General features: G+C 39.8%; 7 protein-coding genes and 2 long non-coding RNA genes across 11 annotated transcripts; 6 read left to right on the top strand and 3 right to left on the bottom strand.

Annotated features, from left to right (window-relative positions):
* Positions 1-2,542: 2,542 nt before the first annotated feature.
* LOC121958679 (parvalbumin, thymic-like) lies at positions 2,543-4,356 on the bottom strand. The gene is made up of 4 exons (XM_042507766.2): positions 4,178-4,356; positions 3,914-4,046; positions 3,686-3,795; positions 2,543-2,760 (listed from the first exon to the last, which is right to left on the bottom strand). The coding sequence occupies exons 1-4, from the start codon at positions 4,236-4,238 to the stop codon at positions 2,732-2,734; spliced, it is 333 nt and encodes a 110-aa protein (XP_042363700.1). The 5' UTR covers positions 4,239-4,356; the 3' UTR covers positions 2,543-2,731.
* A 943-nt stretch (positions 4,357-5,299) lies between these two features.
* On the top strand, positions 5,300-14,120 carry LOC121958954 (uncharacterized). The gene is made up of 2 exons (XR_006106874.2): positions 5,300-5,892; positions 12,978-14,120. It is a non-coding gene; the product is annotated as an uncharacterized LOC121958954 (long non-coding RNA).
* A 1,143-nt stretch (positions 14,121-15,263) lies between these two features.
* On the top strand, positions 15,264-21,900 carry LOC121959151 (uncharacterized). The gene is made up of 5 exons (XM_088069851.1): positions 15,264-16,964; positions 17,100-17,196; positions 19,181-19,829; positions 19,913-19,985; positions 21,263-21,900. The coding sequence occupies exons 1-5, from the start codon at positions 16,958-16,960 to the stop codon at positions 21,421-21,423; spliced, it is 987 nt and encodes a 328-aa protein (XP_087925977.1). The 5' UTR covers positions 15,264-16,957; the 3' UTR covers positions 21,424-21,900.
* A 2,842-nt stretch (positions 21,901-24,742) lies between these two features.
* On the top strand, positions 24,743-26,694 carry bhlha15 (basic helix-loop-helix family, member a15). 2 transcript variants are annotated; one of them, XM_042507854.2, is made up of 2 exons: positions 24,743-25,010; positions 25,559-26,694. In XM_042507854.2, exon 2 carries the CDS (start codon positions 25,623-25,625, stop codon positions 26,181-26,183), a length of 561 nt encoding a protein of 186 aa, XP_042363788.1. In that variant the 5' UTR covers positions 24,743-25,010; positions 25,559-25,622; the 3' UTR covers positions 26,184-26,694. The 2 variants fall into 2 exon arrangements, with proteins under 2 accessions (XP_042363788.1, XP_042363787.1); XM_042507853.2 differs by having other exon boundaries at positions 24,750-25,005.
* On the bottom strand, positions 26,667-45,175 carry tecpr1a (tectonin beta-propeller repeat containing 1a). 2 transcript variants are annotated; one of them, XM_042507852.2, is made up of 24 exons: positions 45,007-45,175; positions 42,192-42,433; positions 41,569-41,751; positions 41,362-41,484; positions 41,008-41,127; positions 40,123-40,297; positions 39,946-40,046; positions 39,108-39,209; positions 38,871-39,019; positions 37,338-37,915; positions 36,714-36,859; positions 36,463-36,618; positions 36,132-36,281; positions 35,872-36,029; positions 34,652-34,882; positions 34,453-34,549; positions 33,511-33,590; positions 33,370-33,426; positions 32,999-33,173; positions 31,783-31,918; positions 31,147-31,239; positions 30,960-31,066; positions 29,377-29,496; positions 26,667-28,594 (listed from the first exon to the last, which is right to left on the bottom strand). In XM_042507852.2, exons 2-24 carry the CDS (start codon positions 42,414-42,416, stop codon positions 28,457-28,459), a joined length of 3,600 nt encoding a protein of 1,199 aa, XP_042363786.2. In that variant the 5' UTR covers positions 42,417-42,433; positions 45,007-45,175; the 3' UTR covers positions 26,667-28,456. The 2 variants fall into 2 exon arrangements, with proteins under 2 accessions (XP_042363786.2, XP_087925976.1); XM_088069850.1 differs by having other exon boundaries at positions 44,998-45,174.
* A 1,212-nt stretch (positions 45,176-46,387) lies between these two features.
* baiap2l1a (BAR/IMD domain containing adaptor protein 2 like 1a) lies at positions 46,388-78,498 on the top strand. The gene is made up of 14 exons (XM_042507762.2): positions 46,388-46,643; positions 48,746-48,821; positions 48,961-49,047; positions 61,080-61,141; positions 62,494-62,565; positions 63,460-63,594; positions 67,265-67,417; positions 67,509-67,652; positions 68,002-68,119; positions 69,477-69,690; positions 73,255-73,317; positions 73,396-73,543; positions 76,834-76,874; positions 76,988-78,498. Exons 1-14 carry the CDS (start codon positions 46,593-46,595, stop codon positions 77,058-77,060), a joined length of 1,437 nt encoding a protein of 478 aa, XP_042363696.1. The 5' UTR covers positions 46,388-46,592; the 3' UTR covers positions 77,061-78,498.
* Positions 73,550-75,564, top strand: LOC148186352 (uncharacterized). Its single transcript, XR_015774947.1, has 2 exons — positions 73,550-75,383; positions 75,443-75,564. It is a non-coding gene; the product is annotated as an uncharacterized LOC148186352 (long non-coding RNA).
* A 1,485-nt stretch (positions 78,499-79,983) lies between the features above and the next one.
* tmem130 (transmembrane protein 130) lies at positions 79,984-88,423 on the top strand. Its single transcript, XM_042508419.2, has 9 exons — positions 79,984-80,255; positions 81,171-81,363; positions 81,449-81,531; positions 81,604-81,775; positions 81,859-82,004; positions 83,550-83,634; positions 83,750-83,952; positions 85,994-86,100; positions 86,956-88,423. Exons 2-9 carry the CDS (start codon positions 81,227-81,229, stop codon positions 87,094-87,096), a joined length of 1,074 nt encoding a protein of 357 aa, XP_042364353.2. The 5' UTR covers positions 79,984-80,255; positions 81,171-81,226; the 3' UTR covers positions 87,097-88,423.
* Positions 88,424-92,763: 4,340 nt separating this feature from the next.
* LOC121959260 (neuronal pentraxin-2) lies at positions 92,764-103,758 on the bottom strand. Its single transcript, XM_042508492.2, has 5 exons — positions 101,650-103,758; positions 99,763-99,982; positions 99,178-99,422; positions 97,552-97,731; positions 92,764-94,981 (listed from the first exon to the last, which is right to left on the bottom strand). The coding sequence occupies exons 1-5, from the start codon at positions 102,091-102,093 to the stop codon at positions 94,751-94,753; spliced, it is 1,320 nt and encodes a 439-aa protein (XP_042364426.1). The 5' UTR covers positions 102,094-103,758; the 3' UTR covers positions 92,764-94,750.
* Positions 103,759-108,089: the final 4,331 nt, after the last annotated feature.

The following is a 108,089-nucleotide window of genomic DNA, read 5'->3' on the forward strand; positions in this document are numbered from 1 at the left end:
AAAAACAAACAAACAAGAAATGACCTGACAGTTAGTAAATGAATGAATAAATAAATAAATACAAAGGGAAAAAAGAGAAAAAATCCCATGTTCCCGAAAGACATCGTACCATCTTGCTCAGGTTTCAAAGGTTTTAATAAATTATTTGTGAAAGGCATCTGAATGCAGCTAAAGTAAAGTTATGTCGCTCAACATTTTAAAGGGTTAACTGCAGCTCCCTAATGAACTCTGTTTGACTCGTGTGACTTCCTTCCCTTCAGTGGCTTCAGGTGATGCCTACATACATTGAGAGTATATGAAATATTTTTAACAAAATACAAAACTTGTATGTGGCCTTTAACATTTGCTGCAGTCAAGTGAGCTCTCTCACCTCAGACGACTTGGCCATAGATACTGCAACTATTCTTGCCCTTCTTCTACATCAGGGTTCAGTTACAGAGATCTCACAGCGGGGATGAACGAATGCAACTCGAGACAGCTGAGGATGACCCACACCCCCCATCATGTTCTCAGCTTTAGATCTGAAATGTAACATTTGACAGTTAAAAGTTAATCTCTCATACTTTAACATGTGATGACTTTCATGTAGAAAATAACAGCATCAGAATTTCATATCTAGTCATTCATGATTTCATCAGTGATGCTGAGAGATCAGGGGGTTTTTGACCTCAGATTGCAGCAGAAATAGCAGTGACCTGCCATCTGAGGGAAAGATGCACATAAATGTGCCTCATTGACAGAAGCCCAGCAATGAAACTCTATCTTCTCCCAAAACTGTTCCAGCAGCATTCCTCCCATCACGGAGCTCTGTATGATCCAGCTGTGCCCCCTCCCTCCCCAGCTGCAGTTTACACTGATAAACATTTGGTGAGCTGCAGTGGTTCAGCCCACCAGTGACTGCTACTGATTAGTAGATTTAGAAAAATATTTTAAAAAGCTTGGGAAAATGTCTGGCATAAAAAAGAAAAAAAGCTAGTGAAAAAACTATATTCACGATCATCAAAATAACATTTAAAAATTATGTCACACAATCATAATTTTTTAAGCATGTCTCTTATGGCATTTCCTTCTGTTTTTTTAGATTTCTGTTTTTTATTTTGTAAATAAATTTCTGTTTTTAATTTTCTTTTACTTTTTAGTAATGTCAATTGCCTTCCTCTTGTGTTTTTAAAACTGATATGAATTTTTTTAGGGGTCTAAAATACATTTTCCCTCCATTCAAAGCAGTACAGTAGTGAGCTTCTGTGTCAGTACTCCTGTCTGTTTCTCTAAACTGACATCTACTGTAGGTAACACACCGACTGTGGATGAATACCTCATACAACCCCACCTCAAAAGATCCAAACTAGATAATCAAGGTAAGCAAACAGGTCCGGTACATAACAGATCGGTCAATGAAGCAAAAAAATCCAAAAAGGGCTCAGCTAAGGCAGGGTCAAAAAACAGTCCAATACAAACAGACATGCGGACGCATACTAGGAACTACAGCTGGAACACTTCCAGACAAAGAAAAACTGGCACAGAAGGAGGGGAACACACAGCGTATATACACAAGGGGTGGGGAGGATAACAAGACACAGGTGTGTCAAGTAGACACAGGTGAGACACATTAGAGGCAGGGCAGGTAATCACACAGGACGAAAATCGATATAAAGAAATAAACAAAAACCTGACAGTAGCATGACACAAACAAGTGAACAATTCTGTAACATAATTTGAAATGTGTAATTAAGATAATTAAAAAATGTAGTTTTACCCTCTTTTTAAAAAATAAATTTCTAAATCTACTTATTTCTTGCAATTTATGGAACATTAGTTATCAAGTCGGTCCTTGCCTTTTCCATGTTTTTTGAAAGAAATGACAATTTCTTAAATTGCTTAAAGTTCAAAGGTTGGCATCTGAAAGGAAAAGTGACGATGATTCAGGTTCCAAAGGTATCCAAATGATATGAGTACTTCTTAGCTATGATGCATTACAGATTAATCCTTTAGTCTGACATTTACACATAAAAGCGATGTAAACAACAAAAAGATGATTTTCAGATGTTAAAGTATATCAGAGATTGTTTTATAGCCACAAAGAGATTAAATCAGCATGAGAGTTGTGTGAATTTTTCTTGTTTTTATAGTGATGGATATTAAAATAATCTTTCAAATTACAGTTTATCTACAAGAGCTATTTTCAAAATAATAACAATAATAAAAAATAGGTTAGATCCTTTCAGTGTAAGCATTCAGTCCATCACACAAAATCTGTCTGTCTCAGGTGTCATATTGAGGTTACCAGAATGGGATTTGATTTGCTTGTGCTGTTAATTAGAGAAACTGAAGCCTCCTGACCATCTGGACAGGCTGGACCTCTCCCAGTTTTTCCAGTATAACATCATGGAACTCATTTCTACAAGAATGTTACAAGCAGAATCAGACAGGATATCTGCACACTGTATTAAAAACTCCCAGTAATATTTAATTTTACAGTGTTTCGATCTAACAGAGAGCATTTTGAAATCTTACAAGATTTTAATGAGCAGGAAAAAAGACACTTTAACATTTGTTGGTATATTTATTTGTGCACTTTTCTGGCAGGGAAAGACACATAGTTTATTTACCTTACATTTAATTATTATGACATGTCTTTCTGTTAAAATGTGTGACTTTTAACACACAAGATCCCTGAATGAGTCCACATCATTTGCTGTCCACCCTGAGATTATCGCCATCACATTAGGCTTCATGACGACTTAACCAGCGCAGAAAATTCTGAAAAATAAAAACACAGAATTTAAGACATTTTTCTTTTCTTTTTTTTTTTTAATTGCAACAACCCTAAGTATGAGCTGACAGAGCTGCAACAAAATAAAAAACAGCACAAAGATAAATAAGAGTGCTGACTGCTACTTTCTGTCTATCAACAGAGAGGACTCCACACCCTCTGAAACATGTTTTGGAGAGACTGTACAAATGATAACTTGTCATGAGGAAACACTACCACAAGTGAGGAAATACCAGTGGCAGGATAAAACCTATACATAGAAAGATATAAATAAATAAATAAGTTAACTACTTAACTACTCTAAACAGTGGATAAGAGGTAAATGAAAGGATAACAGCACAAAAAAGAATATAAATATGTTAAAAGTAATACAATGATATACCAACTAGAAAATAGTAAAACAGGCTGAAATGTAAAGATAAATAGTCAATATATAGGTAAAGTTAAATTAAAAGCAAGACTAAAAAGGTAGGTCCTATAATGCTTTATGTAATATCAACCCCCTTTGCTGCCCTCAGATTAGCCTATCTATATCTACCTATGAGCCTTTCTGTTTTCTCTTTGTTTCTATTTCAGGCAATTTATTATCATTTATATTAAAATTGCATTTTTATCTGTTAAAAATATAATTGAATATTTGAACTGCTGCTAGCTCTACATGTTTTTGCTGAATAAATTATCACACAGTAAAATGGATTAAAAAGAGCAATATGTTGTGTAAATCCTTACATCTGTTTGCTTATTTCTGCTTTCTGTATAAATATGAAGACTTAACTGTAGGGAACAGTAGCTTTGTATTTTTTACACAATGTGATTTATAGAAGTTTTTTCTCAACCACATCTCAAGAAATATGATAAACCAGTAACAGGGACACCTCTCTCTCCTGTGAGGTGCCCCTCAGACCTGCTCACCTTCCCAGCCGATCTTCCCATCTCCGTCCGAGTCTCCCTCGAGCAGGAAGCCCCTGGTCTCTGCTGCAGTCAGAGGCCGCGCTCCTTTAGAGAAGTTCTGCAGGAACAATCTGATGAAGAAAGAAAACATCAAACGACGTACAGAATGCATTTAAAAACACTAACATGTCGCAACAAACCAAAGTGACACATGAATAATAGAACATGCTCCATGCATAAACACTCAGCTGTAACTCGTCCTGTTCTATGAAGCCGCTCTTGTCCTGGTCCAGAATCTTAAAGACCCTCTCGATCTCTGCTGGAGTTTTCTTGGATAAACCCACAGTTTTGAAAAACATCTTGGGGTTAAAGGAATCCTTCGCTGGAAGTCAAATCACACGCGGATTAGAGAGCATGAGAATGATGATGCCGTACACTCTGAGGTTTCATACAGAAACAAAGGCTCTCAACACATTTTCACTGCCTGCGCACTTATTTTACTCATCTGCTCACCTTTACAAGCATTGATAGCTGAAGTGATGTCCGAGGTGGCGAGGAAGTCAGTGATGGCCATGATGGTAACGCTGATGGAGACTGCTGTGAAGGATGTCTCAGGTGGCAGAGACTAGTGTAGTGTTGGAAGTTGCAGCGTCAGTGACCACTGACAGCGACAGTGAACCGACTTCACTCCCGCCTGGTGTCACAAACCACCAGTGTCCTTCTGTCCGCTGTCACCTGCAGCTGTCACCTCTTCAAAATCAATGTGTGTGTACGTGTGTGGTCTTGTCATTGCACTGTGTTTTCTAGAATGATTTTTCCAGGGGGTCAAAGGTCATAGTGGATTCAAACAAACCCCAGAAAGTCAGGTAGCTCACAGCCAACAAGGTTATATTTGAGGTCACGTTTGGTGCATGTGGAGTGAACCCTGCTGGCCTGTATTTCCTCTGCTTGTCTCTGCTTTCCAGCCACAGTCAGTCGCCGCAGTGCTCAGCTCAGGGTTGTTGTCCCCGGCAACGTCTCCTCAGGCCTAAACATCCTGTTATTATAGCCTCTGTCACTTTCAGGCTGCGCTCCATGGAACTGTCTCCGCTCACACTCGTCTTTTTCTAGGATTTTAGGACATTTCTAGGGTTTTAAGACATTAGGGGCTTCGCTAAGACCTCTGTCAGGGGTGCGGGGTATCCTCTATTGGCAGTTTTTTGACAAACTCTATTTTGATGCTGTTTATGTACTCTGGCACCTTATGTGTAATATGAAGGACAAAAAAATAATTCCCTGTGCAAATCACTTATTTTTATAGTGAATTAGAAAATGGTCACCCGGCACCCCATCAGGGGCCAGATTTGGCCCGCAGGCTGTAAGAATGAGTGTAATAAGTATCACTGATATACTTGGTGGCCATGTTAACATGTAGCTGAGTCACACAAGAATCAGATTATGGAGTCTCTGCTGAGGAGTTCCCACTGCTGCAGGCGGACTGGCAGTTTGCAGCACTCATATGTAGGAAGTGGAGCGTGGTCGGCTGCTGGCAGAGTTACAGAATGTATTTCCTCATTTGTGTAACTGAGATAAACTAAGCATGACTTTGTTTAGACTGTTCCTTCCATAGTTTGAACACACATGTGTTTACAGCTCCCGTGTGAGGAGGGTCTGCTGCAGTGACTGCGCCACAACATCTGTAACGGACAGCACGTGTGGGCCCAAGACCTGGCAGTGGTGACGTGAGCCTAGTTTCCTCAGGATGGACTCAGTGAGGCCTGCAGCAGCCAGAGGACCAGAGGAATGACAAAAACATCCTCTGTCACCCTTCACATATACCTGCCCCCCTCAGCTTTGTCCTTTTCCACGCTCCCATGCTTGTTTTCAGGAAGAGCAGGCTTCCTGCACGATGGAGTGCTGGATGAGAGGAGGAAGAGGAGGAAGAGGGGGATGGGACAGAAACACAGAGAGACAGATAGGTCAGGGTGATGTTCCAGTGATTGGAGAGGAATGAAATCTGTGTTAGTTTTCTGTGAGGAATCTGTCATGAGGGACGTTTAAAGCTGGTAGAAACTTGAACTTTTTCGTGTTACAAAGATTAGCAGAGCAGACAGGGAACCTCCTGATGTGCTGTTGGGCTTCATTTTAGGACGACAAATACATTTTCTTATGTATAGACATCATGTGGACATGTCCTGTTCATCCATCTTTGGTTTGAGGAATACGGAGCAGTGGGACAAACAGCACAGGTAAGAGTTACAGCAGGGGTCTAAGCCTAAACTTTTTTGAATGGGGGCGGGGGATTAGATAATGTGAAAATACCTGGGGCGAGATGCTTCTTTTATCATGTGGGTTATTTCAAAAAAAGGCTTGAATTCAATATTCTCAACTAAAAAAGGCCTTAAAAAGTATTAAATTTGTAAACAAAGTCTTGAATTTTGTTACAAAAGTATTAATTTTTTACTTTCTCAGTGATGTTTATTGGAGTTTGTTACCAAAAGGCCATTGAAAAGGGTTATTACAGTATACAGACACTCGCCTCACAAAGGTATATAAATCATGTATAAATGAGAATATTGATAAAAACATTTTACTGAATTCAAGTATTCAAAATAATTATTTCCAGGGCTTTTGTCAGTATGGCCTTGAAGTTGGCATTAAATTTTATTCTATGTGGTAAAGAAAGGTCTTAAAAGTCGTACTGTGAGAACCCTGGGGAACAAGTATTACAAATGAAAGCACTCAATGCAATAAAAGAAGACAATTCAAAGGAAAAACAGAGATTAGTCATACTTGTGATGATGGAACCATGAAATATTTTTGCATGGAAAATGACTTAAACATTATCAAAGTAGTTGCAAATTAATTTCCCAAACAATAGACTGATTGTTTCACGTTTTCAAAGAGCTGTGGCGTTACGAGTACAATATTTCTCTCTGAAGTGTAGTAGAAGCAGAAAGTGACATTGTTTGAAATATGTAAGTAAAGTAAAAGTACCCTAAATGTAGTACAGTAATTGAGCAAATGTACTTAATTACATTCCACCATTGCAACATTATTCATAAGTCATCGCTACATTGACTATGTACTTGTAATGGGACACATTGTGAAACAGATTGTCCATCTCAGGTTCAAAAGTGCCATTTAATTGTACTTGCACATTGGTTTAGTTCCAAATGTTGCTCCAGATAATGTCTGAGTTCATTTTTTGTTAACCAGGAAACATCTGTAGTTTGGCCTCTGTGGCCGAGGATTTCCACCCCCAAAGAAACATGATATATGACATGACATATCATGATCAAATGATGATCAAATCAATAAATCAATATGTTCACAGTTTTCTGTGAAGACATGAGAAAAAAAACACCTTTTTCATCTTCCTCATGAATTCAAGGAAGCATGACTGACTGATTAACAAAGATTTCGAGGGTGAAGTAATCTTAAGCTTTGATTTTGTTTTTTAGTTAATCTACGTGACTAGTCTGGTCCGTCTATCAACATTTATGCCACTAGAACTATTGTTTGCAAAATCCAAGCAAATTTAAATCATCAGCTGTCAAATGTATTTTTGCATATATTGTTAATAATTTGGTTACAAGAGAAATGTGAGGATGGGATCTGCTGCAGAAATATTTACAATGAACAAAACATGTAAACACAGCCTTGTTTCAGCTCCTGTTTTCCCACAGGTTTTTTCGATGATGCTGTTTAATCAAACACACCTGGCAAGTGGATGGACTATCTTGGAAAAGGAGATGTGCTCACTAACAAATATAATATTGAGTGCAGGAGACCTTTAACTTTTTTGATTCAACCTGTGAAATAAACAGAGAGAGAGAGAGAGAGAGAGGTCTTCAGTAGAGGCTGTTTGAATTTAGATAGATGAAAGTGTTTTCAGGTTAGAGCTCAATTCCCTCTACAGTTGGACAGATGGACAGAGCTGTTCATCCAAGAGGAAGAGGAAGATGGTCACTCCTCCTTCCTCCTGGTCTCAGTTACTGTCTCTTCTATTTTGATCTGACCAGCTGTGGTGGGGGCATGCCTCTGACGCTCTCCAATTCAGACAAGACAACCCCCACCAACACACACTTTAAGCTCCACCCCCAGTTTCATCTCACTCCTCCAGTGTGTGTGGTCGTCTCAGTATGTCTCTGTCTCCTCTACGCTGTCTGTGTGAGAGTCGGTGTCTGTACATGCTGTACTGTATGCAGCTTGGATCTGTAGCTCCATAGACTGTATACATTTGCAAGAAAATTACCTGAAAATAAGCACAAAAAAAGAAAAGAAAAGAGAAAACAAACAAGAAAATGACTGGAAAAAGTGCAGATTTTTTTTCTTTCTAACATAATTTTAAATATATAATTATTATGATTATGAATATGTTTTCCTGGATTTTTTACTATAGTTTGTGATGATTTTCTCATATTTCGTTCCAATAATCCCCCTATAATAACTAGTTTTTAAGGTCACTTTCTTGGTCACCTTTTACCAATGTCATGCAATTTGCGAGATATTTCATGCCAAGTTGGTTATTGCATTTTTCTGCACCATGTTTTTGAGAGAAGAAGAGTAAAATAGCTTGTGACAGTCATCTGACTGCAGCACGAGAAAACCAGGTCAAACCAGGTTTTGAAGGGTTAATTACTTTTTCGCAAAATAAAACTGCTGGAATAGGTGTGAATCCAAAGTGTATTTACCTCCCTGGAGATCTATTCATAATAACATAAGCATGGTTATCTATTACACTAAACCACAGGTGGAAGTAAAGGAGCAGCTTTTTGAGGACTCATTTGATTGACAGTTACAAGTGGTCACCATGAAAAAAGGGCTAATGAGAACATGACATCCACGTAAAACCAACCAGTTCTTCAATTTAAATATGACCTGAATCTTCCCCTGTCTGAATTATAGTGTTTTTACAGTCTATACACATAAGCCTACAGTCTGTGGTCTGAAGAGCCTCCTGATTGGGCAAAAACAGCACAAACGTTTTTTCAACCATAAAAGTATCTAAGAACTAACTTATTTAAAAATAGGCAAATGCACTTTTTCTTTTCTACATCAGCTGAGTTCAGGATGAGATGATTCAATCCACTTTCATTGTTGTTTGCTCGCTAAATATAAACTTAGCTTAGCACAAAGACTGCTAACACAGGGAAACTGCTATCTCGCTTTGTTTAATACATTAAAAAAAACAAAGTGTAAAAACAAAATTTTTATGCGGGGTCGTGTTCCAGGACCAGTAACCCCCTGGTTGTCTGCCAACTGGATGCGGGCCTACAAATAGTTTGGTACAGCTAGTAGCTTCATATTTAGCATACAGAGATGAGAGTGGTACGATGATACGGTGGTTAAACATCTTTGAAAGTAGGGACCAGCTGCTTGTATGTTGCATCAGTGATCTGATGTCGTCCTGGTTCATCGCAGGCTGCTACATTCACTGCCTGTCAAATGTTCTCTCCTGTGTCCTGTTTTTACTCTCTCCCATGTTCTGTCTGCTGTGTTTCTTGTGTGGTTTTGAAACCTCAGCATATTGACTTGATTACTTTCAAAAACATGGACAGAAGGCAATGATCTACCCAACAAGAGAAAGTTAAACAAGCTAAAATAAAATAAAAATAATAATTATAAGAAATAACATTTATATTTTCTGTAAACTAATTTCATATATATATGTGTGTGTGTGTGCATGTATTTTGTGTGTGTGTGTGTGTGTGTGTGTGTGTGTGTGTGCGCTAAGTTTTAGGACATTTTCTTGCAGGACTTTCTTACCAAGTTGCTGATTGCCTTTTTTTTGTAGGAAAAGAAAAAATCCCAGTGTTTACTTACAAAACGTGTCTGAACATCGCACAAGAAAATTGATGTAACTGATGACAAATAACATATATATTTTTCTGTAAACTAATCCTAAATATATAATTTTAAATATATAAAAGGCATCTGAACATTGTACAAGAAAACTTGTTCATCCAGGTTTTAAAGGGTTAAATGTGGTTGCTGCACTGATCTGGTGTTGTCCTGCTTCAGCACAGGCTCAGCAGCCTGATGGATTCACTGCAGAGATGCGGTGCCTGTTATTTTTATTTCTTTTGAGTGGTGTCTGTTCTGTTTGTCTCTCCTGTGTGGTGTCCGCTGTGTTTCTCACGTGTTTGAGTGGTAACTAAGGGCCGATCCTGACTCGCTGCATTTTTGATTTAAATGTGGTTGCTGCTGTGCAATTGGATCGGGGCCGGATGAATACCAGCCAGCTCAGGAGGCAACTGATAGGATCTGTGCTGCTGGGGTGAAGGGAGTGATGGGTGTGGGAGGGGGGCAATCAGAGGAAAGTCAGAGGGGAGTCAGGGGGGACTTAGGGACTCCCTCGGGCTTCTTTGAGGACAGGAGGGTGGGGTGTGGGGGCTGCAGCAGACATAGTGGTGTCAGGGAGAGAGGCTTGGTTTGGATTCATAGGCATCTCGGACAGATGGATACACAGGACACAGAATGTTAGACGCTCAAGCTTTATTACTTCCAAACAGTCTGCTATTCACACACCAGCTCAACATGTCAGGAATGTATCTGTGCTCTCAGGGTCCTGTGTTCTCCAGGTCACATTATCAGTATCTTTTCATGGAGACATGTTCTGTCCCCCATGTGGGACCGTCAGAGAGCGCTAGTCAGCTCTTCTTCTCTGACTGTTTCAAGCTGAAAGTGGATTGAGCTGAACAAAACCACCTGAGAGAAGAATGTGTCTGCTTTGTGATGATGATGCCTGACGAGTTTTTCTGTTAGATCAAAACACTGCATAAAAATTACTAGAAGTTTTTAATACCGTGTGTGGATCTTTTGTCTGATTCTAACGTCAAGATGACCCCAGCAAACTCCTTATAAGAGTAAGAGTGCACCCATGGATGTATAATTACACCTGGATACTGCACTGAAAGAAGGGCCTCATTAATTCCTATAGAAGTTGCTCAGTGGTGCATGAAGCCAAATAACCCCCAAAAATCTCTATTTCCATTGTATGAAAATTAACCAGATCTTCTGCAATGTGGGTCCCATAGAGCAGGCGCACTGGACACCTACGGTGGCTGAGTGCAGCTAAATGCGACTCATGCTAACTTGAATGGGAGTAAAATGATTAAATCTTGCGGCTCTTCTAGACTTTCTAAATGTTATTGAAACTCATCTTAACAGTGAAACTAGTCATTTCTCAGGGGTTGATTTACAAACATCTCTTTCACAATATTTGTCGATGGGAAAAAGGCCTTTTGGCCCCATGGCATCACGTGACAGACCTGAACAGTGTGATTCTACGTCTGACCACTGTGTAAAACTGTCTCCAGAGCTCGGCACTGCTCCTGAGAGCCTGGTTTCGACATGAAAGGGTCGTGTCGTGTTTCCTGTCCCTATAGTGTGAGACAGTGTGATATACCCTCTGGCAGCACCTGATTCCCAAATAAAGATATTTCTGTGTATTCCACCGGCCTCTGTAAACTCATCACATTTAAGATTAGCTGCTGAAATAGATCTGCTCTTATCTGATCAGGGCTGAGTGTGTGTGTAAATGAGATCTCTGTCATCGAGCGCTCACACACAGCTCCTCCGTAAACACTCTGAACCCGCTGAGGAGTCCCACAGCTGTCTCCGCCTGTAAACAGCTGTCTCTGCATATGAGCGTGCTCCAGCAGGTCAGCTGTGTCAGGTCAGAGGTCAGGGCCCAGCTTCTCAACACCTTAACCTCTGTCTTTTTTACCCATGCTGAAATTTCCAGTCAGTTCCTCCTATCTGTGTCTGTGTGTGTGTGTGTGTGTGTGTGTGAACGGGCTGAGGTCAGTGTTTACCGTCAGTGCAGAGGCAGATATGGAAACACATGAAGTGACAGACAGCCACAGGCCTTTAATATCAAGCTCAGACAACAATGCTTCAGCGTTAGAAGCTTGTTGACCCTCTGCAGGTGTCAGGTGGAGAATTGCACATGTAAAGGAAAAAACTGCAAAAGAAAAGGAAATAAATGGTCATATTTATATTTTATTTTTTCCTGAAAGAGTTCAGTGTGTGTTAGTGTGTTGCTAAGGCTCTAACTGCTGCACTCTGCTGCTGTCCAGTGGTCAAACATTGCAACGACATGTGCTGTCAACAAAGGTCTGAACGCACTGCACTTCATGTGTGATAATCTGTGCATGCAAACACAGCAGAAATGAACACATTTATTTCAGTGTTTTAGTATGTCCAGTGTGTCAGATTTAGGGGGGATTTAGTGGTTTCAGATGTCAATCAGCTGAAATTTTTCCTGGTTAGAATTCCTCCGGTACTCATTGTTCAGTCGATTTTAACCAGCAGACTATTTATCCACAGAGGTCTCTTCCTCGCTAAAACAGATGAACCAGGTGATTTAAACAGCTAAAACCACTAATTAATAAATAATGAAGACATTTTATGTTGAAAAAATAATCTGTGTTTCTCCAATGCCGCTTGTTGCAAGGGTTGGCTGCTAATTACAGAGACCAAGCAAAAAAACAAGAATTTCCCTAGCTAGAGCCAGTGTTTGGTTTGTCAGTTCTGGGCTACTGTAGAAACATGGCAGTCCAACATAGTGATCTCTGTAGACAAGGACCCGCTCCCTATGTAGATATGAACGGCTCATTTTAAAGTAACAAAAACACAACCGTTCTTATTTTGAGGTGATCATAAACAAAAAAAACCACACTGATTAGTGTATTCTCTTCAAATCCTGAACACTAGAGCTTTAATTTTGTGTTTCTCTGCCAAGTCAGAATCACTTTGTGTGAGCAAGATGTTTATTTTCCCCTCTCCCATGAAATAATGGAGGAATCAGTGGCTCTCCTGCTCTAATAGTAACAGGAAGTTACCCCTCCTCACACAGCTCCCTCCCCTCCGATCTCCTTACACACTGACACTTGTCCCAGTATGGCGTTGGCTTTGGCAGCGCTGGTGCCGGTGGAGGCGGGCAACCTTCCAAGGGCTGGAGCGAGGAATAGCAGGTGTACTGCTGTCAACAGAGGCTCATAAATACTGCAGCCGCTGATCTGAGATGGATTACACGTTTATGTCATCATATTAAAGACTCTCTGTCAGCAAACACTTTAAAGAGCCCCTAATCTGCCGCCTCTCAATAAAGTCTTTTCTCCTGCAGAGAATGACAACTCACCGCTGTGATGAGCTGCAACAAGTTAGCATTCAGATCTCTGCCTTCTGTCATGTTTCAAACTGACTGCAGAGAGTTTAATGACTGTTACCGCACCATGAACTAACATGTACCCATCAGTGACACGTTTACCACCCTGTGTGTGTTGTTATTTCAGTGTCGTGTTTCTCTCCATCTCCTCTGCAGCCGTGAGACCCCGCTGTGTCCAAATAAAGGCAGCCTTCTCACTGGATGTTTCACTCTCCCAGATTACCCACAGTGCTTTGCCATCCATTGGACAGAGATTTCAGCTCCATGTGTATCTGGCAAGCTCAGAATAAGCCCAATGATCTCCAATTACCCTCCTCTCACGGATTGTTTGGTGTCACTGGCCGTCTGCTGGTGATTCTGCGGCTGCAGTGAAAAAGGACACTTCCACAGTTCTGTTGGTGTGCGCTGTGCTTATTAAGACATTACAGCAGGACGGAGACAGTTCATTAAAGATTTGAGCTGCAGTGTGTCCTTGGTGCTCGGGCTTGTTCTCACCCTCTTTAGCACAGCAGACACATTCTTTACTCTTATTCACCTGCTGATGCCGTCAGCTCATATTTCCCTCTGTGCAGTAGGGAATTGTGGGATTGAGACATTTCTATGTTGGCAGAGTTGGCAGAGCACAGAAGTGGAGATATGATGCTTAAATTAACTCCATCAGTTAATATCATATGACTGTATGGTTTCCTCTGCAGCTTCTGTCAGAGGGCCTAAGAGGCACCGGTCAAATTAAGTTATGGCGATGCTTTGTACTGATGTCTTCTGAAGATTATTTTATTCTCTGTCTCTTCAGACACTGTTAAAAGTACAGCAAAAGATTAAATATATAAAAGTTTCAAAACATACATTTTCCACTCACTCTTAAAGTCTTGCAGGCTAGTGTCCATTGATAACACAACAGAAATGTGCTGAAATAAAAAATAAATTAACTTAAACTGAACCACTAATGTTCATGTAAGCAGCAGTAAAATGTACGAGTACATTTACTCAAGTATTTTGCTTGAGTACATATTCATGGAACTTTACTTAAGTATTTTCTTGTCATGTCACTGTATACTTTTGTTCCACTATTGTACTTTTTACATCACCACGTTTATCTGACAGCTTTAGTTACTTTACTGATTAAGATTTGTGTAGAAAAACAAACCAGATTTTAATAAATGTGATGTTTTATTATGACTTAATTACCAAACAGTTTACAAGTACAGCTGAAACAATTAGATGATTAATCACTTTGCCAACTGACATAAAATGAATTGCCTACATCAAACATTTAAGTCTTTTTCTCTCTCATTTTTTTTTAAACAAAACTAATTCATTTTGGGTCTGTTTTTCTTTTATATATATTTTATATATATTTTAATGATTTGATTCTTGGGTGTGGGTGTGTTTTTTTCTACTTTTTTAAAAAATAATTTTGAATTTTAAGGCTTTCCCCATGTTTTTAATCATTTAAAGTTTCGGGTGTTTTTTTTAAATTATAATTTTGACTTTTGTGTTTTTTTCCCCTATTTTTTAAAAAATAACTGAGTGTCGAATTACTTTTTAAAGACATTATGAACTTAAATGATTAGAAATTTATAACTGAAACATACACAACAAACACGTCAATTAAAACATTGTGGAGGTTTCAGATTGTGAGATGCTGCACATCAGTCATTATGGCAATGTGGAAATAGACTGTGTCAGAGCAAGTAAAGCTCCCGTTCTGCAGCATTAAGACTTTCAGCTCCACACTTCTATCACAGCCTCACATATAGCTGTAACTGCTGAACACTAAAACACTAAACTGTGAGCATTCAGACCTGACATGGGTCCATGGTGACACAATGCATTGCAAGAGGATTGTGCAGGAAGTAACGGTAAAAGGAAAGTGAGAGTAAGATATAAATTGAAGAGGAATCACCATCTGTCCATCTCTGTTGCTCCTTTCACTTCTCCCTGTTGTGAACCAGAGTTGGACGTGTAAGGTGGAGCTGAGAGATGGGCCGAATGGTTATATTTTTTTGTCTCCTCCTGGCAACAACATCCTGATGCTGTCTGAGTGTGTGAAGCAGAACTCCAGCATCAGTGATTTTGTTGCCAGGTGGATGACCATAGCAGCTGACCTTTGTTTAAATATGCCTATGGTTGGTATGGTTTTAGTTTTTGCATTGATTTTAAGATTATTTTATTAGTTTATAAGGCATTACACGACCTTGCAACAGACTACTCAGAGGGGCTTTTAGTTTATGGACCAGGAAGGCCCATCAGATCCTCCAGCGTTTCTTTTTTTTTGCCATTTCACAGAGTACAACTAAAACATTTGGTAATTCTGCTCTTAAGGCGCCCCAAAACACCGTGACGACATGCTGGAGGATCTGAGAAGAGCTGAACATTTTGATACTTTTAAATTAAAACAAAAAACCCTTTAGTCTGACTTAGTGCCCCCCCCCAGCCTTCACCTGCAAAATGCCACTCAAGGTAACACATACAGATCAGGAAGAGACTCAAAATAACCAGAAAGAGCTGCAAAAACACAGAAAACATCACAAGACTACACACATAAGATGTCTCATAGTATACATAAGAGCATGTGGGGATAGCAGTAGTAATAGTATATCTAACAGTAGAAATGCAGTAGCAGCAGCAGTTATTGTATTTCTGTTTTTATGAGCTTCATCAGTGAAGCAACAGTCACTAAATATGTGAACATAAAGGACCAAACCCAAGAGCATGACTCAGGAGACATGTAAACACAGCATAGAGTCTCTAGTAAGCAAAACAAAAAAGTACAAGGATGCAAAAAAGATCCAGGCTATCAACAAACTAACAAGGGGTTGGGCTGAGCCAGAATCTAAAATGCAGGCAGGATCAAAATCTACGTCAAAAGGTCACAATGCAGATAAGAAACACAAGAAAGCTAAGGCACAGGGCACAAACACAATCTGTCAGAGAGCTGGTGAAATCAGACCAGTATTAATATTAAGGGAGCTAATGTGGGAATGAGGAACAGGTGAGTGATGATCAGCAGGTGGAGTGAATCTACTGATGAGGGAAGGCTGTGGGAGTGGCAGGGTCTGAAATGACAGCAGAGTTATTAGTTAGTTAGTTAGTTTTTTCAAGTGGCTAAAGTGATGAAATTTGTGACTTCAGTCTGACTCAAGTCCGAGTGATGTGACTGGAGTCCTCATCTGTGCAGAGAACGAGAACTGCTGTGGTTCTGCTCTCAGCCTGTAGAGGGTGACAAGTTTCTCTGCTGCATCCAATTGGATCATGCAAAAAAACAGACAGGCAACATCACATCACATCAAAGATCACTGAAACACTGGGAAACAAGCTCTGGGAACACACAGGACCTCTTGGCGCACGACTTACAACAAACTACATACCAAAGACAAGACATTTCTAGGATTTTAGGACATTAGGGGCTTGGCTAGGACCTCTGATAAGGGGTGTGGGGAATCCTCCACTGGCACTTTTTTTATAAACAAGTTCTATTTTGATGCTTTTTATATTATCTGACCCCTTATGTATACTAAAAGTACAAAAACAATTCCCACTGTGAATCACCTCATTTTAATTCTGAGTTAGAAAATGGTTGGGGGGCCAACTGGCACCATGTCGGGGGCCAGATTTGGCCTGCAGGCCGTAAATTGAGTATCACTGCCATAAAGTCATGCAACAAGGTTGTACGTTGTTGCATAACATTTCACCAAAATTCAGGAAATTATGCGTTTGACACTCAAAATGTATATGTCCTGTTTTAGCTGAACAGCATCCAGCACATTGTTGTTTGCATTAAGTATGATGTGCATATTCCAAAGAACTGCACAGTAACTAATGTCTGTGTGTCGCTGTGACGTCCTTTCTATCATCCAGGCTCCAGATGAGTTATTGATCTGTGTGTTGCAGTGTGCTGCTGCAGAGAGGCCAACAGCCTGCAGTGAGAGAGAGTGAGCTGTATATGTGAGCTCTCTGTCCTCACATCCTTCCTCTGATGTGCTTCCCTCATTTCATTTCCCCCCTCGTTCACTAAATAATCCCCCTCCCTTCCTCTTTCTATCTCCCCCCTCTCTCTCTCTCTATGTCCATACGTTAAGCCCTTCTCTGTCGATGCAGTATATAAGCCAGGGGAAACGAGTGGGGCATGCAGGATGGAAGGTAAGAACAGAAATGTGCTGGCATCATACAGAGAGATTGAAGTGTGTTGCAACACATGTTGCAGCATCATGATGCAGCAGGACTCCGAAGCAATGCACACATCTGATAACCAGGTTCCTCTCTTTGCTCTGACAGAGTGCAAACACTGCAGGGATGATGGAGCTGCGCTGGTCATTTCACTGGATGGTCTGAATTCTAAAAGGAGCTGCAGAGACAGAGGAATGAAGAAAAGGTATGATTTTTGAGTGTGTTTATGGTGGTGGTGATAATCCGTGTTTCCCCTAAACCCCTCCACCTGTTTCACAGCTAGGTGTTAATTTACCTGAAACAGGGCAGATTACAGGCGGTATGGCCTGCTGCATCACTGTGTGTGTGTGTGTGTCCTTTAACATGGTTTACGTCACAGCAGCTGTGAGTCAGCTCCTCTCTTCCTCTCCTGAGTCACTCGTCCAGCGGTCGCCTGGTTACTGCAGAGTGCTCAAAGTTTCCTACTGCGTCTTTGTCTCCGTGGACGGACGGGCCCCCATATTTATTCAGGCTCAGGACTGAGTGGACAAATAATGTTTGTGTGTGTGTGTGTGAGTGTGTGTGGCTGACAAATCAGTTTAAGTACATCCTGTTATTGTCTGCGCTCTGCAGCTGACCTCTGAACATGTCCAACGGATTCAAAAGACAAGAAAAAGAGGATACTGATATGATATTTGTTTAAAGGAAAATGATCTTTACACAAAGACTACATATGCTTTTAGGTCAAAGTGTCACCATCCATAGCTATGTTGATCTACCCTTTTTCCAGACAGTCATCTTAAACATGTAAGCCCCTGGTGTTGTGCATACTAAGACCAACACCACTGACTGTGGTTATTACAATAATTGCAGAATGCCAACGATACCTGGATGTTCTACTACATCTGGTTGGATTTTACAGTATGCAAGCCGGCATGCTTTTCTGGCTATTCTTACCCACAATTCTCTGCAGCGGGAGATACATAACATATTGACCACTGACTGACAACTGACAGAACATGTAGTTACTCGGCTGACCTCCCACCTGTGCCGAGTTTGGCAAATGGAGTTTTACTTGACCACCACTGAAACAGATATATGAGACAGAGGGTCAAAGTTCAGGGTACAGCGTTATAAAGAAGTGGTGTGTCCCAAATCAACAGAATATGATTTATAAGGGCAGCCACAGTATCTATTAAACAGAAAAATCAAAAGTATGTGATTCGGGATGCACACTGGATGAGGTCCATCTGAGTGAGGAGTATCAAATATATGATATGTTATCCTTCTGCTCTTTATGTTCCCGGGATGCTGCTACCGTGATGTCAACACAAGCACATGGTGTGATGACGTGGCATGTGGTTATGTTTAGGCAACAAATGTACACACTGTCAATAAACACACATGCTGCCACAGATGGTAAGGATTAAGAGAAGGAGGCATATCGTAATGTGCAAAAAAAAAAAAAAATCCCATTCAGAAGTGAACACCAGACTCATGCATGAAAATCCAGGGTTTGTTGGACCCATCCACCATCCCTCCCACCTGCCCTATAGGCCCCCTCCTGCTCCTTATATTACATTGTTACCGGCAGCGTTTCGACCTGATGCCCTTCTGGGGTGTATCATGATGCTGTCCATTCACGTATTAGGCTGATGCAGCAGGTGCCATCCAGCCCTCCGGTGGCATATAATGACAGCAAGACCTGTATGTCTGTCTATGTTTGGGGCATACGTATCACATGGACGCAAAAGGTGCCTTTTGGTGTTGGGATTGTACACCGATAGCACTGTCAGAGTGGCGGTATTTGAAGAGTTTGGAATGAAAACAGTCTGGAAATATCCAGGTATATAATCTCACATCTCAGCCTTTTTTACAGCAGACATTTGGACCTGTCACAACAGGAAAAGCACATCATATGTTACTAATAACTAGTACAATTAAAGTGAGCTGAATGGAATTCAGCCATCATTACCATTCATACCTATGCTGTTCCTACTGCGACATGTCACACGTCCTGATAACTGCAGGATACAATAGAATAGAAAGACTTTATTCATTCATCCGGTGAAGGAAATTGTTTTGGATCAACAGCCAGAGTTTAGTTTTAGTATACTGCCATTAGATTGATTTTCTTTACTTGTTGGTTACAAGACAATGAACAGAATCAAGTCCCATCCGTGAGTGATCATGAAATATCATTTTTACAGGACTGAAGAGCTCCAGCTGTTGATGTCCTCAGGTCACTCGATCCACAAAGAGCTGCAGGTGATCAACTGCCTCCTGGATCACACAGAAGGTGCAGCAGCCCGTCAGTTCTGGAGGAGCAGAGGCTGCAGGTCAGGCTCTGTAAGACAGACACCAGCATCCTCTGAGGAGAATGCACATCTTTCATCAATCACGTCTTCTTTATCCTCTCTTGTCTCAGAGGATGCCCCGTGGACGAGACTCATTTTAAACGTGCAGGACATTTTCAGTCTGATCGGAATTAATTTAAACATCGTGACCCAGCAAGATCCATATCATAGCTTTATCATTTTCTGTGATCAGGACCTACCAATAAAAGGTCTGGGGGACATCTGCTGCACAGAAGACTGTAGGACGTCTTTAGGGGATACTGGTTGGTACAGCTGTGACAGCAACGCTTTGAGTGATTTGACAAACTTCACTGCCCACAGTCCCACCATAAACATCAACAACTCCAACAGGAACCAACATGATCTGGTTGTCAGAGACAGTTTGAACACCTCCTTTCAAATCTGTGACACTCTAGGACGATCATCCGTGAGGGACAGGACTGTAAAGAAGAGGAAGAGTGTGTCCTTTGATGATGACGTCATGGTTTACCTGTTTGATCAGGTACTGTCCTCAGGGCTTTCACATTTGAAGGTTAAACACTTCCTCTGCTTCCTGTTTGATTTCAACTCTTACTATATTCTCAGGAGAGTCCCACTATGGAGCTGCACCCTGAGGCCTGCACAGTTCTGCCAGAGGACACTTTAGAAGAAGACAGTGGTATGATACCAGTGATTTTTTTTGTGTTTGATACCAGTCTGTGCGTGCTGAGCATTTATACTAAATACACATTATATATGTGTGTGTTTGTATTTATCCGCCTGGGGATTATTATTTTATATGATAAGCTAATAAAATATGATGCATTGTGTCACAGCCCAGCCGTTAGGCTAATTGGGAGACACACAAGTAAATTACAAGTGAAGAATATTAATATTAATTAAAATAAGTCAGACAAGTTGCATTAATAGAAATCTATACAGTCAGTCATGGTCGGAGTGGATTGGTAAAAATGTTAAATCTAGGGAGAAGGAAACAAAAGGCACAAAGCAAAAAAGTCTGCCAGCACAAACTGGCTGCTGATTACGGAGCACACAGGGCCCAGGTGGGTCTTATTTCACTGATTGTACTCAATCAAGTGTGCAGCTCTGGAATGAGAAAACACAGGAGCAGATGAAGCGTCATTATTGGTGCAGATTAAACTACCCGACAGTAAAGAACATGCTTCAGTTATGGCTGCATTTTATCATTACTTTCCATTCATCTGCTGTGCAGTATCTCAATTAATCAATTCATTGTTTTGTAAAAAACAAGTCAGACAATACTGAAACATTTAATCCAGAGCTAGAGGTAACATCTTCAGATAGTTTATTTCATCTGACCAGCAGTACAAAAATTCCAAGCTTTTCACTTTGTTATCATATTTGACAGAGAAAACATTCAAGAAGCATAGAAACCTGTAGCTAAAAAAAATACCAACAAAATTCTTCCATTATTAAAATAGTGGCCATTTAATGTTTTGTCAACTGACTAATCTGTGAATCAACTAATAACTGCAGCTCGACTATAAATTGAGGTCCACCTTAACTTGTTTCACCAGTAACAAGTTGCTCAGACATTAATCACCTGGAATAATTATTTAATGAAACAATACATAAGTTTACTTTTGACAATTCTTTTCTGATCAATTTTATTATAATTTGTATACCAGGAGGGTTAGCCCTATTGTACTCTTACAGGTGACAGGTCATTAAATCATATATTTCTTAGTGATTGTAACATTTAACCTGAAAAAATCAATATTTTAAATCATTTGATGGCAAAATCAACAAGTGTAGAACTGTATATTTGCTTTGTTTATGTTTCTAACTTCTTCAAACTGAAACAAACTAACAGTGTAACAAGTTAGGGGGCGGGTGAGCAAATGGTGATGTTTGTGAGCCCCGCTGAAGGGCTTTTGGCTCTGTGTTGTCTCTAACTGTGTGTTTTACCTGCAGGCCTGGAGTGGGACGACGACTTCTCAGTTCTCGAGAAAATCAACAACAGCTGCCATTTTCACTCTGTTACACACTCTCAGTTTCCTCTGTCCCGACGTCTCGTTCTGTCCCAAAGCTGCCTGTTCCTCACTCATGTCACTGAGGCAGACCTTGAGCTGTGAGATAATTTGTGCACATACTGAGGTGTAGGTGCTGATTTTTGCGACACAGCGGGGTCAAACTTTTGTCAGGCAGAGGCGACCTCACTGTCACCATGGCCCGGTTAGGTGTTGTTGTTTTATCGGACAGACAGTAGCCTCGACCTCGTCATGGAAAAACTGACTCATCTTCAGGATCCTCTTCACCTCCCCCCTCCTGTTTTATGATGAGTCAGGGATTTTAATGGCTTTCTTTCTCTCTCTGACCCAAATGGATTCAGAACACCTGTCGTCTGTGACATCACAGCCACGCAGGACGGTGTGACGGTGCATTCAGCTGCCACTGTGACGATGGGATCAAAACAACCTGTTGCACAACAGAGTTGGTTCCCGTCCAGACTGTGTCCTTGGACCGGAAATTTCAAACAGAAACAGAAATACTGTCCATTCCAGTAAATGAAATTTAATAAATGATCATTTGATCATAATGTGTTCACCAGATTCCAGCTTGGTGGTGTTGTGTTGTTTGTGGAGTTAGTTTAACTCAAACATGGCATGGTGCTTGTGGAGTTGTGTGTTTGCTCGCTTCATTACTGAAGTGTGTTGAGCCCTGAATTTATCAGTGACTCTGTGGCTGAATAAATAGACTGAGCCTTCAGGGCCACCAGAGCCACAAACTGAACAAACTCACAGTCACAGATAATGTTTCCACACAGCAACACCACCACCACCAGCAGCTTCGGTTGATTAGATACAGTGTACCTGCACCCACACACACACACACACACACACACACACACACACACACTGTTCAAGGACACCAAAAGCTAAAAAAGTTTGGCTCTCTGGAGGTGGGAGCGCCACACCTGCACATTATTGTTGATGTTATATGCTTGTGATATTCTAACATCAGTCGTCTTGTGGCTGAAACTATTGACCACGATCATAAAGTGTTCTTATTTTTAATTATATAGGCTACCAAAAAAGTTTGTTTTTATTATTGTCTTGGGCTTCAGCCCTGTCAGCCCTGAATGTTATTTCTATATATATATATACCCCTGATTGCAACAGGCTTATATTTGGGACAGGAATCTAATTATATGGGCAAGGCTTTTAATTCTTTTCACATAATTTTGTTGCTTAGCAAAGATTGGAAATTCAATCAAGTTGTTTCATTAAACCTCTCTTTTTTTTTTTGCATCTTTCTTGTTTATTCTGCCAGTATTACTTCTTTTTTTGGTGCTCATGGTTTCAGTAAAATGAAATGAATGATTGAATAGAGAATCTTATTGAGCTAACCATGTGTGTGGCATGTCCATACAGACAAAGGTTTAAACACTGATATTTTATCTAAGCAGCTCACTAACGTTGTCTCCAGCGGGTAGCCTGATTTTATACCTCCTGAGAACTTCTATAAAAAAGAACTGCATAGCAACAGGGCCACTAATTGAGACAGGCCTTTATTTGTCAAATTGCGTAGCCACAACAGGCTAGTAAAAGGGTTTTGGCATCTAATTGGGTCTAAGCTTATATTTGACAAATATTTACCAAAATTTAACAAATACTCAGATCTAATAATCTGTCATTCTGTGCATCATTCATTAAAGCCCTCAAAAATAACATAAAATTATTGATCAAAATTATATTTTGAACTGTTTTTGCAAATCTAGTTAATGCATTTTCAATCGGATGCTAACTATTTTTTAATAGTAAAGATATAAAAGATATAAAATATATAAGATAAGATATAGATATAGATAAGATAAGATATAAAAGAATAAAGATATAAAAACATAAGCCTCGAGATTTTAGAGACCGTGGGGTGCTTCTGATGAAACCATGCTGATGAATGGTCCGTCAGTATATATGATGACCCCACCCTGTCTGACTCCACTGTGGATCACAGCAGGAGAGGGCAAACACTCCCAACCGCCTACAGTTTGAGCCCCTTGGGTCAAACAGAAAAAGCAGAGTTACAGGTACTTGAGATCACAAGAGGGAGCGGGGCGTGAGAGTGATTATTCAAATTAAGGTTCATTATGTTGCATGTTGTTGTTTGTTTCTTTAGTTTACAGTAGTTTGATCTACATTAAGCTGTCATTACAAGAACAACAGTGCTTGCACAGTTGTTTCAAACTGGTAAAAAAGTAAAGCTGTTTGCTGCCTCAATAAACTGAGGTGTAGCCTGGAGGACTGTATTCAAATGAGTGCAAGGTGATAAGTAAACTACCATGGAAATTATGTTAACTGCTTCAACTTAAAGGACAAGGAACGCTCTTTCACTGTCTGACTCCTAAATACTGTTTCACCCTTGCTGCTGCACACCAAGGAAAAAGGATCAAATACTACTGAAGTACTGTGGTGAATCACGTTTAAAGTCAGTGACAAATGGTCAAACATCTCTGCTTTTTTTTTTACACAGCAATAAATAATACGTGTAAGGAAAATACCTGTTTATGTTATGCAAATTATCCGCAATAAAGTTTATTTTAAGGAACCTTATTTCCATTGAACCACACAGTCAATCATGGCGGTAATTTCATACTGCTCAAATCAAACTTTTTTTTGACTTGTGTGCTACTAAGCAACTTTGATAGGTATGAACATGGCCCTGCCTCCAATGCTGTCTCTTTATATATCCATGTATTATATCTACATACAGAGCAGACCCTCCTCCACAGAGCCCACCATGTTTGTACAGTAGCCCAGAATAGACAAACCAAACTCCAGCTCTCCAACCTCACCTCTGATGCCACTACATCCTAAACAATGGACCACTGCTGCTCTAAGTGGGGCCCGCAGGATAAAGTTAGCCCACCATAAGGTTCTATTTGGCTCGTCAGATGTTTTGAGCAAAAAAAAAAAGAAATTAAATCATTCATTTCTAAAAACAAGGAAATGATCATATAACTCCTTGTTTATGCTGTTGTTTACTTGTTGTGAGGTAAAAAACAAACAAAACAAAACACTCTTTATAAATTATTTTTCATAATCTCTTCTTTTCTTTCTTTTTTCAAATTGAATTTTCAAGTAAAAAAATCTTGTAGTTTTTACTAATTTCTTGCTAGTTTTTTGGTCATTTCTTATTTTGTTGCACATTGCCTCCTTCCCATGTTTTTGAAAGAATTTAAACCAATTTGTTGGTCTCAAAGGGTTAAGTTTCAGTTTAGACTTTCCAGGGGCCCCTTCAAGTCAAATTTTGGATGCTAGACTTTAACTTTGAGTATTTTTATAGAATAGTAGAGCTACTTTTAGCAGTATTCCACCACCTGGGCTCACAAGTAAATCTACATGTTATGAATTCCCTTTCTTTTCATGTTGAGACTAAAATAATATCGATAGTAATGTAGAGTTGTAGTGACAGTGAGCAGCAGCAGGCTGTGGGCGGAGCTCACAGCTGAGGGAGTAGACTCGCCCTCTGATTGGCTGAGCAGCGCTACGTGTACATCAGTCAGCTGCAGGTAGCTCGCATGTGACAGTTATCTGCGCGCGTGTGTGTGTGTGTGTGAGTGTGACTGCTGCTCTCTTCTGTAAGTGATGGTGGTTTTTGTGAGCGGCTGTATGGTGACGAGTTCTCCTTAAACTTTCAGCAGGAGGAAAGTTAAGGTAAGGTAAGGCTTTTTATCTTTACTTTAGCTGTTTCCTTCCCTTTACTGGCTGCTCTGTGTGTGTCATTTACGTCCTGTCAGTCACACTGACTCTGATGTAAAGAGAAAGGATAGTAATGGAGAAAAACTATAAAAGAAAACTGCTTTATCTTCAAACTTTGAGCAGTTTGAACACAGGAGCATGTTTAATAATGTGTTTTAAAGGGAAAAAACCCTGAACTAAAGCTGCAGCACATTTCAACATCATGACAAACTTGTTCCCTGATGAACATCATGTTTTGAAGCATGTTAACATGTGCTGGTTAAAGTGAGAGTTCAGTGGAGGTGATCTGGCTGAGTGCTGGGCTGCTCTCTGTGTTTTTGTGAGTGTAACCTTGAGGTGATCATTATCGCAGGGCTGTGGTAGATTAACACACCAACATCATGTTGCGGGCTGATTAGATACAACAGGATGTAGAGCTGTTTGAACTGGACAGGAGCTTTACCTGCTCACTGGGGCAGAAAACAGTTTGAAATCATGTTTGAGTGTTTCTTTGTCTCTCCTCCTGTAGGCCTGTTGAAGCTGTGAGATCTCCACCATCAGAGAGAGAGGACGGTGACGGAGGCAGCAGAAGGATGAAGTCCAAAGGGAAGGCAGTGAAACTCTCCAGGAGGACCTGGTCTGACCCCGAGCCTGAACTGGAACCAGACACAGAGCCGGGCTCCAGTGAGCAGGAGGGCTCCGAGGCTTCAGTCCGGATTGGCGGCTCCTGGAGGGGGTCACTGAGGGCCGGGGAAGGCAAGCGTCCAGGAGGTGGAGGCCGTCGGCGTAGGCAACGCGGCTCCAGCAGCAAGGAACGCAGCGTCCGGCGACTGGAGAGCAATGAGCGTGAACGCCAGCGAATGCACAAACTCAACAACGCCTTCCAGGCACTGCGAGAGGCTATCCCCCACGTCAAGACCGACAAGAAGCTGTCAAAGATTGAGACACTCACCCTGGCCAAGAACTACATCAAGGCCCTCACCACCATTGTGGTGGACATGTCTGGGGCCTGCCTGCCCACCGGCGGGGGTGTCCCTTCAGAGGCCAGTGCTGCCAAGCTGCTGCAGTGCTACCAGCATCACCTGGAGGAGGAGGGGGAGGACGACCTCACCCAGTACCTCACCCACATGCACAGCTTCAGCCAGGGCAGCTAACACAGGCTGAGGTGTGCCCTGCTGCAGGAAATGAGAAACCCAAACTTTTCTAACTTTATGAAGAATATTTGAGACCCGACTACCAAGCAGACACAGAGACTGCAGACTGGATGCTGGTGATGAAGATTCATTAGTTGTACTCGGAGAGGAAGGGCTCATTCTGTCTCTTTATCTGTCGTCGAGGCAGAAACTTGTTCTCTTTTGTGTTATCTTGTGATCTCCTTGTGTGCTTTCTGTTGAGAAACCTGCTGAGCGTCGCCTCCAGTCACAACTGTCACATCCAGGAGGAGCAGAAAGGCAGTGGCAAGACTAAATATTGAAATGTTTAAAGTGTGTTTGCTTAAAGTTTTCTGACAGACTGTGCAGCTGTTGGCTGGAAGGCACAGATGATGTTTAAAGAGTGTTTTTGACTCTTGGCGTGTGTGTGTGTCTCACTGCAAGACACTGGGGTGAAAACAGAACAGCAAAAAACTATTTGGGGAGTTCTTCTCAATAAACATGTTTATTTATTGACGAGGACTGTTACTGTGAGCATGCACAACATACGAGAAATGTTCTCTGCAGTGACAACAGATGTGACACAGCATGATGGTGGTGGTTATTCACAGATAATACAGAAAGCTGCATCACATAGAGACGGTACTTAATGATAAATTAATGCCTGAACAGATGATAATTCATTAATATTTACTATGGTAAATTCTCTTTGTCAAATATACAAATATGACTCCACCAGAATATATTACCACTGCAACAACCACTATACATGTATAATATATTAACAGATTTTTAAGAAAAATAGTGTTTTTTCCTCCCGTTGTTCAGATCTGTGACCATCAGGAAAAAACCAACATTCTCCTGAGAAAGAGGAAGGTTCAGTTTGAGCATCTTAACCACACTTTGTCCTTATCTACGCATGGATAACCATTGCACATTGACTCCAGATCCACTAAAAATGGGAAGATTTAGAAAAAAACATTTAAACCTTTATAAAACATCAGTCAGCTGTTTGTACAAGGCAAGCAGGAGCCAGCACAGATAAAGAAAGTTACAGCTGCTACATGCTGACCTGTTGTCAACGAGAACACCTTTGAAATTTCATGAAAAAAATACAGTGTACTGTTTTTATTCACAAGAGTTTCAATTGCACACAAAAAAACCCCCTCACACTAAATCTTATAGAGAGGTTTTTGGGTGCATGCTTTGATTTACATGTCTCAGCATGTATCAGGTTTCACTACTTTTTTCTCGCTCTGAACAACTGGCAGGACTATTGCACACAATAAACCCAAATTTAGGCTTCTGAAAGCCCATTCATTAAAAACCAGTGCAGGGCACAAAGATGCTGCGTCCATGTGTTATGAAATTATACAGATGTGTCAGATCAGCAGCCCATACTGCCGCTCTGTCCTGTTATCAGTTTTTCTGTTTCCAGATCAGTCAGACTTAACTCTGCTCCAGCATGTTGTCTGTTGCTATGCCGACACTGGAGAAAGCACTAATGAAAAAAAAATGCTCTAGGTTGTTTGTATTTCTTTAAACCAATCACAGTCATTCTGAGCGACACAACCCAGAGGCAGCTAAAGCGCTCTTGAAAAATAATGCAAAGAAGGAACTTGTTTTTTGGGGGTACAAAAGAAAACGCAACATAAAACATTAAAAGTTTCATGCAGAACGCTAAAACAAATTCTGGAGAAAGAAAGTCGGGTTATGGGAGACTAGTTTCACGCAGCAACAGTATTTTGAAAACAGTACCACACAGGAAGTGTGCAGCCAATCACAGGCTTATATCAATGTGTTCACCAACATCAAACATCATTTTTAATTTTGTATCCAACAGCAGCACTGACTGCTCAGCAGCTCAGCAGCTCAGCAGCGGTAACTTCAGTAAACTCATTTCTTCCCTTTAAAAAACAAACTAACTCATAAAAATATCACCCTTCCACATACACGAGGAACTATTATATACACAGGAACCAACGAAAAAAAACAAACAATAAATATAAATAAAAAGACAAAAATGCATTGAGACCATCAAGTTCAGTGTCAGTGACCAAAGACGGTAATGTCCGGAGAGCTCAGTAAAAACATTTAGAGATTAAAATTTGTCTCCAGAGAAAAGGAGACAGATTGTTTCTGTCCCACTGACTGCAGAGATGTGGACACTGAAGGATCTCCTCCAGAGTCTGGAGCTGAATTATCACTGCTGCTACTCCAACACAAAAACTACCCATGACTACAAAGTTGTCTCTGTACAGGATGTGTGTGTGTTTTCATGTGTGTGTGGAGCATCCCGCAGCATTGCCGTTGACCTCGGTGTTCCTGACAGGGGCGGGACCTGTCACAGAGGGCAGACGGACACGAGGCGGCTCCATAGAGTTCCCTCTCACCGTGATGTGATCCCATCCACCCTGACACACGCAAACACACACACACACACACACACACAGACACACAGACAAACAAACAGACAGACAGACAGACAGACAGACAGACAGACAGACGGAAATCAGTAGGTGTCGACCAACATTGTTTTTTCAGGGCTGTTACCGATACTGTTAATGAGACATAACTGATATTTGGAACCAATATACATTTACGATAAAAACAAAAATCTTTCTGTCATTACTTAGAATTTGGAATAGAACAAACTCCAACACAAAACTTTGTTTAAATGCCTTTAGCAAATGTTAAATCAAAACTGAAACTTTCAACATCGTATACAGCAAGTTCTCAGCAGCTTTTTCAGTGAAAATTCAAGTGAAAAATTTAAATAAAAGTTAATAAAAAATATCTCCCTGAGATTTTACAAAGTAAAAGTCCCCTCCATGCTGACACCTTCTTTGCACTGTTTAATGAATGAATGAATGAATGAATGAATGAATGAATGAATGAATGAATTTTTAAAAAATAAAACGCTCCTACAGATAATCGGCAAAACGCCAACTATCGACTCCAACAATTGGCCAGACCGATAATACGCCGACCCCTACAAATCAACTCCATGCACTCGTGTCTATTGGAAGGAAACATATTTATCTGGAGGATCGAACAGCAGAATACAGCATGGAAACTATCCTACTTTTACTTGATAGTGTGTAAAGTTCCCTTTATAACTCATATTACTACTATACCAGCATCAGGTCAAATCAAATATTTCAGACTTTTTAATGCAGTTTGTTTGTTGTATTACCCCGATGCCGTAGTCCCAGGACTGTCCTTTGGGCTCCATGGGTTGGACTCCGAGTCGATGACAGACGGTCCCACAGCTCAGACTCTGGCTGCCCTGAACCTTGTCTGCTATGATCCAAACCTGCACCAAAAACAAGGAAACGAAACTACAATAACCGCCTCCTGAGACTAGTCAGTTTACAACCACAGCTGTCCATTCTCACATCATGTATGGAGAGAAGACTTCAAGTCAGTTATTGAAAGGTGTTAAACGAATACTTTACCCACAAAATGATGTCAATATTTAGTCTGAAACATGGAATCATACAAACATAACAAAAGGTAGCTCAAACAATTAATACTGAGCTTTGGACGTGTCTTGAATGCAATCTGGTATAAATACACCAGAAGACTAGTATTGTAAATCGCCTACTGTCTACCCAAGAGAGTTCAAGACACGCAAAGTGGAGAGGGAGGTCACACTAAATACTTGGGACTTTAGCCTGTTGAAGTATTTTATTCTGAAATATTTCCTATATTAATACTGTATACATATTTTTCCTGAGTCATGCACTGTTACATTGAAATGAAGAAAACTTTATTTAGCAAACATTCTGATTTATTGATTGATTAGCGTTGTTAAACACGGTGCTAAAACAACAGCACACAACTGGTGCAGTATAATACAAGTCGGGTATTTTTGTATAAAATATGGATATTTTCAAAAATGGAAAAGACAGAAAGATGGACAATCTGAAAACATAACGCCAGAGATGTCCCCAAACAAACAAAATGCACAGTGTCCCAGTCTGCTGTGTCCTGATGCCTTCAGACTTTTGGGAAGACTGGACTAAGTGTCTCTGACAGACTCATTTAGGTTGTCTTTGTTTTGCTAGTCTGTCTTTGTTTTCACAGGGTCACTTTTTATTAATGAAGACAGTGTTTTTCTTGGTTTTGGGGTTTCGGTTTGCTGTGTTCTTCTCCTCCTGTGCTCCCTCATGTATCCATCTACACACCTGTCCCTCCACAGCCTCGTTTGTCCTTCATTGCTCCTGAGTTTTTCCCAGCCAATCAGCTCCCTGCCTGCTCTCCTGTCTCCTCACCTTACTCCCCTCACCTGTACGTCATCCCCCTCGTCAGACTGGTTTGTATGTTGGTTTTCAATTTCACTTGGATCCCTGTTTTGGTTGTGTGATATTCACTTGTCCTGGAATAAAGACTGATCTAATCGAGTTCCTGTTGTTTGCTGTCTCCTGCATTTTGGTCCCACCTGCTTCACAACTTACAACACACAGTGATTGACATTTTTTTATATGGTGGCATTATGTATTTATACATTTTGGAAAGTGATAACTTAGAGAAATTTGTTTGGAACTTTCATTTTAAAGTTCAAATAATAAAGAGACAAACTCTATCGCCCAGAAACTGACTGAGGTCAAATGTAAAAAAGGACCATAGTGTATTAATGTTTGATGATGCTTCATACAACAAAGAATATCCAATCCTCAGGAACAAAGACTAAAAAACTGCTGATTATTCAATATCACATCCACAGCTATCATTCAGCACACTGTAGACACTATGAGTAGTTCTGGTGGCACTGACCTGGTCCAGAGGCCCCACTGAGACTTTGCGTACGTTGTTGGAGATGTGCTCCCAGGAGGAGCCCTGAGGGTAGCTGGGGGTCACACCCTGACGGTACCACAGGTTACCTGAAAAACTCAAAGATATCAGCTACATCTGTACTTACTGACATTAATGTTTGCATTAAGCTGAGCTCTGAATGCTTTACCATTTTCATCCACAGTGCAGACTGACGTCCTCCCAACAGACACCTGCTTCAGCTTCTGTTTGGATGGGGATGGGATGTGGTACCAACAGTCTCCTGCAGAGGGTGACAACATGTCAGAATGTAATGATATATATGGAAATCAGCATCAGTAGATGACAACTTTTGTTTCTTAAAGCCTTTTTGACCTGTGCACATTGGCTAGATTTCATTCAAAAGCATGGGAAGAGAGCAATGACCAACTTTAGAAGAAGAATTACAAAAAAATGAGCAAGAAATTAAGAAAAAGAACAAAAAAAATACCTGAAAATGAGTAAAATTGGAAACACAAAAAATAACAGGAAGGTAAAAAAATAGAAATAAAAAAGGGAAATGCCTGGAAAAAAACTGCTTAAAATGACAATAATTCTGAAAAAAATCTCTAAAAGTACTATTTTTTGCAGTTTGCATGACATTTCTTGTCAAGTTGCTCATTGCCTTTTTTCCCCAAGTTTTTAATATTAATTAAACCAATTTTCTAAGATTTAAACACTTTTGAAAGGCATATGAATGCAGCACGAGAAATATGATGACTATCCAGGTTTCAAAGGGTTCAGTCTAAATCTTTGGATTCTGATGCCCTCTGTTGTTCCCACTAACCTGCTGGACTCTGTGCAGACACCGACCCCCTGTAGAAGGCAGAGCCGTCCTTGGCGATGGCCCAGACCTGGCTGGCAGCTCCGATGGAGATGGACTTGAAAGGTTGATCGGTTCCCACATGCAGCCACGAGGACCCCTGAGAGACATACAGAGGAATGGCAGAGTGTTTTAAAATAGATTCTTTTGCAGCTGCACAGGAGGTGTCCCTCTCCCACCTCAGACTAGTTCAGAATGCAGCAGTTAGGATCCTTACTGGTTTTAACAGACAACATCACATCACCCCAATTCTGGCTTCTCTCCATTGGCTCCCTGTGCATTTTAAAAATGATTTTAATATTTTACTGATCACTTTTAAAGCTTGCTGGGTCTGGCCTCAAGCTACATAATCAAAATGTTGACCCCACATGAGCCAATACACAGCGTCAGATCCTCAGGTGGGGCCCTTCTAGTCGTTCCAAAGTCTGGGCTTAAAACTAAAGGTGACTGTGCCTTTGCCATCAGGGCCCTTCGGCTTTGGAAAGACCTGCCTGAGGAGATAAGGCCTGCAAAATCAGTGACTTCTTTTAAATCACTCCTTAAAACCCATTTTTTTGATTGCTTGTATTTGATGTTGTGTTTTTACTTATTTTAATTCATTTTACCTATTTTATTTATGTTTCATTTATTTTATTTCGTTTTGTCTATTTTAATTTATTTTACCTATTTCATTTATGTTTCTTTTCTTTTATTTCCTTTTGTTTATATTAATTTATTTTGCCTATTTTATTTATATTTTATTTCTTTTATTTCCTTTTATTTGTGATTTTTATCGCTTTTAATGCTTTTGTAGTTTATGGCCTATTTATCTGTATTCATTTATATTGACATTTTGTGTCCTGCATCTTGCATTATTTGTCCTCTTGTTTTAATTTGATCCTGACTCCACCCTCATATTGTCTCGCTTGTGTTTACTAAGTAAAGCTTTCTTATTTTATATTGTCTTCTGTGTATCCCATTTCTGCTTTTGCTTTGTTTGTCAAAGCGCTTTGTAAACTCTAAAGAAACTGAAGACATTACACTCTAAAGATATTATCATATTACTATTAGCCATGATAATAGATGTCCTCCTGCAGTTTTGTTCCAGGAAGGCCTCTGTTAGGATCTCACACATATCTGCGGCTTTTTAAACCTGTCTTAGGGGTGTCTGTATTTGTACATGTGGTGTCATGTGACTCACGGCAGGTGTGAGCGTGGTGACTCCCAGTCTGCAGAGCACGTCTCCCTTGTTGCTGATGGCCCACAGAGGAACCACGTCCACATTGCTCTGAGCTGCACATGGCAGGATGGTGACATCACTCAGGGAGATGGGAGGAACTTCCTGCCAGGGTCCTGTGGTGGTCAGTTTACACTTCCTGTGCATGAGGACAAACACAAGGTTCGGAGCTGCACACAATTTAAAGATCTGTATTGTGATGAGCATATTTAAGCATTTTAAGAATTTGTGCTGACTTTAAATATTACCAAAAGCTGCATATGTCAAGTGGACACTGTCAGACCACCATGAACCTGCCTAACAAACTAACACGACAGTGGTCCTTTTTTTAGTACCTGGCCCACCGCCTGCGCCGCACAAAGTCCTTCAGTGTTTTATATCCATGGTAAGACCTGCAAAGAGAGAAGAGAGGAAGGAGGTCAGCATGACGAGGGCAGCGGCCTGATCAAACTGACACAGGTGGAAGTGAAACTTACGCTGGAAAATCAGCTGCATACTGCCATCCCTCTCTGTCCGTCCCCCCAGAGACGCTGTAGTCCACAGACCAGTCAGACACCTGCAGACAGCAGCACACACAGGAAGTGAAACACATATCTGTAGTTCTGGTTTAAGATAATTTCAGAACACATATTTATAGTTTGTTCAAAATGGAAAGATGGAAGATAATGCGGCCACCACAGAACTGGTTTCAGATCACCACAGGGCATCTAATAGTGTGGTGTGTGTGTGTGTGTGTGTGTGTGTGTGTGTGTGTGTGTGTGTGTGTGTGTGTGTGTGTGTGTGTGTGTGTGTGTGCATGTGTGTGTAGCTGTATTTATTTGCACATACATGTGTAAATAAAAGACATTTTGTAAGAGAGGCTCGAAGCCATAATTAGGTTATGGAGATACCACCTCTGTTAAATTGCACTAATCATACATGATAAAAAAAAGATTGCATTATTAATCAAAGTAGTAACACAAAATTGATACAGATGTACAAATTACAAAAGTTATTCTCTACAAGTTGATACGTTACAAATGAATTAATGATGTGTTATGAATCTTTGCAAATTAAACTCTATACTACACCTCCATTGTTCAATAATGTGAATCATCCACCCAGCCTGCCTAATTTATTATATTACTTTTTTAATACTTACCTTTTTTTCTGTGTTTTTTTGTTTACTTATTAAATTGCTTTGTGTTTTTGCAGTTTCATAGTTTACTTATTATACTGAGTTATACTGTGTACTTTTTCATTTTTACCAATACTTACTTATTTTTATATTGCCACGTGTGTTTTTCACTGATGCTTCCTGTCTGCACTGTCCATTTGCTGCTATAATATTGCACATTTCCCCGCTGTGGGAGGAATAAAGGATTATCTTGTCTTGTCTTAAATTAGAGTTCTTTTTAGATGTTTTTTGAGTTACGTACCCATGTCCACTGAGGGGAGGGGGGTTTAGTGTTTGTCTTTGTGCATTCATGTAGTCCTGATGCATCACTCCACATGTAGCGGTCTGTAGGCAGCCCTCTGAAATCAAAAACAAGTCACTTTGCACATCACACTATCAAAAACAACATGTTGTATTTGTTTGTCACATCATAGTGTGTTCTGGTAAAGGTTTATGTGTACCTGTTGGTGTATCCAGTGACGGGGTTCCACCTCTGGTTCTCGTAGATGTAGACACTCTTGACGTCCACCTGTGTGTAGATGTTGTCTGTGCTGCTGGCCAGGCCCTGGAAGAATCCTCCTCCATAGCCCCCAGTGTAGACCCATGCCGTGTGGTCGTAACCGATCCCCCACACAATGCCCACACTGTTACACTCCACCACACGGAGGTGACCTCCGACCTGACGCCAGAACCTGAACACAGGAAACAAGGCCTCAGAAAGTATAAGGGATTAAAGGGCGGCTCTGTCTGCGTTCTTTTAAAGGTTTTTCAAGTGGAAACACAAATTCAGCAGTGTTAATTAATACTAACTGAAAGAGTTAGTTTGGGTTTTTTATTTATTTTACTTTACCCTGCCGGTTGTTAGGTGCTCAGAGGCTAATTTAGCTCATTTGGAAGATCGACAACACAAAGTTCTCACAGAGGGCTTATCTACATTACAAAGAGACACATCAGGCTGGCGTTGGGGTTTATACGGAGTAACGTCATCATGCAGAAACCAACATCAGGTCCCGTTTTTAGAGGGGTGTTAGCAAAGAGCATCTTGACGCTAAAACATTTGAACTTCCACCAAAATTTGAATGATTGTAACTGAATATATAATTATTTTTGTCCCTTATCTGAATTCAGATGTTTTTGCAGGCTCATAAGAGCAGGCAGAACTTTTCATGACTTATTATTATTTCCTCAGCAGCAGTTTATTGAGTTCGAATGGATTATTGAGCTGATCAGATTAGATCAATAGATGAGAGGAGCAGCTGCTGCAGAGGCGAGTGACAGCAAACTTTCCTCAGCTACTGTTAAGTGGGTCGCCATGTGTGCAGGTTCCACTGTAATGCAGCCCGTTTCATCTAAAGTGGTTTGAAAAAAATGATAGAAAACACTAAAACTACACGAAGTACTGAAAGTTTAAGTTACACTTTGACTGCGCATGGCACTCTGCAAGAACACTGCAGAGAGAGAAATGTCGCTCCAGAACTAGAAAATCAAAATGTGACCGCAGATGCTGATGTTGACACAAATAAATACATTTTGGGAAACCTTGGGGAAGGCACAGAGTCATATAAAAACCTCCAAAAATCGATCAGTCAACAAAAAAATAGAGCCACCCTTTGAGATAAAGACAATATGTCAAACAAAAGACAAGCTTTAGTGTGATGTTGCTTCCAGGTTTTGTTCTTACAGTTGGTCACAGGGTGTGGGGTACGGCATGGCCTCCAGAGCAGGAGACGGCTCACACACAAAGATGTCTCCTTTACAGGTGACCGACCACATGGCCTGTTTGGACGGAGGACCCTGGATCCCCCTGGAGTCGCAGCACGACATGCTCAACAACGCCAGCTGCAGAGCGAAGGACAGATGAGACGTGATGAGGACAAAAAGAAGGTGCACATCATACGGGGAGCACTTAAATCACCCTGTGCCTCTGCTCCCCGTACGTACCCAGTCATGCATCTCGAGCTCTGTGGCTGCCGCCAGTCTGATGGGCCACCTCTGTTTGGTGCGCTCAGGAGTGTACACGGCAAACGTGTGTTTGGAGTCGCTGAGCACAGGAACCAGAATGGTGATTTCGTTGATGAAGGCGTGCAGATACTGTAGAGAGGGAAGAAAGTAAAAAAATAAAGTCTACAGACGAAGAAAGAAGACGAGAAAGTCAGCAGGGACTCATTTATATTTTGTTAACAGCTACAGGCACTGACATGATCAAAACAAACATTCGCCTCTAGAAGGCTTCTGGAACTGTCACGTATTGTGTAACACACACGTTCATCACCTTCTTCTCCTCGTAGAAGTTGTAGTAGATGAAGAGGATGCCGTCCTTGTTGCCCTCGGGTCCTGAGAACTGCTCCAGGGCAAAGTGAACATCAATCCACTTGTGGGGCTTCCAGTCCCTCCACCACTGCATGGTCCCCTTCTTCACCCACACAGACTGCAGCGTGGGAAGGCGTTCGGTGAATTAAATTGTGACAAATAAAGACACATCACACAGAGACAGAGTCAGAGAAAAATGTCCCGCTGTTGTACCTGTTCTATGGCTTGTTCATAGTGTCTGAAGTTATCCATCTCTCTCTTGGTCCTCTCGCTGAGCTGCTCAAAGATTTGTCTCTTCCAGGCTGCCGTCTGAGCCGGACTCACAGACAGGCTCATGGACTGGACTGACTGGACCAAAGCTGGAGAGGACACAGAGGACACATCAATAACAACATGGACAGACTTGCAGCACAGGTTTTCTGGAGACTGCTGTCCTTGACTTCAGAGCTAACATGTTACATGACGTTGTTGAATAGTGACGTTACAGTACACGGGCTCAAGTTTGTGTTGAATTTCTGCTGAAATTCTTCACAGCCTTGATTCAATGTTAAAGAGTAAGAGCAGAGAGCAGCCAAAACAACGTGTATTTAAAACTGTTTTTCTAATTTCATAACTTTCCCAGGAATTTCATGACCGTTGGAACATTAAGAAATAAGGCAAAGGTGTGAAGTTACATTGGAGCCATTTAAAGGCATAAAGCATATAGAGTTTTTTCATGGAAAATACCTCTAAATACTAAACCGATGAGCTAAGATTAGTTTTTAATCGCTGCCTGCAGAGGAACTTCACAGTCTAACAGCTCAACCAATCACTATACAGCTGTTTGATGTGACTCACATGCAGCGTTGATGGAGCAGTTGAACCAGCTGAGTTGGGAGTGGGAGTCCACGGAGCAGCCGCCTGCACTGACCCACGCCCACAGAGGGTGCTCGTCTGCTCCGTACAGATCCTCCATGGTCAGAGTGTACGTGGCCACTGATGACAGGCTGCAGGTGTCCGCTGAGTCCACCGCTGCTCCTCCGGCCTGGACCTGCTGGACCTGTGCCTCCTCCAGATCCACGTTACTCCACTGGGGGTCCAAAGGAGCTCCAGACTGGCTGTGGGAGATGGCTTTGACCTCTTCTTCTCCTCCAGTGACGGGCTCCTCCTCCAGGACAGCTGGAGCGTTCTCTCTGGAGCTCTTTCCTGGCTCTCTGTCAGAGACCAGCTCAGAGATGAAGCTGTCACTGGTCACTTTGGGGATGCGGGGTTTGGGGGCATCTACAGGTTGGTCTGTGGGGGCGTCAGCAAAGGACTGAGGGGACGTGGAGGAGACGGGATGGCTGGCTCCGTCTGTAGGTCCTCTGTCCGTGTCTGACTCCACGTCGCTGGCTACTGAAGGAGCACGCACCTCGCCGCTGAAGAAACATCCAGCGCTGAGAGACAAAGAGGGAGAGCAAACTTTTCAGATTTTGAACAATCTGTTGACATTACAGTCTGCACTGAAAACACGTCTGTAATCTACTATAATCCTGATTCTATTCATTTGAGCACATTTAATGCAAAACATTGTATTCTGTGTAATCGTGTTGTGATAAATGTTTGGTATGTTAGTAAAGTGGTAATGTATATTTCTGAAGTCTGTGTGTATCTGTGTGTGTGTCACTGAGTATGCTTACATGCAAAAAATAGTCAGTTTTTCAGAATGTAGTCAGGTCCACATTCCTACTAAGTTGTTTACACGTCTAATGAAAATGAATATTCCACTAACACTCCTGTTTACATGCAGCCGTGCATATTCTGATAATGTGTTCTAACGTGTCATTCACAATGGCAAAATATGGAAAAGTAGAACAGCTAGAGCTGCTTCTTATTTTGCTTCTTATATTGCATAAAAATAGTTTTAGTTTCCAACTGGCTTGTTGGACTCTCTCTTTCATTCCGTCAACTTCCTGGAAAGGTCGGTGATATGATATTTGCTCATATCCCAAAAACTATTGATATCCAAATGTTTCCTCGTGTTTAAAAAGCAGCAACCAGAAATGTAGGATTTTCTTTTGTATGCATCTCGAGCCCACAGCTTTGCAAACCGTTGACTATTTGGTTTGTGTACAATGTATCCAAGACAACGTGCAGAGCTGACCGTAAATAGACAAAGGCATGCATATTCCAAATTGGCTGTATACCTGTCCAAATAATGCTCCTAAAACCCAAACAATGCCAGCATATCCCACATGTCTTAACTGGAAAATGATCAATTTGGAAAATGGCCTAATTTGGAATATTTAAATGGAATATGCTGTTTACATGACCACATCAGATTCAGAATATTGTCACATATGGAATAACAGGGAAATACTGGCGTGAATGTAACCGATAAGGCGTGTCCACCTCTGCAGACTGCTGGCGCTGGCACTGGAGTGAGATCGGTCTCCGTCTCGGGGGACGCTGATGGCCTTCCATGTTTTCCCGCTCAGCTCACTGGAGGTCACACCTTGTCTGAAGTACACCGCCCGATCCTCACAGCTGATCGCCAACACCTGCACCCACAACAACAACAGGTTGACTTAAATATGTTGCCGGCAGAGAGGACAGTGCTGTGCAGGGTGTGATGTCATGTGAGTTCACCTGATCGTTGAGTCCTACGTTGATCATGATCATTTCTCCTACCATGCTGATCCAGCCCGAGCCACAGGGGTTGTGTGAGTTCACGCCGCGTCTGAACCAAACCTGGAACGGCACAAGAGAGAGCAGAGAGGAAACACTCTGGTTAAAGTGGAAATAGACATGTTTTTTTTTTGCTTTTACATATCATTATGAAGTAAATGAGTTGATTGAATGAAAAGTTGATTACACCATCAGTGTTCAGGCTGGTTCCCAAACAGCCTCACTTTCACTCTGTAGTTCTGACTGTCACTGGGTCAGTCTTCTGGGAGTGAAGGCTCCATTTACGGCACAAAGGAAGTATTTCAACCAAAACAGCAAGAGGATAGCACTTTTGGTTTTTGCAGAAGGTGGAAAACATAATTTTACTGTACATGTTACGTCACCTGTATGATGGTTTTGCCACTGAAGCAACATTCAAAATAACTGACATTTTAGATTTTTTTTTTTTTTAATTAACCTTTTGTTTCTATGCTTAATTCATAATAGACAGATCTTTATTGTAGGCTTTTAATTTTCACAATCTGTTTTTTAGTTTGTTTATGTTTTTAATATTTTCCCTTTTTTGTAATTTGTATAGTGCTATTGTTTTTTTGTTAAGATATTGTATGCTTTTATTAAGTTAATTACATTCTCCACTTTATGGCTATTTTTATTTGATCATACCTCTGTTCTATTTCATCTCTTTGTGAAGCACTTTGTAATAGGCTGAACATTTCCTGGTTTTGAAATCCGGCCCAATTCTATCTTTAACTGAGTAGCCTGATGTAGAGCGTCTTCTATAAAGACAGAGCGGTCTTACCTTGTTGTCCTTGGTCAGAGCCCAGACGACGTTGACTCCCACAGTGACATGTGTGGCTCCAACATCAGGACTGGGAGAGTCCACCACGGCCCAGGATGTACCTGACAGGCAAAAAACAAATCTTAGTATTTTATTATTTCAACATCCCAACAACATAAAGCCACTTCCTGTTCTCACCTGCTGGGCAGTCTCTGCTGATGCCCTCCCTGACAATGAGCTGCCCCTCCCAAAGCACGGCCCACACAAGGTCCCCGGGACCACAGCTGATCTGGATCACCTCCCCGGGGAGAGACACCTCGTCCCACACTGAGCCCTCGGGACTGTGGTGACAGATACCCTCTCGAAACCACACCTGGACGGAAACAGCAGCAACAGTGAGAGCAGGACAGTTAGAGATCTATCTGCTAATACAGTGGTGTACCTGATGTTCCTACAGGCATTAACCCTTTGAAACCAGAGCAAATAGGTTTGATTTCTTTCGAAATCATGGGGAGAAAGCAAAGAGCAACTTAAAAACACATGGCCTAAAAAATACCAAGAAATTAGTAACAAGTTACAAAAAAAAACCCCAACTGAAATTAAGCCAAAAAAAAAGTGAAAAACAAAAACAAACAAACAAACAAAACAAGACCTGAAAAAGTGCAGAAAATTTGTCCAGAAAGAGATTTTCTGGACAGTTTGCCCTCATATTTGATCATTTTCTAATAATCTTCCTCATCCTGTTCATCTTAACAAGAAATTGCCTAAAAATAGCAACAAATTTATAAAAAAGTAACAGGGAAATTACTTGAAAATAGGCAAAGGTAAAAAAAAAAAAAGCAAAGTAAAAAACAAAACAAAACAAAAAAATCAAAAAAGTAAGTTCAAGAAAGTAAGATAAGATTTTTTTTTCCATTACAAAACTTTAAATATATATTTAAGAGATTTATAAATTACTTTTATAATTTTTTTCAGGACATTATTAACCATTTTTGATAATATCTATTAATCCCCCTGAAGCAAATGTTCAGATATTTTCCTTGCCACCTGCGTATGTGTGTGTGTGTGTGTGTGTGTGTGTACCTTGCCCTGCAGGGACACGGCCCACAGTGACAGGCGTCCTCTGGGCTCCTCACTGATGTCCCAGCCTCCACAGCTTATGTCACTGAAAGGATCTGGTAGAGATGTCCGCTGTGACGGGATCTGTCCACACACACACACACACACACACACACACACACACACACACACACACACACACACACACACACACACACACACACACACACACACACACACACACACACACACACACACAGGAGGAGAGAGACACAGCTTTAATCACACATTTTAACATGAAAGGAGCCATAACAAAGACACAAATATTTAAAGTGGTTTACCCTGTGAGGGAAAAAGACACAGACAGAGTTGACCCACCTTGGCCCAGGTGTCCATAGCTTTGTATCTTCTGTATCGGAGCCACCGCCGCCGACGGACACACGAGTTCCACTTCTTGTCTTTGGTGTAGGTGGCGGGGAAGTCGATGGCGTAGCTCCACCCCTGCATGCACAAACACCTCCACCTTTACATCCCAGCAGGGAGCAGTAAACTGACCATAAGAGATGCTGAGGCAGGGACACTCACCCCTTTCTCTGTGGGCTCGCCCTCAAAGTTTTCGTCCACATACCAGTCGCCCTCCCACTCCCAGCTGCCGGAGGGGAGCTGGAAACCGTCCAGGGGCTGGTGCTGCAGACCCGTGACATCACTCCACTGCCAACGGTCGCTGGGCAGCAAACGCTCTGAGAAACCGTCGACTGGATTCCAGCGCTGACACAAAGACAGAAGAGGTCAAAACTGGTGGTGAGATAAACCCTCAAGGGAAAGTCACAACAAAGTGTTGACCTCGTGACCTCATGACCTGATGACGTGACAGCTGTGTGACAACAAACTGATGATCCAAACGTTTGCAGTCATTCACAGAAAGTGGGAATTGAACCAGTAGTTTTTCTGCCACAGACAGTAGGCCTATACCTTCACTGTGTGTGGGATTTTGATTAAACAGCAGGTGACAGTGCACTGGAGTTAGCAACAGAGGAAGTGGGACTCTGCTGGATGAGGATGTTGCACTTTCACAGTCACTCATCCACTCATGACAAATGTCGGAGGGGAACTCCAAATTCTCCATTTCACTCAGGACACTTTGTGCAGGAAATAAAGCAGCCACAGAGAGACCTTTTAACCTCTCTCTGATTGAGGTCCGGACCCACCTGGTTCTCGTAGGTCTCCTCCTGATAGCGGATGGGCAGGTCCGAGGCGTGGACGTTCAGGTAGATGTTGTTGTCGCAGGCGATGCCCCAGCAGCACTGCCGAGCCGCCGTCACTCTCTTGAACTCCATCTGAGCATCACGGCACTGCTCCCACAGCGCCCCCGCCGTGGACAGGCTGTAGACCCGCCCGTACACATCCACCGCCCACAGCAGGGAGACAGGCATGGCTGCAGCGGGGACCACTGGGGGACAATGAATGAGACAATATGTCATGTTGTAGTTCCAGAAATATCCCACCTATGACACCATTATTTACAGCTGCAATTATGTGAAACACACACACTTACAAATGTCTCTTTGAAACCTTTGTGATCTTAAGTTCAGATGGTTGAAAGATATAAATTAAATTAAATATAATATGATTTGAATTAAATTAAATATATATATATTTAATTCAATGGTAATGTGCCTGCAAGCCTCACTGGAACAGCTTCCTCACAGGAAAACTACTTGAACTGAGCTGTGGTTAACCCTTTAGCACCTGGATCCACATCATGTTTGTTTTACAAGCATTTAAACCTGTAACATGTAAAAATTCGTTTAATTTCTTTTGAAAACATGGCAAAAAGGAAAAAAAGCAATTTGACAGAAAAAATGTCCACCATGGTGATGGTGTAAAGTTGCCAAGAAAATGAACTGAAAGTAAGCTGTTGGTAAAAAATATTTAGATATTATCGAACAAGGGAAAAATGTCCAGAAAATTGTGTCTGTTATTCTTATAAATATATATTTAAAATTAAATTACAAACAAAATAGATATTTTAAGCAGTTTTTGAGGTCACTGTATTGTTTTTTTCTTCTTGGTCTTTTTTCCACGCTTGTTTTAAGGCAATTTTCTACTTTCTTTTTATTTTATACGAAACTCTGCTAATTTTGGCACCATTTCTTGTTAAGTGACTCATTGCCTTCTTCCCTTCTTTTCACTGGTTTTTGAAAGAAACCAAGCCAATTTGCTCAGGTTTCAATGCTTTCAAACATCAGATTTCAAAACTTTCCCATTTCCTGTTTTATTTTTATTCAAGTTTAGTTCAAGTTGTAGGAACACAGTATTGTTGTTTTTTTTCTAAAGTCTGGTTGTTATTTTGATTTCAGTTAGGCCAAAATGTTTTAGTTTAATAAACTCTAATGACCTCAGTGTCCTACATAATGATAGTCCTGTCTGTTCTTTAATTCAATCTCAGCTGTTCTGTCTATTTTTGTCTAAGTTCATTTAGAGCAATCCAACAAAAAACAAAAAACCCTGAATGAATTCCTTGTGTGTTCACATACTTGCCAATAACGGTGATTCTAAACTTTTACCCCGTGTTAAAAGTGTGTGAGCTGATATGTGCAGACTGAAGAACTGTGAGACCCAGACTCAAATGGCGCTGAAAGTTAATCTTGAAAACAGTTCTGATGATGATGATGGCAATGAAACTACTACTAAGAGGAAATATTATTTTAAAAACTTAAAAAGTGACTTAATATAAATAAATATAATTGCTCTACGGCATCATGAAAGGTCAAAAGTCAAATTCTGTTGTCAACAGTGTCATAAAAAAACATGACTAGTAGATACATTATAGTCTGAGCTTTCTATGATTTTAGGAATTTTCTAGGATTAGGATTTTAGACTCACTTCTGAGACATTTCTAAGATTGTGGGACATTTCTAGTATCTAGTATATATCTATATGATGTAGTATTTTAGAACATTTCTAGGATTTTACCACAGGTCTAGGATTTAAGGATGTTTCTAGGATTTCAAAACATTTCTAGGATTTAGGGACATTTCTATGATTTTTCTATGATCTAAGATTTTCTCACGTTTCTTGGATTTGAGCACATCTAGTATTTTAGAGGGTTTTTAGGATTTAAAAACATTTCTCAAACGTTCTCAACGACATTCTTCTGATTTCAGAATGTTTCTGGGATTTTATGACTTTTCTAGGGTTTCAGGACGTTGGGGCTTAGCTTTAACCTCTGTTAGGGGGTGTGGGTTGGGGGGTGTGGGGGATCCTCCACTGGCACTTTCTTGACAAACAAGGTCTACTTTAATGCTGTTTAATGCACTCTGGCACCTTATGCAACTGTAAAAATCAGAGCTGTGCACGTGAAAAATCAGAGTCATATGATCCCCTCTGCTCACTGTGTATGTTTACATCAGTTCAGCTCTGACCTTATCAATACAGTCTGTGGCTCTGACCCAAATTCATTCATTGGCTACATCCTGCTGGACATTAATGTTATCACAGCATCTGAGCCTGCATGATGCAATATGGACTGACAGTTAACGAGGGTTGTTTAAAGCTGTGAGTCTTCACTATTTCACAACAACACTGCGGAACAGACAGCAGATGATGATGCTACAAGGCGTCTCCTCCTCTGTCACCTCCACTCTGTGCACTCAGTACAGGAGGACAGTTTACTGTACACTACAGGCAGCTCACACTGATCGTAATCACCATTAAAAAACCTTCCAAGTGTCGACATTACGGTAAAATGCACAGGTTTATTGTGCGTGACGTTTGATCCATGCTAACGTAGCTGCAGGTTAGCACTGCAGAGCTACAAACATTAGCTCCACATTAGCAGCCGTACAGTATTATCAATATCCTGCTGGTGAGTGACTTTCGGAGGATATGTAGCTCTAAACTAACTCTCACCGTGTTATAATAACAGCAGCTTCAGGCTTCAGGCTCGCTGCTGGTGGCAGCTTAAGTCACAGAGGCTAATCTCTCCACTTATAGATGCATTAGATACATTACCACAGTGACCTTTATCTTCCTGTCATCAACAGTCAGTCTGCCGCTCAGGTGAGACGATCATCCAGCAGGTAGAGATGACTAATCAGCTGTTTAGACCATACTGTGTCTGTGCTGCAGGTCTCCTCCTCTGATATAAATGTAACCATCACAGTCTCTGCTAAGTGAAACAGGAAGTGCCTCTGTTCCTTCACTCCTATTGGCTGATGTCTCTGCAGGAGCAGCAGGTGTCTGAAGCTGTGACCTCCAGCAAGGGGCGCTGCTGCATTACCAACTGGAATGTAACTGAGTACATTTACTCAAGTATTGTATGTTATTACAACTTTAAAGTGATTGTACGTCACGTGAGTATTTTCTTTTCATGCCATCTTATACTTTTACTCCACAACATTTCAGAGGGGAATATTGTAAATTTTACATCACTGCATTTGTTTGATAACTTTAGTTATTAGTTACTTTACAAATTGATGTTTAGCATGAAACACATGAGAAGAGTTTATAAAATGTAATGTTTTGTTATAAATTAGCCCTCTGAAAGCTGAATCGACGTTAGTTTTCTTATGCAGTGCTTAGACACCTTTCGCAAACATTTAAACCTTTGAAATCTGAACAAATTGATTTAATTTCTTAAAAAAAAACAAACAAATGCAATCAGCAACTTGGCAAAAAGATGTCCTTTACATTGCAAGAACTTTAAGATTTTTTTGTATAAAATTCTATATTTTTAAAACTAGAAAAAAATGTCCAGAAAATTCTATTTATGATAATTATGAATACTTAAAATTAACTAAAATGAGGTTACAGAACAATATTTATATACTGTATATTTTATTATTATTATTATTTCTATTATTTTATTTGAGCACTTTTCATTTTTTTAACTTTTCTTTTCATTTTTGTGCTAGTTTTCAGTCATTCATTTATTCTTTAAATAGTTTTGATATTTTTTTCATTAGATTTTCCTTCATTGTGTACTTCAACGGTATATTTTCCCGATTATGCTTCCTTACTTTTACTTCAGCAACATTTTTAGTGTAAGACTTTTGCTTTTAACAGTGAATTTTCAAAGTGTGGCAGGACTTCTATTTAAGTAAAGGAGGTGAATACTTCTTCCACCGTATATGAAAATAAAAAGCTATAAAAAGTTATAAAATACATATTTTTTATTTTAAGGTCCACCTCTGCAGAGACACAACACACAAACATGCGTGTGACAGCGCCATCTGTGTGTGCACATAATCTCTGACAGCAGAACACAGACATATAAGACACTCTCTCATAGCGTTTTGATTTCACCACACCAAAACTTACATTTGTGTAACTCCTATCATGACGTCACGGCTCCCTCCCTCGCGCTCCTCCTCCTCCATCGGTGTGCGCGCGGGGAAGTCTCTCGGTGTCCCGGTCAGTCAGTCAGTCCGTCAGTCAGTCAGTCAGTGCGTCCGCCACCGGCTGCGGAGCGAGCGAGCACACCGGAGCTCTGGGATTTATTCTGCGGACTGAGTCACACTTGGATTGTTTTTTTTCTCTTTGTTGTTGTTTTTGTTTTTCTTATTTTTTTTTTTATTTTGGGGCTTGTTGAAAAGCAACCTGCCGTCATGTCTCGCTCTCCAGATGGTGTGAGCAAGCTCACTGAGAGTACTTACAAGGTGAGACAAAGTAATCGATAGCATATAATCGATCACTACTGGATTATTGGTTTCCTTGAAAGTGATAAAAAATTTAGTTCATATTCATGTTTGATGCATCCCCATAAATCAAAGAAATAACATTAACACAGGCAGTGCTGGAGATCATTTACTGCAGTAAAACTACTCATACCTCAAAGTAAAAATACTCAGTTACAGTAAAAATTCTGCATTGAAAATGTAAGTATTCCAAGTAAAGGTATGACAAGTTTAAATACATTTAATTGGTCGGACATAATTGCACCAAATAAAAGTAAAAGGAGAATCTAGTACCATGATATATGATAATATCTTTTTTTGTTATCAAAGTAGTTTATTGTTAGTTTTCTTCCCTCATGTAAGACAAACCCATCCTTCTGCTTATACACTGTAAAAAATAATCATTAGGTGAAGCAACTTTCAGTTTTTGTAAAGTGTTTTGCTCTTTAATGACAGCCTGTAAAATCCAACAACAAAATAAGTCATTATGTTACTATAAGAGGATGCAGTCAGAGCTCTCCTGTCCTGAAGAGAGTTTTCCCATCAATCCAACCTGCTGTAGTGATTTGATCAATTGCTGTGGGTTTAATCTTGATTAGATTATTCTAATCGTGTTTACTCTGCTGCCACTCACCTGCGATAAACAGGTGAGAGTGTGTGTGCTGGTGTGTTTCTGTCTCTGTGAGGACCACATGGCTTCAAAATACAACAGAAACCAGCTTGACAGCTTAAATAGTTGTAGTTTGGGGCTGGGTTTAAACCTTATAGAGGCAGGGATAGAGCATTATTATTATGTGTAATGTGTGTGTTTTGTGTATCAGTGTTTGTGTCGTGAGCTACAGTTTCAGCTGAGAGAGAGGGAGAGACAGAGAGAGAAGGAACCAGTTTCCCTGTTTTCTATCTCTCTCTCGTCCTCTGCTCTGTTCTCGTCTTGATGTAAAGTCATACCTGTCCCTTCATTGTTGTGTTGAGGGTGTGTCAGCCAGCCGGCTGGGGGAACAGAGACAGAGAGGTGAACAGCATTTGAATAGACAGAAAGAAACAGAGAGGGAGAGAGAGGGGGGCTGAGGGTGAGGAGGTCCACAAATAGCTGGGACTTTGTGTGGGACTTTGCACTTTAGAGGGAGTTGTAAAGCACACGTGAGTGGTCAAGTTAAAGATTGAACATTTTAATTGTTCTCACATGGTGATATTTATAGAGCAATGACACAAACACTTGTGCTCTTTTCCCACCCATTCTTCACCAAAATAAACACAAGCTTTATTATTTTGGGCAGGGTTTTCTTTAGAAAATTAAAAATGTTTGTTAGTAAGAAACTGTTTGTTTGGGAAGGCATGTCCAATAATGTTTTAAGCACAGGGGTGAATACACAGCGGTTTATCAAAGTACAGCTGAAATGAGTTATTTGATCATTTAGCTTCGGTGATTTTTTTTAATTGGCGATTTAAAAAACAACAACATTTTGGCAATTATTTTTATTGACACATTTTTGGCATTTTTTCTTTCTTTTTTTTAGCAGATCTTAAAGAAAATGTTTTTGTTATTTAATCTTCTTTAAAAAAATTTGCAGACTTTGCAGAAAACATACCTTCCAATCTCGCCTTGAGCCTGAAGGCCTGTTTTCTTGAAAAAACAAAAATAATTTTGGCTTTTTTTCCCCTTCAAAACAAAAATCGTGACAAACCTTGAACACATCATGTGAGACTAGCGCTTAAAATAGTGATATTTCATTAAAATCATTTTATTCCACATATAATTTAAAATATGTCTGAAAATAAAGCCTTTGCACAAACTAACCAGCATGCACGACAAGAGTGGAAAAACCAAGGCTTTTTTCAACTCCAGGATTTCTTTTTCAACTTTAAATTATCAAGCAGGTCAGTTTTTAAAATATAGAAACTAATGTATGGTTGACGGAAGGTCGTGCATTTTGCCCTAAGTCACTCATGAAGCCTCAAGCAAAAAGATTTGGAACTTTACCCCCCTCTCCTCTCATAAATAAACAACAGTATAAAAGGGTGAAAATGTATCATGAGATGAAGAGTGGGGCAGCTGTGATAGTTGTTTAATCTCTTTTTCTCAGAATGTGATGGAGCAGTTCAACCCCGGCCTGAGGAACCTGGTCAACCTCGGGAAGAGCTACGAGAAATCAGTCACAGGTAAACTCAGCTCTCAGCACATTCATCTATTAATCTTATCATTTCAGTTTGAAACCCTAGCGTGTCTCTATATCAGTCAAAGTGTTTGAAAAAAGTTTTCCAGCCAGTATAACTTCATGATGTTTGTGTCCCCGTGCAGCCATGACTCTCGCTGGGAGGGCCTATTTTGATGCCGTCTCAAAGGTTGGAGAGAACGCCATTGTGTCTCCAGTCTCCAGAGAGCTCGGTGAGTTTCATGCATGTTATTCAGGGTAAATCCACCCACAGCGAGTCAAATCTCAGGAGGGTCTGTCTGATAACCAGGCTCACATTTCTCTGCCTTGAAGAAGGACTGAAAGGTCCAGCGTAGGCTGCAAAACATGCAAAAACAATCATTGTGATTATTTTTGACAGATTTTAGTGGGAATGAAATTTTTTGCGTTATTTTAACTGGGAAAAAATGATGATGATGTGATTATTTTGCTGGTATACGGAACAAGCCTGCATATCATTTGTAGGCAGCACCACGATGCTTTATTTATAATGGCATGTTGTGACCAATTGTTGCTTGTGACAAATTTTACCTTCATCAAACAACTAACCTATCGCTAAGTCCCACTTTCAAGCGCCACGAGTCAATCACATTTCCTGCAGCAACACCTCCTGGACTCTACCCGTAAACCTCCATCGAAAAGCTTCAGGAATTTATCATTTTCCTACAGTTAACTTAGCTGTAACGTTACAAAGACGGAAAAGGCTGGCTCAAGCTAACCCCACGGCATAGTGAAGACTGTCCCCAAAAGTTCTGTATTGCATCTTTGAATATGTCGTTGACACTGACAGCCGCCATTGTTAGTTTAGGCAGCGCGCCAATTGTTTGTGGCGTGAGAACTAAGGGGGAGAGGGTCAGCGATAGATCAGCTGGATATTGCACAATTTGGATATTGCACTGGGCCACAGGAACAAAATTAAACTCACAGAAACCATCTTGGTTCGTCTTTCCACTATTCAAATAATCACCACCTCTGGTGTGGTTAAAATTAACCCTTACTTCACTCAGTTAGATGTGAAAATAAGCTGGCTCTATACACGCTAAAATGAGTGTTTATTTATATAGAGTCTGATGGGTTTGGTGATTTCAGAGCTGTTTCTGGTCAAACAAAAAGGATTTTACTATTGACAAAAAGTCTATCTCTGTATCCTTTTCATAATGCTCATAACATTTTTACTGTGTGAACATGCCCTGAGTGGTTACATTACAACCTCTTTCACAGCTGCGACTCTGTTGCTCATACTGGATCAGCTTCAACAACGGGTGTTCCCATTAGACGCTAAAACCTAAAAAAATCAAAAATAGTGTCCAGATTCTGTCTGAAAAACAGAAGTTAGCCTTTAAAGTAATACTCTTTGACATATTTAGAAATGTACTTTCTTATTCTTATTCACTTTCGAAAGATAGATGTTGAATAGCAACACCGCTCTCATGTCTGTATAGTCAATATGAAGCTAGCGGCTGGTTAGCTTAGCTTAGCACAAAGACTGGAAACAAAGGGAAACAGCTAGCTTGAATATCTTTGATAGAAACAAAATCCACCATTCCTTCCCTCTCAAGCTCACTAATTAACAAGTTAATTCTCTCTAAAAAAACAAATTGTAAAAATGCAAATTTGCAATTTTACAGAGGGTTGTATTCCTGAGTCTTCCTTTGCAGGGAGCAGTGCCTTCCTGAAAGTTACCTGGACCTCATGATGATGACAAGACTCTCAGAAGTCTCTGCTCCCGGCTAAGAAAAAGCCCAGTTTTCATACAGATTTACAGAGTGCAGTATAAAGTGATCAGTGAAGACGAAACGTGCAGGCAGGCATATTGTGTTTCCTTTGGACGGAACCAGGCTGTTTCCAGTCTGTATGTTAAGCTAAGCCAACTGACTAAAGCTTTATATGCATCATACAGACACAAGAGTGGTTTCAATCCTGTCATCTAACTCTTGGCAATAAAGGGAATATTTCCCAAAATGTCTAATCAATTCACCATAAAATGATGACTTTTTTTCGCTCAAATATCCATTAGAATACAGGAAGTCAAACTCCTAAGAGTCTGCTCTCTACCGCTCTGTCTGATTAAAGTGCTTGCTGTGTCTCTGCCATCGAGCTGTTACAGGTTGTTTTTTGTCCGTCCTCTGACTCATCTCCAGTTATTCTATTAGTGCTCAAATGTGGAGCTGACCCACTTTGTTCGGGGGTCGCCGTTCTGTGTAATTACCACTCGTCAAGTTGTTGTTTTCTTGTTCTACTTCAGCTTCAGGCCTTCATGCAGACAGGGGTTAACAGATTGGCCTTGTGCTTGTGTTTATGTGGCGGACAGTGGAAATGAAAAGATAATGTGTTGTGGATCATCCCTTATCGGTCTTTCAAAGGAAAATTGCATGTATTGACAGGGTTCTCTTGTTTAAGGTGTGATTTGCATTGCTCCATGTCATAAACAAAATGTGCTAAAATGTCAGAGGAGGTGAAGTGATGTTCACAGAGCTGTCACTGTCTGAAACAGTCAGACTCAGCGCCGTCTGTCATGTTTGGTGAACAGGTAAAAAAAGGAATGAGGAAGTAAGTGAAGCCAAACATCAGCGTTTGAAAATGAAACTGTAAAGAAGTTGTTTCATAATGCTAAAAAATTCCCAGAAAGACGCTCTACCTTTTTTTTCTACATCTGATATGAATAAGAATAATTATAAACTGAGTTTGACTGAGTGATATTAAAAAAGTATAAACTTCTAACTTCAATTTAGTGCTGCTATCACGTCATGTTGGTCGAGTTTGTTGGGCCGCACCTGTCAATGAACAATACACATACATAATCGCTTCGTTAAATAATATGTTCATACAAGGTGACATTTTCACTGCATGCCAAAAACAAGGAGGTCAAACAACTTTATAAAGGCACACAATGTACTCTATCATCTTCTGAATGTGGAAAGTTTGCAGCATCACAATGTTGCATATCTCAAGCATATTTTAGTAAAAAAATGAAATTTTAAGCACTAGGGAGGGACTTATGTTTTTAATTGGCTTGAGAGAGGGGCATACAACTTCTAATGGGACTATTTTGTGTTGATTTTACAGCTGATTTTTAAAGAAAACATGTGGTCCAAACATGTCGGCCCACCAGTTTGGAAGTCATGTTTTCTTAAAAATTTTAGGTGATTTTATTTTTCTTTCAAAAAAAAGGCAACCTTTAAAGAAAATGTTTTGGCTACTTTTTAATTTTTAAAGTTTTAAAGAAAATATTTTGGGAATTTTTTCTTTTAAATTTTTTGGGCAATTTTTTAAAAGAATCAAAAAATATATGTTATTTTTAAAGAAAATATTTTTGGCTTTTTAAAAAAAAACAACTATTTGGCGTATTTTATAAATTTGAATTTAATCAGTTGCATTTTCTTTTTAGAAAACATGTCCTCCAAACCCACTGGCATGTCTTTAAAAAAATCACAAAAATTACATACAATTTATCATAGCTAGAAACTGTTAACACAGAAATCATCATTGGATTTGTAAATTTGCAATGGTCCTTGAACACGTGCAATAAACGCTTCCATTAGAAAAAAACAAAGAAACTAAATCAGTTTAAAACAGTGATATTTCATCAAAATCACTTCTAATCTTCAACTTTTAACTTTCAAACATCAAAGCGACTATTTTAAAACTCTTATCAGCTAATTTATGATGGAGGGAGGGTCATGCATTTTCCCCAACTTGTTCAGGGAGGCTCAGCAAAAAAGGCTTCACTCCCCGCCTCTGATAAATAAACAATAGTCCCTTAATTGGTCTCAATCAAAAGAATCCACCCTAATGTTAAAACTGCTCCTTAAAAGGTGCATTGAGTCTTGGCCACCATGTATGACTGCCTGGAATGGACGCCATGCAGCGAGATGGTGTGAAGTCTCTCACACGCGGCAGCGAGCAGAGCAGCAAACACACTGAACAAACACACAGACAGACAGAGGAGACCACTGATCCTCCTCGTCCCCTGTTCCTCCGTCTACTTCATCATTACTGTTTGTCTGTGGAGGCTCCAGGAGAACATTCTTTTTTATTAGAACAATGTGAAAAAAAACAAAAAAGACATAGTTAAACAGTGATCGACATGTCAGAACATACCAAGAGCTTTCTCCCTTCCTTTCTCGTAAAAACTTGCACAGGATTTACAGCTGCCTCTTATTGCGGCAAGTGAATCTTTAATCACTTCATCTCTGACAGACTTGATTCAGGCAGAAAAGAGCGGAGCATAATTTCCTTTAAACTGCAGCACTTTAAAGACTGTCAGACCAAATGTATTCATACTGTGTCATTATGGCTGCAGACATCTGTGAGGCTTTCTCTCTGAAACTATAATAATCGTCGCTCAGTGAATGTGTGCGGTGTAAAAAGCACTTGCGTCACTGTGGTTGGCAGGTATTTACAGGTATTTGCAGAAAGTTACCTGAGGCTTTTACTTCATACCGCACTGCACCTTTTCTGGGCCCATAGTTTCTCCACATTTTCTCTTTCTAAACTGATGTTATAATAGAGGTGGAAGTTCTTAGAACAAGGAAAGACTGCCTGAAGATGGACAGATGAGATAAAACCTGTAACCTGGTGTTTCATCTCATTTTTCTTAGTTTCAAAAACCCAACAGCCTACTTCATAAAAAAAGTCACCTTATCAACTTGTTAAAACTTTTTAATTTTTGATAAAAGCCTCGTCTTGTTTACTCTTAATTTTGTATCTTGCTATCTGCTACTTTAGTTAATTATCTTGCTCCGGCACTTCCATATGTGATCAATCAACCCTTTGAAACCCGGGCAAATTGGTTTGATTTCTTTCAAAAACATGGAGAGAAGGCTAAAAGCAACTTAAAGAAGGCCTAAAAAGACCAAAAAATAAAAAATAAAAATAATAATAATTAAAAAAGTTACATGAAAATGACCTGAAAATGTATTTATTTTATATATCATGTTACATCTTTATATGACATAATCGTATATTATAATAAATAATTTCAAGGTTATTTTCATGTCAACTTTTACTGATTTTTTGTAATTTGTGGGACATTCTGCTCAGGTTTCAAAAGTTGAAATAGCTTGAGTAAGGCACCTGAACGCAGCACAAGAAAACTGATGTCGATCCAGGTCTCAAAGGGTTGATGTGCTACTATTTCTGTTAATGACAGCTACCCAAATATCGGAGAATTTTTGAAGTACAAAAACATACCTTAAATTAGTACCATGTAACTTTTGAAAAATGAAATAACACAGTCTTCCTCTAAAAATTAGAGTTATTGCTACTTATATTGCATACATTGTTACTTTTATGTTTTACTCGTCTGTAGTTGAGCTACATTTAACATGGTATAATTTAGCTTTATATATTTTTTTCACAATAGTAAAAAAAAGTAAACAGAAGGAAACTATACGATTTACATCTGTTTTTCAGGCCATAGTTACCACAAAATGTCTGTGTCACTTCACTAGTTTCACTCGATGAACATTATTGGCCTATTTTTGTTGTCAGTCATCTGCACCACAGTGCCAGGGTAGTGTGTATTTTTAAAGTAGTGGTTTTCAGTGGGTGTATAGTTATAAACTTCCTGTGCATGAGGCCGAGACTCCACAGGGAGTTACCGCTCCTCTGTGGAAAGCAGCAGCAGGTACTGAGAGACTGAAAATGTTACAGGAGAAAGAATAGCACCGTCCCCACCCCTTCCACCTTTTCTCTTTGCACCAGTTTGTCTCGCCTCAGTCCAAATTGTTTTCTGAAATATTAAAGTCCACTGTCAGCATTAGAAGAATAGTAATGTCAGGATTCAGAGAGGGGAGTGTTTCCTGCCGATAGCTTCTGTTTCTTCTGGTTAATATGAGTTTGTGACATTTCAAACATCTGGCTCGGAGATATTTCACTCACATATGGCACACAGTACTGCCTGTATCTTTTGCTACAGACACAACATCACCACAAGCATCAGGGAACCAGATATTGGTCCCAAAAGTCATTTCCATTATTTTATTATATTTTGTGACTGAGAAAACCTGCAGCAGACTCATTTATCCTGCAGGCTCAAAAAATAACTTGTGTCCTGCAAAGTCAGTCTAAGAGGCTGTGAAGCCTTTGTCTTTGTCTATCTTTGTGGGTGATTTGGCTGGAGAATAACAGGCTCAACATTAATATCATAAATAATGCAGTTTATAGCTTTAACAGTTAGGAATATCTCTCCTCATTTAGAGCTCTAATATGGCCTCCTTAAAAGTTTTAAAACCGCTCTTCTTAAAACCAATTCGAAGCACAATTTCTGCTTATTTTAAGTACCTCTGATGATGTACTATGTTACATAAACAATACTAATGCAAACCTTTTTAGTCACAGTGTGTGGAAGGTTACTTTTGAAATGTAATAGGTTAAAGATTACTAGTAATCCTGTTAAAAAAATCATAAGTAACATAACTATTTTAATTACTGACCTGCATTGTCACAAAAAACAAAACAAAAGAAGACATTCCTGCACAACAAAAAGATGTAAAGCAACAGAATGAATGTTTTATTTTAGGCAGAAACTTTTTAAGGAAAATTTTTTTTAAATTTGCAACCCCATTTGTAATCTTTCTCATAATAGTTTCTCCGAAAACACACACTTCCTTCAGTTAGTTTCAGTTTCGTGTGAGCTACCAAGCCCGTGTGATTTTCACCAACCCATCCATGCTTTTCCAGCAACTTTTGTGCCACCAAAAGTGGGTGTTTTAACCAAAACATTTTTTCTAACCATAAACCAAGTGGCCTTTGTGCAATAACTTAACTACACTCACCACAGCACAATGTGTTGTCAAAGTAATGGGTTTTGGGGTCAAAGGAACATTATTTGGAATAACAGGGATTTGGAATTTGTTGGAACAATGGACAGTACCTAGCTTAGTTTAGTTTAGCTAAGCTTAGCCTAGCTTAGCTTAGATTTGTTTAGCTTAGCTTAGATTTGTTTAGTCAATCAAACCAGTATCTCAAAGCCATTAACATGCTAAATCTTGTTTATTCCATCTTATTGTACTCTTGTACAGAGGCAGGCTCACTTTGTCTTCCTGACATGAAAGAGAGTGAGTGAATATGACAATTTAACAAAATGTTAAACTGTTCCTTTAAAACCCAGTAAGTGGTATCAGTTTTAGGACAATCAGATGGAACATATAGGCCACTGAATTATCAGGAACAGTCTCACAGAAACGATTGTTTCCTTTTGAAAACATATAATGAAGGAAGGTGGTCGACTCATTGTTGAGTCAGTTGTGACTCGTCTCGTCACTCTTCACAGCTTCTCTGAAATGGCATCGTTTGATATCCTCCATTAAACTAAAGGCTCCCCACAGTACACTGGGAGTTTCCTCTACAGAGACTCACTTAGCGCTCAACAAACCATGACGTCGGAGCTTCTAAAACCCCGTCACACTCCAGTCGTCTCACAAAAATATATCCCATGATTCTCTTTGACCCATCCTTCACTCACAAGGGGTCTGAAGAGGTTTATCTGCTGTTACAAATGTCAGTAGTATTTAATGAATATCATGGATTCTATAAGAGATAAAGAACATGCACACATTTCTGAAGTTATTTTTGATGTTTGCCTCGACTTTGTTTTATTTGGTAAATAGAGACTTAATGTTCTGGGCTGCAGTTCTTTATATGTTGCAGTAATAACTGATGTTTAGTGTCGTGTGTGATGGCAGCTCATCGCTCTGTGTTAGAGAAGCTGTCACAGCTATTGATCTGCAGCACACACAGCAGACAAGCTGAATAACAGTAGATGCTCGATTCATTCAGCTTTCGATCATATCACATGATCCTCATCAGCCAAGAGGGTTGGCCTGGTTTTGATACATCTAAATGATTTGTCCATGTTGGTTTCAAAATTGAGTTTAAGCTCATTCTTAAACTTCAAGCTGATCTGAAGCTTTTAACCATATCATGATCTGTAAAGCTGATCTAAGAGGAAATTATGACACAGACAGGATATTCTTTGACCTCACAACAGATGTTACTAATGTACACTTACTAAGATCTGAATTCATCAACCTGTGTGTGTCATAATGAACGCCTCCCCGTGTGTTTCCACTCACATCATCTATGGCAACAACCAAACAGTGTTTCTCTACCCTGTCCTGGAGTGATTGAGATACCATTCGATCCTGAGTCACAGACACACACACTCTCTCTCTCTCTCACACACACACACACACACACACACACACACTCATTCACTGCAGACCCGCATGGACTAGCCCAGTGATGATGCATCTCAGTGATGAAGCATTTTCACCAGACGATCTCCGCCGAGCTGAGCGGAAACACAGTAGAGGAGGGACTTTCAGTTGGATAAGTGTGCGGTGAAAAAAAAAGGCGAGTCTGTGGATGTTTGCCAACAGCTCAGCTGCCTGTGTTTACTTTGCCAACATAATCTGGTGTTATAGAGCTTTCTTATCAAACACCAAACAGGCAGGGGCTGGCACAGGGCGCGCCCAGCTCATAAATGGCATCACCTGTCGGGAATGTTGAAGGCGTAGCCCCTACATGCAGTGTTGTGAAACAGGTAACAAAGAGCCCAGTTTTTAGTTATTGCAACACCAAAAGAAATGTCTTTTTAATGGTCATTTTGTCGGCCTTCACTCTGACCTTTGGTCCACAGCACAGTCAGGGTGTGAATGTTTGATCCTTCAGGTGTTTATCTACATAGGAAGTGTGTTGGATAAAAAGGTCAAAATTTATTTGATCTGTTAGGAGCTCCAGTATCTGAATCAATGTTGTGAATCGTGTAAGGGAGTGAACAGGCGAAATGTTCCTAATAATTAACAGTGGTGGAAGTAGCTCAGTTGGTAGAGCGGGTGCCCCTTGTAGAAAGGCTACGTCCTCGCCACAGCTGCTGCGAGTTCGATTCCAACCTTGGCCCTTTGCTGCATGTCATCCCCTCTCTCCCCCTTGCATGCATAGGTTGTCCTATCAAATAAATGTAAAAAGGAAAAGTATCAAAAAAATACAAAAAACGTAAAAAAAACAAAACAAAAACAGAAAACTCTTAATTATTTTAAAGAAAATAGAAAAAAACTTTGAAATGTGTATCAACATCTCACCAAATTTAATGTTTGCGGTTACTTTTCTGTGAAGCAACTGATTCGTTATTTAACTAATTGTTGCAGCTGTACTTGTATGAATTGTGTGGTAATTTTAATTGATGACAAAACATCATATTTTATAAACTCTTGTTATGTTTTTATGCAAACATCTTTATTTGTAAAGTAACTTAAGCTATCAGATAAAGACAGTGAAGCATAAAGTACAAGTAACTCAAATTGGTACTTTAGTACAGTATTTGAGTAAATGTACTTAGTTACATTCCACCACTGATAATAAATCATAAGTGTTAGAGGTGAATCATGGATGGTGTAGTTTTCCACAGAGAAAACTTGCGTAAATCTCCATGTGAACATGGCACTGTATATTTGAGATCGTTGAAGAGAGATTAGATTATCTTGGTACCTAAAATCGGTCAGAAAGAACAAATGGCTTGCAACAGATCGAGATAGAAGATTAGATAAAGTGGCGACGAACCTGATAAACAGTCCAGTTCAGCCCGCTAGATGCTAAAGCAACTTTGTGCAGCCAAGTACTTGTTGTAGTTTTTATTCACTCTTTATCCAGAGAGAATCCATTTTTATCCCTTTCCCAGCTCTGGTCACCTTACAGCATTCTTTACAACACTGCGTCCCTCTTGTGACAGAGTCATGATTCTCTCCGTACCATCGTTCTGTAGCCTCCCTCCACGCAGGCCTTCACACCTTGTTAACCCCAAAGGTGAAACTTGCAGGTGTACAACAGCCTCTTTGAACCCCCTCCCTTCATCACAGCCTTTCTCAGCCTCCCCCTGCAGCCCGTTGTTGGGGCTGTACAAACAGCTCGGAGCCCAGCACCACCCCTCCCTGTCAGAGCACAAAGGCAGCATTTACCAGTACGTTCTGGTGACCTTCAGAGGGCAATGTTGTTGTAGCTGGACGCTGCTGTTGCTGGATCACAGACGTACAGCTCTGTGTCATTACGTCTGTTTGCACTCAGTGCAGGAATGTCAGGTGTTTAGGTTGAGCGTGCTGACACGCAATTTCTACCTAAAAATCACTTTTACTCCTCGAGGTGTTGAAACTCACCATCACATACTCAGATATGAGTGTTTTCTACGTGTTTGACTAGAACGTCCAGGTGTCCTATAGTGAACCTTGAGTCTAGATTTCACCCCATTGTTATGCAGGGAGCTCTATAAACTGTCCACTTGTGTTTACAGTATTGACTCAGTGCCTTTGTCTCATGTCATATGCTGCTGGTGCCTGTCTGTCTATGAATGGAGACTGTTCTGTATCTGACCACACACAATACCACACACACATTCACACACATTACTTATTGACAGCTGCTCAAATATTGAAAAGAGATAAGTCATCTGGAAAATATGGCCCGGAAAGATACTTGCAAGACAAAAACAGGTTAAATCTGGAAAGTGTTCATTGTTGAAGTTATCATACATAACATTTCCTCCAGAATCTGCTTTTGGGTGTTTTTTGGGTGGTTTGTGTCACCAAACCTCCCTTAAAGGGATACTTCACTTTGAGAACGATTCTCATCCTGTTTCTTGCCAGGAGTTTGATAAGAGGATTGAGATCACTCTCATGAGCAGCAGCTAGTTAGCTTAGCTTAGCAAAACACTGAAACATCGGGGCAACTAGCCCGTTCTCTCCCCCAACTCGTCAAATACGCTGCTTTGTCAGTGATGTAGATGTCATACACTGATGCAAAGAGGCAGCTTACAGCAGTTTGTAATGCCAACAGCAACTACCGTGATACAAAGAGGTAGAAAGTAACTATAGGGCAGGTGGGAGCCCGCTGTTCATTGCCCATATAATTGTTGAGCCAGAACAAGAAGTTATTTTCTGGACCTAACCATGTGCTTTTACTGCGCAAGGAAATAAATCTGATAATGACGTATTTACAGATGTCGTGAGTTTATTTTGAAAAAGAGTTGATGCATCTAACAAGCAAAAACTGTACATTTCCTGTAAGAACAGCAGTTTATTTTTTAAAAAAGACACAATGCATGCAACAAGCGTAAATTGACACATCCTCCCTGATGGTCAACAACAGATGAAAGAGGATACCTAGAGTGTCATATTGCGAGGTAGAGGTTTAGTGACAAATCGGTGGTATTTGACGAGTTAGGATGGGAATGTGTTGGGGAAACAGATAGCCTGGCTCTGTACCAAGGTAAAAAAAGAATCACATACCTATTCAAAAAATGTGCAAAAACAACACATTGCGCTTTAATTACTTGTCTAGGTTCTTATTTTAGTCCCCACTTTCACTTAGTTTTTGCCTTTCATTTGTCCTTGTCAAATAAACAAGTAAAAATAAATAATTGTGTCATGGTGCAGAGCCATTCTGCCAATGGTCCATTATTCCCAAATCACAAAAATATCCTGTCTTGTCTGAAAGCCTGTTATCCCCAGTTGTTGGTTCAGCTGATTGGAAACATTTGTGTGTATATATGGCTGTCAGAACTGACGTCCAGTGACTTGTCAATGACACCACGACACCACATCTGAGAATCACCCATGTGTGTATCCATGAGGAAACATGAGTATTATGGGGATTTTCCCCTCACCACCAATGTAATATCACTGCTGCATGAAACGCTAGCACCAGCCAGGGAAGAAGGTTTGAAAATATCTGATCATGACGTCCAATATCTGAGCCTCTGCATTTTTTTCCTACCCTGGCAAAGGCATGTCCCACCATACTCTGCCTCTGATTGGCTAATATTCTTCCCCTCACCCTGACCAATCTCAGTCCTAATGCCTAAACCAATGCAACTAACGAAGGCAACAATACGAGCCAATCAGAGGGAGTGTAGGGCAGAGCATGCCTTCGCCATCGCAGGATGGTCAAATAATTAGCTGTGTGCTTCTGTTTGGGGGTGTGTAGCCTTCAGATGTTTCTGTTTGGCTAATGGGCTTTCAGTCTAATGGGACATTTTTCGGATTATTGCGGGTCGTTTGAACAATGGGCCGCCCCCATATGTCACTTCCTGCAGTGTTGCTTTTCTAACTCAGAACAACAAAGCAAATTAATGTAATTCCCCAAAACTCCTTGTGAACATGTTCAGAATACAAACCCACAGGGCCATCCATGACCAATGAAATCCTAAAGTTGTTCTTGATGTCTTTTCCAGGTGTGGTTCTGATGGAGATCTCAGAGGCCCACAAGAAGGTCTACAGTGAACTGGAAGAGAATGTGAGTGTGTCTTAATGTTTGTTGATATTTTTCTCACTGTCAACAAATCCCTTAAACCAATGAGTTCATCATTTAAACAGGTTTACTTTTTGTTTCCTCAATGCCGTGAGCCTCTGCTATCGTCTATGAATAAGAGCATAAATGAGCCAATGTGTTGCAAATAGTGACATGCTCCATCATTACCGCAATTTCAGTTAAGCTGCGGCCATAAATACTGATCATAGAGCACCAAATCTGACACTGAAAATAGTTCCCATCAGATCTATGAATGTTTTTGGCCAAAGACCAATTTTTGACCATTTGTTTTAAAAGATGTGCATCTTCAGCAGGACTGAATGGTCTTAGGACTGAGAGCACAGATGAAGATCAGCTGGCATCAATGATAAGAGAAAGACGTTTGACTCTTACATTTGACTGACGTCAAATTTTGGTTGGAATGGCAATGGGGCTGAAGATATTTTAAATGTCTAACATTAGAATTTGACCTTGTTTGGAAGTTAACGTTATAAGGTTTTGCAGATGTTTGGTTTTGTTCTTCTAAACAAAATGTCATTATTCTGTCTCAAGAAATAGACCGCTATGTGCTCGTAGTGAAGCTCTTCAGGTTGCTCCCTTCATCCTTTTTCTGTTTTTGCTGGTTCAGGGTCAGCAGATTGAAAGCAGCATAATACACCTAAAGAATGAAAGGAGACAAAGTCCTTCCTGTGTTGCAGTTATATCATTAAATCAATTTGGAGCATTGTCTTGTCACCTGTTGAGCCCCAAAGAACGACCGAGCGTCATTCCTCTCAGAACCCTGCAGCTATCCAGCACTCATCTTCTCCTCACACAACAGGCAGAGATTAGCCTTTTGCTCCAATGTCCTTTCTGAACGTGTCACCTCTGCAACCTCCTAAGCTCATTCTTTTCATTTTACAGAGTTTGAAATTGTTGTAACAAAAGGTGAAAGAGAGTTTGACAGGAATAGAAAAAGCCCCAGAGGGGAGTGCTGACCGTGCTGCTGCCTTAGGGGGAAAATGCTTTAGATACCTGCTGCTAGTCACAAGAAGTGACGCCAGTTTGAATACTGCAAAACTCAGTGTGATGTAAGACAGAACTAAAATACAAATACCATGCTTTAGCTTGTGACTCCTGTGGACTGACTGTAATGTGTCTGCTGTGAATCATCAACCACAACCAGCTGATAAGACCCCCAAAGCCTCTCTGAAACCCATTATGGTGCATTTCACCGGGTCACTCTGTTCTTATCGTTACATCGCCATGTGACCCAACTGTACATGCCGTTTTGTACAGCGTGCATGCAGCAGGGTGTGTGATGAAATGAATCTGAGATGTGTGTTATCTGTCTGCAGTTCAAGAGGTTCCACAGGGAGATTGTCATCGAGCTGGAGAAGAAGACAGAGATGGATGTTAAATACATGAATGTAAGTGTCTGATTTCCCAGTCAGATCAGAAGGATCAGTATGGGCCCGTTCAGCACAATTTTAAATTGATTGGGATCAGTTATTTTGAGCACATGCCCCGCCCAGTCCTTTCCTTATATCCACCATCGCGCAGTGGTTGAAAACAGAGAGCACGATTTGTGGCAGATATTCAGATTTTATTGTAAAGCTTCTACTCCAATCAACAGAAACTAACTTTTTTTTCATGTTCAGCCTAAACTACTGCAACACTTTTGTTCATTTTCAGTGAACTAGTTTTACTTTAACGCTGCAATAAGCAGAATTTTAACCAATTTTTATTTGCTGTGGCTGAATTTTAAAGTTCAGCTATAACACTAATTTAAAGTGTATTTCTGATTATATTACTGATAAATAGTGTTTTCTACTTTTACTACAATGCTACACAATGTGGATTTAAAATATTTGTAGTTCCTTTACTTTGTTATCTCGTAAAAGTAATAATTTAAAAACCCCTTAAGGAACTGTTTGGATGCATAGATCTTTTCCTTGTATTGCACTGCTGTGCTATTAAACTGTCAAGCATATATACTTGGTTGATTTTAATAACTTTAAAGTATTTGAAGTGTGCATTGTGCAACTGCATTATCCAGGTAAATATCAGTATCGGATCGGGACTCATTATTGGCAGATACTCAATATATAATGACTTGGAACAGGATCGGGGGCAAAAAAAACTTCATAAGGACATCTCTAGTTAGAATGCCATCAGATTTCATCAACGCAGGTCTTCGATTTGCCAATTAGACTCTAAAAACCTAGTTCTGTGTGTTGCAGGATTATTTTAGTATCTTTCCAACTAATGAAAACTTCAATCTGTTCATCAGTACTCTCTTCTGTCAAACACATCTCCTTTAGGCCACCTTCAAGCGCTACCAGTCAGAGCACAAGCTGAAGGCAGACTCCTTGGAGCGCTCGCAGACGGACCTAAAGAAGCTGCGGAGGAAAAGTCAGGGGAAACACTCCTCCAAGTACGAGATTAAAGAGAACGAGGTGAGACTGAAACCAGACGACCCCAACCTTTTCCCTTTACTTCAAAACCTAGCATGGCTTTCTTCATGCATGGTGCTGTTGCATGCTCACGCTCTGGTGCCTTTGAAAAGAAAATGACAGGTGTGCGATCTATGTGACGAGCCGGGAGATAGTTGTCATGATAATCACATACCAGCTGTGCAGGAGAGAGAAGGAGGTATTGGACTTCTCTAGACTGAACTTCCAGGTTTTGCGTTCCAGATTTACTTAAATATTACATAAAAACATGCCATCATTGATGACAGACGCAAGATGTCCGTTCAAACACTTCATACCTTTAAAAAAAAATAAAAGTTTTAGGCAGGACAAAGGAGTAAAACCATCAGAGGTGCCACCACACCCTGAGCTGTTTGCAGAATCTGACCATTAAACCTCAGCTCACTGCGCTCGGATGGAAGATTGTGTTTTTATTGAAGGCGTACACACCCAGATTTGAACAGATGTACGCATGAATGCTCTCATGTCTGCAGATCCAGGTCGTTTTGCTGGTGGTTACCAAATGGTTGCCTGAAGGCTTCATTCCTGCAAACCAAGAATGCAGTTTGTCATAAAGAGTCAGATTACAGATCCACTTCTACTTTTTATTGTTAGATAATCAAAAGACATGATCAGGAAGTTATTGCAAATGAAAATTCCAATCTAGATATTAAATACTTATAGGTCTGGGAAATCTATCAGTATTGTATCAATATCATGATATGAGACTAGTTGTCATCTTAGATTGTAATATTGTAGCTGTTGTCTTCTCCTGCTTTTAAGAGCTGCACTACAATAAAGTGATGTCATTTTTTATACATACCAGATTGCTCTAGCTGTTCTATTATGCATGTTACTGATGATTTTAGGAAGCATTTTGTGAAAGTGCCAATAGTCAAGCCTAAAATATCGTCAAAATATTGATATCAAGATATTTGGTCAAAAACATCTGAATATTTTATTTTTTTCTATATTGCACAGCCCCAGGGACTTAAACTTTTGTGTTCATAGAGGATCTTACTAAAACTGACGAGCAACACCCACAACAGGCTCCTAACACTAGCCAGTGATAGCATGCTGATATGTTAATCTAAAAATAATCCACCGAAATGCATTCTTTTTAAAATGGTGAAACCATTGTCTCTTTAATGGCGAGCGTCAACATCACGTCATTGTTTGGACCCCTTTTGAAAATACTGCCCACCCGGGGTTGCATTTTTAGTGTGGACTGTTTTAGGCCAAAACACCATAGCTAACCTTACAAACCTTAAGCGGTATCATCTTTCCTGTGTAGGTAATCTCACTTCATCGTCGTGGCTTCCTCCAGAGGAGGATTATGCCCCCTTCTGATATGTTTCCATATTTGCTTTGTGCTCCCAGTCTGTTTCATGTGTTACTGTCGGACTTCCTGCAGTGGTAACTGTGTTACTGTCACAGTTCCACCTTGAAGAAATCTCTGCTCTTCCTTTCACCATATCCATAGTATTTTCTGTAACTAAGCAACCAACCACAGACCAGCGCCCTGTTTTCGCCCATCAGGCACATGCACAGTGTACACAAATGTGATGTGCATTTTCAGCTGTGATAGTATGGACACCAATTTTTTTTGAAAGCCATTGGTATTGTGGACGTGGCCTCAGTGTTGTTAAAATCAGTTTTTGTCGCAGTGGCTACAGAAATTTACCTGATCAATATAAAGTATAACTATCATTATTTGGAAATATTCTCTGGTCTTATCAATACTTTTACCATTTACGGTGTACAATGTGAACTCTAACAGAGGTGCAGAACAAACTGCAGTGTGGTCTCATAAAACAAAATCTCTGAGATCCACTGAAAAGACAAACAGATTTAAAACAAGAGTCACTGCTGAGTGAATACAAACACACACAAATGAAGATTTGAAGACTGACATGTCAGTATTGACATCTCCTTGCTTCAATGGGTCTGTTGTTTGCTGTGCAGTGATCCTGACTATACTACAGGTCAAGGTACGCACATGGTGTGGTATGTTTAGGTCCTGGTGTCCAGCGTTTGGAAAGAGATCTGCTTTATAAATCAATGTGGAGAGATGCCAGAGTAATACTCCTGTCAGTCTCTGGTATAAATTTATCGACTGATTTCACGTCTTCACTCCGATGATGGATGGTGCGTGAGACCAGTCTGCGTCGCAACCATTATTAAACCAAGTCTTCCAGTCCAGAAGTGACTACAGGTTGGAAAAAAACATCAGAATCAGTCTCCTGTTTATCCTCACACCCATCCTCTCTCAAAAGTGTCTCTATCATCATCTATTCAAAGATGGCATGACAGAGGAGACAGACAGAAAAAATGTCCCAGCTGTCTCTGCTGGTGATCAGACACATCTCTGCTTTCTGTCCTCTCACTGAGAGTCCTAAAGGCTGTTTGCTGTGGAAAAGGGAGCCCTGATTCAGCGTCTGACAGCCTATTGTGGAGAAAGAGACCAGACAGTTGAGAAGGGTCTTAGAGACGGAGCCCTTAGAGACAGGCTACTTTACCATCACCATGACAGCCTGGGAGAATATCTGTGAGGAGAGTGGGTGGAGAATAAAGGGAGGGACGAGTGGGCTGAAAAGTCATTTTGAAGCATTTTACATGTGGGAGGTCCAGTCGCCAGTCTGCTCTGCATCACTGATTTGGTTCAACACTGCACTGACATCGATGCACGCGCAGCAGGAAACTGGAATAAAGTTGAGTATGAGTGCAGAGATTATGATAAACGGCGCTCATTAGTGCCTCAATCCTCTGACCTTGAGCACAAAAATGTGATGTCATGGCCACAGAGTTGGATTTTACTCAGAGAGAACCAGTTTCCCACTCAGCAGCACATTCACAGTCCTGAAAACTGATTCATCACACAGCAGCATGTTGTGTGCTGCAGTAAAAAAATTTCTATGTATATTTAAAAAAAAAAAAAATCTAAATAAATGCAAATTAAAGTTAAGTCAAAGTAAATCAATTTAATAGAAAACAGTAAAATAATAGCAAAAACTAAAACATTTAAAATACTCTGCCATGAAAGAAAGAGAGGAAAAAATAAAATTTAAAATAAAATAATAGAAATAGAAATGATGGGAAAACAACAGAAATTAATATATTTTATTTTTAATCAATATTTATATTTCTTACATTTCCTGAGATATTTCTTTGGGTTTTTTCATATTTTATTTTTTATTTGAGCTTTTACTTATTTTTTTAACATTTTAGTTTTTTCCATTTTTCCTATAATTTACATTTATCTTTTTCATGTATTTTTTATTCTTATGTCAAATAATATTTTTATGTGTTTCTAAATTTTCTAATATATATTTATTATGTTTTATCCTTTTTTCACTTTTTAAAGGTTTTTAACTTTTTAAAGGTTTCATTTATTTACTATTTATCATTTTTACTCAATATTATCATCTCATTTTTATTTCACACTATGATTATTTTCTGTATCATGATAAAAAAAAATCACTATCACCTTAATCACTGAGTGAAACACAGTGCTCTCAGTTATTGTTTTTGTGGTCACTTTTAGAGAAAAATTATATAATATAGTAAAAAAACAATCTGTCCCTCTTATTTTATTGCTCATTTGAAATCTGACTTATTAATATAACTCGCTTCTGTCTTGTAAAACTGTGTGCAGTATTTGGAGACAATCTCGTCACGTCAGATGGACATGCAAAAGTTCATCGCAGATGGCTGCAGAGAGGCTTTACTGGAGGAGAAGAGACGCTTCTGTTTCCTTGCCGACAAACACTGCATGTTCTCCTATCAGACCAGCAACTTCCATGAGAAGGTAATTACGGACAGAGAGATGGTCCTGCACAGACCCGGCCCTTAATGGACAGTTAAACACCTCTCTGTCTCTCATTCTGTGGTGTCCCCAGGCCAAAGAGATCCTCTCCGTCAGGCTGCCCAGCTGGCAGGAAAAGTGCAGCGACATCACCAAGGTGCCGGACACAGTGACCACCATGATCGAGGAGCTGTCCAACACTCCTCAGCAGTCTCCGCTTGTTGAACGCTACAACAGGGTGATTCATATATTAAGATCTAATACATGTTGCTCTTCATGTCGCTAACTCTGATATTCATGGCCCTGAGCTGTTTTATCTTGTCTTGCTCCCTTTAGTTTATCATGCTGATATGATCAGATGAAGGCTGTTTGTGTGTAAAGTGTTTATCATCATCTGGCTCTCAGCCACACGAAGTCCTACATGTTGTCCCTGTGAAGTCCACTAAGTTGTTCATTGCCGCGTAGGAGGAAGACACCAAGTTTCAATTGCACTTAAATCATCAGGACTTTACCCCGGTCACTGTTATGGTTTCATTATATTACTCATATCTCTCTGCTCATCATCGTCTTCTTCTTCATGTTTTCAGAATAACGTGGAGGTGCCTCCGCCAGCGCCGCCGCTGAAGGCTCAGACCAGTCCGCTCGCCAACATGTTCAACCAGGAGCCCAGGTTTCCATTTACCCCATCTTCAGACCTCAACTCAGGTACAGAAATACATTTACCTCCAACAAATTACTCACACATTCAAATTTCATCAAATCTGTCGGCTGTCGGTCTGACAACAATTGAGCCTTAATATCTGAAGGTTCCAGTGTAGCCAGGGGATATCTGGATATCTTCATCGTCAATGCACATCACATTGTTCACAGTCGGATTAGCAACTTCTCAGTGTTTGAAATGCAGAAATACATAACTGGAACCACTTGCAGGATACAGGTACAAGTACAGGATGAATGTGGCAGTCTTTAGAAGACGTTTGGTACACGGCAGGGTTGAGCAGCGATGAAGCAAACTCATTCAGGAGGGAGGAGACAAGGAATACCCAAAAACCAGAAACACTAAAAACACACAGACTGAATACACATATAGAGGGCAGAGGACAATGAATAGCAGGTGAAACTGATCTGGGTGGATCCTAAGATTGCACACAGAGACAGGAAGGAAACAAGACATGCCATAGGACACAAATATAAAACTAAACCAGAAAATTCACTTGTTATGGTGGTTAAGTGCAACATTAAACATAAAAAAGGAGAAATCAAAAATAGAAAAAGGGGAATATAAAATACAAAAAAAAAACTATAGAAAAGAAGAACATAAAAAAATACAACCTGAATTTAACAACTATCAACAAACTATACACTATAGACTACTGTATATACATTGTTGCACAATCTCTATACAGTGTTACAAGTTATTGCACAAGCTATCTACAATACAGTACGATATAGAGCTACTGTATGATTGTAGGAACCATACATTTGTTGTAGTGGAACACTTTACCTGCCAAATGAAATACTTGTCACCACCTACTTTTCCAGCAAAAGCTGCTTTGTGTTTCACCTCACTACATTTGCGTTTTTAGGTGTAGTTGTGGTTGCATGCTAATTATGATCAGGAGCCTGGTCACTATTTTTTTATATAGCTATAGCTGTCTACAGAGAAGAGATTGAGAGACTACTCTTTTTCAGGGGATCATACACATTTTTAAACTTTATTTTTAATCAGAAAATAAGGTAAAAGTGAGACAGCAGAAAACAACTTTATTTTATTTTATTTTTTTTCAAATATGAAATTCCCAATCCATTTCCCTACCTCCCTTATCCCAGCGCACCCCTCCCTCGAAGGAAAAGTAAATTATAATATTAATAATAACAACAACATCAACAACAACAACAATAATAATAGTATTATTAATAATAATAATAATAATAATAATAATAATAATAATAATAATAATAATAGTATTATTAATAATAATAATAATAGATCCTATACAGTTGACCCTAAAGTTTTGACGAATAATGGATAATCTGTCTTGTTTTTTTCTGCTGTCTCCAGACCAGGGCAGTCTGGGAGAGGTCAGTCTGTCCCGGTCCACGTCCCAGTCATCCGGTCTCAACGTGGGCAGGAAGCCCCGAGTCAGAACCATCTTCCCCCACACGGCGGGCAACAACCTCACACTCCTCAGCTTCGACGATGGCGACATCATCACCCTGCTCATCCAGGAGGAGAAGGACGGCTGGCTGTATGGAGAGCTGGAGAGGACACAGCAGTAGGTTTGAGTTTAATATTCTGGGATGTGCTGATGAGCTCAGACTCTGCTGGAAATACAGATGATTTGTGCTGGTTTTGGTGGTTCTTTGTCTCATAATGAGTCACAGTCTACTCATCTTTTTATTCAGCTCAGCATCTGTGGAGTTAAAGGATTAGTCTGCTGATTCTGTTCTTTTCTGATTGTCAACAAACCCTGTTTATAGACCAAAAGCTGCTGTGGAATGATCCAACTCACAAGTATAAACTCTGTCAAGGTTTTTTTCTCTGTTATCCAACATGTTTCTCCGTCACCATGAACACACACAAATTGGTGGTTTTGGTCTTTCGCTGGATTTGTTGACAGTAAAATGTAAGATTATGATGTGTTATCCTTCAACCGTGAAGGAACGCTTCAGCCGCTAATAACCATTAGTATATCAGTTACTCAGCCTGTGTTACATTGAATTAGAGAAGAAATTTTTTGATTTTTCTGTCATGCCTTCATGCTGAACAGAGAAACCAAAAATGGAGAAAATCTGCTGAATATAAGAATGGGGCAAAACCCAAAACATCCATCAACATCTCAAGCATTTAAATCTCTGTGACCTGAGAAAACTTGTTTGATTTCTTTTGAGAACTTAAAAACTCAGTAATGAGCATCTTGGCAAGATCCAGCAAACTGCAAGGAAAATAGTTAAAGATGACAAGAAAATGTCCCACAGCTAATTTTTTAAGATAGCTGTAGGGACGTTATTCAACATTATCAAAAAAAAATGTCAAGAAAACTATATTTATAATTCTAATAATCATATATTTAAAATTTTGTTATAGAAAAAATGTTTGATTTCATTTTAGCACTTTGTCAGGGTCATCTTCTTGTTTCTTTCTTTTTTTTAATATTGTATGTTTTTTTAACATTTGTTTGTTTTTGCTAGTAATTTACATCAATTTTTTGTTAATTTTCTGCAAATTTTGGGCCACTGTTGTAAATTTGCTCATTGCTTTCTTACCATATTTTTGAAAGAAATCTAGTCAAATCTCATTAATCCACCTGGCCGACCTTACTGACAGGGAACTGAACTCAAAGTTAAACGTATTTCTCCCCTCTTCAAATTCAGACTCCATCTAAAAAAACAGTGATTTTACCTCACAGAACACAGGAGCTGCTGTTCTAAGGCTGCCTCCATTAGTTAGTTTCTGTTACTGTGGGACTGTGGTGTTTTAAAGGTCTAGCGTTTGGGATTTAGTGGCCTCTAGCAGCTAGATTGCAGATTAGTGAGCAGATTACTGTCTCCGTCTAGAGCCAGTTTTTGGTTTGTCCTTTCTGAGCTGCTGCAGAGACAGTACCTACACCCCATGTAGATATAAACTGCTTATTCTACGGTAATGAAAGCACAACTATTCTTATTTTCAGGTGATTATACACTAAAGAAAACACACTGATTTTATGATGTTCATTTTAAATCCTACACACTGGAGCTTTAACACACTGGAGCTTTATTAGTGACCAACAACACAAACAGACAGCAGATCCCTGAAATATTTACATATCATAACGTGTTATCAAAATATAAAATAGGAAGTTACATTGCGAGATGAATCTCTGTCACACCCACAGGAGGAAATGTACTCTTATTCCAGCAAATATGCAGCAACACATGTTTCACATAGCTCATCACATAGCTCAGTTAGCAGCAGCAGCAGGACTCGTTTTATTGCTCTGTGTTGTTTTTTATCCAGCTGAGCTGATACATCAGGCTCAGAGACACACAGTATGCCAGCTATGTTCACCATGATGACACACTCATAAAGACACATCTCTCTGTCTCTCTTTCACACCACACACACACACATACGTAAAGAGAAAATCCAGGTGCACACACACCAACAGAAGACATCTGGTCTTTTATGCCATTGATGATGTCTTATTGATCTTCATCCCGTCACATGTTGACGAGGAGCAAACAAAATGAATATGTAGCTTTATGCAGCAGCTGTGATTCATAAAGAGTGACACTTTTATGGCACCTGTGGTTTGCTCAGATGATGATCAGCTTGTGGGATGTTTGTGTTTGTATGTGTGTATCTACAGAGGATCCTCTGAGTGTTAAACTACAGTCATCTCCTCTGTGGATCAGTCAGGTCTCATGTTGCAGGCGACAGGATTACAGAGTGCTTATTCTTCATTCACTCTTTAAAACTGATTAACCCACGCTTTATCTGCTTTCTGCAAATGTGTGTATGTGTGTGTGTGTGTGATCTGAAGTCGTTTTAATGCTGTCAGCGGCCGTTTGTCAGGATGAGGACATTCTGTTTCTTAGCAACAAATCCAGTGTGTTAGTCAATAAGACGTATTTTTATGCTCTTTGTGTCAGAGATTATATGTGCGACTGACTCAAGTCTGCAGCAGTGATTCTTAACTATTTTAACTGACAATCAGAAGCAGATGTCCTCACAGCCTCTTGTATGCACGCAGATCATCAGTGTCCTGCTGTGACTACGAATAAACATTGAAAGCCCTGCAACTGATCATATTTTAAAAGTGGATTTGATTTTTATATATATTTTATCATCATGCAGCCTGAGATATACCGATGTAAAGCACATCATTTAAAAAAAAACTCTTGGAAATGTACCCACCTGGGTGCATGCTACTGTAACTGTAAAAGGACAAATATCATCAGCCTGTATGTAGAGTCTGAACTGAAGAACTAAATGATGGTTGCTGATAGACATTCTGGCACATTTACTGATTAGTCCTGTTTCTGTTAATGTTTGGTTGTGATATTGCCCTGAAAAGCTGGAAATAGTCTGACGATTTGAAAAGACTGGAAACAAAGCTGCAACACGTTCTCATCTCAACTTATCAAAAACTGCCACTTTGTCACCTTCACGTCTAAATATGACGCTGTAGGTATCGTGTGTCTGTTTTAGACGTTCAGGGATGTAGGTCAGTTTACGCTTGTTAAATACATTGTGTCTTTTCAGAATAAACTTCAGTTTTCACAGCTTCTGCTTATTAGATGCGTACAGTCTTCTTTATATATATATATTAAAAAAACTTAAAACATTGTTAAAACACCTTGTTTTTACATGTATTTCCCCTTGTGCAAAAAACGTGTTAAGAAAAAAACAAACAAAATCCACCTAGCACACCCTATAAACCAAATCTGTACATGACATAAGTTTCAAAACTATAAAATGAGAGACTCCAGGAGTGATTGAAAAATAAACTGTGCCATTTTTCTACATTACACAAACAGGATATAAAGAGTTAATGAGGGAGCTGTTGACATTACGAGACAGCTGTTTGTGCTAAGCAAAGTGGCTGCTAACAGGAGCATAAAGTCATAAAGTCAGGACAAATGTGAGAGTGGTATTTATTGTCTCTTATAACTGTGAAAATAGGGAATAATTGTATTTCCCAAAATAGTTGCAGTGTATCTTTGATAAGTAGGCGTCGTCATGTAATGTGTATGTTTGTGACATGGATTCCAGGAAACACCGATGGTTATCCAAATAATCAATGCAAATTTTATGACAGTTTATAATAGTTTTATGATGTGTTTGCCCTCCTCATCAGGCGCGGCTGGTTTCCCTCATCATACTGCAGACCGTACACCGAGACAGTGACATCATCAAACAGGTGAGAGACATTTCAGCATGCTGCATGAAGTGAATCACTGTTTTATTTGATGGCTAAGACTTTGTTATGTGTCAGCAGCAACGTGGGCACACCGGTCCGAAGTCTGAGTGTTACCAGTCTGCCAGAGCAAGAGGAGGAGGAGCCTGTGCTGCTGCCACCGCCAGACTACAGCGACGACGCCCCCTCCGGCCCTGTGGTCTCATCAACGCCCTCACCACAGAACACGGTCAGTGCTAGCCCCCAACAAAGCACCTAACCTAAAGTCATATGTTGTGCTCTTAAAATCTTTGAATGTGGCAAACTTTAGTTCATCATGTGTCACTCTTAAAATGTTTTTCTTAATAATTTCAAGTCACTGTTGTCTGATATCACACACTTATTGTCAACTTTTTTCCATCTTCAGTCTGACATTGCGTCCACTCTAACTGATGTCTGTGGGGGAGGGGATTCAATGTTCTCTAACAATCACTAGAGACCAACATATCCAACTGAATCCAGTGCTCTTTTAAGGCTATTATGTTGCGTTGCCATGACAACATACTGGTTTTAAGAGTAGAGCAGAGCGGAAAAAAAACCTGAACTAAGATGCTGGACGATATTTGAGAAGACATGTTAACTTAAACTAGCAGCTATCTTGTTTTTGTTGTTATTACTCTTCATTGGTTCTGGCATGCTGTTTGACAACAGCTTTAGTCCCGCCCCTGGTGCTGATTGGTCATTCTTTTTACTTCAACCAAGAACTCCGCACAGAAACAATTTAAAGGACACAAACAATTATACATAAAGTTTTGCAAGACTGGAAAATAACAATAAATTTTAAAAAAAATTATATAAATATATATCTATATTAAAAAGCAAAACAAAACAAAAATACCAACAAAATATAAATAAAATTTTATTTAAAAAAAAGAGAAAAAAAATAAATTCATGTCACAGTGCCAGACGAATCAGTCAACTGTAACTCCATAGAGTGATTGAATTTCAGGGTCTGGCAGACGTAACTATATGTCTTAAAACAATGACACACAGTTAACCTACAGACACTAGTTTGTAAACTTATGCAGCATTTTGTAACTAAGTAATTAGCCAGATTATTGGAGCTGGTGAGGACCAAAAACAGGAGAATCAGTATTGGAATAACATCACCTCAAATGAGGTAATGTTGCTGTGTGTCAGCTGGTTGTGGTTGTTAGCTCTGGCTAACAGTAGAAGGGTGTAGTTGTACAGTGAGCCACATGGCATGTTGTTCTCGATGAGGTCTTGTGTTTACTGATCGTATATCTGAATTCATTACATGCACGTCCACCTCTGTCGTCTGACTAATCAAGTCTTATCAACGTCTTTGTGCTGCACAATCATCGGCTCCACGCCCCGAAACACACCTCAACTCCTCCAACCTGTTCCAGGAAATCAAATCTATATTTAACGTTAATTCCAAAAGTACGTGCGAGCCTCAACATATCCTGCAATGTGGAGACAGAAAGGAAAAGTGTGAAACAGACCACATTTCTCATTTTCTTCAAAAACATGTGAAAAATGCTCCCGACCAGGTTCTGCAAGATGTAGGAGCACAGAGATTATTAGAAGGAGAGAGTTACACAGACGACAGGAACGGACAGACCAGAGACAAGATATAAAAAAAGACACAATGTGTACAGACATTCTTATATTTTGTGTGTCAGCTGAATGAATCCAGCCAGCAGACGAGCCTGGGCACACTTCTTCCTCCCTCATCATCACCTTCCTCTCCTCTCTGTCTGTACTCGGTGTCCTCTGGATCTGCTGCCTCAGGGTTTAACCACGAGCACATAAACCACAGAGAGGGACGGACCACCCTAACACTTTCATTTGTTCCTTTTCCCATCTCAGTCTCACATTCTTACAATTCAACGGTTTTAAAATAAAAAAAACTTTAATAATGCCACATGTAAAGAGCCACCATTACAGTGGGGACTTTTTTCCCTGAGTTAAACCTCTCAGGCAGCATTCAGATCCCTACTCCTCACTGTCAAACAGAGGTGAGAGCATCTTTAGCTCCTGTACTTTGAAAAACAATATTACAAGAGGTATTTAAATCAAATTCTCAGCATTTAATTGGACACTTAAGAAGTGGGTGGGCTCTGAGTTTTGTGTGGCACAGATTACTGAGGAGTATCAGCTCCATAGACCTCCCTCGCTGTTAGTTACGGGGCGATGAGGGACAGATGAATGTTTTGAAAATGAAAATGAGGGTTTTGCCAGCTGATATCCAAAACACGTCCCCTCCGTCTCTCTCCCATTTTGCTCTGTTAGCTACAAACAGTAAAAATGTGGTTTTGTGTGACTGATGTGGCTGCTATATACCCAGAGTCTCAACTCATTAAACATTTAAAACTGTTTTACAGAAAAGTAAAAACTGAGAATTCTCTGATAGTGACTTTTTTTTAAAATTACACATATTTGATATGTAACAAGAGATAAATGATCCATCAATAGAGGGGCAAAGTGTTTTTAACCTTAAAAGGTTCTTGTGTCCTGGTGGACAGAGACATTGAACAGGCTCAGCGTTGTTTAGAAATTATTATTATTAGTTTTTATATTTTTCATTTTAATTTCTAAATCATCTTTCTGGCAGTTGGACCTGAAATGTTCTTTATTCATAAAAATGAGGATTCTGAGTCATATTTTGAGCTAAGAGATCAAGAAAAGCTCCAGTTAAAATTTTGTACCTTATTCCTAAATGAATGAAAACAATTTTTTTTAAGTGCAGTTTACAACACGGCTTCCTGAAAGGCTGACTTCAGGGAATAAAGTTTTCAAAGCCAGACTGAGACTTGTTGATGTCGTCTGCTCTCTTATGGAGGAGCACAGCAGTGCAGGTTTTTCTGCAGCCAGGAATAAATACAATGACGGCCTGTTTTCTTTTATAAGCTTGATGACGGAGTTAAATGATAAATATAAGCATGTGAAAAACAGAATCAGATCTCTGAAGGTGACAACATGAAGTCACCTTTGTTTATCAGCTGTTGTCCTGCACACTAAATAAATCACTGATAAAATCTGAGTTTAAAAACACGTTCTGATCTGATCTAAAATGAAAATACACAAACTCTCGGGTTGACAGCAGCTCCTCTGTCATCTTTATTAGCCGCTGTCCTACTCTGTACACTTTCTCTGCAGTGTTTTATGAGCACACATGTGCTACGGTGGCCCTGAGGGCACATAGCTGTGTTCTTTAACTTTATCGTCTCCATGCTCACTTGGCTCTCTGAGGGCGATGAGCTTATCGTCGTGTGTCTCTCGCTAGCGTTTCTAGATTGTCCAGATTCCAGAGTTGCTGAGGTCTGAGGTCTTAGCTGACGTGTTTATGATTCGGAGGGAGGTTAGGAAATCTAAACCAACCAGTCTGACTCACTGACTCTCCTCACAGCTGCAGGGAGGGAGGGCGTGGGGCTGTGGGGCCTGTGGTGGCGCGTGTGTTTTCAGTGTTGTACGTTGGATGTTGAAGGGTCTCTTCCTCTGTGTTTTTGACAACAGGTTTCTTTAGTCAATGGCTCTGCAATGGCTCCTTTTCTAGGGTGAGTGACTCTAACACAACTAACAAAAACTCACTTGTTGAACTCATTAAACTTTGGTTGATGATGACGTTGAAAATGTAGCAGCATCTAAACTGGTTCCTTTTGTTCTGCAGAGGAGGGAACCCGTTTGCAACGGTCAAACTGAGACCGACTGTCACAAATGACAGATCAGCGCCCGTCATCTAACACAGGAGAGAGGAGGATTTTCACCGCCATCATGCCTTCAGGGGAAACACACCGAATATATCAACCCCAACCTGACGTCTCACCAGCCTGCACGCTCGTCTCTCTCTCAGCACCAGTCTGCTCTATTACAGGGATCCACTGTGTTTTACATCAGCCACCATCCGCACATGGAGAAGCACGAATCCTGACCAGAAAAGAATAAAAAGTAATGATTTACCCCAAAATGAAAATTTAGACTTTGCTCAATTCGCTAAAGGTCAGAATTAAATTCATACTATTCATAATAAAAACCAGCCCATCCTTCTGCAGCTTTTAACGTGAAGCAGATGGAAATAATGTTATAATAACATTATTGCAATAATAACGGAAAGAAATAAATCAGCCCTGATTGTAAACACAGTGAGGCTGATAACTTTGAGATTAAAATGCATTAAATGATTAAACGCTTGTTTCCTGTGAATCCCGCGCACACAGGAAGGCAATCGGGATCCGGCAGTGTGCGAATGGCGGACCCCGCCACCGCTGATAAACCAAAACATCACTGAATGTAATCTCATTGAGTGGCTGCTGCAAAAGAAAATTGCTGATTATTAATAGCAGCAAAATAACCAGTTTTATTTAATGAAAATGTCAAGTATTATAACTTTATCAAACATGTTCCGCCTTCTCCCGGAGTACAAAAGTGTAAAAACTTTTTTTAACTTTCTGTTCGGCCAGGTTTCGCAGAAATGTGAGGCACATTTTATGCCTGTATTTGAAACTGTAAACTGCCTGCAGCATGATAATAGTTAGTAGATAGAAGATAAAGTTACCACAGTTAATGGAGTGCCTGGTGGTCCGACAAATTCCAACAGAGTTTCTATTAAAAGCCCAAATCTTCATTTTGGGGTGAACTGATGCAGAGGAGCTGCTCGGTGTCATGAGGTGTTTTCTTCAGGCCTGTTTTAACTGCAGTCAGTGCAGTGTTTGAATGACCTGATGCTGATGAAGGAGACCGACACATAGGCTGTCCACCTGACTCACCAAATAGATATAGGTATATACATATATACACATATATACATATTGTTATTTTTCTGTTTTATTCTGATTATTTTTGTCTTTTTTTTTCTTAATAAGAGGCATTTTGATATCCAGTGAGAATGAAGGGAGAGTGACGTGTTGGGAGAACAGGGTTTGTCATTTGAGTGGAGGTGAAACAGTCAAACGTCACTGTTTGAGAAGAGAAAGATATTTATATATCCTCTGAGTTTTATTTAAATAAAGAGTCCGCTCTGTGATCCCACGCTGGTTTGGATTTGACTGCTGCTCCGTGTTTTTGATGAAGGGAATATTTTTCACTCCTCATGTTGTTTCATGTCCATTCTGTGCACACTTTATGCAAAATAAAAAACGGACATTTGCATCGTCTGAATAAAGTGGGTCCTTGTTTGAAGTACTACCTGTTTTGTATTTGCTTCTCAGGATGCTAAAATGTTTGATGAGGAAGTGACAGATCACTCAGTTGATTGATCCTCATATAGACCCACTTATGTGTCAATGGACACATGATGCTTTAATTTAACATTTTTTAGACCTTAAAAGTAGTTTAATAGTCTTTAATTTAACATTTAATCTCATTCAACGTATCCATTTTTTAATTTCTTTTTGTCAAAATGAGTTGAGCTTTTCATATTTCTGATATAACAAATCCTTAAACCTAATGCTGAACCTCACACCATCTTTAAACTTTACACTTTACCTGTTGGTTAAATGTACATTAACTCTTTGAAACCTGGGCAAATTGGCTTTTCTTTCAAAAACATGGGAAGAAGGCAACGAGCAGCTTAAGAAGAAATTATAAACAAGAAATTAGTAAAAATAAACAAACAAAAAAACAAAAACAAAGGAAATATTCTGGGAAAAATGCATGAAATTATAATAATCCTGTAAAAATCATATAATTCGAATAATTATAAATCAATTTCACTATATAGTACAGTTCAACATAATTTTCTAAATCTACTAATTTCTTCCAGTTTGCGGGACCTTTCTTGCCAAGTTGCTATTGCTTTTTTTCCCATGTTTTTTTAAATAAATCAAACTAATTTGATTAAGTTTCAACGTTTTAAATACTTGCGAAAGGTGTCTGGTGCAGCACAAGTAAAGTGATGTAAATACAGGTTTCAAAGGGTTAATTTAATACACTCATAAGCATATTCCAACAAAAAAACCTTCCAGTAACTCACCAGGTAGAGACCGTGTTGGCTATGTTCTTGCTGCAGCAGCTGCAGGTTCCATTCCAACCTCCAACCCCCCCAATTCACGCTATATCTGTCATGTCAAATAAAGTTAAAAAGAAAAGGTAAAGGTACAAAAAAAAGAAAACCTTAAGAGCATGACCACTTATAAACTTCTGACCTTATACTGATCTGCAAAGCTTCAATAAGAAAAAATACTTTTCCTACATCTTAAACTTGGTAAAATGATACTGAAAACTTGTCTTAAAACACATTACATTTTTATGGACTTGCCTTTCATCTTCCAACCAATCAAAGCGCTTCAACTCTACAGAGCCACATTCACCCAATGGCAGCTGAGGCTGCCATAAAAATTTGCCACTTGCACACCTAAACATCACACCAATGGCACAGCCATCAGAGAGATCACACACATGCAGGATCCAAAGATAAATGTCACGCTCATATGATAAAAACATGAAGAAATGAAGACTAATTATGCAAAACTATGAATGACAGTGAAGAAGGAGAGTCCACATCAGGGCTAAGTGGACATCAAGACTGCGAAAAATGAGCTTTTTATATCACATTTAACATTAAACCAGCTACAGCCCACTGTGCAACTTGCTGAACACTTAGCGAGCACCAGCAGCTGCAGCACACCTGTCACCAATAAGATAACATGATTATTTCAGATTCTTCGGTGAGTTTTTATTCAGTGGGCCGTGGAGACAGAAGTTCACTACAAAGCAGTAGGATGTTTTTAGAGGAAAGTTTTATACTGTGACGTCAAAGCTAGCTTTAAACTGTGGGCTCAGGACATTTGAGAGACAACAAAGATGAACAGAAATCACAGGAAGTCCTGAACAGACTGATCAATGGTACCGTCTGATTCAATCTGCCCTTTATCACCTCTGCTGTTCTCGTATCTCTGTCTGCGGACACAGACTGTCTCCTGGATGAGGAGCTCAAACAGGTAAATCTGTAGATCAATAAGTGATAGTTTGTCTCAGCACAGAACAGCAGGAACTGAATCAGTCAGCAGGAAGAACGTGTTTTTTTCTGTTGAGTTCAATGCACTGTAAAATCTGAAAAGTTAATTTTACTTAAAATAATCTTGTAAACTCACTGATTAATTTTACTTAATTCTGTGAAGCTGTTGCAACAGAGCAGAAAAAATTATACATAAAATATTTATTAAACAACAATATCCAACAGACATATTCCGTAAACTACATATACACAACACATATTTCATGCCTAAAAAGGCAATTGTTTGTTTTTGTTTTTGATTTTATTTTTTTTTTTAAAACCAACAAAAAAAAACAATGTAAGATTAAACATGAATATTCACACTTTCGACCCCAATACTCACCATATGCACCTCGATCAATTTGAACAAAAATTAAACATTTAAGGCAAGTCAAGTCAATTTTATTAATAAAGCCCATTATCACACACTTTGCCTCAGAGGGCTTTACAGCATAAGACATCCCTCTGCCCTTAGACCCTTACATCGTCTAAGGAAAAACTCCCCCAAAAAGGGGAGAGATGCAACAACAATAATAATTTCAGTTTAAGACAAAACAACCACGGGTCCTACAGGGGCACTTGGGTAATGCAGACTTTCATGAAAAGCATTAACCAAACAAGTAACTGCTCATTTGAACACTTTGAGTGTATATTAAATTTATTCCTTTTTCTTTCCTGTACCTGTAAGAGAGAGAAAGTTAGATTAGCTCTCTGTTTGATTCTTGAGTACTTAGCACCACCATGTGGATGTCAACACACCTCATGGTCCTTTAAACATGTGGATTCAGGCACTCTTTCTGTTCTCAGAAGAAAAGATAGATATAAAAGTTGTTCCATCTTTGCTCCACATCTCTGACAGGAATGTGAACCATGTCGGCCTCCAACTGTAAAAGCTGATTGTTGTTGGTCAACCACATGATGAAACGCATGGTGACAATTTCAAGCCTGTCCAGCTTCCATCTGCACGCTCCAACTCATCCCCCGTCCATGTCCAGCCACTCTGCTCTGAGGATCACTGTGTTTCCTCCTGAGAGGACAGGAGACATGGACAGGTAGGCATAAGAATCTAACATCTTTGAAAAAGATGTTAAAACATTATGGGATCCCTTTCTGACACTGTGTGACGTTTGCTTCCAGAGATAATGCATCGTGGTTGTTGGTGCTCCTTCTCCTGATCATCCTGGGTGTGGCAGAGTCCACAGACCCTCTGACAGATCTGGGTAGGTCATCTAGCACTCCTTCCTTTTGCTTTTCTTACATGCATGATTATAACTAAAGTTTGTTTTTGAAAGAAAACATTGCTGGGAAGTTGGTTTTCTACCAGATGGAAGGAAATGCCACATATGTGCGGGACACAGGAGAGCTGGCTTCAGATGTTCCCACTGAGACCATGTTTGAATTGTTCGACCCTCAGGAAAACTTCAGCAAAGCAAAGTTCACCTACACTTGGGACCTGGGGAACGGGTATGAGCACTTCTTCAATGTTTGATGTTTAAACTGAGGTTTGGGAAGCTTTTCCTTGTCCTTGAATCGTTGTGTTGGTGCAGAGAGGTGATCCAGGGGACGGAGCCAGTGGTGCGATATCATTACTCTGAATCAGGGAATTACACACTGAGGCTCAAAGTGGGAGCGAATGCGACCAAATCTTCATCTCTGATCACTGATGTCTACTCCACAGACGTCCAAGTGCTTGGTCTGTACCTTTATATTTAATTTTATATGAAGTTTGACAAATTTAAATGCTTGAACAGATGATGATTTTAAGCAAATGTTCTGCCTCCAGTAGGGGAGAGTGGGGCCGGTTGGGACAGGGGGACAGTTGCTTTTCACCACGCCATTATTCAGCCGCAACCTCGTTATTTTCAATATCAAAGTGAAGACCTTCTGACTGGCCCTCACATTTTATTTAAGTTTCGAAATCTAAAGTGTTAACCTAATTTTCTCTTTATTATTTTTTCATATATTCTTTTTAGTTTTGCCACATGCAAAAAACATGTGATCAGAGGGCTGATTTTCTGGCCCACTGGTTGATTCTAGTGTTAAGGCCCTGACACACCAAGTTGGCAATCAGTGATGTTGTGCTGTTGGTGAGTGTCTGTTGCCCCAGGCTTTGCGGTGTGCCCCACACCATCTGACCCTTGTCAGCACTTATTAGCTTTTTTCAACTGATTCAGCATGCTGAATCGCATAGGTGATGTCGGAGCCTGTCAGTGAATGAAATCACACTGATTGTCAGCTGAGCTCAGATTGTTAATTTAAACCTCTATTTTGCATCTCTCTGTCATCTTTGTTGCTCATGGTTTCAGTAAAATGAACTGAATGATTGAATTGTTGGGAATTCTACCAAGCTAACATCAGCATGTTAGCTTGTCCATACAGACCAAGTTTAAACATATATTTTAGCGGTGTTTGTTTGCATGATCTAAGCATCTAACTAACTTTATCTCCAGCAGGTAGCCACTTCATACACCCAAAGAACTTCTATAAAAACTAACTGCATGGCAACCAAATCTTGCCTCTAATTGGGACATGCATTTATCTGTCAAAATGTGTAACCACACCTGCCCAGTAAAAGGGACCGGGCATTTAATTGGGACAAGGCTTACATTGGAAGTTTTACATAACTCTTTAGAAACATTTCCTGATAGTTTGCGTTTTTTTGGTAAATATGCTTTGTTCTTTTAACACAGGATTGTGCTCTTAATGTGCTAACTAGTTAATGATGCTCTTCCTGTTTCCCTTTTTGAATGATGTTTACAGACGACCACTGGTTTGCTGGTATGGAGAGTTATTTAATCTCATGCAGGCACATAATGTACTAGCTGATTGGCCATCAGCTGTAGTTTTTGCGGTGTGTTAATATGCAACTTTGTGGCCGAGACACAGGTGACATGAGGTAACGCAGCAGTCGGCTTCTGATGCTGCTAGTTCACTGATGTTGGTTTGGTGTGTCTTTTTATTGGTGGCAAGGAGAGGAGTCTTTTTACGTTCTAAAAAACTGGATAAACTATTAGCAGACACCTGCATCTGGTCAAGTATCGAATTATTCTCATTACTGTTCAAGTAGTCAGCAGTCTGCAGCCAACCCCAGTCTTCCCTATGCTAGAAATTTTCCCTCAAAAGATTTTAATTGTGAAATTATGTTACTTTACTTCTTATTATCTTATCAAATTGGATTTTATAGAAGTTGAAATTATCTAAATAAAGTGATGATTTGATGATGATAATTAATGTATAGATGCCATTAAAAACATCGAGCTGAAAGGACCTGCAGACTACGAGGTGTCCCAGAACACAGCTCTGGCTGTTCATGTGGATGGAAGGTAAGATGCATTTATTTTAATTTGTTTTGTGTTTATTGATCTGAATAAAGGTTAAATCTGATATCTTCACTGTAACGTTATTAAGTTATAATGTGTGCAATATTTGTGTGTTTAGCCCTCCCATGTGGGTGTGCTGGCGTTTCCTGACCGACTGTGTGCCAGACAAGGCTGGGGGCTGCACACTGACCATGCTGTATGAGAACACCCTGAGACTGAACCACACCTTCACCTCCGCCGGCATCCACTGCCTCGACATCAGCATCCGCAATGACATCAGCAAGCTGCAGACCTCCTTCAGTCTCTTCGTCAGGAAGAGCAGTGAGTGGACACACACACGTACACACACACAGACACAAGCACCACCTGAACAACAGGCCACCTTACATCACCAAGACATTTTTCTAATGTATTAATTTAATCCTTTATTTAACTTTTAAAACGTGGTTGGACATTTCTTGCGCTACCTTCGGATCCCTTTCACAAGCTATTTAACTATTTGAAAGCTTGGTTTGATGTCTTTCAAGAACGTGGGAAAAAATGCAATAACCAACTTCATAAGACATGTCCCACAAGAATTTAGTCAAAGGTAACAGAGAAAATGACCTGAAAAATAGTTTTAAAAAAAACCCAGAGTGGCAGTTATTATAAAATATCAAAAATCTATGGAAATATCTCCAGAAAACTATATTTATAATCATTATGATTATGTGTTTAAAATGATGTTACAGTAAATAATATATACATACATTTTTTTGCTGCACTTTTTTTTCCAGGCCATTTTATTTCTTTGTTTTTTTACTTTTCTTTCCTTTTTTTTTCTTGTAACTTTTTACTTATTGCTTTTGCTATTTTTTGGCCCTTTGTTTTTATGTTGCCTTCTTCCAGTGAAAAAAACCTGCAGCATGAGATCAACATGATGAAAAAAAGTTTGATGTATCTTTAACTATTTTATCATTCCCTTTTTTACTGTCTCATAAGACATAAATCAGTTTATAGTAGTATGTTGACACTTAGAGAAGCTGTAGCGTCGTGTCATGAGGTGTCACCATGTTCTGTGTTAGTTCCACTGATGTAGAGAGAGAAACAGCAAACAGAGGAGTGATCTTACTGCTCAGAACATGTCTGCTGTGTTCAACTGATTCTCTGCTGTTGATCCGTCTAAAACTCATCAGACACAGCTTTTATTGTCGGCTTTCTATTAAACAGGAACATTTGAAGACTTGCGTTTTTGTGATATGTTGACAGACAGCGACACAGTGTGGTCCTTAACATAAATACATTCAAAGAACTGATACTCACAGACCTTCACCTCTGATCTACAGACTCTCCCGTCTCCACAATGCTTACACTTTGGGGAATAGACAATAGGTGGATCATATCACAAATGTCATCCAAATACTAAAGGAGACTTCAACATGTTGCACTTTAATTCAGATGGACTGTTTTGCTGATGTAGTTGAATGCACTTTTGAACCGTAAATCTAAAGCATCATAACATTAAAGGTCCTGGCTGTATGTGTTAGATCAAAACCTTGATATAGTGACAATGGTGGCAGTTCACTGAACTGCAGTCAGTATTAGAGCTTTATTAACCGAAAAATCAGGCATAAACCTGCATAGTTTCTGTCCAAGCCCGACCCATGGCAGCAGTTTTGGGCCAGAAACCAAAACCCAAATTTGTTCTATAAAAATAGGCCTATATTGTATTAAATTTAATATATTATAAAATTAATACTTTTTAATATTAAAACATGCATTACAAGCAAAAGGCTGATGTGTTTCCTTGCACCACTTCTCCTTCTTTTCCTCCTTCTGTTAGTCTGTCATCTTGTTTATGACAGCTTTGGCAGTGCAGACTGCGCCCCTTGATGCGTCTAAACTGACCCCTCAGGCTTCTGCATCTACAAATGACATTTTAGGTATCCTTCTGCATCTACTGTTTACATTCCAGGCTGCCACTACCATGATGTCAACAAATGCACACAGTGGAATGATGCGGCACACGGTTATGTCTAGATGACACAAGCACACGGAGACCAGTGCCTGGACGTCAACAAATGCTTATGCTGGCCTAGATGGTTAGGATCAGGGGAAACAAACACCGAACTTCTGCATGAAAGTCCAGGGTTTGATGGACCCATTCACTGCACCTCCCCTTCAACCCCAATTCCTGCCATCCAGGGGTATATCATACAGATGCAAAAGGGGCCTTTTGGTGCCTGGATTATAAGTCCAAAGCACTGTCAAATCGGCGGTATTTGAAGTTTGGAATGAGAACAGAAACCAAACGAAGGTCCCTCCGTGAACTGAATGCTCTGCAGATTTGACCTTCGTCTTTTTGTCTCTGTGTGATTTTCAGATAACACCCACCTTTTCTTCATCCTGTCATGTGCTGCAATTCTTGTAGCCACCTTTTCTTTCATCATGGTCATCGCCTGCCGCCCTCGCCATCACAGCAGATCACAGGTACATACAAAGGAATGTGATGCATTGCATAGTAGCCTATAGTAGCATTCTTTTGTATTTCAGTTTAACTCTTTATCAGCCAGAGTTTAATGTGGAAAGAAGAGGTGACTGAGAGCTGAATAAGGGACATGAAACAGAAACATACATGTGGTGTTAGGGATTTCAAACTGGGTTAAATGCATGAGCGCTTTTAAAAAGCTGCGTGGGGAAAGTTTCAGTCAGGTGATGGTAACGGTGATGCACTTTATCATGTTTCTGTGTGTTTGTCCAATGAGAAGAATTCAACAGCTCAAGAAAAGCTTCAGTGATTTCACTTGAGTGCAGTTTATGACCACAGGGAGGCGCTCTATGCCTACAATTCAATAGTGGACTGACAGTCACTCTGCAAAGACTGTGGAACTGTTTGAAACAAACATCTATTTGATTTGATATTTATTTTGAACATGTTAAACAAAAAAGAAAGAAACATTTTTTATGAAAATTGCAGTTACAGAAATGGATAATAACCCATATACACACTCAATGAATGGGTTCTTCTAAGTAACAAAAAAAAAAACTTACATGTTTGAAAAGGAGGAAGTATAAACATATTATTTCCTACCCTTTCTCAGCTAATCATCGTTAATTGACTAATGAGTTTAATCTCTAACGTATATACATACACTTACATTTTTACACTCACTCACACACACACACACACACACACACACACACGTACTGTATAAATACACGTACATATTTATGTACCTCTGAAATTACATACATACACATACACACATATGCACACATATTAAACATATTATGCATACATACATGTATGTGCATGGCTCATTTGTGTGATTTGTTTTTTTGCAGATTGCTTCTTCCAGTAACGCTTTATTCATGAAGAAACAAGACTCTGAAGGTCAAAGTAAGATTCTGCTGAATGTCTACAACATGGAGAGAGGAGAGAAGGAGCCGCTCCTCCTGCAGTACGGCTCTCAGTACTCCTCCTAACCAGCTCATTGTCTGCTCCTCCATCTGCGTTATGACTATGCTATAAATCTTTGCACCTAAACAGCTTTTTAAATGAAGTTGTGTCACAGTGACACAAGACTATGTGACACTATAGCTTCTGTACCTGGCTGAGTCACTCATGTATAGGCTTATAAGGTCACATGACTTATGTGTTTTCCATAAAGTAGGTCATAATAGTGATAAATTTATGAGCTGACATTCAAATGAACTCATCATAAATTAATAGCACAATTGTAAGTCATGTTTAAACAATGAGTGTTAATGTAAGCTTGCTGTGAATCCATCACAACACTCATTTATTTATGTTAGATTTAATTTTACAGAAACTATTTAACATTAAACTGGTATTATACCACAGAGAGGTTATTGCTCATTTTCAGCTGGTGGTGATGTGTTCCAGAGTTGGCAGCACTTTATGGAGAAAGCTGATGAATTTGAATTCAGGTCTGCAATGTGGTGTTTTATAGTTTCTATTCACCATGTTAATCTGTTACTGTCTTGTCCTTGGATACAGTATCTGGAAACGGGCTGTAGACTGTTAATACATTTGAATTTAAGAAAACAAAAATTAAGTAGTGGTGATTCTTTCTGTCCATAATTATTTCCATTCCCTGACTGTATCTTGGATGTTTCATATTGCTGTATGAATTTGGGCTTTGCTTTGCTTAACTTTTTTGTACAGTGCCAAATATATATAATATAATAAGAATTTTAAATCAGTCTGAATCTCTGTGGATGATAGAAATGTTTGAATTCTTTAACATACAAAACAATTATCATAGTGTATTTACTGGTTAGCAGAAGAAGAAAAACCAATGATGATGATTAAACAGATGATGGCATGAAGATGTCAATCAAGAGCAACCATGGACCACTACTGCAAGTTATTTCAAAGAACCTCAAAAGAAGAGATTTGATATGAATTTCATCTTGTTTCATTAATGTATGACTGTATATTACTGATTTATTTGACTTTATGAAGTATGATACATTGCTGCTTGTTTTGAACAGTTCCTTGTAAGGTGTCCTTGAATGCTTTGAAAGACGCCGATAGATAAAGTGCATTATTACTTTTGTCTGTTTGTTTTCAAGGTTTTCTTTGGAGCTGTTTCACCTACAGTTTTTTCAAATTATTTTTTTTAGCTGTGAGCTGCTCCTACATGTCTTCCTTGTGCATTGCATTTTGGGAAAGTTATGCGTTAACGGCAAGGTGTTTACTGAGCATATTGTCTATTTCAAGGATAAAGACTTATTTCTATCCAACCCAGTCTCCAGAATAAAGATCATTGTAAATGTCTGAAAACTACCATGACATATTGTTTCATATGTATCCGATTTGTCTGACTTATGGTTTGTTTCCTGTTTTATTCTGAAGGTCACTCACCTCACATGTCATGATTTGGCTTACTTCCTTTCTTTGTTTGTTTCTTGCTTGTTTTCTTACACTGCTGCTTTGTGTCAGTCTCATTAACCCTCCCTGTTCCTGCATGCCTGTCTTATGTTAGTCTTGTTTGCTCCGCCCTCATAACCACACCCTCGATATCAACCAATCCCTGTGTTTTCCTCTTTTTGCCCGCCTCCACCAGCGGTGTCTTGTTCTTTTGATTGGTTCTTTGTCTATATAAATCTGTGTCTGCATCTCTCTTTCTTTGTTAGTCTGTCTGTGCTTGTAGATTCACTCCCTGTTTAGCTTTTTTTTTTATTTGTACTTTTAAGTTTCATCTGCCTGAATCTTCACTTTTGTTGCCTGTTTTAGATGCATTTACCAGTTGCATTAAATCTTGCTTCGTGTTTAATCGCACACTTACATCAAAAGCACTGACAGCGAAGCGCTATTTGACAAGTTTGCAATGAGAAAGAAATTTGTGAAAATGCTGTGGTGATGTTTAGGCACAAAGATCACTTGGTCAAGGTCAGGAAAACAGGTTTTGGCTTAAAATATCACAAACCTGTCCACCTTCTCCTGATGATGAACTCAGCTAGAGTTAAAAGTTAGAAGTGTACAATGCCAACATTTGACTGTGATGACTGGGCTTCTTTATCAGCATGTGTGGATTTTGAGATGCGATGTAAAAGTCTGCAGTCATGCTCCGCTTGTGGCAAGAGAGAAGTGATAAGGATTCATCATCTAAATGTCTCCTGGCAATCCATCCAACTGTTGCTGAAATATATCAAAGTGATGAACTGATATTTACTTCCACAGCACTTCTTTAAACTGAAGAAAACTGAGGCTTACTGGTGTAAGCACATTAAGAAAAAACTGCATTACAGAGACAGAAATGAGAGACTTAGTGAGACATAATTTGGCACTCAGTAAACTGCTAATTATTGACTAAAAACCATCAGACTGTGGGAAGAGAAAGTGTCGAATAAAACTGAACTAAAAAGGACAAAATCCTTGAATGTTTCCCACAGCGCTGACGTCAGTCAGATTATTTTTATACCGTTGAGTACCTTGATGGTGTTTAATGACAGCTTGTCTGCTCTCTGTTAGAGATGTCCCAACATTATTAATTGTGCGTCTCCTGATGAATGCAGCTGACAGAAACACTGTGGAGAGCTGCAGGTGCTTTGATGAAAACCTACACTTCCATCAGACCGTCAACCTTCAGCTGAAACACTGACTTGCTGTGGTTAAAGTCTGCAGCTGAACATTTAACAAACTCAAAGCTTTTAACTCTGCTTCTCACATCGTTAAAGCTGTGTCACATATCATTCACAAAACATGGGCCAAAAAAAATATGTGCAGCATCTCCTGTCCCTGGTGGGTAAATGATGACATTAAAGTCAGACTCCAGAGGATAAAGATTAACTAGAAAATTTGTAATGGCAGTTTTTGGGGATTGCTGTTTGTTTGAAAACAATCACTTTAAATGGCCCATTCACCTGAAGAAAATGTTAGCATTTTACTTTTCTGTGTACCATGTGATGCCTCACATCTGTTTTTGAAGTGATGCAGTTCTGATTACATGTATATGAGCTGAGGCCATCATCAGTAGGCTGAGGCCATCATCAGTAGGCAGAGGAGACAGTGGATGGTATGACACCTAAAGGCCCAGACACACCAAACTGACATTAAAAAAAAATCTATGAAAGCCAACTGCTGCGTCGCATCATGTCGCCTGTGTCTTGTCAAAAAAGTTGCACCTAAACGCACCGCAAAGACTACAGATAACAGCCAACCAGCACATACATTCTGTGCCTATGTGACAGGAGATAACTCTCGAAACCAGCAATAGGCGGTCATCCGTGATTGGCATTCAAAAAACGAAACAGGCTAATGTTGAAAGAACAAAGCATAGCCTGTTTACCGTGCAGCAATGAACATCAACACAAACCACCAGGAGACTTCTTTGCCTAAGAGCTCAATGGCTTAAGAAAATAAACATCTGACCTTATAGAAAAAGTTTGTTTTCAGCTCATTCTCTCTGGACTTTTGCTCTTTGTTTATCCTTCTTCTTACATGCTGTGCTAAACTGACAATCAGAACAATTTCATTTACAGACAGGCTGATTCATCATGCTAAAATGGGAAAAAAAAAGCAAAAAACAGCCAACAAGGGCTGACTTTTCGTGACAAAAGCTAGGGTTACAGAAGCTCACTGATGGCCAACCATTGGCTTGGTGTGTCAGGGCCTTAAAAAAAATTGCTTTAGCCCGATTGTTCCATTTTCTTTATGCAAAGATAACATTAGCAAGCCTTATCCTGTCACTGGAACAACATATTTAAAACCATTTGCTTTTGGATTTGTGTTGGAAAATGAGAGGCTTAGGGAGTTCGACATCAGTGTAGACAGAAAATGGACACGTTACTGATAACGTGGTTAAAAACAACGTTCACAGTGGCCTTATTATGCTGATTTAGAGACTCACTGAAAAGGATACTGTAATGAAATGACCTTGTGAAAGTTTTTCTTTTAGTTGTATTTGTAGGACGTCATATCTATGCTCCTCACCTGTTTCACTCCCAAATAATATAAGACAAAGACATGGTGACTTGGCCAGATGTATGAATGGATTCAGGTTTTGTTGTCGCCGCCTCTTTCTTGGTGATCTTGGTCGAACTTGTCTGATTAATTAGTATAATTCACTCAGGGCTGTTTTTCAAGTGTCCTCATATAAAGACATGTTCTATGAGCTTCGAATTGTCATGCCGTAGAGTGTACGGCCGGTCTTTGTGCCTCTCTTCACAACATGTCATTTTTCAGTGGCACAGGATGCTCTGTATGTTGAAGCCTTTTATGTGGGATGAAAGAAAGAAAAAAAGGCAATTACATAAAAGTCTCTGGCTCCCTCCGTCAATACAGAGCTGGATTCAATCAATAATGGACATGGAGATGGAAAAGAAGATGTCCAAGGCCGGTCACACTTTATTAGCCTGTGTTTTTTTTGGTCTAACTCTAAAAGCTGCTGGATTAATGGGTTGATTAACAGTTGGTTTATTTGCGCCGAAATGTGACGATCCATCAGAAATGACGAAAGAGGCATGAAGACTCATTCTTAAAACCTAAAACAGTATACAGACCTATCATGAAGTGTGGCACTGACAAGTTCTTCATTAAAAATAGTTAAGATGAAGTGGAAAATAGTTCCCTCTTGAATAAATGTGGAGGCAGGATTTCACAGTGACTGGAGAACCTCAGTCAGGTGTTACTCAAAGCTGCATCGATCAATATTAACAATGGATCAAGTGTGTGAGGTGAAAGGGTTTGTTTGTAGAGGATTGTGTGTAGTTTCTTTCAGCTCTGTGGAATGTTTTATTTATTTTCTGCTCTTTGTTTTGCTTTTCAGCAGCAGTTTTCAGTGAATCAGCTCTTTATTTATGATACATTTTTTATTGCTTTTTTCATGGCAGTATATAGTAGTATAAAAAGGTACAAGACAATTACTCAAATTAAGCAAAAGAGGTAAAAAATAATAATAATAATTAAATGATTATAACAAATGTGTTTTTTTTCTGTAAAATAATTTAAAATATATGATTATAATGATTATATTACTCTTCCCTACCTCTTGTTAATTCTAAAAAATGTCTCCCCATGTTTTCAATAATTTAATTTACAGGTCATTTTTTTCTTAGTCACCTTTTACTTACTTCTTGCAATTTGTGGGACATTTCTTTCCAAGTTGGTCTTGTTTCTCATGTTTTTGAAAGAAATCAAACAAATTTGCTTCAAACCCTCTTTGCATCTTTGATCTAATGAATTGTTGATTTTGCTGCAGGTTCAGTAGCTCCTCTTCTTGCCTTCAAAGAGATATTAAATAATTCTTATCAGACTGGATTACAATGAAGCTCAAATTGCAGTTTTAGTGCTGTAAGCGTGCAGTGTTTTCAGAGCAGTGTGCGGTCAGAGAGCGCTGCTTTGACCTTTTGAATCTCTCAGCTGTTAAGTGTCTCTAATGCCACCCAGGACACCTGTTGTTGTTGCCTTGACCCTTTAGGCCTGAAGATCCCGCTCAGCTGCTGTAATTAACTCATGTCACTGCTGTGTCACTTCGCCAGCTTAACCACGACAAGAGGTGACTTTAAACCCCATAAACAAAGAATCGCACATTCACTGAATCATTAAATATACTGTAGTCCCAGAGAATACACTGGTTAGCAGAAAACTTGTAATGTAAAACACAGACATTCATATAGTTGTTTTGCAGGAGTCATTTTCTTTATTTTTTATTTATTGGCAAAGCAAATGATTTCCAACACTTAGAAAAATTATAATGGCACTTACGTGTCCGTACGAAGGCCGCGAGACAAGACAGACGAAGCCATATACATGACGACACATATTATATATAAAAACTATATTCTCTCTGGACAGAGAGACTACACCACACGTACATGATTAATGTACATTCAAGTCGAGTTTCAATCTGTTAATTTTAGACAATTCACTGCAGCAACGAGTAAAAATATATCACAACACAGGAGCGATGGATATTTTTCCAACATGATTCAACATTAAGATGCTTTGCTCAAATTGAAAAAGGCAAGAAAAAAAAGCACTGTCATAGATTCACTATCATTATTAGTTATGTATGCCAAGAATGAAGCTTCCCAACAAGTTTGAACTCTTGCAAAAGCTGGAAAACTGCAAACAAGTATTTTGCAGTATTTCTACCAGAGAATAAAGTCTGTTGTAAAAATCATTCAAATACCAGCGAGCGCACAGAACAGATTAAGTGACAAATGTAGTTTTCCAGTTTTATATATATATATATATATATATATATGTGTGTGTGCATGTATTTTCCCCTTTCAAGGTCCAGTGTGCAGGATTTAAAGTGAATTTAATATAATCAGCGTGCTTTCTTTAGTGTATAATTACCTGAAAATAAAAATTTTAGCTGAGATAGCTGCAGGTGAGATGATGAGGAGCAGATTAAATATAAATTGAGAGATAACTGTGTTTATAGGATGTTTGCTTATTTCACTGATTGTGTTATTATTTTTGCACTTTACACAGAGTTCTACAAAATGTCAATCAAAGGTGCACTCATAAAGGTAATTTTAAATAACTTACAAGTGATTAAATCGTCATTATTGTTATTTAAAATTGATCTCCCCATTAGTGATGCTTTAATTTGATCTTGTGGGGTATTTTGTTGAGTCAGTTTGAAACCGAGCACTCTGAATGAATCATTGTTCCTCCTGATGTTTAATATTAATGGTGATTCAGATTGCTCTGATGGAGAACCTCTCCGATGTGATGCAGTCCTCTCTGACAGGTCTGATGATTGGAGGGGTACACGTACGAGTATGCAAACAGGTGTTTATTAAGAGCATTTCTGAAACCATTAATGGTGAACTGTGGGTGTTAAAATTTGGCTCGTGCATCTGCAGAATCAGGCGTGCACACACAGCTTTTTAAATCTGAGAAAAAAAAAATGCATCTGCATGTTTCTGCATTTTACACACAGTTTTAGTTGTGAGTTTTATGCATCTGACCCTTGGTCTGTTTGTTATGGAGAGGAGGACACCTGTATGAATAATTCAGCTCCTGGTAAGAAACCTCCTGAACGCTGAAGAAATTGTAACCATGAGAAGTTTCAGCTTGTGGTAATCTGCAATCCTCACAGCGAGACACCACTAAATCCCCCTAAATCTCACACACTGGATCTTTAAAATGAGTGAAGGTGTCAGGATCCGAGGGGTGATTGATGTTGGCTTTAAGCCAATTTCCCTGTTAAGAAATAGACATAACATTAGCCAGACCTTTAATCTTTCCTCACTTCCATGCTGCACGCAACTCCCACACACACGCAAACTCCCACACCCGACTGTCAGTTAGAATCTGGACCCTGTAGCAGCAGCAGGTCATATGTGTGTGTGCGCCAGACCAGAGGGGGTTTTCATTACTGCAGAGCTTGTGATTGTGGAGGGGGCGGACTGATGTATATGAGGTCTTAGCACTGATACCTAGGGGGGACTTTTTACCACGGTGGTGGGTGTTTACCTTAGTCATAGTAAACACAGAAATATTGGTTCATGATGATGCTCAGCTTTCACATAAACCTCAAATATCTCTTTGTGCGAAACAACGTCAGTGTTTAACATGAAGTCTATGAACTGCCTCACAATCAGAGCAGACAATGAAAACCGGCAGCTTATGTAAAGAGAGGCAGGATGATGAGTTTTAAGCGTTGGGCAGTCTTTCCTGACACATCTCCAGGGGCCGCTTGAACGCTCCCCTCCCAAAAACTTCCACGTTGGTTGCGAGCCAGGAGATGACGTTCCCGGGGATGTAGGAGCTGCAGTTCGCCATCGACTGGATCTCCACCGGCTTCAAGACACGGTCCCAAATATTCACCTGACTCAGCTCGCCCACGAAGGCCTGACCAGCGTCAAAGCGCCCACCCACCACGTCCTGTAAGGGCCATAAACAGCAGGATGGGCATTTAGGAAGCACCAGAGGTGATGGTGTTTGTGAGGTGGAGGAAGATGTCTTTGGGACTGAGGCTGAAACAGTCATTAAATTTTAATCAGTCTGTTATTCCTCCCTCTGTTCGACACTGCAAAGGTTGAAGCAACGTGTGGAAATGTCTGTTAACGTCTGAGATGTTACTGGTTTTATCTTCAGTAAAGAGCTGAAGTCTAAATAGGAAAATGCAACACACAAAGGTTCACAATACCTCACTCTGTGTTCGGACTCGCATACTAACAAACGTCCTACGACCAGGGGCGTGTCTAGGAAGTGGCCTTGGGTATTACAGGCCACCCCTTAAATCTGATTGGCCACCCCAGGTGCCACTCTGTTGTTTAAAACCACGATATGCTGTTTGCCCAGCTGGAGGGGGGATTTAAGGCTTATTTTGCCTGCACTTTATACTGTGACTATTTTTGAATGTGCATTATTTTCTATTGTATTTAGTCCTTGGAGGTATCCTACAATGTCTTTCTTAGGTCTCAAAGAATTAAGTAAGGATCTTTAAATTACATTTGCACGGTGCATCCATTGCATTGTGATTTGCAGGTCTACTTATATTAAATCACAAATGCCAGAGTCTTTGCACACAGCACAAAACCTGCCATTATATAATTTTTAGTGGGTGTTACCTTTGCCAATAGTGGGATTTGTGGTTAAGAATGTTTAGTACATCTGGAATTGACCTTTCATATTTTTTTGAAAATGTTGCTGCATGGGGTCCATTGTGCCTCCCCCTAAAATATAAAATATCATCTGTCTGTTCTGAGTTTTACTGAAATACACAGAGCTTGTGTTCGCTGGCAGAGAGCCACTGAGAGAAATTCAGAAGAGGTACTTGTACACACAGGTATGTGTCAACGTCTCTTCTTCTCGTCCTTGGCAGATGTACTTTAACAAACGTGGTTTTGTCTGGGGTTTCACAACCTGATGTCTGAATTCCAACACTCCACTTATGATAACACCAGTGGCTGAAAGCAAAATTCCACGATTGCTTCTTTGCTGTGACGCAGCAGTTAAACACTTAAACCACACGCTGAGGAGAAAAAGATCAAGGTCTAAGGCAGTGCAGGTCTAATGTAATGCAAGAAGACAAAATCACCTTCTACCATAGATATTTAACTAAAAAATGTGATACTCGCTGTGGCACTAATACAGTCAAAGAGTCAAAGAGTCAAAGTGTCTGCAACATTTCATGACAATCGACCCCATTACTGTTGAGATATTTAAGTCTGAACCAAAGTGATGAACACGCCAACATCCCTGTTTCTATGTTTCTAGCAGTAGTGGAATGTAATTAAGTACAGTACATTAGTACAAATTTGAAGTGCATATAGTACATATATAAGTACGTATAGTGTATTTCTGTTTTATGCCACTTTATTCTTCTCAAGTACATCTCAGAGGCAAATGATGTACTTTTTACTCCACTACATTTATTTAACAGCTTTACTTACTTGTTACTTTCCAAATTTAGCTTTTTGTTTTTAGTTTTGGGTTTGAATGCCAGCTTTTGTTGGCAGAAAAACATCTAAAAATACTTGGCTTTGTTTACAGAAAACTACTGTTAAATGTCTTAATGTCTTGTTAAAAATATCTGGTTTTGTCGCCAGAAAAAATATCTTCTAAATGTTCCTACATCACCTGAAAAATAACTTGTTTTTGTTTTTTGTTTTTTTTTTTGTTTTTTTTTTTTACAGAAAACTGCCACTAAATGTCCCAACATCTTGTTAAAAAAGTCTGTTTTGTCACCAGAAAAACATCAGCTAAATGTCCTGATGTCTCATAATAAAATAACTGGTTTTGACAGAAAATCATCTGGTAAATGTTCCTGGTTTTTATTAAAATTACCTGGCTTTATCACCAGAAAAAATATCTGCTAAATGTCGAGATGTCTCCTTAAAAATATTCAGTTTTGTCAACTACTTTTACCTTTCATACTTAAGTTCATATTGCTGATTATACTTACATACTGAAACGTATGTAAGAAGGACTTTCACTTGTAACAGAGTATTTTCACAGTGTGGTATTAGTATTTTTACTCAAGTAAAGGATCTGAGTTCATCCTCTTCTGTTTCCTAGAGCCGGCACTATGGCTAAAAATACACTTTATCATTCGGTTACTCAACTAAAAAACACATTAAATGAACTTTTCTGCTTTTCATACTTGGTTGTAGCTGATTTGATTTCAACAGACTGACTCATCTCATTGTGACAGTTTTTAATAAAGCACAGGTTGGTCCAGTGGGAGACCTCGGTGATGGCTTCACCACACCGTTCTGTTAATTGTGTTGTCATGATAACCTGTCACCATCTCATTACTGCCGTAGGTGTGTCTGTGTGCAGTCTGCGGAGGCGCTCCATAAATATCACACGGCTTATTATCAGAACCACTTGACATTGCACTTGGATGTGTTTGATAATGTGATGGTGCACTTTGTTCATGTTCTGAAAAGATGTCTCCACTATTGTCTGCTGTCTCTGATTGTGCTGATCACTGCTCCAAAGCTCACCTGCTCCTGCCCCAGGATGATGACTCCCCCAGGTTTGATGGGGTGCCAAGCTGCCAGGTTGTCTCCGGTTCCCAGCTTCTCTCCGTCTTGGTAAGCGTCCCATTGGCCGTCCCGTGTGGTCCAGGAGATGCAGATGTGGTGCCATCTTCCATCACGGACCTCCAGAGGCAGCTGGGCCACCTGGGGGTTAAAATACAATAAAGACCACTGACATAAAAGTACAGGATGGCTGCTGATTGAAAATATGACACAGTTTAAGATGTTGAAGTCAAAGTTTCCCCCCACAGACATGTTTGAAAGTATTATATTTTGTTTAACGTGATTTTGCCACGTGTGTTTTTGTCCAGTTCCAGTTTTATTTTGAAATGTACTCTCCTTGTGTTCAGTGTTACTTTTACTAATTAAGTGATGATGACCTCATGTATATCACCTGTGTGTAGTTAGTAATCAACTCTTTTGTATTTAAACTATTCAGTTGCCAGATTGCAGCCACAGTGTGCTGATGCTCTCTTTTCTTGTGTTTGATTCTTTGGTTTTTGTCTCTGCTTGGATTACAGACTTTATTTCTTGTGTGATTATTTTTTCTGTTTTCACTGACTGCCCTCACCTGTATGACCCCTGATCGCTAAAGTAGAGATTTGGTTCTAACTGTTCTTGGCGTTTACAGCTTTGTACTAAATCATTACAGACGGGGACGTGTCCCCTGAGTCCCCCCCTCAAATATACAGCTGTGGTTGTGCAACATACAATATCTGCTATGATGTTTTCAACATTAGTTTACATCCACAACCTGCACACTCTACTTTCATCTAAACTGTCACCATGCTAATGATAACTCTGCTCTCTCTGCCGACAGTCTGCACCAAAGATTTAAGTTTCCTTTTATGGTTTTGTGCCAAAGTCTGTTACCCCGTCAACATGCATTTTATTTGCTGTATGAAGACCTTTAACACCTTGAAACCTGGACTGACATCAGTTTTATTGTGCTGTGTTGAGATGCCTTTCAAAAGCTATCTAACCCCTGAAACAGAAGAAAATTGATTTGACTTCTTTTGAAAACATGAGAAAAAATGTGCTGAGCTACTTGATAAGAAATGTCCTGCAAATTGCAAGAAATTTGTCAAAGTTGACAGGAAAATGACCTGAAAATTAATTTCAAACAGGAGGAAAATTTTAAAATTCTACAGAAAATGTCCACAAGCCTATCTGTATATTGGTAAAAACATATTTTATAATTATGTTGTGGGGAAAAAAAGGTACGCATATGTATTTAAAAAAACTTAAAGGATTTGGGGGGTCACTTTCTTGTTTTTTACTTTTCTTTTCTTTTTTTGCTTATTTTCAGGTATTTTTCGTGTTACTTTTTAATTTATTTATTTCTTTTTTTACTAATTTCCTTCTTATTATCTTATCTAGCTCGCCAGATGCATGGGTAAATGTCAGATTTTTGGGGAGTGCACAGACATCACTCCTTCACCAGAGGAATGTGAAAACACTTCTCTGGTGACAAACTTTGCACCAATACAAATCAGTATACTCAACGTCATAAACATTTCAGAGGACATAAACACAAGACATTTGTGAGCGGAGGGGGACTTTAACGTTCTATCATCTAAAAGTTGTTGCCTTGTCATTGATGAGCAGCTCGATGGGGTTATTGCCCCACTCGATCAGCACGATCTCATTGGCTTGTCCCGGCACGCCGTAAGAGAAAGGCGTCCCAATGCCAGGACTGGCGCTTGACTTGATCCACATGCAGAGTGTGAAGGCATACATCTCTGGCAGGCTCTTGGTGATGCGGCCGTACAGGTAGTTGGTCCTCTGGGGGAGGGACAACTTGAATTGCTCTGGGGACTTGAAGTCTCCTCCTCCTGTAGAGATGCAGAGAAGGGGACAGAAGATAGGGACAGGGACAGATGATTCAGACTGTTAATCACTGCGTTAGGATGAAAGTGAGGAAACAGTCACCTCATTTATGTTTCATACACAGACGGTGGTGATATCAAACCTCAACAAAGGTCCCTTTTATGTAAAACATGTCCATGTCCCACCATGTCTGACTCATCAGACCCTCTCAGAGTGCCTCCTCTCCATATTAACTCATACTGTCTGTGCACCAGTTTCCTGCTCCCTCATCCTCTGCCCACCCTCCGTGATCTTCTCTCATCCTACCTTTTTCTGCACAGTTGTAAAGTTACAACTCTTTACTACCTTTCTCCAGCTCACTGATCCTCTCCACCAGGGCGTTGAGTGTGCTCTCTGTCTTCAGCCTGTAGGCAGCTGTGGCGTTGGACAGCATGCTCTTCTCCTCCTCCAGGTTGTTGACTTTCTTCAAGAGTTGCTTCTCCAGCTCTCCGAGGCGACGCTGCAGCAGGTCACGCAGCTCACTGGGGAACGCTGCGCCCGATATGTTGGCCCGCAGCTGCTGTTGCTAAGGAGGTAAGGATGGACAGGAGGGCATGAACAGGAAGTGAGCAGAGATGGTCAAGAACAATGTCAGAGCTGTAAGTGATGACTTACATTACAGCTCAATAAGGAAAAAAAATATGAGGAAAACTACTCATACTTCTTTAAAATCTCCAAAAATATTATTATTATTAGCTTTATTCTCTAAAAAAATATTTAAAATGTATAGCTTTTTGTATAACAATTTTTAGGGGGGGGGGGGTGATTTTTTTTCTCTTTAAACACTTTTTTCTTTTTTGGTTATTTGTTCTTTTTTATTTGCAAATTTTTTTTTTTAGATTTCTTTTCCTTTTTGTGTTTTTTAAACCAAACATGGCATCCAAACCCATGAGCCCAAGGCCAAAATGATACAATTTTTTATTACAAGACACTATAGTATTTGTGTAGTATTCTGCCCTTATCACTCATTACTAACAACTACTAACATTTTTAACATCACAATTCCTACCTAATCTAAACTGTGAAAAAATAACAGTTTTTAAGGGTAAATAAGGTGCCAGGGTGCATTAAAAAACATAAAAATAGAGCTTGTAATAAATCAATCAATCAATAACATCCCAGGGAATAATACCATGTGGACCCCCCTAATGAATACTCAGCCCTCAATGTCCTTAAATCCTAGAAACACCCCTGGTAAACATGCCAACTTTCTCTAATATCCAAAAGCAAGAAACATTTGCGATGCCATAGGAAGTTAAATCTTGCTGCAGTGATCAATCAATCAGTCAATCCTGAATACATGTTGTCTAGCTGTTCATTTCCCAAACAAAACATTCAGCCTTCAAGGTCTGACAAAGAAAATCTTCCACTTCTGAAACACAATTAATTTTTTTCATGGTCATCCAACCAAAAGAGATCAACATAGGTCCTTTAGCTGAAAAATACGTAGCTTACTTCTTCATAGGCTGGACAGTGCAACAAAAAATTATCCTCATCCTCAGTTTCTCTGGTCTATCCTACTCTGGATTGTCTCTGAGGTTAATGGTAATGCTCCTGAACATAACTGAGCACACACAGATTTTTGTCTCCTGCTTAGATTACACTTTACATAAAGCTCTACACTGTAGGTGTTCCTTAGGAGACAGACAGTTTGTCATTTTGGTTCAAAGCATATATTAACAGATCATTTTCCCTCTACACTCCCAATCTCCTGAATATCACGGAAGAACTATAAACTATAAATGAAGAAAGATGTAGATGACACTGAGCGCAGCCAGGGGGATGTTCTGGGTGTATGGAAAGATTTTTTTGTGTCATAACCAAGAACACTTCAGTAAAATAAATAAATTAGTCTTCCAGGCACTGTCTCTGGAGCAATTCCAGACTTTATACCTTATGACATCACAAGTTTCACATACTGGAATCCATATTTTAGGTGGTGTTTTCCTGTAAAGCCCTGCAGCATAATAAGCACACATGTCACATAACCCACAGTCGTGCGTAATCGGAAGTTTAAAGCTAATTAATCTGTTAGTCACAGATCCTTCTGTTTGATCACCACGATACGAACTCTAATGTTTCCAAGAAGAGCCAGTATACCGCTGAGCAGTGGATGCACATGGTGTGGTAATCCTATAAATCCGCTCCAGGAATCAAACGGTGCTTTTACGCACGGCTTTGGTTCCGACTTACCTCCAGGTTTTCCAGCCGGTCCTTGAGCCCCTGCATGGTTTTCCCCAGACTGTCGATAGTGTCATTCGGATCTCTGGGGACATCCCCCATCGTGTTCTGCTTCTCCTTGCCCCAGGAGGCTCCCTTTTCGTACTTCCCCTCGTCGGTGGCTGATGCGCACAGGGACAGCTTGGTAGTCAGCTCGTTTATGGTGCCGATCTGTTTGGAAATGGTTTCTTTCTGCTGTAGAATTGTCTCTCGTAACTGCATGACAGTGTTTCTGAGCTCCTCTTCCTGGCTGCCGGCGTTCAGCTCTGGTAACAGGGTCACCGGGCAGCTGGCGTCACCGCTGAGGGGGATCGCCCGGCAGATATACCGCTTCCCATCGTCCGCCGCCTGACCGCGCGCTGGTTGACCGCAAACCAGCGCACACAGACACAGCAATCCGCACAAGAGTGGAAACATACCGGCTGGGAGTCAGGGGAAACACGTAACACTCTGACTGTAAACCCACTTCTCAACTTAGTGCGTAAAAGTGTTATACCCAAAAACCATCACGAGCACGTGTTTCTCCGGAGCAGCTCCATCCCTGAGAGGAGAAATGAAGAAATTTCTGAACAGAAAATCCGATCAGCAGCGACTCAGTCAGACTGTAAGCTCGTGGCTTAATGTGGCTTGTTGTGTTATTCCTGGCCAAAGAGAGCGCGCGCTGTGGTGCTGATCGGACAGCTCCTCTCAGGAAAGAGGATTACCAAAAAAGGTGTCCGCAAACGCTCCTGATTGGCTATAGTAGGCTGACGTCACCGAGCAGCTGGGTCAAACATTTGTTGATTTATTTATTTGGAAAGTTAATTAAGCGATGGAGAGTGATGAGTTCAAGACCGGAAAGGTGGGATTAATCTCAGTTTGATTTCATGGCCCCATACCTGTCCTCATTTTGATGTTGTTGCCTAATTAATGTATTGCTGCCATGCAGGTAGCATGAGTCCGTTCAGCTGTGAGTTTTGTTGTTTCAGCTTTCACAGTTAAGAAGGAAAAATGCCACGGAAAGAATCAATAAATCAAATTCAATTGAAAGATCAAATCAATTGAAAAATTAATCAGTTTAATCAATTTAAATGAATATGATCCCAATTTTGTCCTCAAAATGTTTTTGTATCAAATGGGGACAGAGCAGGGGCATAGCACCCAATTCTGGGTCCTATGCACATGTGTTTTCTGTAGGCCCCCTGCCCTTCATTTTATGATCAATGTTTCTCTTCTCACCTTTTATTTTTTTTCCAAATATATATTTCCCTTTCCCTTTCTCTCCAGGTCTCTTTTTCCTGAGGGGGTGGTAAACAAAATCGTAAATTTTCCTAGCACCAAAAACTTAATTTCCTGCTCTCTGGTGAATTTTCTTGTACTGATTTATGGTGTAAAAGTCTTTTTAAGGATAGGATGGCTTCAGCATGACATGCAACAAAGGACCACAGGCTGGAGTTGAACCTGTGGCTGTGCAGATATAGCCTCTGTACATGATGGGGCAACCACTTTAACAGGTGAGAACTAATGGGTGAACCAGGCATTTATATTTCATATAAATGTCATTTCAAGTTAAAGTAACAAAATCAAAATAGATATACAAAGCTCTCAGTGGCCTTGGACAACTCAACTTTGCTAATTTCTAGTAAACTATTCTCCTTCTTGAAACACTTCGACCATCTGCTGCTGTTTTATTGGAGGTTCCCAGCAACAGCTAAAAAAAGAAAATCAAGGATGCAGCCTTTGTCAATTATGCCCCAAAGCTATAGAACACACTACCTGTAGATATCAGAGAAGCCAACTCACTAAATATTTTAAAAGGAAAGCTAAAAACACACTATTCACTCTAGACTTTCACTAGCTCTCACTCTTTAAAACTCTTATTTTTACACTTCTGACTGCTGCAACTCTCTTAAAATGTTATTTTTTCTTAATTGATTTTTGATGCTATCTAATGATTTTATGATTTTAAGCACTTAATTTTTATTTTCCCTGCTTTTGAATGTCTTCATTCATGCTGAATAGCCTTCCTGGCCTGTTTTTATTGTAAAGCCCTTTGTGTTGCATTTCTTGTATTAAAGGTGTTATATAAATAAAGTTTATTATAATCAATTTAATCATGCTGGGTGATGAAGTGTTATGACGTGTGGATCCTAAATTACAAGTAATGTTAAAACAGTAAGTAATGATACTATCTCTGTGTGTATGAATACATGTTTAAAAGGTAACACAGAGATCCAGAGGCCATTTAAGGCTGAGAGTTTTCCCGTGCAGCCGTCACAAACATGAGTCATTATAATGTAGGTTAGTCTCTTCGATAAAGGAAGCAGTGGTGAAGAAACAGGATGTGGTGGTAAACAATTAGCAGCAGCTGCCTGGCTAGCTGTGAAAGGTCAATAAAGCCTGGTGTGCAGACTGGAAGACACACCACTGTGCTTTGAACATGGCGTCCAACCAGGCGCCAAATCACACTGTTAATCAGCGACTTCTTCTCTCTGACAATACAAACGGCTCAGTTTGATTCACTCAGTGAACTTTGTTAAAGTTTGGTGTTTAAAAACCGCCGGGAGCTTAGCTGAAGATACTCTAACCTGCTCTGAATTAATGATCAAATACAAGCACTGTCGGTCAAGTGATTATGTGATTATAAGTTGTTTTTCACAAAGTTTCCAGTCAGTTTCAGACTCATGTCAGTGCATCACATCAGCATACTAAAGCAGCAATTTCTCAACAAAAAGACATCTGTTTTTTAAACCTCTATCCTGGTAGGAAATGCAGCAAGTGTCATGCCACTATTCCCCAGAGAGAGCAGATGTCTTGCGGCATAATCGGGGCATGAAATACAGTGATTTCATTTAAAAAAACTTTATTTTTCGTGTCACTAGCCTGGCAGATAATGCAGCAATGTCTTAATAAACAGCAACCACTTTTCATGGCAGTATCCCACCTAGAAATGTGGCAATGTCCAAAAATGTTAAACTTTTGTGCCACTTTCTGAGCAAAAAAAGCAGTGATGTCTCGCCAAAAACGTCCACCTTTTGTCACTCGATCCCTGCAAAAAAAAAAAAAAAATGCAGGATGTATTAAAACTTATTAAAAAGGACTGCTTTTCATTTTATAATTCCAGTAGAAAAAGCAACGTCTCATCAAAAACCATTCACATTTAACACCTCCATTCCAGCAGGAAATGCAATGATTTCTGCAGCAAACATCCACTGTTTGAGCCACAATTCTGGCAGAAAAAGCAGTGATGTCTCAGTATAAAAAAAAGTCTGCTTTTTTAGGCATTATTGAAACAGGAAAAGCAGGGACGTTTCAGTAAAAAAACATTCACTTTTCGTGCCGCTATCCCACCTAGAAATTGACCGATGTCTTTGCAAAAGTGTCCAACTTTCATGCCACTTTCCTGTCAGAAAAAGCAGTAAGGTCTTGCCAAAATGTTTGCTTTTCGTGCCACTGTGCTCACAGAAAATGCTATGATGTCTTGGTAAACAAATGTCCACTTTTCATGCCTCTATTCCAACAGGAAATGCAGGGATGTCCTTCTTTTCATGCCAATGTTTCATAAAAAAAAAGCAAAGATGTTACATCAAAAAAAACCCATCTGTTTTTCATGGCAAATCAGGGGTGTCTCAGTAAAATATGACTGCTTTTTGTGGCACTATCGCAGCAGGAAATGCAGTGATGTTTCAGTAAAAACCATCCATTTTTCATGACACTATCTTAGCAGAGATTGCAGCAATGTCTCAGATAAAAACAACCACTTTTTATGACACTGTCCCACCAAGAAATGTAGCAATGTCCCTGCAAAAACTTTTGTGCCACTTTCTGGCGAAAGAAAAGCAGTGATGTCTTGCCAAAAATGTCCACTTTCATGCCATTATCCCTGCAGAAAATACAGTGGTGGTCTCTGCAAAATTATAAACTTTTTTGTCATTATCTCGGCATGAAATGCAGTGAAGTCTGTAAAAATAACAAGCACTTTTCAAGTCTAAAAAGTTGCTGGAAACACAGCAAACCTGTCTTGTTGTTTGTTGGTCGCAAATTGTGGTCTACAGAGGTCATTATGCCATCCACCATCCCCTCTATCTCCAAATGACAAAGTAAGCTCATATATAATGTCACTTTAGAATTATTTATATGATATAAAACATTCAAACGTTTGTGTAAGGATCTGTGCAGCTGTGTGAAGAAATTAGGAAACATACAGCGCCAAGATTTTCCTCTGACAAGTGATCTTAGAAAGAAACAAAAAAGAGGCAAAATCTGGCAGCAGTGATTGAGGGGTTTTGTGTTTTTGCAAAGCCTGTGCAAAGCAGTTCCCATAACCTTTGACAGACTCTGTCATTTCCCTGTGACATCACACCTATCATCTGCTCACCAGGTGACAAAGACAAAAAGCATCTGCCGGTCTGATTTCAACTCCAGCGGATTAAAAACAGCCTGCAGAAATGTAGAAATTGGCTCAGCTTATCGGGACGACACTCGCATTATAATAACCAACCATATTCACAGAGTCTGGTTCACAGAGAACATGTTACTGTGCAGGCCTCACAAGTGCACATATGGGCAGAGAGAGTGAATGTGCACGGAGCTTTAGATGCATGAATAGATGCTCAGGGTATTGTTGATGATTCAGAGCGTGTCTCAAGGAAAGTGCACTTCTTTCTATATGAGAAATAATACAGGCCTGCTCATGAGGGCAGCGGCAGCCGCCGCAGCGCACTGACAAAACACAAACCTAATGGACACATGAGTGGTTTTTGGAGAACCAGTGTGTCATCCACTCTCCCCACACAGGATAAAGCCCCCATCTCACACACACACACTCAAAGAAAACCCACTAATGAAACAAAGAGGACAGTGCAATAAGCCTGAGACAAACATCTTTTAGCAGATCATCATTACTTAGAGAGCAGAGAGCGGGTAACAGAATGAGACTGTCACATTACATGTCAAATTACCTTGTACGTTATATATGGCATTAAGTGAAAGGAATATATCTGATCTAGTGAGGGAGAGGATGATGAGGTAAATGCCATTAGTGAAACAGTGTGTGGGCAGCAGACAAGCCGACATAAATAATGACCATCTTTCACTTCATTATTTCCAGTGCTTTATGAAACAAGGACATTTCTGTTTCATTTGTTAAACATGAAGAGGCAAGTGTGCATGACAGTAACTTCAAATGGTGACAGAGACACTTTAAAATGATCATGAAAGGAAATATACTCTCAGGTTAGATGGGATTAATTTACATATGGGACCAAAAACTATCTGAGGGATCATACAGAGCGCAGTTTTTGTCCATTCTCACATCTATGTTAATAAAAGAAGAAAAAAATAGATGAAACAATAATACAAAGACTGACAGTATTTACTATATCATTCATATTTTTAACTATTTAGCACCTGCATGGACATCAGTTGTCTTGTGCAGCATTCTGATGCCTTTTGCAAGCATTTAAACCTCTGAAACCCTAGAAAATTGGTTTGATTTCTTTTAAAAAAATATATAATTAGCAACTTAGCAGGAAAAAAATCCTGCAAACTGGAAAAAACAATAAAAAGTTACAAGGAAATGATTTGAAAATTAACTGGGAGAGTATTATTAAATATTGTCAAAAAATGAGGGAAGAATGTCAGGGAAAATGTAAAATATGTAAAATCATGTTGCAGAAAATAGAAAAAAAGGTAATAATTTTTAAGCACTTTCTTGGAGTCACTTTCATGTTGTTTTGTTTTTCCTTCATTTTTCTGCTTATTCCTGTAACTTTTTATCAATATCTTACTCATCCTAATTTTTGGGCCATTTCTTGTTAAATTGCTTGTCACCCTCTTCCCATGTTTTTTTTTTTTTTTACAGAATCAAGCCAATTTCAAAGGGTTAAACTAATAAACACTATAGTTTCTTGAGCCATAAATCAACAAAATGATTGAAAAACATACAATACTCCCTACATGGCCTGGGCAGTGTCCAAGCTGCAACCTCCAGCATTTTCTTATGAAAGTCTAGGTTATTAAAAATCATGTCTGAAGATCAAGATCTGAGAACAATTTCCCTCTAAAAAAACACATATGATCACACCACAGTCAGATAAGAAAATGATATATAAGCGCCGTGTGTGAAATGCTTCATGCCAGCTTCATCATGCTCATGTTGGCCTCAGTTCAACAGATGAAGCTCAGACTCTGGTGTGTTTTTCACAAATGGTTGCCATTATAGCTGGTTTTACAGTGAGCAATAAGGAGAGTTTAAGCACACACACACACACACACACACACACACACACACACACATACACACACACACACACACTCTGTCTGCCTCTGTCAGTGAGCTGCCATCTGGTGGTCAAAATAGGCCTACACTGTGCTAAATGATGACGAAATGAAAAAAAAAAAAACCTATATTCTGTCCCAATGTCATTCCACCC

The sequence above is a fragment of the Plectropomus leopardus genome, chromosome 19 (genome assembly GCF_026936395.1).
Source record: "Plectropomus leopardus strain MGB_pleo_1.0 chromosome 19, ASM2693639v1, whole genome shotgun sequence".
Taxonomy (NCBI): Eukaryota; Metazoa; Chordata; class Actinopteri; order Perciformes; family Serranidae; genus Plectropomus; species Plectropomus leopardus.

Coding starts and splice junctions, on each gene's coding strand:
- LOC121958679 (XM_042507766.2), bottom strand. CDS start 4,238: ATGGCCATCACTGACTTCCTCGCCACCTCGGACATCACTTCAGCTATC. Junction 4,047..4,177: donor AGCTATCAATGCTTGTAAAG/GTGAGCAGATGA, acceptor TTTGACTTCCAG/CGAAGGATTCCTTTAACCCC. Junction 2,761..3,685: donor TGGGAAGATCGGCTGGGAAG/GTGAGCAGGTCT, acceptor TTTATTTTTCAG/AATTTTCTGCGCTGGTTAAG.
- bhlha15 (XM_042507854.2), top strand. CDS start 25,623: ATGAAGTCCAAAGGGAAGGCAGTGAAACTCTCCAGGAGGACCTGGTCT.
- tmem130 (XM_042508419.2), top strand. CDS start 81,227: ATGATGAAACGCATGGTGACAATTTCAAGCCTGTCCAGCTTCCATCTG. Junction 82,005..83,549: donor CACAGACGTCCAAGTGCTTG/GTCTGTACCTTT, acceptor ATTAATGTATAG/ATGCCATTAAAAACATCGAG. Junction 86,101..86,955: donor GCCATCACAGCAGATCACAG/GTACATACAAAG, acceptor GTTTTTTTGCAG/ATTGCTTCTTCCAGTAACGC.
- tecpr1a (XM_042507852.2), bottom strand. CDS start 42,416: ATGCCTGTCTCCCTGCTGTGGGCGGTGGATGTGTACGGGCGGGTCTAC. Junction 33,427..33,510: donor TATGCAGCTGATTTTCCAGC/GTAAGTTTCACT, acceptor CTCTCTTTGCAG/GTCTTACCATGGATATAAAA. Junction 31,919..32,998: donor TCACCACGCTCACACCTGCC/GTGAGTCACATG, acceptor TATGTCTCTCAG/GGGTCCTCGTGGCTGCATGT.
- LOC121959151 (XM_088069851.1), top strand. Junction 17,197..19,180: donor GACAGAGGAATGAAGAAAAG/GTATGATTTTTG, acceptor TCATTTTTACAG/GACTGAAGAGCTCCAGCTGT. Junction 19,830..19,912: donor TGGTTTACCTGTTTGATCAG/GTACTGTCCTCA, acceptor CTATATTCTCAG/GAGAGTCCCACTATGGAGCT.
- baiap2l1a (XM_042507762.2), top strand. CDS start 46,593: ATGTCTCGCTCTCCAGATGGTGTGAGCAAGCTCACTGAGAGTACTTAC. Junction 62,566..63,459: donor TGGATGTTAAATACATGAAT/GTAAGTGTCTGA, acceptor CATCTCCTTTAG/GCCACCTTCAAGCGCTACCA. Junction 76,875..76,987: donor GCAATGGCTCCTTTTCTAGG/GTGAGTGACTCT, acceptor TTTGTTCTGCAG/AGGAGGGAACCCGTTTGCAA.
- LOC121959260 (XM_042508492.2), bottom strand. CDS start 102,093: ATGTTTCCACTCTTGTGCGGATTGCTGTGTCTGTGTGCGCTGGTTTGC. Junction 99,423..99,762: donor GATCAGTGAGCTGGAGAAAG/GTAGTAAAGAGT, acceptor GCATCTCTACAG/GAGGAGGAGACTTCAAGTCC. Junction 94,982..97,551: donor TCATCCTGGGGCAGGAGCAG/GTGAGCTTTGGA, acceptor TGGCCCTTACAG/GACGTGGTGGGTGGGCGCTT.